The sequence below is a fragment of the Larus michahellis genome, chromosome 4 (genome assembly GCF_964199755.1).
Source record: "Larus michahellis chromosome 4, bLarMic1.1, whole genome shotgun sequence".
In the NCBI taxonomy this organism is placed as follows: domain Eukaryota; kingdom Metazoa; phylum Chordata; class Aves; order Charadriiformes; family Laridae; genus Larus; species Larus michahellis.
In genome coordinates, this window is record NC_133899.1 from 75073905 (window position 1) to 75218083 (window position 144179).

Below are 144179 nucleotides of genomic sequence, written 5' to 3' on the forward strand. Positions count from 1 at the left end.
GTCAGCTCAATAGAAGTGTTGACTACATGCCATTAAGTAATAAATGAAGAGTTGAGCAAAATGGGAAAAGTTTAATCTATCAGTCAAGTGACTATACTGGACATTTTGTAAAACAAGAGAACACAACTGTATTAAGCAGGCATTGAGTGTAATATTTGGAGTGTCATTCAAAAATTCTGGTTTTGAAAGCTAAAAGTAACTCATAGCAAATGTTTACTTGGAGGCCATATCCATATACTGCCGCAAAAAGGAAGGGAAGAGCAAAGGATTTGCTCTCTAGTTTTGTTTGTGGCAGTACGATGAGTCTAATTTCCCATATGGCACCTGGAAGTATTAAGTAAATGCAAATTTACTTCAGTTTCACCACCAGTGTCAATAGGAATTTTGAGAAAAGGAGATGGTAGAAAATATTAATGGAGGAAAATTGCAATTAAAGCAAGTGTGCTCATTTTGTTTCTTGTTCAAACTCTCTCTTACATCTCCTTGATATGTGAATTCAATTGCGAGAACACAGGTTTAGGTGCACAATGTTTACCTAGAATGTTTCCCAACTTCTTAATGAGTGTATTTTCAGAAAAAAAAACCTTCTTCAGAGGACAGAGGAAAAATTGCACATTTTGCTGGTATTTTTCTTCCCATTTTTTCCTATGGAGAAAATAAAAGATTTGGAAAATCCCACTCCACTGTGGTAAAATTGCCAGAGAGAAAGGAGTTCAGAGTGTAATTCCCTTGATGCCTTTTCTGTGTCATCTCTTCTTGGGTCTGTCCGTTTCCCTGTAGTAAATTGCATAGACGCTTGAGCAAAAGAGAACTGTTCTAATACTTTTTTTAAATAATCAAATATTTTTCTGTGATTATTGATATAGAAGCTGTCATGCTGGGGCTTTTTGCAGACATACCTATTCTAAAAGGTAAGTGTAAGTAGGAAAGTTTACTCATTGAAGTTATTACTTGCTATATCCATTCCTAATCTCCAGTAATTGTGTGTCACATGTTTATCCGCATTTGTACTTAACTGGAAGAGAAAGAAACATTTTGCAACCTTAGTCTCGGAATATGAGCTACCGACAAAAAGAAGGAAGTATTGTGAGTGGAAAATGGATGCTAATCTTAAAATTTCTATGCCAAACCATTTAAGGAAGGGCATGTGAGAATGTTATACTCCAGCTAGCATCAGCAGATACCTTACAGTATAGTTTTTGTTTGAATAAAAAAGAATGCAAATAACCCGAATATTTACTCTTGGTCACAGAGATTAAATTAGTGGTAGAGCCAAGATTAGTCCAATCAGAAATTGAATACCTTAGGGTAAAATGGTAGGATAATTAATTACATTGTATTAGTCCATTTCCAGAAGTGATTGAGGATCAATCAAAAGTATGTGGGTTTTTGTAACATTTCCTTAAATAAACCCCTGATTGCTGAATACATTTAAATGGACATTCCGTGTAGTAAAGTTCTTTTCATAAAAATAGTAACTAATTACTCATCATTAGAAAGTCTGAGAGGGCAGTAAATTGGTTATAGCCATGGGTTTTGGCCACTTGTTTCTAATTCTTTAATAACATAAAAACCATAAATTAGTAATTTCGCTAATTTATACCAGTCGTACGTCCATATAAATACTGGCTCCTTGTGTGTTGATAATTTTAGGTTAATCTATTGACAGCATACATATCAAAAGGAAATGTATCCCCACTACTTCTACATCATCACTTTAACAGTCTCTTTCATGCACTGTTCAGCTTTCTGCTGCTTATCTCTGTGCTTTCTTAAGTTTTTGTCAAGGTGGGTTATAGAATGCTTACTGGTGTCTCGGTCAAGGAAATACTGCAATTGCATGTCAGACATCTCTTAATTCATAATCTACCTGTATTTTGCTAGAGTTATTTAAGAATGGCTGCCAAGGAGTTCAGACAACCCATCTGTGTGCTTGAGATAAAGGGAGTGATGTGTATATCGTGCAGTTGGATGATTATGTGGAAGGCTTTGTGTGCTCTGGTGAAATGCTGGCAGGTGGAAGAGTAGCAGAACAAAATCCCATGGCTGCTTCTGCAGAGCAATGTTACTGATAAAACGTTGCTTCTTGGTTTGACAGCCTGTGATCAGCAGCATATCATGAATACAAAAGCAGATGTGGAAAAAATTTCAGTAACTGGGTATAATTGTACTTTCTGAGATATTTGTACAGTGGTCATTCTGGGATTGCTGTGACAAGACTGCAATGAGATTTCCTCTTGGTATGTTAACAGATAGAAACAGACCCCAAATTCTTGAAAAATCATTTATTCTGAAAATAATAAGCCTAGCCAGGTACCTGCTTAATTTTATCTTAAAGTAATATAAATTTTCCATATAGGCCATTTTCTTCTGCTGTGTGAGTCAGAATGAAGATAATCTTCTGTGTCGATCCTCTTTTTAACAGAAAGTATTCTGCAAAATAAATTTACACTGTAATTAATATGAGCATTACAAGTTAGCTATGCTGATGGAAGGATTAGAAAGAGTCTCGTAAAAGTTTAAGGGTAGGGAGAGACCCAGTGCATTGACACAGCTGTGACTCAAAACACTTTTTATATCTCTCCTTCCGCATCTGCTGCTATAATAAATATACTTGCCATGCAATCAACTTTTTTTTTTTAAACTTTTAATTTGAGCATTGGCTGTTGTAGCCCTGGTGTTGGAGCTCCTAGGTTAGGCATATAGTGAAAGATTATGGGAACTTGTATTTCTACTCATGGACTTCAAGAACTTTCAAAAAACTTTCTCTGTTAAGACTCAGTGGTGGGACCTAAATGTGAAAGCACTCCTTCTCATCGCGTGTTCTGCTGATGCCGCTTGCACAGTGGTAGCTTTTACCCAGTTAGGATTCTATATGTTTTCAGTTGTAGTGTCCCCACTGAGAGGGGTTATAAGTGCATGCACAATTATAAGAAATATCATTGGTATTAATGACAAATGAACACCTGGTATTGGAATGAGGAAAATAACTTCTGATTAAGATGACCAGAAGCAAAGAACGGCATGAACTTCCACAGACAGGTCAACTCAGATGTAAAGAATTGATGTAAGCTTAAAGCAAAGATGCCAATGCTAAAGCAGAATTATCTTTTTTTCAAAATGGATTGATTACTTCAGGTTGTCAAACAATTTATAGTAAATAAATTCATGCATACATATGGATGCATAGTTATCTGTGCATTAACTGTACGATTATTCTGGTTAAAAATGTGTAATCCAATAAACTCTAAGGTAGCTGAGCATGAAACAAAGCAGGCTGTGATGTCTACCTGAGAGAACGATTATTTCTGAAAGGCATATAAAGCAGCTGGTAGACAGGGTCATTACCCTTCTGTCAATAAGGAAATAGAGATGGTATAGGACAGTTTCTAATGCTAGCAGAAGTACAAACACTTAAGAGTTGTGAAGATAAGGATCTGTACTCGCTTCTCAGATCAGCACAGCCATGTAAGCTTGAGTGCACATTCTATGAGAGTGGTCTCAATGCTCAAAGGCATGTTGTTTTCCCTTATTCTCCAGTTTGGGATGTCACAGCAAGTCACAGCTTCCTATATGTCAGAAGAGGGGACAATGAGAACTTCTTGGTCACTCTGAGAAGAAAAGACTGGAGAAGGAAGATAGTTCTGTTTTAACTGTATGTCCCAAGAAGGAATCATGCTCCCTGTACAGGCAGGCCAGAGCTGGAGCAGAGAAAATCACTCAGTAAAAATTTAGTGGTGCTTGGCTAAAAGTAGCTCTTCAAGAGGTTAACCTATCCATATCACCCAAAGAAAGGTACATCTCTCACCTGCACAGGAGAAAAATACCAGCATATTGAACTGAGGGATGGTGCATCGTTAGATTACCTTTCACAGTTCTATCAACTTAATGAGACTGGTTCCAGATCTAGACGTTTCGTGGCAAACCTGAATGAAAAATGTGCAAGTTTCCAATTTACACCTGTGAGCATACACATCCAATTTAATCTAAAAAGGAGTCAGGTCTGCTGTGTGTATGGAGTTGCTGCTACAGTTTGCGAAGACTGTATATGAATTAAGGTCATGGAGACTCTTTTTTCTGGGGCAATAGTAGTTCCAGACAGGAGACTATCTGGAAAAAAACAGGGAGGAAAAGAAAAGCTCAAAATAAAGTCCTTCAGGAATCTCCTAAGTATTTTTAGAAAATGTTTCTGAACTAAGAGTTTTGGTAGCATAAAAGACAGAAAATTCCAAGACAGGAGATATCTCTGAGCTGTCATAGAAGTTAGGCCTGCTAAAGTGACCATCACAGAAAGGTCTCTGTAGACAGTGCTGCTTCTATTTTCTCTAAATGGTTTGATCTGCCTGGTTATTACTGTTTTTATTTTCCAAGAAGGAAAATCAATTCTATGTTCTTCTAGTGATAGACTCCCAAAGGAGAAAAATGGCAACTACTTGGTTTCAGTCACGAGTGTTGAATGAATGATACCCTATGTAAGGGTGAGAGAAGTGCAAATCTGTATTCTCAAATAGGAAAACCAGAAAGTCTAAAACGTTTTGAGATGTATTGAGGAAAAACAGGAAGGTGTTTGGCTTGAGACTAGGCTGTACTTGAGATAAAAATAGCCAATAAAAGAAAACAACTGCTAAAGACCATGCCTTTATGAGAAAAAGAGTATTTCTACTTGACTAGAGCAACCATAAGGGCTAAGTCAAGAGTTTCCTTGATGTTTTACAAAAGTTCTACGTGTAATTTGAGCAATGAAAGTAAGGAGCACTGAACAATTAAGAGAATTAGAGATTCCTAGACACTGCACTGAGAAACTTTTGATGAGAAAATATAGAGCCTGGCTTGGGAGCTTTAAGAAGTAAAACTTGTTAGTGCTGCAAAGCAGCTCTGTTAAAAGATCTGTTGAAGGAAGTGTATTTTACTTCAAGGATCCTGTGTTTTGTCCTCTGAAGAGACTTGCAGAAACACCTTCTCAAAGGAGTTTTTCAGAGTAAAATACAGTGCTTGTAGAAATCTTGTATTTCTGAAGCAACATTCTGAACTGGTTCCTGGTTCTGTTTTCTGCTTTCTTCTTCTCCCAAGAACCCTCTTAATTTTTCTCTGCACAAAACAAAGTTGACCCTATGGCCTTTGTAGGATCTGACATGGGACGGTAGACTGTAAATTTATCATTCATGTAGAAGGTAAGCAAGAACAAGCTTTCTTAGGGGGATTTTGTCTGAAAATAATTGTTATTCAGTCTGGACGGTAATGTTTTCCCCTTTGTCCTTTTTTTCTTTTTCCCCCTCTTTTTTCCCTAAAGCTTAATATGTTGTGAGAATCTCTGCAATGTTTTTGATTGACTTTCTATTGCACCAAGACAATGTTTGATATAGCATCTCCTTTGCTGTGAATTCCTTGAACTTACCTTGTCACCCCATCTCAACTATGTTTTGGGCAATAGGCAGTATGCGCTATACCTTTAGATGCTCCTCAGAGCTTTGCAAATGAAAGGAATCCAAAAATTACCTGCAAAATAATTTTACCATGCATGGTGTATAATTTTTATTTGTGAAGGTTATTATTGTCTACAAGGAGCTTCACAAGCATCGTTTAGTTTTTACGGAAACCATTCTGCATGATGGTGAAAAAGGAAATATCCTTTGGCTCTAAAGCCATTGTTTGAGGGTATCTCATCCTAAACTTCCTTCAAGGGATTTCTTTGTTCAGCCACTCCAAAATTCACTATAGTTATAGGAGTTACTGAAGGTTAAACTTGGCGTGAGCATTTGAAGGATTTAAAAGCATAGCATCCTGTAGATGAAATAGAGCAATAAAAAATTACATGATTACTGAATCAATATTATACCATTTCCTGTATACTGAATTCCTTCATTTATGGTGAAAAATACCTGTCTGTTTACTTCTTATCTTCTGTAAATATCACGCCTATTTTTTTACCCCTCCTCTTTCCTTCTGCCTTTGTATCTCCTCCCTTGTGACAGAATCAATTGCATCAGTGGATATTATATAAAGAAAAGTTTTCAGTGGAGTTCCCAGTTCACCCACCTTAGCCACGATGGGGCTAAGAGCTGCCAGCCTTTTCATGCTCTGGCTGGCTCTTTCCTATGCAAATGAAATAAGAAAAGGTAAGCTCTAGAAAAGAAATTGTAGAAGATTGCCTCCTGGAATAGAGGGAGAGAATTAAAATACCACTGCACAGGTAGAAGGAGGCAGTGCATTTAAATAACGCACTGGAGTTTTAAGGTGCCTTAAATTTCTTAAACTTTCAAATACTGAGGCTACATGGCTCAGCCAACAGAGGTAGATACTGCTCTCTTTGGACCTATATCTATGGCATCTACAGCATTAATCTCTAGTTTGATGTGCTTGGAAAATATTTTCAGTATTACTTTTCTTTCCATGTGTTGAGACTTTCCTAGGTATGGCAACTGCTTGGCAGAAAGTAACTATAGGAGTTGGGGAAGTTCATTGTTACAGCAATGAAGAAAGTGGATGATTGTGCCTTCTGTTACTTTGAAATGACATAAATACTTTCTTCAAAAGTGAATGTAGTAATGTTGGGCAAAGCTCATTTTGTCATTCAGGATATTAATAATCCTTTTGTAAAAGCTCTAATTTACTCTGTTAACTTTGTTTTGAAATGGAGCTCTCATAACGAAAAATATTTTTGGAGGAATAGGTGATGAATTTTTTGCAGTGATCAGGTTCGCGGTATTGGTTTTGATCTGATGTGTCTTGAATTCAGCAATGGGAGGAAAGCGGCATCTTGCATCTTATATCTCAGCTGTGAGCTCTGGGAAAATCTCTGTTTAGCCTTCCTTCTGGGGAGAGAAGCATACCAGCTTGGCTGGATGTATCTGGTATCACTGATACTATCAAAGTATCCGTGGTCTCCAAGGTCTCCGTGGTAGTTTCACTTTCTCAAATTAAATATTGCAAGAAAATCTTGTGAAGATGAGTGGCATGTGTGCTTTTGGTACCTGGGCAAGCTTCCCAAGTACACTCAGCTTTTATGTTTACCCCTAATCTACAACATCTTGAGATTTATCAGATACTGTCTTAATTTGTATTTGTTGGTATAGATGGCTGAGAAGGGAACAAATATCATTAGCTTCATCTTTTGTTATTGCAAAAAAAATAATTTTTTTTTCTCCTACTGTGGTTATTTCTGACCTATCTTCTGAAGAATTTCTATTCTGTAGTAGTAGAAATCACTACTTCTGTTAGGAAAAAAGGGAATTCTTTAAAACCTCGTGTTGTGCACAAGTCCTCTCATAACATTTAACCTATTTGCCTTCCAGAGTAGGAGTGGTACTTCCTTGGTTTCCTAACTCTTTTCCTTTCTAGTGCATGTTGCATCAGGGGCGAAAATAGCTCTTAGAAACATGTAATATTGCTAAAAATAATGCTGTGATTCAGAATAAATTCATATGTTTAGCAAAGCAGCTCCATTGCACTGATGCACCAACTTGTTAGTGGTCAGAGGGTTAAGTTTACCCACCTTGTGCAGACAAGTTCATTCACCTCAGTAAGGATTCTAAGATATACCGAGGTCTCAACAGTATTTGCTAATGTCTTATTTTCCCATTAGAAATTCACATCTCTTCTACTTCAAAGACAGATGCTTGATCAATCTTGAGATCTGTGGAATCACTGTGCACCTAGTTTCAAGTGCAACTGATGTGCAAGTGGTTTCTCCTGTATAATGCAACACATACCTTTAATTGACTCTAGCTCATTTATTTCATTTTTTGCATTCCTGTTTCTTTTTCATCAGGAAGGACAAGAAACCATGGCCACTATGTCTGCAGCACTTGGGGAAACAACCACTTCAAAACTTTTGATGGAGACATCTATCAATTCCCTGGCATTTGCGAGTATAATTTTGCTTCTGACTGCCGAGAGTCTTACAAGGAGTTCTCTATCCACATTCAACGTGGTCTGAACAGCCATAACCACCCTGAGATCCAGTACATTCTGATAACAATCAAGGACTTTACGGTGTACCTCAGACCAAAACTGGCTGTGGTGGATGGACGGATGTAAGTTCCTTTAGTGTAGTAGTATTTCAGAGAAATATGCTGGGAAGATAAAAGCAGGATTGATTCTTTACACAGCAGGCTGTATACCATTAAGGCAACACCTACAAGCGTTTCCACAAGCAAAAAAAAAAAGCCCTTTGAAATACAGTATAAAAATTGCTTTGGGGGGGCTTTAGTATTAATTGTAATTTCTACACTGGCATAAATGATGATTTAAATGCAAGTCAGGAAGAGGTTTGAGTGAATTGTTCTTTTTTCTGGTTGTGCAGGAAACAGTGCAGCTCATGAGCCAGATCTTTCACTGGCATGAAATGACATAGCTTCATTTGTTTAATGGCATCACATTGAGTTTACATTAGCAGATAGTCTAGCAAATCCTCAAAAATGAAGATGCATTTCTCCAGGGTCTGTTTCTCTTATTTTGTGGCAGAAGAGAGGTGCTTTCTTCTGATCTTCATAAATAATTCTTTAAGGTCTGATGGCCATTCCTCAAGAGATTATAATAGATATAATGCAGGTCAAATTTTACACTAATTTGTATGTGGCAATATGTACTTTTTCACAGTGAGCTTCAGTATTTTTCTCCTCCTGTAACATGGTCACACAAGGAGCTAGTCTGATACCATAACTGGTGCCAAGTAATATCTTAACCTAGCTTTTTCTGTCATTAGACTATCCTTTCAGTGTGTGTATCTTTAAACACTGAAACAAGTGAAGTACCTCATAGGTTAAGACGTAGTTCTGAAGATGGAAGAAACTGGCTCTTAGTGTATCTTAGCATAAGTTTAAAAAAAATCTTTCTATTGTCATTGGAGGACTGGGTTTTGTCCAGAACTCAGACTTTGCTTTGAAGTTTGGAAGCCACTGCAGTGAAAGTCTGTTCAAAGATAGAAAATAACATTCAGTGTTCCAAGGATCATACTAGAATGCATAACAAAATGACATGAAGTTAAAAAAAATGCATTCTTGCCCCAAATTGAAAAAGCCCTTTATTGTATACTCAGGTCTTAAAAAGAACTCCATGAAAAACAAGTTTAGAAATCTTTTAAAAATTGCTTTTCTTAAAGCAAGCCTCTTTTTATCTTAGTGTTCATAAAACAATAGATCCCTTCTGAACAGAAGGCTTGTTGAACAGGTTTTTGCTGCATGGGGGGATTTAGTTTTTTGTAGAACTTAATTTCCCATATTGCTCTTTAAATGGAAAATGGTCCATTGTCATGTAGCATTTTACACTACTGAAGTGGAAACTGTAAAGTAGAAAAATGTATGAATTTGCCTTTCAGTACCTTATTCACCAGTTGATTAAATGTCCTAGTATTAGAAAAAAAGAAACATTCCGTGCTGTGATAGCTGAAAGGTGAAAAGCTGCTGAATGTTTTGTAATCCCTCTCCAAAATCATGATCTCTTAAAGCATCATTGTCCAAAGGATGAACAATGCAGTCAAAAGTAGAAATCACGGCTTCTGAGTTCCTGCCTAGTATTTAGACATGTAAGTCGTTTGGCCATGTTAAAAATGCCTGAGGTAAATAGTTGGAAAAATCCCAGTGACAGGAAATTAGGAGATAAAATTCTCCCAGTCAAGAGACCAGTTAAGAGGAGATGCACGTAGACATACATGAATCCCAATAGGTAACAATTATATTGGCAGATCAGTAGAAAATGAACCGGTTATTTTGACTGGATTCCAGTTTACACTGCTGTTTGAACAGACTCTAGTTCTTTAGGTTTTATAGGAGGAGGCTGTTTGCCACAATCCCTTTATTGCTGAATAAAATTCAGCAGTATCGTTTGTTACATTAAGTGCACTATAAGACAGATGAACAAGAACAGGAGAAAGATCTGGTGAATTGATTCTTTATCAGACAAAAACATCTGTGCTCAGCCTTCTGCAAAATATCTTATGTCAAATTAACGTGCCTTGCTGTCACCATTAACAAGCTTGGTCCTGTTAACTGAAAACTAGTGAACTAACTGCTGAAACAAACTACTGAATTCCTCTTAACACGCTCCTTTCTTTTCAAACTTTTGTTGGCAGTCCCTGTATCTGCCTGTGCTTTTTGAACTCTCTCTTGAGGAGGAAGATCCTTCCAAAGGAACGTTCATTCTCTCTAAAATGGTTATCGGATCTTTTGGTAAAGAAAAGCTTCCATTTATGTTGTTACTTCTTTCATTGAAGTAAATTTTTAGTGAGTGTTTGAATATCCTGTGTTAATACCACAGTGATCCTGGATTTTCCTTTGATTAAGTTGAAGACATCTGACATTTTGGCTTTTTCTTAAAGAACCCTTACCATCAAGAAGATTTACCTCTGAAGTTGCTTTGCCTTTTGAAGGCAATGAGTTACCACATCAAGTGTCAGAGAGAGAGGATTTTGTGCCTCATTGAAACAAGGCATCCTGTGCAGCTAGGATCAAGAGAGAGTCGTTTCTCTATTCGTTATGGTATTTGGCTTATTACAGACCATGTCACCACTTAAGTGTCTGTACTAATGCAAAGTCTCTGATTTTCTTCCTAGTGTGAAAACACCTTACTACAGCTCTGTCTTGCTCATTGAGAGCAACGACATTTACACCAAGGTTTATGCCAAATTAGGCCTGATTCTGATATGGAATCACGAAGATGCACTGATGGTATGTATGATCCAAGTCTGTTTTATTGTTATTTCCTGGGTTTAACAGTCTACTGTATACTGAACAGAAGTAGAATCTCATGAACTGAGCAGAGCTAGAGTGTTAGGCTGACTCATCCAGCTGATACTCATAGTACCTTATTTAAAAACATAAAGGTATTTTCTCTGCAATGTGATAGAGGTAGCAGTATGATGTGCAGATGATGTTACTGGTCTCAGGAAAGGGAAAAGGAGCTTTCTGAGAAATAGATAATGTTTTTGCTATAGCACCCCCACAACCCAATCTGCTTTTTCCTTCATTTGTCTTTTAAAGGACTGCCATCATTGACTTCCCTAATTTTATCCCAAGTAGGGGAAAAAAAGAAGAAAACCAAAAAAAAAGTCTTGTGACTTTAAGAATGCTTTCCTTTTCATTTTTATCACCATGGTGGTTACTGCCATTATTGAAATATGGGACCTTCAGTCAGTTCTTTCTGTTTTCTGTGTTACTTTTTGCATCTATCTGTGTGTTTATTAACTATGTTACAAATTTTTTTGCAATAGCTACTTCTATAAGAGTTTTGTGTTTACCATCACTTCTGTCATTTAGCAACTTCCTTTTCGAATAAGTGTGTTTGCTTTGGAATGTCTTCATGCTCCAGATAATTTTCTGTGTTTTCTTTTTTTTTTCCATTACCTAGGTGGAGCTGGACAGCAAATTTAATAACCATACATGTGGTCTCTGTGGGGATTACAATGGAGTTCCAATCTACAATGAGTTTATCAATGGAGGTGAGTCATCCTACCATACTGACAGTTATCACAGAAGATAAGCTGATGAGCACTGTGCATAAGAGCATCACAGGAGAACAGATTTCACCTCAAGAGATTTCTGTGATTGCCCCAGAATAAACATGTTCCAGTGATGCATTCCTGGTCTAAGTTTATTTTATTCAAGATTAATCATCTTGTTCTTTTCTCTACTGGTAACAGATAATGTTTTTGCTATAGCACCCCCACAATCCAATCTGCTTTTTCCTTCATTTGTCTTTTAAAGGACTGCCATCATTGACTTCCCTCATTTTATCCCAAGTAGGGGAAAAAAAGAAGAAAACAAAAAAAAAAAGTCTTGTGACTTTAAGAATGCTTTCCTTTTCATTTTTATCACCATGGTGGTTACTGCCATTATTGAAATATGGGACCTTCAGTCAGTTCTTTCTGTTTTCTGTGTTACTTTTTGATGAGAACATCTCTTCTTTTCTTGTTATCACTTTAAATTTTTAAGCACACTTAGACATAACAGACACAATTCAAAGCAGAAACCTGTGTCTGACAGGCGTATTTGCTACCATAGTAGCTGTTTTCCTTTATCAGTAGAGTCTTGAAAATCAGGTGCTCCTTGTCAATTTTTGGAGCTTAGCAAGACCTCTTTGTAATTTTTTCTCATAGATGCAAGCTACAATTCAATTACATATGGGAATTTACAGAAGATCAGCAAACCCAACACCAAATGTGAAGATCCTGATGAAACTCAGGCTCTTCCAAGCTGTGATGAGCATGTGAGTATTCCTAGTGGTGAACTTCACTTGCGCAGGCACATGGAAGTATCCTTGTGCTATGGGGAGTTGGTGTGTGAGGAGCTGGGAAGACTTTATCGCTTCCAGGGACAGTCTTACTTTCTTGAATAACTGTTGCTCTTGAGAAGGCAACAGTTTTTATGACAAGACAGGAAGTGTCTAGACGCTCAGGTGCTTGCAAATCTCTTTAAATATTATTACTCTTCCTCCTTAGCGTGATGAGTGTGAGAGCTTGCTGACTTCCTCTGCATTTGCTGATTGCCGGTTACGTCTTAATTTGGAAATGTACATCCAAGCCTGCATGCAGGACAAGTGTGCGTGTAGTGGAAATGAGGACTCCTTCTGCCTCTGCAGCACCGTCTCTGAGTATTCTCGCCAATGTTCGCATGCAGGTGGCCGGCCGAGTGAATGGAGGACATGGGACTTTTGCCGTAAGCAGCTATATAAATTTTACAAAGAAACAAATATTTCATGGATATAGCACTGTGAAACATTTAAATTCATTCCTTCTTTACAAAACTATAGGCATATATTATAATTTCATACCAATAATGCAATAAACTACATACTGTATTTTTCCTGTTTTCTTCTTCTATTACTCGTTATTATGAAATCTTTTTCAGCTACTAGAAATTCTGTTTGCATTAAAAAACTGTGAGGTCTGATGCTGCAGATGACTGGTATAATTTGATCTATCTGAGACCAGAAGAATAAAATACAAAAAGCAGGGAAAGCAGTTCAGAAACAGACAAAAATGCTTTGCCAGATGGAATCTGGCTTGGTACACCATGGACTTGAGGGGAGTAGGGGATATGATCTGTGGTTTCTCAGGAATGATGGACTTTACATTCAAATAACTCGTGGTATCTTTCTTATTCTTTCAGCCAAGACCTGTCCTGATACCATGGTCTATAGAGAAAGCAGCTCACCCTGTATGGATACTTGCTCACACTTGGAGATCAGCAGCCTTTGTGAGGAACACTACGTGGATGGTTGTTTCTGCCCTGAAGGCATGTCTTATTCTAGCTCTTATATATGGAACAAAACCAGGAGCTCTGGCAAAGGAGGTCATAGCTAAAATATTAAATGTAGTCGAATTGTATCTTCAAAATTAGTACTGCTACTCATTATTCCCCCCCAGGGGAACGTAATTATAAGGTGTTTTTTTTAAAAAGGCAGTCATGATTGATTAATTATCAGTGATTTTATAGTTAAATTGTATTAACACAATGACAGGTAATAAATCTGCTTTTTACCTTTCAACAAATGGACTTCTGCTAATATATAGAAAATCATGCCTTTTAGGTTGAATAATTCTGAGGCAATGGACATTGTTTGCCCAGAGAGTGATAAGGAGGGACAGTGAGTGAAATTCTCAGACTTACTGTCACCCTTATGAAAAAAGATTACAATAGTAGTCTACAGAGTATGCCAGAAGGACTGAAAATCTAAACATGTAAAATTCTGACGTTGTTCTTTATATACTTATATTAAGCTTTTTATCTGTGTATAGTTATATAAATGGATAGACTTAGATTTTCAAAGCTGGATAAAAGTGTTTTCCATTTGTCTTATATTACAAAAAGTAGAAATAGTATTTTTCACAGTTTTGATAATCTCAGCCTCTGCTTTCTGTGTCAAGTTGAGAGCATGCCTCCTCTGAGAGTTTCTCCTCTGTGGAAATTACTTATTTCAGAAAGAGCTGGAATAGTTTACTGTTGTGCATTACAGGAACTGTGTATGATGATATTACTGAAAAAGGCTGCATACCTGCTAACCAGTGCCACTGCAGACTCCATGGAAAGGAGTATTCACCTGGAGAAAGCATTACCATTGAATGTGAAGAATGGTAAGGATCATGGTTGTTCATACAACTTTCTTTGAATGATTGTAAATGGGTCTGCATTTTTCAATCTTCCTTTTAGTCATAGGAGACTTCCTGAAAACATTTTGAACTTAACATTTATGTTGCATGTCGGTATAACCAATTTTCTGAAAAGTTTTGTTCTATCTGTGGCATATGTCAGAGAGGAAATCTTAAGGAAATGGTCAAAGATGCAATGTTAAAACACCTGGGAGTATCTTGCTGTTTGCTAGGTATACAGGTGCTTTCACTGCTCACAGCTCCTGTAATACCTACAAGCATTTTTATATTATTTATCTCTTTATAGCACCTGTGATTCAGGCAGATGGACATGCAAAGATTTACCCTGTCCAGGCACGTGTTCAGTGGAAGGAGGTTCCCATATTACCACCTTTGATGGGAAGAAATACACCTTCCATGGAGACTGTTACTATATGTTGGCCAAGGTACCGTGTACTGTAGGGCTTTTCTCTTGCAGAGTAAAGACAAGTGTCTGTGCGCTGATATGTAACAGCTCTGAATAGTTGTTTTATTCCATTTTTATGGGACGAGGGAAGCAGAAATGCTAAAGACTGTACTGGAAAATTCAGGATGGGCTGTAATAGCCCTAGGAGGAAGTTTGGGCACTTACTACAATGGGTGGTTAACTTAGTCAGACAGTAGACTACGTATGCTGTCTTTATCCAGTGGAGTCCTCCATGTATAAGAAATCAAAGGATCACTCTAGCTGCATAGATAGGTAGACTGCAAAAATTGGCACTTCTCAGGATTAGAAGCTCTCAGTCAGATCTTTAATAGCTGTTTCTGTGACTGAGTGTGAAAGTCAGGTAGATAAAGGAGCTAGGCAGCTATTTCATTCATCTGTCCCTAAAATACCTGGAGCCTGTTATAGAGAATGACAAAGATCTTGTTGAACTAGGAACCATACCACTGAGTTTGTTTGAAAGACGCTTCAGCTTCCAGAGCCGGTGCTGAAATGGTGGTCTTAATAGCCAAGTTCTATAGTAATTGTTATTGTAACTGATGACTTGATTCTTTGTTTTGGAAATCATCTTGTGAGATTTTTGACTGGACTAATGGACATTTATTTCACTGTGGTTATAGGGTACTGCAGATGACAGTCATGCTCTCCTGGCAGAGCTGGCTCCCTGTGGCTCCACAGACAGGCAGACCTGTTTGAAGAGTCTTGTGCTGTTAGCAGATCACAAAAAAAATGTAAGTGTTCTGTGGGTTCTCCTAGTTATGTTAAAAATTAGCGTATTTCCCTTACTGTGGAGCAATAACTAATTCTTCTGGAGTCGCTCTTCTCAGTAGATAAGGAACCTCAGACAGGCTGCAAAACAACTCAGGCTTCTGCCTCAAGAACTCAAAATAAACCTAAACCAAACAAAAGATGAGATTTAAATAAGGTGACATTTTCCCCTCTTCCCTTGTCTGCTTTGTGCTATTTAATTATTCTCACTGTATTCCAGGCTGGCTGGAAGTAAAAGTACCATTCTTCCTCTCCTCACAATATTTTACTTTATTCAGGTGTAATTTTATAGATCTAATTGAGTCTTTTTCGGAAGAGGTCCCATCGTTGAATGTCGATACAATCCAACCTTCTTAAACTTTTATATTTTCATTCACTGTAGTATTCTGTTTGATTAGGGGAATATCTAGACTATATTTATACATAATTTTACATACATGTACACATAATTTTCCTCCTGTGTTTCTGATCTTCCATGTCCTCGCCAGCATAATCAGAACAAAACCAAAACAAATCAGAAACCCATCATTTTATGTTTCTATATGTACAGTCTGTAATTTTATGAGGAAGTTTAACGAACTGCTTTCTTACCACACCAAAATCATCCTAAACCATTACAGGGAAACTGTGGCACATGCTTTTATAGGGAATAGGAACTTTTTATAGATCCTGAAGGACCAATCTTTTCTATTACTTGCTGAAACCAAGGTGCCCAATATAAATAAGCTTTCTATTTTGTTACTGCTATAAATTGTTGCATGCAGGTGTAAGTGAAACACTGATTAGCAAGATGAAACCTTACTTGTATCCTACAGGTCTGGTGCCACGTTCAGTTTTCAGACACGTTCTTCCTTTCAAAGATTTTAAGTTCAAGTCACAGTCTAAATGTGCAAAATGTCTCCCCTCTTAATTTTTTTTATTAGTTCCTTTTCCTCTCAGTACCTGGAACCACATTGATTCTATTTGCTATTATACAGGTGGTGGTTTTCAGATCAGATGGCAGTGTGTTGCTGAATGAGATGACAGTGAACGTGCCTCATGTGTCAGGTAAGGGAAATAGCCTTGTGGGTCATGTGTCACACACCTGAATTCTCACGTGGGGTTGTGTTTTTTCAGGGGTAAAGGTCAAAAAGAAGCATATGAAATTTGTTCAGATTTTGGAACAGCTTGTGGATGAATGTGATTTCATAGTTGTCACTGAGAATTTCATGGGCAGACTGACTCCGTATACAGCAGATGATTGAAAAAATATGTCCCTTCACTTTTTTTATACACCTCAAATATACTTCAGCATGTAGCTTGGGAAAGAGGAATTGTCATGGCATAAATTTAAAGCAGATAACTTAACCTTCCTATAAAGAGGGGTATTTAGCACTTTCCAAGTCTGGCTACATAGTGTACGCATGTCCTGGCTCTCAGTCATGGTGAGGCTCAGGGATGTCTCTCCCACCTCACTTCTTCCGCATGCTTTTTTTTTTTCCTGTGGGAAAAAAGCATGTCAGAAGGTAACTTCTGTATTTTCTGGTAAACCAGGGCAGGAAAAAAGGATGCGCTGTGTAGCACTCTCTCATCTTCCCAGCTCACTTGAGACATCAGCATCTTTTTATATAATCAGTGGATTTAGACAAATACTTTCAGAGGCTGACTCAAATCACCTAATTTAGGAGCTTAACTTCTGGTGGAAAGTCACTATCAGACAGCAGCTGTGAACTCTGGGAGTAACTTTTGAAAGGAACGTAGAACTTCCATTTATCACTCCTTTTTAGATATGTTCAGGCAGCACACTGACACAGTGTGTGTTGTTTCTTATTTACCATCCTGTCTGCAGATGGCAAGTTACTTGCAAGTAATACTTTATCTGAAAAGATAAGTATTCACGGTATGATACATTAATGAATGCTTGCACAAAAACAATTACAGTGTGTAGCTGAAAGTTTAGAGAAATTAAAATGCTCTAGGCAATAAAATAGACCATCTAAGAAGTAGATTAAATAGATAAATAGAGCATATAATAATAAATTTGCTATAAAAAATTCATTAGTCAGTAGATGTTGGTTTTTTGGACTTCAGTAAAGCTGAAGTAAAACTATTGGGAGTGTCCAGAGGAGGGTGACCAAGATGGTGAAAAGTCTCGAGGGCAAGTCTTGTGAGGAGCAGCTGAGGTCACTCGATTGGTTCAGTTTAGAGAAAAGAGGAGAGAAGGCTCAGGGGTTACCATATCCCGGTCTACAACTTCTTCAAGAGGAGCAACAGAGGGAGAGGTGCTGATCTTCTCTTGCTGGTGACCAGTGATAGGACACGAGGAGATGGTATGAAGCTGCATGGGGGAAGTTCGGATTGGACATTAAGAAAAGGTTCTTCACTGGGAGGGTTGTCGGTCACTGGAACAGCCTCCCGAGGGAAGCGATCACGGCATCAAACCTGTCAGAATTCAAGGAGCATCTGCACGACACTCTTAGACCTAGAGTTTAGTTTTAGGTAGTCCTGTGAGGAGCAGGGAGCTGAACTTGATGATAGTTACAGGTTGCTTCCAACTTGATATATTCTATGAATTAGGAAGCCTGATTCCTCCATTATGCTGATTTTTTATGTCAGTTCTTCTGATTTTCTATAATGGCTTGATTAACTTACGTATAAGCATCTAATGTTTTATAAGTAGTGGTATTTAGCTATGTATTGGCTTGTAGAGACACGTCTATTACTTATTGTGTGCAACAGTGCTGGGATAATACTTTCTCAGAAAATCTCTCGCTCTTTAGATTAATCAGCATCAATGAGTTAGTATTGAAGCTGTATTGCAAAAAAACCTGAATTTGATTCTATTCCCAGGGATGAGTCTTTATAGGTATTCAACTTAAGTTCATGGGGACCAGCATTGCATCTAGTTGGTCAGCGATTTTTAGAAGAAAATAATGGGTAATTTGATCCTAATCTCAGAGTTTTCATGGCAGGTAATGCCTTAGAATCTAATAGGAAGTGTTTCTTTAGGCAGCCTATGTGTGTGTTTACTGCACAGTTCCTGTTTTGTTTTTCAGCCAGCTTCTCGGTATTCAGGCCATCTTCCTACTACCTTATTGTACAAACTTCTTTTGGGCTTCAGCTGCAGATCCAGTTGGTACCAGTCATGCAGCTGTTTGTGACTGTGGATCAATCAGTTCAAGGAAAACTTCAAGGCAAGTGTCTATTCAAATGGGAAGCAAAGCCATGCTGTTCCACAGCTGAAGCATCATTTATTCTTTACATGAGTGAAAGTTCATGCTACTTATTGATTCAAGAGAAGGAAACTAAAAGCAGAAACCAAAATATTGGAAGAGAATTGACTCAAACAAACTAGAAATGCATTTTTATTATTTCATATTGAAGTGACCTATCACTCTGGTGCCAGTACATGAATGTTTCTTATAATATCCCTTCATTTTATATTCAGTATGATTTTTAACTATCCACAAAACCAGGCTTTTGGTGCATTTTGTGGTTTTAATATCATCAGAAAGCATAAAAAATACAGGTTAGGGGAGTGATCCCCTGAGGCAGAGGTATCTTCATGAAGACTACTCTTCTCAAGAGGTTAAAGATTTAAAATAGGGCTCCTAAATCTTCAGTACTTATAGTATGCATTAATGTTGAGGTGGAATAATCAGCTGTATGAACTTGTGTTTCTAATGTTTGTGATCAGTTGTTCCTTTCCCTTTGACCTTTTAGAATGAGAATGAGTAATAATTAGGTAAAATTTTTACCTGCTTTTCAATAGGTCTTTGTGGAAACTTTAATGGAGTGGAAGGTGATGACTTTAAAACAAGCAGTGGGCTGGTAGAAGCTACAGGGTCTGCCTTTGCTAACACCTGGAAAGCTCAGTCCACCTGTACAGACCAGGTAGAAAAGCTGGAAGACCCCTGCAGCCTCAGTATTGAAAGTGGTAAGCACACTAATAAGTCAGATGGTTGGCTTCTGACAGAATGAGCAGCATTGCTATATATTACTGCAACAGGTGTGTAAGAGTTGTAGTGTGGCATTGAAGTTTTTTTAGAGGACTGTCAAATTAATTTCTGCAAGTATGTATACATATAAGCACTGATTTCCCATCAAATTGAAATGAAAGTTTAGGAGGTGATTGCAGAGGAATCCTGAGCTGGAAGATAGGGAAGCAAGGTCATTCATTTATATTATCCGCAAAGGCAGCTTGTATTTCGTAGTATTAATTATCACAATGTTTAACTTAGCTTTATGGTCCCCAAATGGAAAGGACTGTCACAATTCCATGTAGACAAGTTGGAGCAGTAAGATACAATTTTTGATTTTATGATTGCATGTCTACTGCTAGATAGCTGAATCAGAAAATAGAAATATATGTACAGTGAATGCATGTAGTTTCTCCACTCCCCAAAGTGCACATAGTTCTCTCATTTGTATTATTGCATAGCATTTATGTGACAACATAACTAGACATGGCACAAGGAAGATAAGTGAATGTAATGAATATGATGATAAAATTTCTTTTTTTCTCCCTTTTTTGCAGCAAATTACGCTGAGCATTGGTGTTCTTTGCTGAAAAATCCAGAGGGTCCTTTTGCAAGATGTCATTTAGTCATTGATCCTTCAGAATACTATAAGGTATTGTAATCTTGCACTCTTTTTAGTACTGCTTTATTTCAGATGGATGAATGTAGACATTTATCATTGTTCAAACATTTGAGACGTTACTGAGTAGCTTACGCATAAGAGCTGGTGAGGTTTTTGCAGTGATTACCTGAGGCAACATAGCATGCATCCAAAGTATCTCCTATGATGAGATTCTTATGGAATGCTGCTGAAGAAAAAAATTATTCTTCTGGTTTCTTATGTTTGGTATTTAATGTACTTTTTTATTGGACTGGATATTTGAACTGGAAAGAAGATTCAAGAGGTGCATAGAAAGTTTAAGTCTGCCCTTACACGTTAGTAGCTATTAAGTCATTAAAAAAAAAATATTAAGTTTCCTGCATTGGTTGGAATGTAACACCAAATCATTTTCATGCCAGAATCTCCATGGTTTCTTTTCTCCTTGTGCCCATCACTATTGAGTGGTAAGTGAGGCTTACCTAAGCAGAAAAGAAGAAATTCCTAAGTCTTTGCTCATGCCTAGAATTCACTCTGAGCTCAAATTTTCTGAAGATCTTCATACGTCTGATTAATACCTTACCATTACAATTTTTAATTTTTATGTATCTCTGCATTTTTAAGTTGTAACTGAGAGAGAACGGTATCAAAATCATAGAACCACAGAGTCATAGAATAGTTTGGGTTAGAAGTGACATTTAAAGGTCACCTAGTCCAACCCCTTGCAATGAGCAGGGACATCTTCAACTAAAACTGGTTGCTCAGAGCCCCATCCAACCTGACCTTGAACATTTCTAGGGATGGGACATCCACCACCTCTCTGGGCAACCTCCTCCAGTGTTTCACCACCCGCAGCATAAAAAATTTCTTCCTTGTGTCTACTCTACCCTCTTTCAGTTTAAAACCATTACCCCTTCTCCTATCGCAACAAGCCCTGCTAAAACGTTTGTTCCCATCTTTCCTATAAGCCCCCTTTAAGTACTGAAGGGCCTCAATGAGGTCTCCCCAGAGCCTTCTCTTCTCCGGGATAAACAGCCCCAACTCTCTCAGCCTGTCCTCACAGGAGAGGTGTTCCATCCCTCCGATCATCTTTGTGGCTCTAGCCGGTCCATGTCTTTGCTATACTGAGGGCTCTAGAGCTGGATGTAGTACTCCATCTGGGGTCTCACCAGAGCAGAGAATCCTTCACAAAAGGTGTTTGTAGGAGGCTGGCTACTTTTCAAAGGTTCAAGAGGCTTGGTTTAGGTTAGGATCCAGACTTGGACTTGGACTAGCACTTTCAGTCTCTGGTCTTTGTTCATTCCTTACATTGTTCTCTGGTCTTGGTAATTAATAAAAACAACATCAGAAAAAGGACATAGGATATTTCATAGCAACTGAGTTGCAGTTGCCCATTGGTTTTCTGTGGGTTTACTGACCCTTTCGTTCTTTTTTTCAGAAATGTAAATATGACACCTGCCTCTGCGAAGACGGTGAAGAATGCTTGTGTGCTGCCTTGTCCTCTTACTCAAGAGCTTGTGCTTTCAAAGGGATCATACTGGGAGGCTGGAGAAAAAGCGTCTGCAGTAAGTAGTGGAACTGTAATCCCTGTGAAATTAATTAGCCATGAGTAATAAGCAGGTTCTTTCTGAATTTGTTTGTCAGTGATCTCAATGTTAATGGATTTGGAGTACCTTAGAAATGTCTAATGAATTTAAAGAGACAATGCTTATAATGCTTGCTAATTCATGTTATATTCTTTAGCTGTCATTTTTTCATGACATATTTAAAAGTAGAAAGCAGTATTTTTCACTTTCACCTTCTTTCCCCAGTTTAAATAATAATGCTATTTCTATCTTTGACTAATGGAATCCCAGCCATCAAAGCTTTTACATTGTCTTTGCTTATCAGTGTCTTTTTTTATCATTGTGCTTGTGTTTCGTCAACAGCACAGTATTGTTGAGACTAGGAGTTTATTGTATTATACTCTCTCTCTGATTATCACTATGTGAAACAAATATGGGTATGAAAGTAGAAACTATTAGTAGCAGTTAAAAAGAAGTCTTCAACTAGTAAACAAAGTTATGCTAGCATTACTTGTAACTTATAATATTTTTGTACTTTATTAAGATCTAAGGGAGTATTTTTACCACTACATGCTGCACAGCCAAAGAAACCAAAACAGAAATGTCAAGGTTAAATTGGCGATCCCACATCCCTTATTTATCAGTTTGTTTATTTTCCCTCCAGCTAGTGAAGTGTCTGCCTGCCCAGGAAACCAAATCTTCCTTTACAATCTTACAATGTGCCAGCAAACCTGTCGTTCCCTTGCTGATGGTGAAAAGTATTGCTTGCAAGACTTTGTTCCTGTGGATGGCTGTGGCTGCCCACATAATACATACTTGGATAACCAGGGTACCTGTGTGCCCGTCTCCAAGTGCCCATGTTATTACAAGGGATCATATCTGGAAGCAGGGGAACATGTCACAAAAGATGGAGAACGTTGGTATGTTTTATTGTGGCTTCTCTTTTGTGGGCATAAAAGCCCTTTTAAAATTTGCTTATTGGGTGTAAGCTGCTCAGCTTCTTTTTGTGCTTTGATGAACATTTGTAATGCGTTTGACACCATCTTCGTGCTGAGCAAAGCATCATCCTGTTGCACTGTAATTTATTAATAATTGAGAAGTGCAGCTTTGTTTGGAGGTGTGAGTACTGGCCTTCAAAGGTAAATGTTACTATGAAGCTGCACTGTTAATAGGGCTTTGTTGAGCAGAGAAGTAAACAGAAGATAAAAGGACAGCTCTAAAGTTATGTTGCTGTTTCTTTCTCTGACAGAGACAGATTGCTTGTGTTTTGCACTGGACAAAGGTCCTCTTGATAAGTGTTTACTGTAGCATAGGCTTTTGAAAGCAACTTTGACAATTCTAGTTTTTTTATCATGGACTCTGACAACTGTTTGCTGCATGAGTCATCAGTGCAAACTCTGAAATACTTCCTTCTCTCATCCAGCAGATGAAGCACACAGGCTAATAAATTTGCAGCATATGAGTTGAATAGGCATGAAAATAGACTGTGTATCCAAACGAAGGCTTTGATTTAAATTATCATTAGTATCTGTCTCATTATTATCTGTTTCCCGAGTTATCAAAAACCATAGTATTAAGGATTAATAGAATAGCTGTCATTCCTTAGAACATAACCTTTCTGTAACTGTGCCTAAAATCTTGATACGCTTTTTCTCCAAGTGAAAATTCATGAGTTCACATCAATAGAGTTCACCTTGAAATATCATTAGAAATTATGCAGGACATCTCTGATAAATACTCTCAAATTTATATAAACAAATCCTTAGGTTTAAATTGAAGACACTGAGCTTACTTTTTTTTTTAATTTCTACTTAATTCACTTCTTTTCTAGTGTTTGCCGAAATGCAAAGATCCAGTGTACTTCAGTGACAATAAGAATGAAAAGTAAGTGACATTCTATAAAGTAAAATAAAATAAAAGCCATAATGCAACCTACAAACACAAACCTACACTTTGCATTTGAATTCATCACTTATTTGTTTTGCATATTTGTTTTTTCTCTTTATGTGAAACAGTTACACATTTTCACTTTGTTCTGTCTTCACTGAGCCGCTTTTTTTCATAAGAATAGGCACACCCTGAGGTTTCTCAGTAACTACCACCTTTCACATATATTTATTTTGCCTTTTCTTGATTCATATGAACCAACAATATACCTTTCAGACGCAACAGAATGTTCTTCTAACAAGATGTACTTTGACTGCAACACATCCCCAAAGTGGACTTCGCAAACGCCTGTGCAACGTAGTTGTCATACTCGTCGAACTGATCATGTATGTATTTTCTCCGTGTTATGTTCCCTTTATTCTGTATTCTTTAAATGACAGTGCAACATAGAAAATGCAGTTGTAATAACAGCTTATTTCTTTTTGGTTTAATTTTCCTTTCTTTTCTCCCCTATGATATTACTCTGTTGCCAATTTCATGATGATTCCCCTTACGTTTTCCCTCTCCATTTTCTTTTTATCGTGTCTTCAGTACAGTCATACCTCCCAAGTGAAATACGATTTGGGTTCTTAGACAATCAAAAAAGAAAAGAAAAACTTTAGAAACCTAGAAAGAAAAACCTTATAAAACTAATTAATATTAGGCGCTCTGGTTATAAATGCCGTTTTTACCAGAGTGCTTCTGAAGAAGTGGATGAAAAATGGAGTGATTTTTCCCAAAGTAATAATATCTCCTTATATTCTTTAGTTCCAGGCAGAGTGTGTCTCAGGCTGTGTGTGTCCTAAAGGTCTATTTGATGATGGGAAAGGGGGCTGTGTTCGGGAGAAGGACTGCCCGTGCAGTCATAACAACCAGCAGTATTCTCCTGGAGAGAAGATAACAGTGGACTGCAACACCTGGTAAGTTACAATTTTGTACTCTCTTCTAGAATACGTTGTATGCAGTAAATTAGTAGTCATGTCTAGGCTTATGTACTACGGTGGCTGTAGTTGCAAGTATAAACCTATATTTTCAGGCATATTTTTTGCTGTCTGAGGAAGTACAGATTGTGCTCCAAATATTGGGGTAGTAGATACCTCTGTTTTCAGTAGGCATTTCTTATTGGGAAAATGCACTCATTTTTTAAATATAAACGTTATCAGATCTAAAAAATGTAGCTGGCCAGAGTTAAAAATCATTTTATAGGCTTAAAAACAGGCTAAACTGTTGAAGTTGAGACTTAAGACATTGTAACACTGAAATGGGTATTGTGTACATTATCATGTTGTATGAGGTAGCTGCTTGGTTTGTTCTGCAGTTTTCCAAACAGCACGCTCTTGGTGAGACCTGAAAATTCAGCTCTTCTGCTCTCTTCTAGTACCTGCCAAAACGGAGATTGGAGCTGCACTAAAGATGTGTGCTATGGGACTTGTATCATATATGGAAGTGGCCATTATATCACCTTTGATGGAAAATTCTATGACTTTGATGGGAGTTGTGAATATGTGGCTACTCAGGTAATACTCATCAGGAGGGCTGAAATGACATTCTATTGCCTTGAAGATCTGCTTTCCTCTTTGGTTTTGTCATTCCTTGTGCCTGCCATCACTGTTCCTGTGCTGTTTACACATTCTGCCAGGATAAATACTGTATTTTCAGTGCAGGCAAGCTGTGTGAGTGGGCTTTTTTTGTGATAACAGTGGTCATAAATTGTATATAACAGGACTACTTTACGAGAGCTAACAGCTCATTATCAGTTGTGAAATAAATCAAAATTCTAAGTTTACAAAACAAAGATGTTTATATTTAAAGATATATTCCTCATTTTGTTTTATTGTCCCCCTTGTTTCCAGGGTTTGCCACACACAAGACTGTATTAACTGTTTATATGTATGTAGAGACGTATGTGTTTATGTTCGTGTGTCTGTAAAAATATATGTGTGTAGGATTTCACACATGAAGCAGTGGTAACGATTTATACATTGTAGAAATTTAAATTATTGAAATTATTATTATATTGAACTAAAAAATTAAATATTCTACCTAATTTTCTTATGCTCATTTTTTCCTTTTCAATAGGATTTTTGTGGTGACAAAAATTCCAGTGGCTCGTTCAGTATCATCACAGAGAATGTCCCTTGTGGAACTACAGGAGTCACCTGCTCAAAGGCTATTAAAATTTTTCTAGGGGTGAGTAGTGATATGCAGTGCATATATATCAGTATTCAAGTATTTCAAAAAAAGTAATGCTCCAAAGCCATGTCCCTAAAAGCAGCTATAACAAGTAAAGGTTAGAGGCCCTAACAGATTAATCTGTAAAGGTGTAGATTCTCAGGTACTGAAACCTCTCTCAAAGATGCTTACACCACTCTCTGTCATCTTGGAAAATCATCCCAGACTTTGAGCTATTAGTTTCAGAATGAGTTGTATTATTATGAGCGTCTCATATTTTATGTCATCATAAAAGTTAGTGTTACAATGTTTCTCTTTTTATGTTTCAGAAAACTGAACTGAAATTGGAGAACAAAGATTATAAAGAAATTCAGCGAGATCACGGTGATGATGTGAAATATTGGAACAGGACAGTAGGCCTCTACCTTGTTATTGAGGCCAGCAATGGTGTGATGCTTATCTGGGATAAGAAGACTACTGTTTTCATCAAGCTGACCCCTGATTACAAAGTTAGGACCTGTCTGTCTTTTTCTGAAGTAGTAGTATGAATAGATAAATGAGATAAGGAAACAAATGTTCTTTTAGTCTGACTCTGTGTTTAATTCCTATATCCTCTGCACATTGATGATTCGCTTGCATTATTACTATCACAGTTTGCAGAGGTGCTATTGGAGTTCCTTGGTCCATCACAATGCATTACAGAGGATGCATAGCGTATGATTGCAACAAAGCTAGACATGTAAGGCATTCTGAGTTTGTGAATATTAACAGCCAAACATCCAAAGTAATTTAGGGGATACTGCATGGAATCTCAGCCCTGAGTTAAAATCAAACTCTCTATGCAATATATGGAGATGGTTCTGATTTCTGAAACCCAGCATACTGAATTATAGAGTACTGAATTCACTGGGCTGAATGAGGAGGTGTGGGGTTATATAAACAGGGACATAGTGTTGCTTGAGGGGGCTGATGTGCCTTAAATAGCACTACCAAAAATTCACTATTGTGAGTAAACTGGTAAATTCTTTCTTTCAAGAAAAATGAGTCCCTGTCATTTTTTTTTCCATGGATGAAGAAATGGTGCTCATTATGTTAAAAACTTTTAATAAAACCAGTTTTAAGCAGAACGAAATTCCCTCAGGCTTATATTAATAGCTGAGTTATGATAAATTGAGAAGAATGGGAAATAAATTAATTCTTCTTGGCTGAAAGAGACTTATCCACTCTTTAGTGCTCTAAGTTGGATCAAGGGCTGCCACAGAGACATGGAAATATACTGAGTATAATTGGTTTCAAGGAGGGAAGACATGGCAGCTGAATACACAGACAGATAAAGGTTTAATTTCTGTACAAATGATTTGCAAGTAAAGATGAAAATACAGCGTTTACACAAAGAGTCAGTTGTCCTTTCTAATGTCAATGTTTTGTTCTTTAGTGGAGTCTGTTTCCCACTTCCATATTTAAAAGCTGTGCATATGTTAATTTCCTTTTCCAGGGCAAAGTGTGTGGTCTGTGTGGCAACTTTGATGACAAGTCTAACAATGACTTTACAACAAGGAATGGGCTGCAGGAGACTAATGCTCTGAAGTTTGGGAATTCCTGGAAACAGTCTTTCGTGTGCCCAGATGTCACAGAAGAGATTAAGCCCTGTGATGTGAAACCACATCGGAAGTCCTGGGCAGAAAAAGAATGCAATATCATCCGGAGTCCAGTCTTTAAAATTTGTCACTCCAAGGTTTGTAGAGGGCAGTAAGTGATGGGACAGCACACTGCATTTCGGTTAGTGCAGAAGCAGAGAGATCATCAGAAATGAATGAAAAGATCAGTAAATAGACTGATTTTCTTTTAATTCTTTGGTACAGCTACAGGTATCAGCACATTTCAGTTAGCCTTAGTCAAAATAGTTTAATATCTGTGGCAATGGGACTTGTAGTGGTGTCAGCCCTGGCTGCACAAACCCACGTTCATCACCACAGTTTCACTGCTACTGCTGTGTAAGCTAGGTTCAAAAATCTAGCGTGAATAGGTCTGTGTGTGCTGCAGTTGCACCGTATCTTTTGAGATGTCAATACCGCAAGTTCTGAAAGGCCTCAGACCCCTCTTCTGACAGAAATGCATACTGTACTTGAAAGGTGGCTGTTGAAGAGACCACTGCTCTCTGTAATATTCAACCCACAGAAGGGATGTTCTTGGTAACCACTGACATCACACAGTTTAGGCAGGGTTAGCTGCTAGTACTGTGCCTCCAAATTACCATAGCATACCCTATGTCAGGCCCACCTCTTCCAGAGGACAGTGCACAGAGAGCACTCCTCTCTATTTCTTGTCTCTTTTGTGAAATATGGTAATATTAGCAACAGTTTGTTCTTAACTGACAGTGGAAAAGTCACAAAGAACTATCAATGTAATTAACTTAATATGTGTTTCTATGTTGATTCCTTCACTGGCTAAAATCCAGTCTTAAGTTTCTCCTCTTGCAGTGCCAAGCAAAAAAGTGGAAATTTTTTGCTAATGTGCTATTGGATAAACTCCAAAAACTGGCAAGCACAAAATTCTCTGCTTCATATTGGCTATGAAGTGCAGCCTTTCTGATATTGCTCACCACTTGGTTGGCAAAGCTTGCTGGGAGATAAGACTTCATTTGGTAATTCTTAGAAACATTCTCATTCCTGCCCAGCTCAATTCCCATATCTCAAGAGATATCTCAAGCTTACTAGTTTGAAAACTAATTTGGAGATGGACTGTGGCATCATTTCTTTCCCCAACAGGTGGACCCGACTCCGTTCTATGAAGCTTGTGTTCATGATGCCTGCTCTTGTGACAGTGGTGGAGATTGTGAGTGCTTCTGTTCTGCAGTTGCTGCATATGCTCAAGAATGTACCAAGGCTCAGGCCTGTGTTTTCTGGAGAACTCCTGATATATGCCGTGAGTAACAGTTAAACACAACTGTATCTTTCTGTCTGCTGTCAGAAAGCCTATCACCTCATTGCCCTCTACAGCTACCTGAAAGGAGGTTGGAGAGAGGTTGGTGTTGGCCTCCTCTCCCAAGTAAATAGTGACAGGACCAGAGGAAATGGTCTGAAGTTGTGGCAGGGGAGGTTTAGATTAGATATTAGGAAGAATTACTTTACAGAAAGAGTGGTCAGGCACTGGAACAGCCTGCCCAGGGAGGTGGTTGAGTCACCATCCCTAGAGGTGTTTAAGAAACGTCTAGATGTGGCACTTCAGGGCATGCTCTAGTGGCAGAGATTGTAGGTTGTTTGGTTGGACTCGATGATCTCAAAGGTCCTTTCCAACCATGAAGATTCTGTGATCAAATAAATCATTAATACCGTCACTGCAAGGTTACGCTAGCTATGCAATGCAATTTATTTTTGCAGTATATTGGGGAATGGACAGAACTAGTAAATTTGTATATTTCAATTGCCTTTTATTCAGCCTAGCTTCTCTGTTTCCTTTTCCTCCTTCTTTTTCCTTTTCCTTTTTCTTCTTCTTTCTCTCCTGTCTTCTTTCTCTCTTTTTTTTTTTTTTTTGTATTAAGGCTAGGTTTGAAGACATCCCTCCCTTTTGCTTGGTAATTGATGAACTGCAACTGCTGTTATCCTTTGCTTCTCTCTCATTTTTTCAAATTATTCAGAATTTGATTATAGCAAAAATATACAGAAGTATTCCTGTGTAGATGAACCTAATCAGAATTGAGTATATTAAGCAGTGTCCGTTAGTGGTGCTCATGCTCATACCAGTACATCATAAAATAATGTAAAATAATATTTAAATTAATATTTCCCCAAAAAGTGCTCAAAACAAAATTTTGAGATTCTAAGTGGCAGAAGTGTAAATTTTTTTTAATTTTTAAAAATTCATTCTGTTTCATACTTAAGGCTATTTGTAGTTTTTAAGTGTAAGAAGTCAGTGAAACAGAACTTAGACGTTTCGGTCAGCTCAGATACATAAGCTTATAAAAGCTCCTTCCTCTGTCTTTAGTCATCTAATCTGAATTCTGTTTTAAGTTGTGTTGATAATGTCTTATATGCTTCATCTTAGCTTGCTGGAGGTGACTCTCAGCCCATGTGATACAGCAAGGTAGAACTATTTTGAATATACTGCAGGAAGTTTTAGGAGTTTGCTAGTAGCTAGATACAAAAAATACTCTCAGAAATTTACCCTTAATTTTAAATTAAAATCAACATTATTTTTTTTTGTCATTTGAATCAAACATTTTTACCCTGCAGCTTGACTGTTTAATATGAAAATCTTGGACCCCAGAGTTTTGACCCTAAATTTTGATGTACCCTATATATAGTATAGTATAGTATCGAATCACAGAATCACAGAATGGTAGGGGTTGGAAGGCACCTCTGGCGATCATCTAGTCCAACCCCCCTGACAGAGCAGGGTCACCTAGAGCAGGCTGCACAGGAACGCGTCCAGGCGGGTTTTGAATTTCCCCAGAGACAGAGACTCCACAACCCCTCTGGGCAGGCTATTCCAGTGCTCTGCCACCCTCAAAGTAAAGAAGTTCCTCCTCATGTTTAGGGGGAACTTCCTACATTCAAGTTTGTGCCCATTACCTCTTGTCCTGTCACTGGGCACCACTGAAAAGAGCCTGGCCCCATCCTCCTGACACCCACCCTTCTTTAAGCATTTATAAGTGTTGATAAGGTCCCCCCTCAGCTGTCTTTTTTTTCCCAGACTGAAGAGACCCAAATCCCTCAGTCTTTCTTCATAAGAGAGGTGTTCCGGTCCCCTAATCGTCTTGGTAGCCCTTTGCTGTACCCTCTCCAGCAGTTCCCTGTCCCTCTTGAACCAGGAAGCCCAGAACTGGACACAGTACTCCAGGTGCGGCCCCACCAAGGCAGAGTAGAGGGGGAGAATGACCTCCCTCGACCTGCTGGCCACACTCTTCCTGATGCACCCCAGGATGCCATTGGCCTTCTTGGCCATAAGGGCACATTGCTGGCTCATGGTCATCCTGTTGTCCACCAGGACTCCCAGGTCTCTTTCCACTGAGCTGCTCTCCAGCAGGTCAGCCCCCAACCTGTACTGGTGCATGGGGTTATTCCTCCCCAGGTGCAGCACCCTACGCTTGCCCTTATTGAATTTCATAAGGTTCCTCTTTGCCCAGATCTCCAGCCTGTCCAGGTCTCTGTGTGGCGGCACAGCCTTCCGGTGTGTCAGCCACCCCTCCCAGCTTTGTGTCATCAGCAAACTTGCTGAGGGTGCACTCTATCCCCTCATCCAGGTCATCGATGAATATATTGAAGAGGACTGGACCCAGTACTGACCCCTGGGGAACACCACTCGTCACTGACCTCCAACTAGACTCTGTGCCCCTAATCTCAACACTCTGAGCTCTGTCTTTCAACCAGTTTACAATCCACCCCACTGTCCATTCATCCAACCCACACTTTCTAAGCTTCCTTATGAGGATGATGTGGGAGACTGTCGAACGCCTTGCTGAAGTATAGTATAGTGTAGTGGAATATAGTGGAATATAGTATAGTAGAAGAAAGTCCAGGTCCTGCACCTCAAGAGAAATTTTGCTGGCTTAACATGTAGATTCATTTAGCTTGTACCTTTAAAGACCTGATCAGAGCTGCAGTCTCGCAACCATGTTTTTAATCAGCTTCTCTTTTTCTCTCATCAGCAATATTTTGTGACTACTACAACCCTCGTAATGAGTGTGACTGGCACTATGAGCCTTGTGGCAGTGATGTTATGACCTGCAGGATGATTAATCATGTCAGCACCAACTTTTCAGTACCATACCTGGAAGGTAATGCCATTTTTGTATTTTATTTCATGTAACTTTGTCCAGGTATCATTTCATGAATATGGAATAGTCGGTCAGCTTGACAAGGTATTCCTAAATCTGCTATGTTGAATTTGTCTCCAGTCTTACATAAATGTTTCCTATAATGTAGTTTATTCTGTATTAACATCAGTGGGTGATAGTTACATTGCTGTCAGCCATAAAACTAGGTCTCTGCTTGGATAATATCCTGAAATATGCAAGATGATTACACCATTGTTATTTTGCATCCCATCCCAGGGCATTTAAAGAGAAAGAAAACTTTTTACATGGTAAAGAAGCAACTTACTGATACTTGCAGTATTTTAATCTTGTCATTCTTTATGCATGAGATCCATCTTGGCTTTATTAGATTAATGTGCAGCTTTGTCCTATCTTTACAATTAAAAATATCTTTGATATCAGACACACTGATGCCACTATATATTGGACTCTTAACAAAGACCACAAGATGTTGTTGGAGGGCTACTGGGAGCTACCTCTATTTTTAGTGTATTTCATTTGTAGTTTTTGTTTAGGCTTTAAGACCAAGATGTGAGAATAAAACAGATTATTCTGCATTCCATCCCACTTGGAGGGTGCACAAGCCATTTAAATCCCATGAACCCCTCAAAGTTTGTAGAAATATGATACTAGTAGTTGGAAATCCTTGTGCTTGATAACTGAAAAGGAATTTCACATTATGGGGACTGCAATGGCTAAGAATGTGAATGACTTTATCTTCTGGTTTACCATGTGATAAAGTTGGAGAAAGCAGACATATTTTTGGCCACACAGTCTTTTTCGTCTGGTCTGGAAGCAGTTATCCTCACTTTAGGGATTGGAAAGAACTGTCCAGTGTTTGGCTGCTATTTTAATTCCTTGAACTGCTGGTAACAAAACAAAAAACCACACAACTCCCTAAGTAAATTAATAAAAAAACCCCAAACAAACTAAGTCTGTGTGTTAAAATAGATTGTTGTTGACAGTTAGAAAGATTTGGAAAGCGTCAGAAGGCAGATTATTATATATCTGATTATCTTTCTAAATTATTTTTGGTTTTCATCTTCAGTGGAAATATAGAGCACGCTTACTTTTGTTAGGGCATCTTTAGTACAGCATGGCAGTGTGAAGTGACTTTTAAGTACCAGTTAATTACATGGTCATTCAGTTTATAGGCTATTTAGAACTCTAGTACAGTATAAAGAGAACATTATGTAATTAAGAATTGGATTTTATGAGATTTTATTTGTAAGCAGGACACAGTAATTTTTTAAAAGTGCATTTACATGAAAAATACAATGAGAATCGACAGATGATTAAAACCTTGCAGGTGGGGTTTGGGTCACTGGCCAAGGGTACAGAAAAGTGCGGATACATTATCTGTTTGGGATAGAGATATCTTGTCTATTAAAGGCACATAAACAAGGTCTAGTGTTCCAATAAATGTAGTGAAAATACTGTTTGTTAATGAATCCACTCCCATATTCTTCACAAGAGTGTTATTGATATAGTGATCATGTTTCAAAATCTGTAGAAAAATTGGGACGTTTCTTTCTCTTAAAATTAGTAGCTGCCCATAGAAATTAATATAAATTAGGGGTTTCTCCAAGATCTTAAAATAGGCAAAACCAACTTCCCTAGTTTTCATGACTAAACTCTTATTTAATACTCCTCACTCCAGTATTATCAATGAGAATTGTTTGATTTCAGTCTTTTGGAAAGACTAATTGTGCAAGGATTAATTTGAATTGGAAATTTTCTGTTTCTTTCACTATGCTTGATTCAATGAGAATCATTTACTTTCAGAAGGTCATTGAGTTAACTCTTTATACTTTTTCTTCATCCTTTATACTGTTCTGCTTGTCATCAACAGGTTGCTACCCCAGATGCCCTGAGGACAAACCTGTTTATAATGAAGAAACAAAGGAATGTGTGCATGGAGATGAATGTGGGTGTTACGTCAATGGAACTTATTATCCTCCTGGAAACGAAATACCCACGAAAGAGAACTGTACACAATGGTACATAAAAAATGCAAAAACATTTGCAGTAATTCAGTAAAGAATCTATGTATGCTGAGCCCCTCATTTACTTTACTAGGCCTCAGGCAAATAGAAATGCAACTTCAACTGAAGAGTTGGTATATTCCAGCATTTATCTATACAAATCAGAGGAACCAATGCCGTTTATTCTGATTGAGACTTAAACTCAAAAAATGCTGCGCTTACAATACATATAGATTCTAAACTTTTCATTCAGAATTTTCCAAACCCATAATAATCCAGATTTCAGATTGCTAGTGTCATTATAATAAGTGTATTAACAAATTCATTAAATATACTCTTCAAAGATATAATAGCATGAAACCTGGGTATGTCTCTAGAACAACTTTTTGATTCTCATGGCTCTTTGGGAAGAGAGGGGCTACTCTGCCTTGCATTCTCACTTAAAACTGGGTTTTCAAAATCACTGTAATCTGAAATGATCTGTACTAGCCCTGAAAGAGATAACTGAGTCCTAACTGCTCATTCCTAGAGCCTTACTAATGATAGCACTGACATCTATGACTCCACATGGTGACCAGAGACACAAACCCTTGATCTTGCTAAAAGTTCACTGCTCTGAAAAACAGTTGTTATTATTGCGCTCTTGCAACTTGCAACACAAAGCAGTTCATTATAGTTTTAAGATCTTGTATTTAAAGAGTGAAAGCAATGACTTAGTTTGAATGAAATAATGATAGGCAATACTGGGAAATATTACACCCAGAAAAATATCCAGTAGTATGAATGAAGATCAAGTGACAAATTTCCATGTTTCTGTGCTCTTGACATCTGCAACATTTTAATTTTTGAAAATTTTGCTTTTAGTGAATGTGGCCCCGCAGGATCCATAGAGTGCAAACCACTGCCAGGTAAATAAAGTTTGTGTTTTTCTGCAAATAAAAATAAAAAAATGCATAGAACTGCTATGTCTGTCTCTGCAAAAGACTTATATTTGGAATTTGGAATTATTCTTTCCAGTGCAAGTCAAAGTTGTGGCCAAAGAATACTGGGCAGCACTTTTGTTGAACCTTGCTGTTAGTTCAGCCTTTTTCTCCCGTCCTGTTATTCTTTCTCCTCGTATCCAAACTAATGGACTTCACTACAAGAGTTTGCACTTCCAGAGCATGTAGTATTATAGAAAAGTGTCAGATCGTAAACTGCAGTTGTTATTTCTCTCAGAACATTTTAAACCTGGTTTGTAAGTCTGTTCTTCCAAACATTTTATGCAGGACTTTATTAAATGTGTTTCAGTTATCCTCTAAATATAATGATAAATTAGTGCAATGTATAAGATCTATGCTTCAGGTATAGATCTGAAAGGAGCATGCATGAATCATGTAAATTCTTAATTGCCCATAAGTATTTTGCCTTTGTCTCTTACCTGGTAGTAGAAAAATTGCACAGTAAAGCTCTTTCTTGTAGGGTGTCCTTGTGTCATCAATGGAACGAGATATGAAGTGAATCAAACTGTGGCACATATAAAGGATGGCGACATATGTAAAAACTACATTTGTGCAGAAAATGGTTCTATAGTTGAAATTACTTATCCGTGTCCGACATCTGCTTCACCTACAACCATTTCAACCTTCTCCCCTGTTATTACTCTTACCGCCACAGGTAAATCTTCAACAGAGTTGTGCACCTAAAAAATATTTTCTTTAAGGAAAATACTTTAAAGATAGAATGTACAAGTATATGGGCTTATAGTTGACACAGATAGAGCAATGCTTATGAATAGTTTTATCACACTGCACTAAGAAAGATTTTTAAAACTTTGAGTTGATTTACTTCTCATGGAAGAAATTGTAACTATAAACGTACAGGGTGCCTTCCTAATCCTGAAAAACATGTTAGCATCTCAATATTCTGCTGCGATAGTAGGAATTGTCTCAGTAGTCTCAACAAAAAAATATAATTAGGGTATTTAAAACTGCTATTCTGTTTTTTCTAAATCATGCAGATGATGGAATAATCTTTTTTTTCTATTTATTTCAGTTACCAGTACAAGCACTCCAGTATCTACAAGTAAGTTTTAAATAGAAAAGTAAGTTGTTAAAAAATGTCAAAGGAGCATTTAAAGGAAGAGCAAATTAAAGATGGCCACTACAGAAGAACATATTTCAAACAAAAATTAATAATTTCTAAAAATTGCAATAGTGTGATAGCAGAAAGACCTTTAAAGGCTTCAGCTTGGTGATTTTATTTTGATGTAAAACTTCCTGTTGAAAAACCTGGTAATATAGAACCAATTTTAGAATGTTTTTCTCTTGGAAAAATGACAAGCTGCAGTGCATTGCTCTAGTCCTTAACGGAATTGAATACAAAATTAATATTCTCAGAATGTTCTCCATAAGCTCAAATGCTGAATCTCTGTCTTTTCTTGCAGCTCCATGCAGTAATTTCATCTGTGATTGGACTGAATGGTTTGATGTTAGTAATCCTGAAAAAGATGGCGGTGACTATGAAACCTATGATGCAATAAGACAACATGGAAACAAAATATGTCAAACTCCTGAAAAAATTGAATGCAGGGCTAAAGATAGTCCTCATCTGAGTTTAGAGGAACTTGGCCAGAAAGTAGAGTGTAATGTTACATATGGACTAATCTGTAGAAATGAGGAGCAAGATCCAACTATGTGGGAACTTTGCTATAATTATGAAATCAGGGTAAACTGTTGTGAGGAGCATAAAGTGCCTTGTGCGACTGAAAGTACACCGAGTCTAACACCAACAGCAACTTCAACCACCACCAGCACGACAATACCTATTACCACTACAACCAGGCAGACAACATCAATTATCACTACGCCCATACCTACCCCAACCATCACAAGACAACCGCCACCATCAGTCACCACCCCAGTAATGTCAACTTCTTCAGGTATTTAGCAGACCAGTACTCTCTGCTCTTGCTTTGCCATAGCAGAAATAGGAGCTACTTAAGGCTTGTCATCTCCATAGCAGATACTGAGCTGGCAGCAAGTCTTACTTATGCTGATTGGGAGCTCTATCCTTCTGCTGGAGATAAAATTCCCAGAAGGACCCATTGTGTGAGATTAGAGTACCTTGAATTAGAGTACCATCATTTTAGGCGTAGTTTAGGTGGGGCTGTGCAGAATTTCTTCTCATTTTCCTCCTGCCTTACCTCTGTCAGTGCTAACGCTTGCCTGTGGGTATACATCTAGGAAGGAAGCCCTGGCAGAATTACAGAAATAGTTTCATTCTGCAGGTTGCCACTTGCTGCGAACTGTGGTCTCTGGTTGCTGAGATCCACAAGAATTCTGTGAACTTCTTCATCAGGCTGATATTGCACGAGGGGGAAATTACATGACAATCGGGCACAAACAAATTACTCTGCATACTTCCATCTGCTTCCTCTCTCAGTTCTCACTCCATGAGAGAATGAGGTGTTCTAAGTAATAAGGCCAGGACAGAAAGCCTCCTCATGTCATACCCGTTGGTGGGTATTTTCGATTTAGTGAGAAAGCATATTATAGCAACATCCCTAGCCTCTTTGCTAGAAAAGTATTGTCGAGACCCTGTCTGTGCAGTGATTTGGAACTGCTTTCTGTAACCGGAAAGGAAGGCCTAGTGACATAGGACTTTACTGTTTTAAGAGTGGGAGAACGCAATAATTGGTGGCAGCTGTCTAACATGTAACTTCTATTCAGTACATATTGTGTCCCACTCATGCATATTGCACCTTTGTCTGCTTTCTTTGTCCCTGTTGTTTCTAACAGCCACACCTTTGTCCACAGTGAGCACAGTGTCCTCCCCACATGTATCAACAACTGTCCCCACGCCAACGCCATCAGGACCTTCCAGCAGCACCACCACGATGCCCCCCAGCAGCACCCCAGGCACAACAACGACTGTTACTGGCACACCAACACCCACCCCGACGACTACAAGCACATCCATAACCACTTCAACAGTCACCGTCACCCCATCACTGACACCTTCACCCGCAATACCTGAAGGTACTTTGGTCTGTGCTATCGTGTGTTGCCTTGCTGTGGGAGAAATGAAGGTCTGTGAGCACCTCAGCTTGTGCCTTCTGTATGGGATCAGGGGCGGGAGTAATTGTTGTGCGTTCCCTGAAGCGGCCGGTGCCCAAAGCTAGCCCTTGTGCTGTCTGTTTCAGAAGTGAGAAGGGTCCTGGGTAGAAGGTGTGTTCCCTGACTCAGCAGGGCTCCGAGGAGGTTTTTCAGCCTGGTTCCTCTGCCGGTCTTAGGCAGATACCGAAGTGATGGGAAATCTTGCTTTTGCTGCTGGTGGACCTCGTCCTTCAGCTGGAGAGAATGTACTCAGCGTGACCAGTTTTGTGCGATGGTAGTGGGGCTTGGGTTTGTGGCAGTGCCATTTCAGGTGCTGTTTGGGCGCAGCTGTGCAGATTTTCTTCCCTTTCTTCTCTGGCGCTGCCTCTGTGGTCGTTGCTGCCGCTCACCTGCAGTTCTGGCTGCACAAAGGTTTTCCCCTGGTAGGGTTTGGGATAAGGTTTCAGACCACAGGTTGCCCCTTGCTACAGCCCAGGGCTGTGGGCAGCCGTGTTCTCCCAGCATTCCCACGAGCGTTGTTCTCCAGCTGCTCGTGCTCTGCTGGGTAGCAAGTAGAGATGTTTTGGCAGCTGTGTGTACGCTGTGCCTCCTTCCTGTGTGGTCGCGAGCCTTCCCAGTGTTTGGTTTGTCGCTGAGCGAGTGAGGTGGTGTGAAGGGCACAAGAAAGTGAGAGCGTGGCGGGAGTCCCTGCTTGGTCCTGCTCCACCTCATGCGTTGCCCTTATGTGAGTGGTTTGTGCAGAAGAGATGACCAATACAGCAATGTTCCCTAGCTGCCTGGGGCCACATACGCATGGCTCATGAGTGCCTGTGTCCTGATTTGGCCCTAGTGTGCTCTTTGTAGGGCTGAGAAGGAGAGGCCTGCCCACACAAGTGGGACTTGTTGAGGCCAAGGTTGGCTGACTGTGTAGCAGTTCCCGAGGGGCACCCTTGAGTGTGGTGGATGTGCAGAGGACCAGGCGTGAGTGTGCTGTTGCCCTGGCTTGTTGTCTCTGTTCTGTCTGCTTCTAATTGTTGCTGTTCTTGTTGTCCCCCAGAGTGTTCCTGCGAGTGGACAGACTGGATTGATGTGAGTTACCCAGATGGTTCTGACAGAAACAGTGGTGACTACGAAACCTTTGAGAACATTCTGAAGAACGACCCCTCCTGGGTCTGCGCGAAAGTTGAGAATATTTCTTGCAGAGCAGAGAAATTCCCGGAGGTTGCCATTGAAGATTTAGGGCAGAAGGTGGAATGCAGTGTTGACAGAGGGCTTATCTGTAACAACAGCGATCAGCGCCCAGGTGGTATGGTACAGATACCGGTCTGCCTCAATTACGAGATCAGTGTCTGCTGCACTCCCGACCGACCAGACTGTATCCCCACTCCCACCCCGAGCACAACGACAACCACACCTTCATCCACAACGTCGTCTCTACCCACATCGACAACCGCACCAACGCCATCGGGGCCTCCCAGCAGCACCACAACCACCACCACCCCAACCACCACCACACCCCCCACCAGCACCACGACCAGCAGCACCCCAGGCACAACGACGACTGCTCCTGGCACACCAACACCCACCCCGACGACTACAAGCACATCCGTGCCCACACCAACATACACCACCTCCCTGCCATCTCCCACCACACCACCTAGAGGTACTTGTCTGGTCTGTGCTCTCATGTGTTGCCTTGCTGTAGGAGAAACGAAGGTCTGCGAGCACCTCAGCTTGTGCCTTCTGTATGGGATCAGGGGTGGGAGTAATTGTTGTGCGTTCCCTGAAGCGGCCGGTGCCCAAAGCTAGCCCTTGTGCTGTCTGTTTCAGAAGTGAGGAGGGTACTGGGCTACTGAGGAGGGTAGAAGACCTTGTGTTCCCTGACTCAGCAGGGCTCCGAGGAGGTTTTTCAGCCTGGTTCCTCTGCCGGTCTTAGGCAGATACCGAAGTGATGGGAAATCTTGCTTTTGCTGCTGGTGGACCTCGTCCTTCAGCTGGAGAGAATGTACTCAGCGTGACCTGTTTTGTGCGACGGTAGTGGGGCTTGGGTTTGTGGCAGTGCCATTTCAGGTGCTGTTTGGGCGCAGCTGTGCAGATTTTCTTCCCTTTCTTCTCTGGCGTTGCCTCTCTGGCAGCACTGCCACTGACCTGCAGTTGTGGCTGTAGGAAGCTTCGAAGGTTTTCCCCTGGCAGGGTCTGTGGAAAGGTTTCAGACTACGTGTTGGCCCTTGGTATGTGCCAAGGCTGTGGGCAGCCAGGTTCTCCCAGCATTCCCATGAGCGTTGTTGTCCATCCTACCCTGCACTGCTGGGAAGCAAGCTGACGTTTGGGCAGCAATGTGAGACCCCCTAACGTCCCAGTGAATCTGCCACTATGACAGTACGCCGCCCGTTCCTGTATTTCCTTCTGAACATGAAGGAGTTTGCCTTTCCTCACGCAAATGAGAACTAATTTTAGTCGAAGGACTGTCCGTGTGGACTGTGTGGGTAGCAGCAGTGTATCTTACTTCCTCCTATCCTCCAGCATTATGACTGCACTCTTATTATGCGCGCAGTGCTTCTCTGTCTACCATGTCTTACGTCATGCTGTAAAAGCACAAACAGATGGCTCTGAGGCTGGCCTCTGAGTGTCACGGACGGTTTACAAAATGCTAATCAAAACCTATTTTAAAGGAGCCTGCCCTAGGGCCCATGATGAAATCTGGCTTGGTCATGTGAGAGGGAAAAAGCAGAGACGTGAATTTGGGGTTCCTAGCATGCCAAAATAGCTTGTGGGTGAGTAGTCTTAGAGGCCTGGGAGTTAGGTATGGAACGCAGATTGCTGCAGCAGCTCCTCGATTTCAGTAGAATCAAATGGCTCTGAGCGTAATCAATGCTGGTATGAACAGGCCACATGAAGCAGCAGAGGGAACGGTGGTCTATCCGTAGAACACAGCATGAGAGCAATACAGAATTAACCAAAGGTTTCACCAATCAACTCAATGAATTCCCCTGGATTTAGAACCGCTGAACTCTTCTGTGCAATGTAAAGTCTTAACACTACAGGCGGGTGTTGCATGCGTCCAACATTGATCGCTGATAAAGTCTTTACATCAATGTCTCCCACGCAAGACGTAGGAGACTTTTTTTAGTTATCCCTCTGTTAGGCAAAAGCCATTACTAAAACAGGTTCTGCTTTATTGCCATCCAAGTACCCTATGCTTCGGTTTCTTGAATTCCATTTGCTTCTTAGAAAATGAAATGAGGTTAATAACAAATGTGATTTGCCTACTTAAAACAAAACACTCTGTTTTCTCCCTGTCTTGAAGAGGGTACAACGACTGAATCAGGAACATCGACAAAGACGAGTACTCCAGTTACTCCTTCAGCTACCCCACTGCCAACAACCAGAACGACAGAAACGGAAAGTTCGGTGTCTACCACAGGCACCACAATCCAACAGTCGACACCATCGGTACCAACAAGCACAGTGACGGTCACCACCTCCGGAGTCACTGAAACAGGAACGACCAGCAAACCCACCACTTCGGGACCCACACCCTCAGGATCCACTCCCCGCAGCACCACAGTAATAACAGAACCATCTACCCACGAGACCACTACCACCGGGACTAGCAGCCCTCCCACAGGATCACGGACCACCGCCATCAGCACCCCCACCAGCAGCACCCCGGGCACAACGACGACTGCTCCTGGCACACCAACACCCACCCCGACGACTACAAGCACATCCGTGCCCACACCAACATACACCACCTCCCTGCCATCTCCAACCACAACACCTGGAGGTACTTGTCTGGTCTGTGCTCTCATGTGTTGCCTTGCTGTAGGAGAAACGAAGGTCTGTGAGCACCTCAGCTTGTGCCTTCTGTATGGGATCAGGGGCGGGAGTAATTGTTGTGCGTTCCCTGAAGCGGCCGGTGCCCAAAGCTAGCCCTTGTGCTGTCTGTTTCAGAAGTGAGGAGGGTACTGGGCTACTGAGGAGGGTAGAAGACCTTGTGTTCCCTGACTCAGCAGGGCTCCGAGGAGGTTTTTCAGCCTGGTTCCTCTGCCGGTCTTAGGCAGATACCGAAGTGATGGGAAATCTTGCTTTTGCTGCTGGTGGACCTCGTCCTTCAGCTGGAGAGAATGTACTCAGCGTGACCTGTTTTGTGCGACGGTAGTGGGGCTTGGGTTTGTGGCAGTGCCATTTCAGGTGCTGTTTGGGCGCAGCTGTGCAGATTTTCTTCCCTTTCTTCTCTGGCGTTGCCTCTCTGGCAGCACTGCCACTGACCTGCAGTTGTGGCTGTAGGAAGCTTCGAAGGTTTTCCCCTGGCAGGGTCTGTGGAAAGGTTTCAGACTACGTGTTGGCCCTTGGTATGTGCCAAGGCTGTGGGCAGCCAGGTTCTCCCAGCATTCCCATGAGCGTTGTTGTCCATCCTACCCTGCACTGCTGGGAAGCAAGCTGACGTTTGGGCAGCAATGTGAGACCCCCTAACGTCCCAGTGAATCTGCCACTGTGACAGTACGCCGCCCGTTCCTGTATTTCCTTCTGAACATGAAGGAGTTTGCCTTTCCTCACGCAAATGAGAACTAATTTTAGTCGAAGGACTGTCCGTGTGGACTGTGTGGGTAGCAGCAGTGTATCTTACTTCCTCCTATCCTCCAGCATTATGACTGCACTCTTATTATGCGCGCAGTGCTTCTCTGTCTACCATGTCTTACGTCATGCTGCAAAAGCACAAACAGATGGCTCTGAGGCTGGCCTCTGAGTATCGCGAACGGTTTACAAAATGCTAATCAAAACCTATTTTAAAGGAGCCTGCCCTAGGGCCCATGATGAAATCTGGCTTGGTCATGTGAGAGGGAAAAAGCAGAGACGTGAATTTGGGGTTCCTAGCATGCCAAAATAGCTTGTGGGTGAGTAGTCTTAGAGGCCTGGGAGTTAGGTATGGAACGCAGATTGCTGCAGCAGCTCCTCGATTTCAGTAGAATCAAATGGCTCTGGGCATAATCAATGCTGGTATGAACAGGCCACATGAAGCAGCAGAGGGAACGGTGGTCTATCCGTAGAACACAGCATGAGAGCAATACAGAATTAACCAAAGGTTTCACCAATCAACTCAATGAATTCCCCTGGATTTAGAACCGCTGAACTCTTCTGTGCAATGTAAAGTCTTAACACTGCAGGCGGGTGTTGCATGCGTCCAACATTGATCGCTGATAAAGTCTTTCCATCAATGTCTCCCACGCAAGACGTAGGAGACTTTTTTAGTTATCCCTCTGTTAGGCAAAAGCCATTACTAAAACAGGTTCTGCTTTATTGCCATCCAAGTACCCTATACTTCGGTTTCTTGAATTCCATTTGCTTCTTAGAAAATGAAATGAGGTTAATAACAAATGCGATTTGCCTACTTAAAACAAAACACTCTGTTTTCTCCCTGTCTTGAAGAGGGTACAACGACTGAATCAGGAACATCGACAAAGACGAGTACTCCAGTTACTCCTTCAGCTACCCCACTGCCAACAACCAGAACGACAGAAACGGAAAGTTCGGTGTCTACCACAGGCACCACAATCCAACAGTCAACACCATCGGTACCAACAAGCACAGTGACGGTCACCACCTCCGGAGTCACTGAAACAGGAACGACCAGCAAACCCACCACTTCGGGACCCACACCCTCAGGATCCACTCCCCGCAGCACCACAATAATAACAGAACCATCTACCCACGAGACCACTACCACCGGGACTAGCAGCCCTCCCACAGGATCACGGACCACCGCCATCAGCACCCCCACCAGCAGCAGCCCGGGCACAACGACGACTGCTCCTGGCACACCAACACCCACCCCGACGACTACAAGCACATCCGTGCCCACACCAACATACACCACCTCCCTGCCATCTCCAGCCACAACACCTGGAGGTACTTGTCTGGTCTGTGCTCTCATGTGTTGCCTTGCTGTAGGAGAAACGAAGGTCTGTGAGCACCTCAGCTTGTGCCTTCTGTATGGGATCAGGGGCGGGAGTAATTGTTGTGCGTTCCCTGAAGCAGCTGGTGCCCAAAGCTAGCCCTTGTGCTGTCTCTTTCGGAAGTGAGGAGGGTACTGGGCTACTGAGGAGGGTAGAAGACCTTGTGTTCCCTGACTCAGCAGGGCTCCGAGGAGGTTTTTCAGCCTGGTTCCTCTGCCGGTCTTAGGCAGATACCGAAGTGATGGGAAATCTTGCTTTTGCTGCTGGTGGACCTCGTCCTTCAGCTGGAGAGAATGTACTCAGCGTGACCTGTTTTGTGCGACGGTAGTGGGGCTTGGGTTTGTGGCAGTGCCATTTCAGGTGCTGTTTGGGCGCAGCTGTGCGGATTTTCTTCCCTTTCTTCTCTGGCGCTGCCTCTGTGGTCGTTGCTGCCGCTCACCTGCAGTTCTGGCTGCACAAAGGTTTTCCCCTGGTAGGGTTTGGGATAAGGTTTCAGACCACAGGTTGCCCCTTGCTACAGCCCAGGGCTGTGGGCAGCCGTGTTCTCCCAGCATTCCCACGAGCGTTGTTCTCCAGCTGCTCGTGCTCTGCTGGGTAGCAAGTAGAGATGTTTTGGCAGCTGTGTGTACGCTGTGCCTCCTTCCTGTGTGGTCGCGAGCCTTCCCAGTGTTTGGTTTTGTCGCTGAGCGAGTGAGGTGGTGTGAAGGGCACAAGAAAGTGAGAGCGTGGCGGGAGTCCCTGCTTGGTCCTGCTCCACCTCATGTGTTGCCCTTATGTGAGTGGTTTGTGCAGAAGAGATGACCAATACAGCAATGTTCCCTAGCTGCCTGGGGCCACATACGCATGGCTCATGAGTGCCTGTGTCCTGATTTGGCCCTAGTGTGCTCTTTGTAGGGCTGAGAAGGAGAGGCCTGCCCACACAAGTGGGACTTGTTGAGGCCAAGGTTGGCTGACTGTGTAGCAGCTCCCGAGGGGCGCCCTTGAGTGTGGTGGATGTGCAGAGGACCAGGCGTGAGTGTGCTGTTGCCCCGGCTTGTTGTCTCTGTTCCGTCTGCTTCTAATTGTTGCTGTTCTTGTTGTCCCCCAGAGTGTTCCTGCGAGTGGACAGACTGGATTGATGTGAGTTACCCAGATGGTTCTGACAGAAACAGTGGTGACTACGAAACCTTTGAGAATATTCTGAAGAACGACCCCTCCTGGGTCTGCGCGAAGGTTGAGAATATTTCTTGCAGAGCAGAGAAATTCCCGGAGGTTGCCATTGAAGATTTAGGGCAGAAGGTGGAATGCAGTGTTGACAGAGGGCTTATCTGTAACAACAGCGATCAGCGCCCAGGTGGTATGGTACAGATACCGGTCTGCCTCAATTACGAGATCAGTGTCTGCTGCACTCCCGACCGACCAGACTGTATCCCCACTCCCACCCCGAGCACAACGACAACCACACCTTCATCCACAACGTCGTCTCTACCCACATCGACAACCGCACCAACGCCATCGGGGCCTCCCAGCAGCACCACAACCACCACCACCCCAACCACCACCACACCCCCCACCAGCACCACGACCAGCAGCACCCCAGGCACAACGACGACTGTTCCTGGCACACCAACACCCACCCCGACGACTACAAGCACATCCGTGCCCACACCAACATACACCACCTCCCTGCCATCTCCCACCACACCACCTAGAGGTACTTGTCTGGTCTGTGCTCTCATGTGTTGCCTTGCTGTAGGAGAAACGAAGGTCTGCGAGCACCTCAGCTTGTGCCTTCTGTATGGGATCAGGGGTGGGAGTAATTGTTGTGCGTTCCCTGAAGCGGCCGGTGCCCAAAGCTAGCCCTTGTGCTGTCTGTTTCAGAAGTGAGGAGGGTACTGGGCTACTGAGGAGGGTAGAAGACCTTGTGTTCCCTGACTCAGCAGGGCTCCGAGGAGGTTTTTCAGCCTGGTTCCTCTGCCGGTCTTAGGCAGATACCGAAGTGATGGGAAATCTTGCTTTTGCTGCTGGTGGACCTCGTCCTTCAGCTGGAGAGAATGTACTCAGCGTGACCTGTTTTGTGCGACGGTAGTGGGGCTTGGGTTTGTGGCAGTGCCATTTCAGGTGCTGTTTGGGCGCAGCTGTGCAGATTTTCTTCCCTTTCTTCTCTGGCGTTGCCTCTCTGGCAGCACTGCCACTGACCTGCAGTTGTGGCTGTAGGAAGCTTCGAAGGTTTTCCCCTGGCAGGGTCTGTGGAAAGGTTTCAGACTACGTGTTGGCCCTTGGTATGTGCCAAGGCTGTGGGCAGCCAGGTTCTCCCAGCATTCCCATGAGCGTTGTTGTCCATCTTACCCTGCACTGCTGGGAAGCAAGCTGACGTTTGGGCAGCAATGTGAGACCCCCTAACGTCCCAGTGAATCTGCCACTGTGACAGTACGCCGCCCGTTCCTGTATTTCCTTCTGAACATGAAGGAGTTTGCCTTTCCTCACGCAAATGAGAACTAATTTTAGTCAAAGGACTGTCCGTGTGGACCGTGTGGGTAGCAGCAGTGTATCTTACTTCCTCCTATCCTCCAGCATTATGACTGCACTCTTATTATGCGCGCAGTGCTTCTCTGTGTACCATGTCTTACGTCATGCTGTAAAAGCACAAACAGATGGCTCTGAGGCTGGCCTCTGAGTGTCACGGACGGTTTATAAAAAGCTAATCAAAACCTATTTTAAAGGAGCCTGCCTTAGGGCCCATGATGAAATCTGGCTTGGTCATGTGAGAAGGAAAAAGCAGAGACGTGAATTTGGGGTTCCTAGCATGCCAAAATAGCTTGTGGGTGAGTAGTCTTAGAGGCCTGGGAGTTAGGTATGGAACGCAGATTGCTGCAGCAGCTCCTCGATTTCAGTAGAATCAAATGGCTCTGAGCGTAATCAATGCTGGTATGAACAGGCCACATGAAGCAGCAGAGGGAACGGTGGTCTATCCGTAGAACACAGCATGAGAGCAATACAGAATTAACCAAAGGTTTCACCAATCAACTCAATGAATTCCCCTGGATTTAGAACCGCTGAACTCTTCTGTGCAATGTAAAGTCTTAACACTGCAGGCAGGTGTTGCATGCGTCCAACATTGATCGCTGATAAAGTCTTTCCATCAGTGTCTCCCACGCAAGACGTAGGAGACTTTTTTAGTTATCCCTCTGTTAGGCAAAAGCCATTACTAAAACAGGTTCTGCTTTATTGCCATCCAAGTACCCTATGCTTCGGTTTCTTGAATTCCATTTGCTTCTTAGAAAATGAAATGAGGTTAATAACAAATGCGATTTGCCTACTTAAAACAAAACACTCTGTTTTCTCCCTGTCTTGAAGAGGGTACAACGACTGAATCAGGAACATCGACAAAGACGAGTACTCCAGTTACTCCTTCAGCTACCCCACTGCCAACAACCAGAACGACAGAAACGGAAAGTTCGGTGTCTACCACAGGCACCACAATCCAACAGTCGACACCATCGGTACCAACAAGCACAGTGACAGTCACCACCTCCGGAGTCACTGAAACAGGAACGACCAGCAAACCCACCACTTCGGGACCCACACCCTCAGGATCCACTCCCCGCAGCACCACAGTAATAACAGAACCATCTACCCACGAGACCACTACCACCGGGACTAGCAGCCCTCCCACAGGATCACGGACCACCGCCATCAGCACCCCCACCAGCAGCACCCCGGGCACAACGACGACTGCTCCTGGCACACCAACACCCACCCCGACGACTACAAGCACATCCGTGCCCACACCAACATACACCACCTCCCTGCCATCTCCAACCACAACACCTGGAGGTACTTGTCTGGTCTGTGCTCTCATGTGTTGCCTTGCTGTAGGAGAAACGAAGGTCTGTGAGCACCTCAGCTTGTGCCTTCTGTATGGGATCAGGGGCGGGAGTAATTGTTGTGCGTTCCCTGAAGCGGCCGGTGCCCAAAGCTAGCCCTTGTGCTGTCTGTTTCAGAAGTGAGGAGGGTACTGGGCTACTGAGGAGGGTAGAAGACCTTGTGTTCCCTGACTCAGCAGGGCTCCGAGGAGGTTTTTCAGCCTGGTTCCTCTGCCGGTCTTAGGCAGATACCGAAGTGATGGGAAATCTTGCTTTTGCTGCTGGTGGACCTCGTCCTTCAGCTGGAGAGAATGTACTCAGCGTGACCTGTTTTGTGCGACGGTAGTGGGGCTTGGGTTTGTGGCAGTGCCATTTCAGGTGCTGTTTGGGCGCAGCTGTGCAGATTTTCTTCCCTTTCTTCTCTGGCGTTGCCTCTCTGGCAGCACTGCCACTGACCTGCAGTTGTGGCTGTAGGAAGCTTCGAAGGTTTTCCCCTGGCAGGGTCTGTGGAAAGGTTTCAGACTACGTGTTGGCCCTTGGTATGTGCCAAGGCTGTGGGCAGCCAGGTTCTCCCAGCATTCCCATGAGCGTTGTTGTCCATCCTACCCTGCACTGCTGGGAAGCAAGCTGACGTTTGGGCAGCAATGTGAGACCCCCTAACGTCCCAGTGAATCTGCCACTGTGACAGTACGCCGCCCGTTCCTGTATTTCCTTCTGAACATGAAGGAGTTTGCCTTTCCTCACGCAAATGAGAACTAATTTTAGTCAAAGGACTGTCCGTGTGGACCGTGTGGGTAGCAGCAGTGTATCTTACTTCCTCCTATCCTCCAGCATTATGACTGCACTCTTATTATGCGCACAGTGCTTCTCTGTGTACCATGTCTTACGTCATGCTGTAAAAGCACAAACAGATGGCTCTGAGGCTGGCCTCTGAGTGTCACGGACGGTTTATAAAAAGCTAATCAAAACCTATTTTAAAGGAGCCTGCCTTAGGGCCCATGATGAAATCTGGCTTGGTCATGTGAGAAGGAAAAAGCAGAGACGTGAATTTGGGGTTCCTAGCATGCCAAAATAGCTTGTGGGTGAGTAGTCTTAGAGGCCTGGGAGTTAGGTATGGAACGCAGATTGCTGCAGCAGCTGCTCGATTTCAGTAGAATCAAATGGCTCTGGGCATAATCAATGCTGGTATGAACAGGCCACATGAAGCAGCAGAGGGAACGGTGGTCTATCCGTAGAACACAGCATGAGAGCAATACAGAATTAACCAAAGGTTTCACCAATCAACTCAATGAATTCCCCTGGATTTAGAACCGCTGAACTCTTCTGTGCAATGTAAAGTCTTAACACTGCAGGTGGGTGTTGCATGCGTCCAACATTGATCGCTGATAAAGTCTTTCCATCAGTGTCTCCCACGCAAGACGTAGGAGACTTTTTTAGTTATCCCTCTGTTAGGCAAAAGCCATTACTAAAACAGGTTCTGCTTTATTGCCATCCAAGTACCCTATGCTTCGGTTTCTTGAATTCCATTTGCTTCTTAGAAAATGAAATGAGGTTAATAACAAATGCGATTTGCCTACTTAAAACAAAACACTCTGTTTTCTCCCTGTCTTGAAGAGGGTACAACGACTGAATCAGGAACATCGACAAAGACGAGTACTCCAGTTACTCCTTCAGCTACCCCACTGCCAACAACCAGAACGACAGAAACGGAAAGTTCGGTGTCTACCACAGGCACCACAATCCAACAGTCGACACCATCGGTACCAACAAGCACAGTGACAGTCACCACCTCCGGAGTCACTGAAACAGGAACGACCAGCAAACCCACCACTTCGGGACCCACACCCTCAGGATCCACTCCCCGCAGCACCACAGTAATAACAGAACCATCTACCCACGAGACCACTACCACCGGGACTAGCAGCCCTCCCACAGGATCACGGACCACCGCCATCAGCACCCCCACCAGCAGCACCCCGGGCACAACGACGACTGCTCCTGGCACACCAACACCCACCCCGACGACTACAAGCACATCCGTGCCCACACCAACATACACCACCTCCCTGCCATCTCCAACCACAACACCTGGAGGTACTTGTCTGGTCTGTGCTCTCATGTGTTGCCTTGCTGTAGGAGAAACGAAGGTCTGTGAGCACCTCAGCTTGTGCCTTCTGTATGGGATCAGGGGCGGGAGTAATTGTTGTGCGTTCCCTGAAGCGGCCGGTGCCCAAAGCTAGCCCTTGTGCTGTCTGTTTCAGAAGTGAGGAGGGTACTGGGCTACTGAGGAGGGTAGAAGACCTTGTGTTCCCTGACTCAGCAGGGCTCCAAGGAGGTTTTTCAGCCTGGTTCCTCTGCCGGTCTTAGGCAGATACCGAAGTGATGGGAAATCTTGCTTTTGCTGCTGGTGGACCTCGTCCTTCAGCTGGAGAGAATGTACTCAGCGTGACCTGTTTTGTGCGACGGTAGTGGGGCTTGGGTTTGTGGCAGTGCCATTTCAGGTGCTGTTTGGGCGCAGCTGTGCAGATTTTCTTCCCTTTCTTCTCTGGCGTTGCCTCTCTGGCAGCACTGCCACTGACCTGCAGTTGTGGCTGTAGGAAGCTTCGAAGGTTTTCCCCTGGCAGGGTCTGTGGAAAGGTTTCAGACTACGTGTTGGCCCTTGGTATGTGCCAAGGCTGTGGGCAGCCAGGTTCTCCCAGCATTCCCATGAGCGTTGTTGTCCATCCTACCCTGCACTGCTGGGAAGCAAGCTGACGTTTGGGCAGCAATGTGAGACCCCCTAACGTCCCAGTGAATCTGCCACTGTGACAGTACGCCGCCCGTTCCTGTATTTCCTTCTGAACATGAAGGAGTTTGCCTTTCCTCACGCAAATGAGAACTAATTTTAGTCGAAGGACTGTCCGTGTGGACTGTGTGGGTAGCAGCAGTGTATCTTACTTCCTCCTATCCTCCAGCATTATGACTGCACTCTTATTATGCGCGCAGTGCTTCTCTGTCTACCATGTCTTACGTCATGCTGCAAAAGCACAAACAGATGGCTCTGAGGCTGGCCTCTGAGTATCGCGAACGGTTTACAAAATGCTAATCAAAACCTATTTTAAAGGAGCCTGCCCTAGGGCCCATGATGAAATCTGGCTTGGTCATGTGAGAGGGAAAAAGCAGAGACGTGAATTTGGGGTTCCTAGCATGCCAAAATAGCTTGTGGGTGAGTAGTCTTAGAGGCCTGGGAGTTAGGTATGGAACGCAGATTGCTGCAGCAGCTCCTCGATTTCAGTAGAATCAAATGGCTCTGAGCGTAATCAATGCTGGTATGAACAGGCCACATGAAGCAGCAGAGGGAACGGTGGTCTATCCGTAGAACACAGCATGAGAGCAATACAGAATTAACCAAAGGTTTCACCAATCAACTCAATGAATTCCCCTGGATTTAGAACCGCTGAACTCTTCTGTGCAATGTAAAGTCTTAACACTGCAGGCGGGTGTTGCATGCGTCCAACATTGATCGCTGATAAAGTCTTTACATCAATGTCTCCCACGCAAGACGTAGGAGACTTTTTTAGTTATCCCTCTGTTAGGCAAAAGCCATTACTAAAACAGGTTCTGCTTTATTGCCATCCAAGTACCCTATGCTTCGGTTTCTTGAATTCCATTTGCTTCTTAGAAAATGAAATGAGGTTAATAACAAATGCGATTTGCCTACTTAAAACAAAACACTCTGTTTTCTCCCTGTCTTGAAGAGGGTACAACGACTGAATCAGGAACATCGACAAAGACGAGTACTCCAGTTACTCCTTCAGCTACCCCACTGCCAACAACCAGAACGACAGAAACGGAAAGTTCGGTGTCTACCACAGGCACCACAATCCAACAGTCGACACCATCGGTACCAACAAGCACAGTGACGGTCACCACCTCCGGAGTCACTGAAACAGGAACGACCAGCAAACCCACCACTTCGGGACCCACACCCTCAGGATCCACTCCCCGCAGCACCACAGTAATAACAGAACCATCTACCCACGAGACCACTACCACCGGGACTAGCAGCCCTCCCACAGGATCACGGACCACCGCCATCAGCACCCCCACCAGCAGCACCCCGGGCACAACGACGACTGCTCCTGGCACACCAACACCCACCCCGACGACTACAAGCACATCCGTGCCCACACCAACATACACCACCTCCCTGCCATCTCCAACCACAACACCTGGAGGTACTTGTCTGGTCTGTGCTCTCATGTGTTGCCTTGCTGTAGGAGAAACGAAGGTCTGTGAGCACCTCAGCTTGTGCCTTCTGTATGGGATCAGGGGCGGGAGTAATTGTTGTGCGTTCCCTGAAGCGGCCGGTGCCCAAAGCTAGCCCTTGTGCTGTCTGTTTCAGAAGTGAGGAGGGTACTGGGCTACTGAGGAGGGTAGAAGACCTTGTGTTCCCTGACTCAGCAGGGCTCCAAGGAGGTTTTTCAGCCTGGTTCCTCTGCCGGTCTTAGGCAGATACCGAAGTGATGGGAAATCTTGCTTTTGCTGCTGGTGGACCTCGTCCTTCAGCTGGAGAGAATGTACTCAGCGTGACCTGTTTTGTGCGACGGTAGTGGGGCTTGGGTTTGTGGCAGTGCCATTTCAGGTGCTGTTTGGGCGCAGCTGTGCAGATTTTCTTCCCTTTCTTCTCTGGCGTTGCCTCTCTGGCAGCACTGCCACTGACCTGCAGTTGTGGCTGTAGGAAGCTTCGAAGGTTTTCCCCTGGCAGGGTCTGTGGAAAGGTTTCAGACTACGTGTTGGCCCTTGGTATGTGCCAAGGCTGTGGGCAGCCAGGTTCTCCCAGCATTCCCATGAGCGTTGTTGTCCATCCTACCCTGCACTGCTGGGAAGCAAGCTGACGTTTGGGCAGCAATGTGAGACCCCCTAACGTCCCAGTGAATCTGCCACTGTGACAGTACGCCGCCCGTTCCTGTATTTCCTTCTGAACATGAAGGAGTTTGCCTTTCCTCACGCAAATGAGAACTAATTTTAGTCGAAGGACTGTCCGTGTGGACTGTGTGGGTAGCAGCAGTGTATCTTACTTCCTCCTATCCTCCAGCATTATGACTGCACTCTTATTATGCGCGCAGTGCTTCTCTGTCTACCATGTCTTACGTCATGCTGCAAAAGCACAAACAGATGGCTCTGAGGCTGGCCTCTGAGTATCGCGAACGGTTTACAAAATGCTAATCAAAACCTATTTTAAAGGAGCCTGTCCTAGGGCCCATGATGAAATCTGGCTTGGTCATGTGAGAGGGAAAAAGCAGAGACGTGAATTTGGGGTTCCTAGCATGCCAAAATAGCTTGTGGGTGAGTAGTCTTAGAGGCCTGGGAGTTAGGTATGGAACGCAGATTGCTGCAGCAGCTCCTCGATTTCGGTAGAATCAAATGGCTCTGGGCATAATCAATGCTGGTATGAACAGGCCACATGAAGCAGCAGAGGGAACGGTGGTCTATCCGTAGAACACAGCATGAGAGCAATACAGAATTAACCAAAGGTTTCACCAATCAACTCAATGAATTCCCCTGGATTTAGAACCGCTGAACTCTTCTGTGCAATGTAAAGTCTTAACACTGCAGGTGGGTGTTGCATGCGTCCAACATTGATCGCTGATAAAGTCTTTACATCAATGTCTCCCACGCAAGACGTAGGAGACTTTTTTTAGTTATCCCTCTGTTAGGCAAAAGCCATTACTAAAACAGGTTCTGCTTTATTGCCATCCAAGTACCCTATGCTTCGGTTTCTTGAATTCCATTTGCTTCTTAGAAAATGAAATGAGGTTAATAACAAATGCGATTTGCCTACTTAAAACAAAACACTCTGTTTTCTCCCTGTCTTGAAGAGGGTACAACGACTGAATCAGGAACATCGACAAAGACGAGTACTCCAGTTACTCCTTCAGCTACCCCACTGCCAACAACCAGAACGACAGAAACGGAAAGTTCGGTGTCTACCACAGGCACCACAATCCAACAGTCGACACCATCGGTACCAACAAGCACAGTGACAGTCACCACCTCCGGAGTCACTGAAACAGGAACGACCAGCAAACCCACCACTTCGGGACCCACACCCTCAGGATCCACTCCCCGCAGCACCACAGTAATAACAGAACCATCTACCCACGAGACCACTACCACCGGGACTAGCAGCCCTCCCACAGGATCACGGACCACCGCCATCAGCACCCCCACCAGCAGCACCCCGGGCACAACGACGACTGCTCCTGGCACACCAACACCCACCCCGACGACTACAAGCACATCCGTGCCCACACCAACATACACCACCTCCCTGCCATCTCCAACCACAACACCTGGAGGTACTTGTCTGGTCTGTGCTCTCATGTGTTGCCTTGCTGTAGGAGAAACGAAGGTCTGTGAGCACCTCAGCTTGTGCCTTCTGTATGGGATCAGGGGCGGGAGTAATTGTTGTGCGTTCCCTGAAGCGGCCGGTGCCCAAAGCTAGCCCTTGTGCTGTCTGTTTCGGAAGTGAGGAGGGTACTGGGCTACTGAGGAGGGTAGAAGACCTTGTGTTCCCTGACTCAGCAGGGCTCCGAGGAGGTTTTTCAGCCTGGTTCCTCTGCCGGTCTTAGGCAGATACCGAAGTGATGGGAAATCTTGCTTTTGCTGCTGGTGGACCTCGTCCTTCAGCTGGAGAGAATGTACTCAGCGTGACCTGTTTTGTGCGACGGTAGTGGGGCTTGGGTTTGTGGCAGTGCCATTTCAGGTGCTGTTTGGGCGCAGCTGTGCAGATTTTCTTCCCTTTCTTCTCTGGCGTTGCCTCTCTGGCAGCACTGCCACTGACCTGCAGTTGTGGCTGTAGGAAGCTTCGAAGGTTTTCCCCTGGCAGGGTCTGTGGAAAGGTTTCAGACTACGTGTTGGCCCTTGGTATGTGCCAAGGCTGTGGGCAGCCAGGTTCTCCCAGCATTCCCATGAGCGTTGTTGTCCATCTTACCCTGCACTGCTGGGAAGCAAGCTGACGTTTGGGCAGCAATGTGAGACCCCCTAACGTCCCAGTGAATCTGCCACTGTGACAGTACGCCGCCCGTTCCTGTATTTCCTTCTGAACATGAAGGAGTTTGCCTTTCCTCACGCAAATGAGAACTAATTTTAGTCAAAGGACTGTCCGTGTGGACCGTGTGGGTAGCAGCAGTGTATCTTACTTCCTCCTATCCTCCAGCATTATGACTGCACTCTTATTATGCGCGCAGTGCTTCTCTGTGTACCATGTCTTACGTCATGCTGTAAAAGCACAAACAGATGGCTCTGAGGCTGGCCTCTGAGTGTCACGGACGGTTTATAAAAAGCTAATCAAAACCTATTTTAAAGGAGCCTGCCTTAGGGCCCATGATGAAATCTGGCTTGGTCATGTGAGAAGGAAAAAGCAGAGACGTGAATTTGGGGTTCCTAGCATGCCAAAATAGCTTGTGGGTGAGTAGTCTTAGAGGCCTGGGAGTTAGGTATGGAACGCAGATTGCTGCAGCAGCTCCTCGATTTCAGTAGAATCAAATGGCTCTGGGCATAATCAATGCTGGTATGAACAGGCCACATGAAGCAGCAGAGGGAACGGTGGTCTATCCGTAGAACACAGCATGAGAGCAATACAGAATTAACCAAAGGTTTCACCAATCAACTCAATGAATTCCCCTGGATTTAGAACCGCTGAACTCTTCTGTGCAATGTAAAGTCTTAACACTGCAGGCAGGTGTTGCATGCGTCCAACATTGATCGCTGATAAAGTCTTTCCATCAGTGTCTCCCACGCAAGACGTAGGAGACTTTTTTAGTTATCCCTCTGTTAGGCAAAAGCCATTACTAAAACAGGTTCTGCTTTATTGCCATCCAAGTACCCTATGCTTCGGTTTCTTGAATTCCATTTGCTTCTTAGAAAATGAAATGAGGTTAATAACAAATGCGATTTGCCTACTTAAAACAAAACACTCTGTTTTCTCCCTGTCTTGAAGAGGGTACAACGACTGAATCAGGAACATCGACAAAGACGAGTACTCCAGTTACTCCTTCAGCTACCCCACTGCCAACAACCAGAACGACAGAAACGGAAAGTTTGGTGTCTACCACAGGCACCACAATCCAACAGTCGACACCATCGGTACCAACAAGCACAGTGACGGTCACCACCTCCGGAGTCACTGAAACAGGAACGACCAGCAAACCCACCACTTCGGGACCCACACCCTCAGGATCCACTCCCCGCAGCACCACAATAATAACAGAACCATCTACCCACGAGACCACTACCACCGGGACTAGCAGCCCTCCCACAGGATCACGGACCACCGCCATCAGCACCCCCACCAGCAGCACCCCGGGCACAACGACGACTGTTCCGGGCACACCAACACGGACCCCCATTACTAGAAGCACATCCCGAACACCAGTAATAATCACCAAAACGCCGCATCCTCCGACTACACTACCACAACGTAATTTTCTTCCTGCATTGTTATTTATTGCTTTGCTAATTGAGAAATCAAGGTGTATTGGAGTGTTAATGTGGGACTTAATTTTTGTAATCTGAAGTAGTGTAGTTTATGTATATTTTATAAAAAATCATGAAGTCCTAGAAGAATTTGGATTGGAAGGGACCTTTTAAGGGATCTTTTAGTCCTACCCCTGTGCTATGGGTAGGATCATCTTTCACTGTATCAGGTTCCTCTGAGCCCCATTCAACACGAGCTTGAGTGCTTCCAGTGCATGGGCGTCCACAACTTCTCTGTGAAATCCATTGCAGTGTCTCACAGTCCCTCATCATAAAAAATTTTTTCATTATGTCCAATCTAAACCTACCCTCTTTCACTTTAAAACTCTTTGCCCTTGGTCTGTAACTACAGGCTTTGGTAAAAAGTGTCTATCTGTCTTTCATATAAGCCAGCATTATATAGTGAAAGGCTGCAATAAGGTCTTCCTGGAGACTTCTCCCAGCTGAACAACTCGAACTCTCTATGCCTCTTTTAATAGGGAAGGTGTTCTAGCCCTCTGATCATTTTTGTGTCCCTCCTCTGGACCTGCTTAAACAGTTTCAGGTCTGTCTTCTACTTGTGACCCCAGAGCTGGAAGCAGTACTCCAGGTGGGGTCTCATGAGAGTGGACTAGAATGGGTCCTGGACTGAGCTTTTCATTTAGGAGAGAGAGTGAACAACATATTTCTGGTACTTGGCTCCGTTCCTTTGATTATCAGTAACAGTAGGAGGTTTTTCATCCTGGTGCCTCTACATGGCTTAAGCAGATACTGAACTGATGGGAAGTCTTGCTTTTGCTGCTGTTGGACCTTGTCCTTCAGCTGGAGAGAATGTACTCAGCGTGACCTGTTTTATGCGATGGTAGTGGGGCTTGGGTTTGTGGCAGTGCCATTTCAGGTGCTGTTTGGGCGCAGCTGTGCGGATTTTCTTCCCTTTCTTCTCTGGCGTTGCCTCTCTGGCAGCACTGCCACTGACCTGCAGTTGTGGCTGTAGGAAGCTTCGAAGGTTTTCCCCTGGCAGGGTCTGTGGAAAGGTTTCAGACTACGTGTTGGCCCTTGGTATGTGCCAAGGCTGTGGGTAGCCAGGTTCTCCCAGCATTCCCATGAGCGTTGTTGTCCATCCTACCCTGCACTGCTGGGAAGCAAGCTGACGTTTGGGCAGCAATGTGAGACCCCCTAACGTCCCAGTGAATCTGCCACTGTGACAGTACGCCGCCCGTTCCTGTATTTCCTTCTGAACATGAAGGAGTTTGCCTTTCCTCACGCAAATGAGAACTAATTTTAGTCGAAGGACTGTCCGTGTGGACTGTGTGGGTAGCAGCAGTGTATCTTACTTCCTCCTATCCTCCAGCATTATGACTGCACTCTTATTATGCGCGCAGTGCTTCTCTGTCTACCACGTGCCTCTTACGTCATGCTGTAAAAGCACAAACAGATGGCTCTGAGGCTGGCCTCTGAGTATCGCAAACTGTTTATAAAATGCTAATCAAAACGTATTTTAAAGGAGCCTGCCTTAGGGCCCATGATGAAATCTGGCTTGGTCATGTGAGAGGGAAAAAGCAGAGACGTGAATTTGGGGTTCCTAGCATGCCAAAATAGCTTGTGGGTGAGTAGTCTTAGAGGCCTGGGAGTTAGGTATGGAACGCAGATTGCTGCAGCAGCTCCTCGATTTCAGTAGAATCAAATGGCTCTGGGCATAATCAATGCTGGTATGAACAGGCCACATGAAGCAGCAGAGGGAACGGTGGTCTATCCGTAGAACACAGCATGAGAGCAATACAGAATTAACCAAAGGTTTCACCAATCAACTCAATGAATTCCCCTGGATTTAGAACCGCTGAACTCTTCTGTGCAATGTAAAGTCTTAACACTGCAGGCGGGTGTTGCATGTGTCCAACATTGATCGCTGATAAAGTCTTTACATCAATGTCTCCCACGCAAGACGTAGGAGACTTTTTTAGTTATCCCTCTGTTAGGCAAAAGCCATTAATAAAACAGGTTCTGCTTTATTGCCATCCAAGTACCCTATGCTTCGGTTTCCTGAATTCCATTTGCTTCTTAGAAAATGAAATGAGGTTAATAACAAATGCGATTTGCCTACTTAAAACAAAACACTCTGTTTTCTCCCTGTCTTGAAGAGGGTACAGTGACTGAATCAGGAACATCGACAAAGACGAGTACTCCAGTTACTCCTTCGGCTACCCCACTGCCAACAACCAGAACGACAGAAACGGAAAGTTTGGTGTCTACCACAGGCACCACAATCCAACAGTCGACACCATCGGTACCAACAAGCACAGTGACAGTCACCACCTCCGGAGTCACTGAAACAGGAACGACCAGCAAACCCACCACTTCGGGACCCACACCCTCAGGATCCACTCCCCGCAGCACCACAATAATAACAGAACCATCTACCCACGAGACCACTACCACCGGGACTAGCAGCCCTCCCACAGGATCACGGACCACCACCATCACCACCACAACCTCAGGACCATCTTCACCAATGTCTACAGCGAGTACTACTTCATCACCACCACCAGAATCAACAAGCACAGTGATAGTCACCACCTCTGGAGTCACTGAAACAGGAACGACCAGCAAAGCCACCACTTCAGGCCCCACACCCTCAGGATCCACTCCCCACAGCACCACGATAGTAACTGAATTTGGCAGCACAATGACGGCCACTGCATCTCACACTACTTTAACAAGATCAACTACCTTCCCTGCCACCACAACTTCAGGACCATCCTCTGTAGAGTCTACTGCTAGTACTACTGTATCTCTGCCATCATTATCAACCAGCCCCACGTCAGTCACCACCTCTGGTACAACGCCAACAGAATCTTTTACCACAACGTCGGGAACAACCTCTAGGAATTTTACCGCAATCACTGCGACCACCACTACCTCTGAAATTGTTTCCACTGGCTCAGCTGGTACTTCTGGGCCTACTGCAACATCAAGTGCAGTCACCATTTCAGGAAGTTCTACACACAGTAGAGTTACTCCACCCAGTCCTCCAAGTTCAACTACAAGTCCAAAAAATTGTACCATTTCACCTAATGAATCTTATGCAGTGAGTAGATTTCATGAGTTTTTTTAGCATTCTTCTGTGGATGGAGACTAGGCACATAATTTCAATGCTAATAACATACATAGTATGTATTAATCTGGATAGAAATGGAAGTATCAGTCTATTCTGTTTCTTTCTGCTTTCTTGGGTATCAGCATAACTTCCAATGATGTTCGTTCAGATTGATAGCTTATGTACTGCTAGTAGTTCTTCAAGGATAGTTTTGAAAAGGCTTCCTTCAAGGAATTAGGTCACACCTCAATGTTTTTCTTTATTGTAGGATAGCTTTGATGAACACATAACCAAGGGCTAAGTGGTGCTAAATTATCTTTTCTGTTTCTGCCTTTGAATAGGTTGAGAGTGGGGAAAAGTTGTGTGTTTACAGTGCAGCCCAACAAGAAACCACAGGGCTATTCTGAGTTTGGAATGAGTCATACTTGGTTGTAGTCTGGTTTCAGGAGAGGACTGGGAAACAGATCACCACATTCAAATGCTCATGAAATTTGACTCCGAATTCTGAGTTTTTGGAACCTTCCACCTCTGACACAGACAAGCTAATGTCTTATGCATTTCTAAAGCCTCCTCACAGCTTAGATGTCTACTAACTTGCTCAGTAAATCTGCAAGGATAAAAATTATACATGGCTGAAAAACTGGTGGAAGATAGGAAAAATGCATACAATCACAATGCATGCAAATGATCACCTTAGACATTACTCCCCAAATAGCTGATGTTACTGTAGCTTTAGCTGTTAATCTGTTTTAGGCATTCGTGGAAGGGGATTGATCATATATTGATCACTGATCAGTGTCTTTCACTGTTGATTAGAGAGGGACTCCAGGTGATGAGATTAGATCGGACATCTAACTTTTAGATAGCTGAAACAAAAAAAAGGGCAATTCCCACTTCAGGTTACTGGCTTGGCTTTTTAAGTAATGCTTTTCACTTAGCAGCTCGCAGTAGTGCTAGGCTATGTTGCAGGCCTTGATGGTGCTGACTTCTGCACTTCCTTCCCATTTTCAGACTTCTGGTGGGGAAAAAATTGTCAATAAACGTACGGCATTTTAAAATTTTGCAAAAGATATTCAAGCATAACTGTTGTCAGCCTGACTGCTTCATAAGGTTTCTCTCTCTCTTCCTCCTCCCCCTCTCTTTCCAAACACAGCCAGGTGACTCATGGTGGCTCTGTAACTGCACTAATGCAATATGTATAGAAGACAATATAATCCAGTTGGTTCCCATAATCTGTAATCCACCTCCTAAACCTACATGTGCCAATGGGCTTTCTCCTGTGCCAGTCGTTGATAAGGATGGATGCTGTTGGCACTGGGAGTGTGATTGTAAGTATATATTTTGTTGAATATTTTATCTCCCGTGGGAACAACACTAGTGTCAGGAGCAGCAATATTTATCAGGGGACAAGTATCGCACAAGACTGTGACCCTCGGATTTCTAGTGTTGGTTTGTTTGGAGTGCTTAATTGGTTCTTTTAACCCAGGTGGGGGCTTTTACTTAGTTTGCCATCATTTCTTTGTAACTGTTGTGCTTGCAGAATAAATTGGTCTCCCAAGGCAGGATTTAGCTGCCCAGATGCAGGCCTCGATAGGCTAGAAGCCTACATACAAGTTACTTGTTCAGACTATAAGTAAAGGTATATCTAGGGTGCAGTTAATCCTATTCTCGGTTGTCTATCAGAAAGAAGTCAGATGAACTGTGCCCTGAAAGTGCCTGTTTTTCTCTATTATTGATGAGTTCTAGATAATGAGCTCATGCATTGACATATACACTTTAAATGCTTAAAGTTCGATGAGGTGAATCCCACACCTACAGATTTTGTTTGTGGTCTGATCTGATTCTGTATGTTGCCATAAGAAGCTAACCTAACTGTATGTTTTTGTAGGCTACTGCACTGGCTGGGGAGACCCACATTACATGACTTTTGATGGTCTGTACTACAGCTATCAAGGGAATTGTACATATGTCCTTGTGGAAGAGATTAATAAGGAAGTTGACAACTTTGGTGTTTACATTGATAACTACCATTGTGACACACGGGATGTAGTCTCCTGTCCTCGAACGATCATTGTGAGACATGAGACTCAGGAAGTGCGCATAGCAACAGTCAAACCAAATACCCTACAAGTAGAGGTATTAGAGAATATTACATTTGATTTCTTGGTTAAAATATCAATACAGCATCAACCTGATAATTATATTCACAATGTTAGGAAAAAACATTAAAAAGGAATCTAAGTTTTAGATTTAATACCAGTTTGGATTATAAAATAAGACTGCTTTGAAGGACTGCTTTTTTGACTCTGAATATGGGGAAAAATTTCTACAAGTTATTCCGTTTTCTATCTCAAATATTTGCAGTGCCTTATCTCTCCTAAATACATAAACATGGACAAATTGCTAAGAGTTAAGAATATAAAATAAATTAATTTATAGGTAATATTAACCTAACAAAGGAAGAGAATAAACGTTGAATGGAGTATAAAACATAAACTAGTCATAACAATAAAGTACTGGGCTTAAGCATTTTTTAAAAGTACCACTACTAGTGATTGGTGTCACCTTTTGAATTTTTTCAGAATCGGGGCTCTTATGTGCTTATTCCATTGCCAAATGTGATGCCCCAGCTATGGGGTTTCAAAATTGGGTGAGAAGTGTTTGGTTTTAGGCTTTTATGGGGTTTATTTGGTTTATTTTTGTACATTACTGTGTGGGAATTTTACAAGTTAGGTTACAGCATATTGTTGAAAATTTGTAACATTTAGCCCTCTTTTTTTTTTTCAAAGCAAGAAAATCTACCGTTGTTGAGTAAAAGTAGCAGTGTTAGTTCCATGGGTATACCATGGCTACTGTATTTAAATAAATAATACAGATTTTGGCTGATTTCTGTCATTTAATTTTCCTACGAGCATGTTCCCTTTATGCCAAATAAGGCATAAGTAACTTGCCAAAAGGCCAAGTAACTGTGTGCACTAGGAATTTAGGAGAATTTTATATTGCATTTTCACGAGGTGTCCTCAATGCCATAGTCACTCTAATAAGTCTGTTTAATTTAGCTAGTTTAAACTCTGAATTTTAGCTTAGTTTATCAGTAGCTGATAGGCTTTTTCTTTGTCTCAGAGATGAAAAGTTTGACTTCCAGTAACATAAAAGGAAACACAGGGACATTTATTACACACTAAAAGCACATTATTTGCCTTTACATTCTATCTCCAATGCAAAGTAATGAACAATCAATTGTTTTCTAAAGTCAAACTAAATAGATGTCTCTTTTCTGTTTTCTTTTTATTTATTAGGTGACAGTAAACAAACAGCCAGTGGCTTTGCCTTATAAAAAATTTGGCGTGAGCATCTATGAGTCAGGCATAAATCATGTAGTGGAAATTCCTGAACTGAAAATGAATGTGACCTACAATGGCTTGTCCTTCTCTATCAGAATGCCCTACAGCCGGTTTGGCAACAACACTCATGGGCAGTGTGGTAAGGCTTACTTTTGTAATTTCTGTACTCTCAGAAAACTACAAACAGGTAAATGACAGCCCTGCCACAAAGATTAATGGAATTTGATAACAAATCTGTGAGTGAATTCTTTTTCACCTTACCAATTTTAGGTGTTTGCAATAACAATACAGCAGATGACTGCATGTTGCCAAACGGAAACATTGCAGAAAACTGTGAAACCATGGCAGACCATTGGCAAGTTGTTGATCCCTCCAAACCACAGTGCTCTCCAGGCCTAAATCCTACAAAACCACCTATCACAACGCCAGCGGAGTCTTGCAAAAATTTTACCATCTGCGAGCTTCTTTTGGGAAGGTAGGCATTCCTCTGGGGTTTATAAGCCTTTGATCTTCAAATTCAGTGGCAATTTTAGGGTTCATTTCTCAATAAAAAGTGTTTCTAATTACTGCTCCATTTCTTGTAGCTTTGTGTGTTGCTTCCATTCCTTTTACTGTTTCTAGGTGTTATTCTTTGCTGATAGTTTGCTTCCAACCCTCTGACTCCTCCATTAACCTTTTTTGATGTTCTCACGTTCTTTTATGCTCTCTGCCCTCCACTGTCCTATGCTTTTACCTTTTCCCACGCTAACTTAGCAGAAAACAGAGTCCAACTGAAAACAGAGGTCTTAATTTTTACAATGCTGTGTCAGAATTAAAAAAATATAATACTAAAAAAAAATCTCTTCAGAAAAGTAGTTCATGGTTACACTCAATAATATTCATGTAGCTTCTGGACAGAAAATACTGGTCCCTAAGTGTTTTGTAGGTGAGGGGAGAGTACTTTAAGATAGGTTGAGAGGTTACAATCTAGATAAATGCTCTTAGTAAAAATCTCTCAGTCCTTGTTCGCATCTCCTTAAGCATTGCTGTTGCCACATTATAACGTGTCAAGCACATTGAAGAATTCATGGATTATTCAGTAACTAATAATGATAAATGTTTCTGTTTCTAGTGTATTTGAACCATGCCATAGCTTTGTCCGGCCTGAAAGGTACTATGCAGCCTGCCTTTTTGATAGTTGTGCACTTCCCGGCTTAGACCTGGAGTGCTCAAGTCTGCAGGTCTATGCTGCCACCTGTGCTGATCAAAGTGTATGCATTGACTGGAGAAGTCATACCAATGGTGTTTGCTGTAAGTATTTGGCCATTTACCTTGATCTATTAGAAGAGCTTGTATGGAATTTTTTTTGGCAATAATGTCCTAACGGTAAGTCACATTACTTTCTGAGCGATGAAGACACCAATAAATCACACCAGCTGCTTTCCTTAAGTAATTTTACAGGTAATATTTTTAACAATGGAAATAATAAATGAGCCTGCAAAAATATACATCGGTTGACTGTGCCAGAAACATCTGTATACTGATACTTTTTTGTACACAGGCGGTTTTGTGTTTTGCGGGCATCAGCAGATCACTCTGTATTTAGTCACATAGGCAATCATTTTCATTTGTAATAAGAAGAGGACAGAGGGTAGGAATGCACTCCCCTTTGAGAACTTGTGCAAAAGAGACTGAAATTATGAAAAAAAATGTAATCAAGATGTAGACTCTTGCCTTTATCTCCTTAATGTAATGTATGATGTTATATCACTATGGCTAAATTGCATAAAATGCTTCCATTCAGAGACATGAGTCTGGTATTGGTATATGGGGTTTTTTCTCTTTGCTTCTCAAGATTGTCAAAGATACATAGCAAAATGAGTAATCAGTGTTTAATTTCTCCGCATAATGTCATGGGGCTTTTATATGACTGAGCTCTTCCTCCTTTTTATTTTCCTGTTCCAGCTTATAAATGCCCCTCAGATAAAGAATACAGAGCATGTGGTCCTATTAAAGAGACAACCTGCAAATCAAGGTAAATAATTCCTTCCCTGTTAGTTATAGCTCATACAACTGTTTAGTCATATCTAATGCATAGGTGAATGAGAGAAATCAACCTCCTGTCATGTCTTAAATTGACTGTAAAATTTGGTACCATCGTACTCTTGATCCTAAATCTGGGTGCCTGTACTGTTTATGTTGTTTGGCTATACCAAACATGAACACTGACAATTCCTAAATTGCAAATGTGCAGATCATTTGCCACTGTATCTTCAGTGAAAGATTATTTGGCATAATCTTCCTCTGCATGCCTATGACAGTAATGGGATTCCTCTGAACGTTTTGTCCAATACAGTCAACAAAACGAAACTTCAACTAAATATGTGGAAGGCTGTTTCTGTCCTAATGGAACAATGCTGTACGACGATGCTGTGGATGTCTGTGTGAAAACCTGCGGTGAGTTTTACTGCTTCAGTTGGGTGCATGTTTGTTTTCTCTTTGTTGTTTCCTTCTCATGTATGCAACATAGATCTGACTGTATACAGTACTCATACAATATATTGTATAAAGTAGAGATGTCCACTGTTATATGAGTAGTGATGGAAATTTATTTTAATATTTTCACAGGCTGTGTTGGAGTTGATATGATACCAAGAGAGGTATACTGGCATATACTTTTGTATTTCAAATAGGGGCTGGGGGCGGGGAGAGGAGAGTGGTCTCCACTGGTGCAGTCTTGTTTTGTGGTCTCCCAACTTTTCATTCCTGTTTTTACTTTTGTTCTTTTTAATTGGTAACGATGTAATCACTCACTTGATTTTCTTTACTGACAGTTTGGGGAAAAGTTTACGGTAGACTGTCAGGACTGTATTTGCCTGGAAGGTGGAAATGGCATTGTATGTGAGCCTCATGTCTGTGCCAAACCAAATAAGACCAGTTGTGATGGAGAAGGCTTCTATGAGGTCAATGAAGTCAATTCTGAAGACTCCTGCTGCCCCATTGTCACCTGCAGTGAGTTTATACTTCTATTTCTAGTCTTTCTATACCTTTTTGGAACAGAAAGGAAAAGAGAACAGGTTTAGCACCAGAGACCTGCAGCAGGGAGTATCTTTCCTCATGCTTTTTTAAAATCAGCTTGCGCAGTGTTAGGGAAAATACATTTTAATATTGCAGTAACTCAGCATAACTGACTTTACAATTATGGGACTCAGCGTAACTGAATCTATAGTTCTTGAATTCAGGACCACATTTTATTCAAGTAAAATGCAGATAGATTATGGAATTCTGTGTGGATTTTCATTTTGGGTCTGTTGCTTACAACCTTGGAGAGGGCAACAGTTGTCCACTACTTCTCTGCAAAGAATTGTGATACTTTTTTAACACTTGGTAATTACATGGTAGAAAAAGTTTTATAAACTAGTGTAGTGCCCCAGTCCAGTGCCTGGATTCACTAGGAAAAATGATTTTATTTCTGGAATATTTTTCTTTGGAGAGGGTCTGGGCTGTTATCTAGCAATGAAACGTCTATCCTACATGCTTTGACAGATGCCTAGTTCTAGTAGCTGTGCATTAGTGCTTTACTTTCTGGCTTTATTCCTTTTTTTTTTCAGAATGCAATACAAGCTTGTGCACAACTAAAGCTCCCAAGTGTGCACTGGGATTTGAAGTTGATTCTCATATTCCCAGTGGTCAGTGCTGTCCTGTGTACCAGTGTGGTAAGTCCCTTGGAAATATATTACAATGATTAACATTACATATTGAGTAATTTAGCATCACACTTAGTAAGACTGTATGCAATAGCCTATTGAAAGAAGTAATAAACACAGTCAGAGTCTACAAATTGGTTACTATTAACATTGGTTACTGCTGCTATGATTATGACAAACAACTACGAAATCAGATATATCTCAGGTGGCTCAAGTTCAGTTTGCCTGGTTGTAAGTACATGTAAGAACAGCTGCAGAATTAACTGGGACAGTGATCTCAGTTTAATCTAGCAAAATGTCCCTCCAAGCATGCCCAATAAAAGGCAGCTTTAGAAAGTCTGCTTTTTCCTTGGTAATTGAAACAAGGAACTACTTGTACCTGTTAAGTGGACATTCTTGGCTATGAGCTGGACTGCGTATATTGGGCCAGATCTTCCTCCCTTTTTGCACATGCAGTACTTGTTATTCTGTTTTGTATATGTCATATCTGCTATGAGAAATGGGGAATAACCAATGTGTTTGACCATATGCGTAAGAAATTAGTTTGACTAGAGTGGGGTAAAGACTTTTTTTTATTTTCCCCCTATGTAACACCTAACTCCTTGCTTGTTAACAGTTCCCAAGAGGGTTTGTGTACATCAGAATGCCGAGTTCTTGGTAAGTTCTTACTTCAACAGTCTTCTGAAAATGTTTAAAAGACCAGTTAGTATACTTTATCAGAAGTGCTGTGAGGAGTTTTATCTAGTACAATCACTATTTTAGAAATTTTCAAATTTCCATCAGGAGTTCATCAGTTTCATGAAGCTGAAATCTTTTCTGAAAAGGTTGCTGTGTACAAAAGAGACTGAAGAATTGTTTGTATGTCAGTGTCAGAGAGAGATTTGGATTTAGAGTTAAGTGTGCATGCATTTTAAAAAGTCAGTCCACATTTACTGTCAGCACATTATTACTGTTTCAAAAGTCTGCTTTCAAATGAAAAGATTTATAAATAAGTATTATTGTAAACAGACTTAGATTCTTAATAAATTCTGTTGGGTCAAGTACTTGTTTTATTGTAGATATTTGTATGACATCTTTGCTTTTAATGTCTGAGTTTATCATTGCTATACAGGACTTCAATAAAGACACATGTTAAAAGTAATTCAATATTTAAAATATTGTCTTCATAAGTGGCTTGCCAAATAGCTATCCAATACAGTTTATGATTGTTACCTTTTCCATTGCTTGTTTCACAGATTTTTCCAAAATTAAGAAATATGTGTCACACATGTCATAGCCCATTAATACGTGAACTTTTTTTTCTTAAAATTTATAGCCTAACTCCTCAGTCTTCATTGATAAGTGTCAGAATTGTTTCTGCACTAACGAAGTTAACGTCAGCACTCAACTGAATATCATCTCATGTGAACATATTCCATGCAACACATATTGTAAACCAGTAAGTAACAAACTTAAACAAAAACAACCCCTAAAACACCCATGTATGTAAAAAGCAGTTTGACCAATGAGTGGTATAAGCAAAAGGCAGGGATCAGAAATCCAGAGTCCAACTCCAGCATGGATAGCAACTGTCCTTGAGCAATTTATTGCATGAAGCTTGACTGTGTAACTTACAGTATTCAGTTCACATTGGGAGGATTAGCTGGGAAGTTTCTGTAGAGCACTTAATGGAGTGGTAGTTAATTGTTAGGCATTTTTATTATAGTGCTTTACTTTATTCCTCTATTCCTCTATAGCCTGCTTTTATTACTTGTCTTCCATTGGGTTGGAAAACAAAAAGGCACACAAAGCCACAAATCTAGAGTACACTTCAGAGCATAATCAATTAATGGTTTCATATGTTTCGATTTATTTCTCAAAAATGCATTTATCGTTGTGCTTTCATTTTTAATTAATTTTCATATCTAGGGATATGAACTTCAACCAGTGAAAGGTGAATGTTGTGGAAGATGTGTGCAGACTAAGTGTGTTATACGTACAGCAAACAATTCTAACCTCATCTTGAGTGTAAGTATGCTCTACATCTTACATCTCTACCGGATTTGTAAAGTTCCCCCTTTCATAGAGGGAACATCTCCTTGTCAGAGTAAGGCTTAGTGTAAGTTTGCACCTGCAAGGTCCTAGTCTCACCTAAAGCAAAGCCCATCTACAATTTTTTGGCCTGAAGGAAGGACTTATGAAATCAAATTTTCTGAAAGGCTCTTCCTGGAAAGACAAATCCAGTATCATTGGAAGGGTTTTTCTTGCGATGTCTGGAAGCTTGGGCTTTTCTGTATTGTTTGATTTCTGTGTACTGAAAAACACTAGTAAAGCCTGCGTATGAAATTATTTTATTGTCCCTGTAGGGTGAAAGTTTAGGATTGTTCTTAATTACCATATAACAGTTTAGTTTTCCCTAAGCAAAATCCATTGGCATGGAAGATTTTATTAATAACTCTAATGTACTCCGCTACTTCAGAGGGATTTTTCTTTTCCAAGGGAAGGCCTATGTAAAACTGAAGTCTCTCCACGTATGGTATACTGCAGTGTGTAATTATCTGTATCCAAAATGGCTGTTAACCTAAAAATAATTGACTGGGAAACAAGAGGAAAGTCGTTGTCAGTGGACAGGAAAATTTCTGTCTGAGATCTCTTCAGCTTTCCTTACTACATTTTGTATTTTGCTTGCAGCCTGGAGAGTTTAAAAATGATCCTTACAACAACTGCACCATTTATAGCTGTTCAAATATCCACAATCAGCTTATCTCTTCCACATCTGAGATTACCTGCCCAGCATTCAATGAGGATACCTGCAAACCTGTAAGTAAATACAGAAAATTTACCCTCTACTCAATGCATGGATTACTTCCGTTTAGTTCAGCCACCTAACTAGCAACAAAAGTCGAATTAAGCTCTGATAATCTTTCACCAGAGGCAAAAGTTTCTGCTGCATCTATGCACAGACCTGTGGAGTGTATAAAAGAAGATATCTACATGAGAGTTCAAGGCTTATAACTGGCAGGGGTCTCTCAGTAGCCAAAGCGTTGGTCCGCACTGAAATACAAAGGCCTCGCTGACTGCTGTGTGCAGGGTCCTGGCTGAACACAAATTGTGTTCTCTTGAACATTACAGAAACGCAGGCTCTTCAGGCAGTAGGCTGCCAGTAACACCATGCATACTCCCCATTCAAATATAGAAGTCTCTGAGAGAAGATTTTTTGGAATTGTTTCTGAGGAAGAATTGCGTGATGTTAACTGTGGACTTCTTTCAAAGCATTATCTTTATTTCCACAATCCTTTGTAAATTGATAGATTTCAAGTCTGGAAGAGACCATTATCTTTGTTTATTCAGATCAGTGCTACAGTTTTCGCTGATTATTTCCAGCCTTTGAGGAATTGCTCTCCTCGGTTATTGGTCTAAAAGCCTCTTTAATACAGGGAAAGAAAATAATATTATTTTTTCCTTTTTCTTTGTTCTTTTAGGGAACTATTACATTCTTACCTAACGGTTGTTGCAAAACCTGTAAGTATGGAAATGTACCTGAATCAACAATAGAGAGAATTAATTTTCTTCTTAAATCAACCCATTTTCCAGCCATAGAGGCACATATGTTTATATTTAAATAGATACATTTATATTTATGTTTGTTATTCCAAGCATTCACTGTCTGATCTCTCTGGGAAAGTTTAAGCTGAAGCAGAAAGACCACTTAAAACAATTCTTTGAGTGCACTAGTGAAGCCCAGAGAGTGCTGAAATGTAAAGAACTTCTGGAGCTATCTTCACTGAATGTATTTTCTGATATTTCCCTATAGGTACACCTCTGGATAGTGGCACACCATGCTTTGTCCGTGAAAGAAAAGACTTTATTGTCTATAAGGGCTGCCGATCTGTGGACAGAGTTGTCATGACTGAATGTGAAGGAACATGTGGAACCTTCTCGCTGTAAGTAAACTGATCAGACAATGAGATTTGAAATCTGCTGGCACTTAGCTTGTTTATATGAAAGGAGCAATAAATAGGTAGACTGCAGAATGGTAGAAGACCTGAAACTATCAGGTCCCCAAATCATGTGCACAAAATAATGAAATCTGTGATCGAACAGTTCATTTGTCTTAATACAGAACAGAAAAGTTTATTAAATTGTCTTGGGATTCAGACAGCTGTGATAAGGTCTGTTCATCCATTGAAAGCTGGATTGTATGTCATTTGTGTCAGACCACCTTGTCTAGAAATCATCACAAAAGAACATGGTTTATATCCTGTAATGGGAATGAGCCCAGAGAGCAAACAGACCTGATGCTCATAAACTGAAAAGCTGCTTCTCAATACTTAACATCTAAAATGAAATATACATGGATCTTTTAAAGGAAGATTTAGACATATGCGATTTTTATACAGTAAAGAAATTAGAAAACAAATGCTTTAGGGGTGCTGTTAGTAGAGTAGTTTTAATGTACATTTTTCTCTGAAATGAGAGAATTTACAAGAACGTGGCTGTAAGGAACTGGCTAGTAGGACACCTGGTAGTGAGCTATTAAAACACTGGAAAAACGTAATTCTTAACTCCCCAAAGAAACTGTCATTTGCTGCCTATCACTGAATATGCCACAGGGCACCTCACATGGGAGAAACTTGATCTTTAGTCTCAGACTTAACCCTGATTAGCTAGTGGGTTTATTAGTATTTTGAAATACCTTATCATTTTAGAGTCTTGCTGTGGTTGCCTCTGCACACAAATACAAGAAAAAGATGGCTCTTGACACAGTTTATAGCCTGATACTGACAGATTCTGCAGGTTAGGAATGGTGGTTTGGAAGCTGGTGAACACAAGGCTGCAAAAAATACTTTGCTGTGAGATAGGAACAGAAAGAGCTGCTGCTTCCTCTTCCTGTTAACACTGCCTGGTTTGGGATATGCATTTTGATTCACGTGATGCAGTTGTAGCCCTTGTAGCCAATTGATTGATGTGATACCGTTGTACCTGGCATTGTAGCTGGCATTGTAGCCACTTGTCTAAGCGGTTTTCTTATTCAGGTCAGGGCTTTGTCTGCCCTTAATTGTTGATCTGGTATATTTGACATCCATCAGCGCTGGAATAGCTGAGCTCCTTGAACTCACTAGGGTTTTTTACTAGGACTTTAATACTAATTGCTTTACCAGAAAAAAATCTCAGCAAATGCAATGAATTTTAAAAGCGTATTGTTATAACCACTGCCCTGTCAGATGAGCTTAGCACTTTAATTGGCCAAAACTGTGGCTCTTCTATATATTATCCCAAACTTCTCACAGGCGTTCTGTACCTAATTTCACCCTCTCCTTTGTGTGCTGGCTTCTGGCACAGAGTAATGTTGCCGTTTTCCATGTTAACAGATACTCTGCTGAGGCCAATTCTATGGAGCACAGCTGTTCCTGCTGCAGGGAAACAAGGACTACTGTGAGGAAAGCAGAACTGAAATGTCCTAATGGGCATTCAATTTCACATGAGTATATATACGTGGAAAGCTGCAGCTGTCAAGACACTGAATGCAGAAGCAGCTCACAATCCAGCGAGTCGCAGAGTACAGAAGAAAATGACAAAGCAAGCACTCTGAACCGTATCAAGAGGGCCATCAGCTTAACATCAAAATGAAGGAGAAAAAACCTAGCAGCATTCAACTAAAAGGACTATGCATCATTCTCATCTTCCTTGACTACTTCTGAACTTCGCTTTTCCCATTTACTGTATCCTGTTTGTTCTCTGCTAATTTTTAACAGTGCTCTATTTATTTGTGCGCAAAATAAGAACACAAATTTGTATTCTTCCAAGTGCACAGCCTTTTGGGTCCTTTTATAATCAGCTTGTTCTCTTTGAATGATTAAAAGCACATTTCAAAAAACATGGGTTTTGTACTTATTCACGTGCTGTCTTGATGAGCCTGAGTTTTAAAAGAGAAGAAAAGTTCCTTTTCAAGTTATAGGAAGTTAACTGACATATTTTGGGGGTATCTGTTTCTGGCTCCTTAAAAACTGAAATATCAGAAAAGGTGGGACAGAAGTTGATGCTGTCTGCCAGAACAAAGCCAAAGATGAATAACGCATCATGAAGTCGTTCAGATGACTCTGAGAAACTTCTAGTTCAGCAACAGATCTCATTTTAGCAGGGCTGTGTATGGTAGAACTGTCTCAGTTCATCACAACTATGTATTTTCACTAAGAAAGTAGTCCCTCAGCTATAAGAATATGAAGTTCATTTGCAGTGCTCGAGTGATGTACTATAGCAAGAGGTCTCCAAATTCCAACATTTTCACAACAGATGCCTGTCTCTGAGCTAGTAATCCTAGGCTTCCTTTACAGGAAGTGGAGAGAAATAGACATTTTCGGCATTAATTTCTCCCACAACAAAGGACATATTCAAAGGAGGTTAGCTGAATTGCATTCAAAGTGCCTGTTTATCTGATCTTAGTGTAAGGCTAGCTGAAGGAGATTAGCTGAGAGATGGACATCTCTCTTGAATCATCTGAAGTACAATGAGGGTAATCCACACCTTCTGTTGTGTGTGAAAAATGCTTTTGGCATTATTCTGTCTCTGTTAATGAACGCTAATTGTGTTTTACCCTTCTGAGAACTTAAAGTAACTGCTTGAGCCACAGTCAACCTGAATACAAGCATCTTTGCTACCTAAAGAATCGGTGGCACCATTTTGTGCTGCCACTAGCCCTGCCGAATGTGTTCCAGTTTAGAATGCAGGTACTGGTAGGAACGCACAGAAAATGGAAGTCCAGAAGTTTTGCATCTTTAGAATACTATGATTAGAGAACTAATTTCTGCGGAGGGGTAGAGGTAACTGATCTAAGAAGAAGGGCGTTTTGTCAGTTTACAAAGCAAGCTCCAGAACAAATGAAGCCTGGTTTCTGCTTTAGTATGGGTTTCTAAGGATTTATATCTCTAGCTTTGTTGTGAGATGTGACTCAGACTTTTCTCCTGGGGCCTTTACAAGGTCACTCTCCTTTGTGTATTTGTTGTCTAACAGTTTCTGTGCTGACACTACAGCCATACTTTTCCTTGAGTCATTTGCAAAAAACAGTTTTCTCAAAATCTGTTGACATTTAGCTGTCTTTGAGATCCTCATTTTTGCAGTTAAATTTGGATGAAGTCAGCAAATAGCTTCTGGAGACAAACAGATACAAGATGTGATCAAATCTGTCTTGTTTCCTATGAAAAAGAGAAAAAATACTCTACTGAAGACTAAAATCTCCCTTGCTTCGTTTTTTCATTTTTTCTGTAGTTTGCATGGGCTCTTTCTGTCCCTTCTAGCGATGGGCAAACTACTTCTAAATAAAGAAGTTAAAAGATCCTGTATAAAAGCCGGTAAGGCTGTAGATTTTGGCTTCACCACTGCAGGGCAGTCTATGGCTAAGAATGTAAAATTACTTCAGACACAAAAAAGCAAGATCCCTCCAAAAAGGAATTTGTACTTCATCAAGTAGTGGGTTTTACCTCTGAGAAGAGTAAATGCTGGTATTTGCCCAGACGCTTGTATGCTTTTAGTAAGCACTGAAAAAAAATTATTCTGACAGGAATTTACATGCATGCACAGGATGGTGTTCCTTACAGTGCTCTAGATTATAGCAGCCCCTTCAGTTTTGTTGCTAGGTCAGTGCTACCCGTTAGCAGACTCCCAAGTGGCTGCTGTCAGACAATTCTTACAAGTGCTTGGCAGTTCCAGGTCAAACTGTACATGTCAAACCTCCACCCCTTTCTGCACTCTCAGTCACCTTAGAACTTTGCGGTTCATTTTGCACTTGTATTTCCGTTGGAACTGGATGACAAAATTGAACAGATTAAACTTTTTCCAGCAGAGAAATCTGCAAATAGTCTTTTGGAGAGAAAGGAAGGAAAGAAGTTTTAACTGTGTATTCCTACAAAGAGAGTAGTAGCGGCAGTGAGGAGTACTTTTGCTCCTTCCCACAGCCCTCTTAGAAATAAATGTCCTACCTGATCCCATGGAGCAAGAGCTGTTGGGTCTGCAGGTCACAAGCAGAGATTCATCTCAAAAACCCAGGGGACAAACTGAAGAAATCTCTCACAAGGCAATGTCAACCCTTTAGGGGCTCGGAGGAGACCGTGGAACCCTCTGATCTCATTGTCTCCCAGGCAGGACCTACTGCAAGGGGCACTGACAGCTTCATAAAAAGCATTGATGATGGAAGGGAATGGGTTTGACTCCCTCTGTCCTCCAAGAATGACTCCATTCTCCAGGAACTTCCTTGTCTTATGGAGTCTAGCAAGAAGGGAGTGGTAGCAAGACCCTGAGCAGAGTTCAACTGGATGGCAGAGTGGCTAAAACACTGTCATATCTTCATGCCTGAGTCCTGTGTTCATCTCCTCTTAGATTTCCTGTAGCCTCCCACTTTCATTGGTGACAAAGGGTTTCTTTTTGGTTTGTTTCTTTTTCTTCATCTCCAGTTACTTAGCTGTTTTAGTTTTGCCTTGAAAAAGGAGGAAGCTTTCTTGGGAGGCAAGTGGGACTTCTAGCCACACAGCCTTTGAAGGCACCAAAAGTCAGGGTCCTAGCTCTTGCTCTCCAAGAGCTGCTTGGTTTTGCCTCACTTTGTCACATTGTCACTAAGCAAGAGATGAACAGAATTCCTCTGAGTGTGGGGTCTGAACGTGTCCCTGAGGCCTTCAAGAAGTGTTTGAACTTGCTTGGACATTCTGGTGAACAAAACAAAACAAAAAAAAAATCATGGCCTTATTACTGCTTTCCCTAAGGGAAGGAAGGGCAGATACAGGCAGGCTGAAATTCCAAAGTACAGGCTGGAGCTGGGATTTACCTGTAGCATGATTATTGCCTTGGTTGCCAGAGGCAACCAGCTTCCCAGAGATTGTCAGATTTTGAGTCCTTGCCTCAGGTGCAGTCTCCTCCAAGACAGCTGGAAGCTCAAGCAGATCCTTCCCAGGCAGCTGCGGTCTCACGGGATGCTCCTCACAGCATAGAGGTAGCTGTAGGAGACCACTGTCAAATGCTGGAGCAAACCTGAGTGGGTTGGCTTCAGCTCAGGGAGGGTGGTGTTGCCACGTGAGTAAAAATCACTGCAGCTGAGGGCCTCCAACGCAGCTCTTGACACATTTGGACCCTCTAATAAGCAAAAAGAGAAGCTCATTGTCCTATTGCATTGTGGGCTATTTGGGGGGGATACACACAAGTATTCCCTCAGATGCACCCTGAGCTTTTCTTATGGTAGGTTACGTGCTTCCTTGTAAGCAAGGCGATTGTGGCATGCACCTTATCTGTGGAAGTACATGAATTTCATTCCCAATTGTATTCTCCAAGGTAGTTTGAAGCTCAGACAATTTCTTCCTAATTATCTGGAGATGCACTGGAAACTTAATGTTGTTCATATGACTCTACAATAATACAGTGAGAACTTTCATCTGGAGTTAAAAAGGAGTTCTCAGAAGATTTGCTGATAAAGTGAGCACAGTTGTTTTATGAACTGTTACTGGACGAGTGTTTTGAAAATACCAGAGGCAGAAAGGAAAATGCTTGTTAGCAACATGGAAAAATCACAGCTGCTGTCTGAGGTGAGGCAGATGGGATTCAGAAGGGGCGAAAAAAGCCACATGCAAGCCAAGAAGAACCCTCCCCAAAATAATACAAGGTGGGTATTTCTGATCTAATAACTACCTTGTTTAGTGATGTAACTATGTATTATGACGTTATCATTTTGTGCTATAGGAGTGGAAGGGTAAGATAAAATTTTCAGTATGTTTACTGTTGGACTGTACTTTGCTAAACCACACTTAACCGAACTAAGCACATGCAACTCTGCACATAAACCCCAATGAAAGGAATTCAGCAAAGGCAAAGCCCTAAGTAAATAATCATGTAGTTACTGTGATTGTTATTCACTGTTTGAACTTGTGCAGCACAGCAAATTCAGATACTGGGAAAAGAGGCAGAAAGAGACTTACAGACTCTAAGATGATAGGAAAGAAAATTCTTATGAACTTCAGGTCCCACAAAACCTGAAATACATTTAAATAACTGTAATGTTGATACACAATTTCTGAAATTTCATCTGACAGCAGAAGCTTTGAGGAGTAGGGGTATTTTAAGGCAGAGCAAGTTCTTCGAGTTAAGCAGCCGCCTTCTTGGGCCAGATTTCCTAAATTAACTCAATCTTTTCAGGCTAGTACAAACAACTATATTCTTAACTGGCAACCTCCTAGAGTAACTTCTAACCAGGCTATGTAAGCAATGTTCCCACCACTAATGTAGAAAATCCTGTAAGGTTTTTTTCAGCATCACCCTTTTAAAATCTGATATGTTCAAGCTGGATTTCCTTTAATGTTCCAGTTTTTAAGTATAATGTAAAATGCTTGAATTCCTTTCACAAACTTGTCTCTAGAACAGTGAAAAACACCACTGTAATTTTTTCCTCATTCCAAGACTTTGAGAAAACTCACCAAATGTAGTAGAACTCATAATGTATTTTGATACCGCTTCAGCCCAACAACTTCCATATCAGAGTGTCTCTCTGTTGCATAGTGGTTTAAAGACAGAAAACACTTTATGTCACCTCTTGCTGTGCTTTTGCTATGCCTCTCCACATTTGACAAAGAAATGTGTTCTCCCAACTGGCCTCGAGCTTCCTTTGTTACAGGAAGTCACAGACTTTCCAGGGACACGCAATTACTCTTACAAAGAGTGGCTTGGGAGAATCATTCTGGAAATTTATTCCCAGTCATATTATATGGTATATTTGACAGGTGAAAACCTTCTCATTTGCTTTGAAAGCTAAATAGAAGGACTAGTCATGAGGGGCTAATTCAGTTAGTCACACAAATGCTAATCTTTGCACATAGAAGAAACCACCTGACCACACCAAGGCCGTTAGTTTCAATCTGACCTAATGATAAGAGAAGCATCAGAGATTTTCAAATTGTGCAAAGATTAGCATGTATGTGGGGAGCAAGGTGGAGAAGAAACCTCAAATAGTAAGTGAAGCAACATACCTACAACTACCCTATTTGGCAGAAATCAAATAGAGAGAATGTCAGAGCTGGGGTTGAGAAGGAGCACCTTTCCTTCATGCAACTCTCTTTTAAGTAGTAACAAAAGGCAACAGGAACTGGGATCAAGGAACGTGGCTTTACACAGTGCCTGTGACCTGACACAGCAGTAAAATTTCAATAGCCTGTCTGTTTGGACTACTGTAGGTGAGCACTTCTTGCACTTTGTTTGCAGAATCTATGGGAGCTGTAAGTTCATTCCTCTTCAAAACACGGGGAGCCTAAGCTGACCACAGCACACTGAGGGCAGCTATTGGGTGACTAATTTTAACTTCTGCAATATGCTAAGCCTGGGGAAAGACTGTGGTCTTGTTTTTCCTCGCTCTGGATAGCCATTTGAATGTAAAAGAAAACTGGTATTCAGCCACCTACAAAACTGCTTTGGTTTATAATGGCTACAGCATTCAAGGCAAGCCAAGCTCTGAAACTTGGATGACATTGAAAAGTTAGGTGCTTACTGGGAAATATCATGGTTCACGTTGAAAGGATCACACTCTCATTAGTCCAGTAGAAATGTTCTGACAGAATTTTAGATGATGTCCTTAACAGGAGCATAGTGTGAGTACGATTTAAGAAAAAAGAACAGGCCAAGCTTGCTTAGCTTCTCACCTCAACCTGTTCTCTGCCCCATCTCTCTGCCTTTCTTTTGGCTTGCACTAACTTTCAGTCATGGTGGACATGGTTATGGGGTATGTAATTTTGTGTAATTTCCAGGTTATACAGACTTCAGTATTAAGTATGCAGTGACCTCTTCTGAATTATCTTGGCATCCATGAAATAAGAAATTGCTTTTTAAAAAAGGGGTGGAATATGGTCTCGTCTGAAACCCATAAAGCTCTCATTCTTAAAGCAGAATGTTCATATCCTTCTCAAGATGGGGCCCTGAGTTTCCTTTGTTCTGCTACTCCGTATTTTTCACGAGGAAGGCTGTTTAAAGAAAAAATCTTTCAAGTAGAGAAAGCTCAAGGGCCCAACCTCCTGACAAGATGGCTTTCTATGCAGGGAGTCTTTCTTAGGTGAGGAAGTGCCAATAGGTCAATGAGACCTGTGTGCACAAACAATAATCAGATGTGTCATTACTCCTTGTATGTGGATTTTGAAAGATCTACATCTTAAAAAAAAGAATAAAAAGAAAAGAAAAAACAGAAAAGAGCAACTGAACTCATTCCTTGCAAGCAGGAGTAACAAATGCCCTTGATGAGTTCAGGAAAAGTCAAGGAACCCTGTGGCAAGATGAGACACTTAAGTAGCTTTATGTTCATTCTGAGGCAAAATGTAAGAAAATACATAACCATCTCCTATCAAAATTAAAATACTGAAGGCATTCTTCACGTATTTTAATCAACAGTTAATGACAGAGATCCATTCCCTGCTTTACAGATCACCTTATACTTACTGCCAGACGATTCAAACTGTATGATGGTTCTAAATCTGATGGATCAAATAAGTCTTTGATGCGAATTTCCAAAATTCGATGGGATTATACCAAGGATAAAAACATAATCCATGTTGTTCTTGAATTCTTCTGGCAATTTAGAACACCCAACATAGTGTTGTAACCATCAGTTATGTAAACCATTTTGCCAAATTCACTTCAGATGTTTTTATCATGCAGATTATCGTCACAAGAGGGCTTGACACCAAATGCAAGTTAAATGTTTTCCTAGCTAACGTTAATGAAATAATGAAACGAAATGTTAATGAAATACACAGCATTTCTCTAGAATTATTATCTAGGCAGTGCTTGTAAAATACCATTTTATAGTGGATTCACATTTTAAGAAGGAGTACCAGCTTTGCCTGAAATTAACTGGTATATTAGAGGATTTCCAGGCTGAACCCCACCAGTGCTTGACTGACCCAGGACGGTGTGTTACAAAAGCCTTGGTAGCCTTAACACTTTACAGCACATACGGGATCACCTTTTGACAGAAGGGTAAGATACAAATGCAACTGCCAAGCCTCAGTACAGTAGCTGGCTATGAATGGCATTAATCCACCATATGTCCCCAATTTAAGTGCCTCTACCAAATTTGTATCAAAAAATATCAGATGTGAGTCACTGGTGTATAGTTTCATGACATCTTATCTCCAGTGAGTCAGTGGCGATAAAGAAGCTGAGTTAATATTTACCAATTGTATTTACTAAAATCACATACCCTTTAATGGCAAATGATCCATGAAATGGGTTGTAAAGGGTCCAAGAGGAATTGTTCTTTTTGCTAGTACAGCTGCAGCAGAGTGAAAGCCTCTTATGCTGCAGGGCCCAATAAAGGGAAGAGTTATTAATCCCAATATGTTACTGCAGGGGGAATAGTTATAGCTTGCGTGCCTGCAATAGCAATGATTCAGTGGTAAGTGATCAACATATTCACAAGCTCCCTGTCAGTCTGAATTTCCTTCTGAAAATCTACCATGTATTTCTTCTGAAAAACTCAGTGTTGCCACACTTGAATATAAAAACTTCATTTGAATCCAAATATCCTTCCCCTGTCAGTAGCCCTGAAATCATTGCAGGGGATTGAAGCATCCAGTGATTTCTAAGGAGTGTAGCCAGCAGTCTCTGTGGAGAAGCCAGAAGCAGCAGGTCTGGTTAGTCGCTGACAGGATCTTTGCTCCCCAAGAAATGGCAAAGGAATGGCAAAAATGACAGAGCAGTCAAGCAGAGGTAAGAAAAAGGCTAGGCACAGAGCAAGAGGACGGGGTTTCCCGTTTCTCCAAGTAGCGAGAGATGTGCTCTTGCTTTTCTCAGGGGAGGATCACAGATGACTGACATTACTTTCTCTGCACAGTGGAGGATAAGTGGATGGTGGTTCAATGAATTATTTGTTTTATTCTGTCTGTTCCTTGGACACGGTTTTAACATATGCTGTTCATATTCTTCCCAGGCCCCTAAGTGCTAAGTGGGGCTTGCAGGGGGAAATCATACCTTAGCTCATCCCTCCTGCCCACCCTGGCATTCCCCTGAACACCCCTCATGCAGAAGACAAAGGGCTGGGTACTGCAGTGGACAGCCTCACCATGTCTTTGCCATCTAAGGACTACTCCAACCCGAAGGGTATCTTTGGCAAGTCGTTCTTATGTGGCTCCAGCTGCTCTTGTGCTGCCCACTGGGAATAAAGGCATTTTTCTCTAGGGTCAGAAATCATACTCCTAGAATCCTATTCTTCTTTCTGCTTTCATACCAATACGAATGAAGTAGGTGCCTTGATTGTCTGGGTAGGAATGGGAAAGGAAGGGGAGCATGATTTAAAAAAAAATGGACTCTATCTCAGCAGAGTTCTGCATTTGGATTTTGACACTGGCCTTGATTTGGGAAAATTAATAGGGTTCAGCTTTCCATCTTTACCCTCAACTAAGCTCTCTTTGTCAGTGTCTGTGGTCTATTGACTTATGTGCTTTTTCTCCTGGGCTTCACAGCCCTTCCCCATACCTGCCATTGACACTGCTCTGTGGCCTGAACAAGAACTCAATCTGAAAGTTACCATGGGAATCTGCTGAATTTGGGTGTTACTATTGCACTGTATTTGATTTCAGATGATCCTCATATCTACAATGTCATATTCTCATGGTTCGGTTTATCTACTAGATATTTTGCTGGTTTACTTTGTAACTCTTTGGGTGGAGATCAGCAGGGAAGACGTGTTGTGATTAAAAGAAAAAGCAGCAGAAACCTATTACTTCTATCACCAATGCCGTAAGGACTGTCGGTCCTGTATTCCAGCCAAAATGGCAGGGCTTCAAGAACAGACTTTACCTTCCAGTGGTGCCCTGCCTCAAGCGCGACTGACAATGGAATTAATGGGGCACGGACAGTGGGAAAGGGGTAACATGAACTCATGTTTCATGTACTGCACAATGCTCTCACCTGCTAGCGCAGGATTTTCTTAAGAGCAACAGCAGCAGCAAATCTTCATCTGGCAGACGTTTGCACCTGAAATTCTGTAAGCCACTTAGTAAGCGGCTCATAACTGTGTGAGGGGAACAGCTGAAAGAAGCAGTGGGCCCGCTTTAGGACACTTAACTTTGTCGATGCTGGAAAGCTTGGTAACTAGTGAGCAAGACGCAGTTCTCAAGGACCAGCTTACTGTCTGCCAGCCAGATAAAAGGGCATGTATATTCCCTGTCCATGAGTGCATGGACAGACTTGATGTGAGGACTTGCAACAGGGGCGAAACCTAAGTCCACCTTAAATTGTATTTATGCCCACTTACTACTGGCAATCATTCTGGCATTAGTGTGTTCCGAAAGGGGCATGGAGCAGTTGAAAGCGTGGGGACGTCTGTTATCCATGTTTGATTTGTTGGAACTAGGTGAGAGGCTTCCTTTGTGTCGAGGCAGTTCCCCTGCAGCACAGATAAAGTGAAGAAATGCTAGGTCAGCTTGTGCCCACAGAGCAAGTAAATCTCTAAAAGAGATCATAAAATTACCAGCGTTAAATGTCTGTGTAGGATATCCAAGAACTGTCCTACAGCGGAATTTAGATCAGCGTATGACTGAGATCGCTGGATTTTTTATGGGTATGTGACAGGGTATTAAAGCACTCTGATGCCACCAAGGGACCCTTTTCCAGCAGCATAATTTAGGAGGTGAAGGAATGAATTGTGGTCCACGTTTTGGTAGGACTTGGGCTCCTTTATGCTTTTTGGAGAAACCAACACCTCTGTGCGCATAAAGAATAAGTTAACTTCCCATGTCTGACTGGTGCAATTAAATCCCATTTGTGCAGTAGGGGTGAGAAGTTTGCACTTTGTGGACTAATGTCATTCCTGGTTTGTTGATTGACATTCCTGTCAATCTCTGGCCTTTTTTGTAAGATATTTTGGATACACTTCTTAAAGGACTCTGCTCTCCTTGCTCTCCTGCCAAAAGTTTTTACTCTAAATAAACCATACATTATGCCTGACCTTGCAATACTTTTTGCTCTAACATTTAGAAGTAGCCATCAAACTAGCAGAGGCAACAAATACTTTTTCTGGAGCTGGGGGAGTGTGCTGATGTGCAATCCAGAGAAAAGCTCTGGAAGAGGGCAATAATTGCTTGTTACCAATCAGATGTTATGAAAAAGAAAAATTATTGTTGCACTGTAGGTGTGGGGGGTGGGGGAACCTATATAAAAAAAGGGAATAAGAAGAGGGCAGCTCGCTCTCTCCACATAAAGCAAGAGAGAACTGGATACCTGCCTTGTCTGAAAGACAGGAGGTTGCTGGGTGCTAAACATGAATCACTGAAAGAAAATTGAATGAAGCTCCACCTTTTAGGGACCCTGCCATCAATGTTTTGTTCTCACGCCAAATTCCTGGACTATAAAAATCTGCCTATAAGCCAAGAAAAAAACACTTCCCTGGAAGGATTTTCAAGTTACTGCTTCATGGCAAGATGGAAATAAAAAAGTGGAGGTCATTTTGGATCTTCTGCCTAATTTGGAGTTGTTGCAAAGGCAAAGAACCAGTTCAGATAGGTAAGAAAAAAGTCTAATTCTCAGATTATTTGCTCATGTATTGCTCTTCACAAGTGACAAATAGAGTTGTCAAATGAAAATGTGCAACATATTCATGTAAGAGCTGTAGGCATGCCAGGTACTGTTTAACATCGTACGTTTTCATCCTTACTGTCAACCATTTAAGTATTTTACTTTTTTTTTTTCTTTCAGTAACAGGTAGTTTATCAACTGTTTTTTGTCCTAAGTGACTAATCTTAAACAGGAGACTCTCTGGATGCAGTTTGCATCATAAAAAAGTGGTCACACCCTTTTCAACACATTTAACATATATTCTTTATAGAAGAAGTATGTTACCATAATGTCTGCTAGGCTTGATCGATCAGTATGAAATACTGCATTAGGAGTAATCACATTTTTTGTGGTCTGCTGCACTGTTACCTCCTGGTTTGGTTTTGAATGTCTTAGACTTTTCCCAGTTGCTTAATACACACAACAAACAATTGATGTGACAGTTATTGCTGTCTTAGTATTTCTAGCAGCTCCACTTCCAAGAATAGTCAAACTTTCTCATTTCTCCTTGTTATTGTGTAGAAAAGTGCTAAATTACCCTACTCCACTTTAGTACTGCAAACATCTATGGCAAGTTACAGTCCCTTCAAAAAGCTGTTTCTGTAAGGACTTCTTGGCACTTGAGTTTGTGTTGCACATTTCTAATAATCAAGATCTGAATTTTTGAGTGTTACCCTGCTGGTTCTTAGGTAGGAATATTTAATAATATTTTAGAGTTCACTGAGTATGTTAATGATTTGTTGATTTGATCTGTGATGGATGTTGCTATGTTGATTTTTCCTGAATATGCTACATAAAGAAATTTTCCCATTTTCATTTGTCATTCTTTCAGATGGGCCTAGAAGAAATGCTAAAAGTGTTTTGTAGCAATCATATCTTATTTAATTCAAGGTGATTCATGTTGGCTTTGTGCAGCTCAGTGATATGAAAACTACTTTCTGAAGTGATGTCTTATATGCACTTAAAGTATGTATTAATACCTTTGACAGAGGTCCAAGACATGAGTTTTGGTTGAGAGGAAAAACAAGTAGCTCTGAGCCGACTACTGAAGCTGGTGGCAGCTTCAGCTGCTGAAATCAGCGGTTGCCATTTTGCTGTACAGTCATGCCACCTGTGATTTCTCCTGGAAGGGACTCAATTCAAGAGTTTGGACCAAAGTCTTGCCTGTCTTAAGAAACAGGATTTCAAAAGTAGAAATGAGATTTAGGCAGCCAGTGTGAGATTCCTCTCACTTCACTTTAGATAATTGTATCTACAGTGTAAATGCTCAAGGGTGCCATCCACGTTGGCACCCTCAGCAACCTTTATAGACAATGGAGAGAAACATGCCCTCTTGGAGTATCTTCTTCCTGTGTAGGTATGTAAGGTAGGGAAGCTGTTACTGTTAACTTCAAAGGAGCCTGGGCTCATCTACTCAAAATGGAGGTATCTCTGTCATGGACTTCAAAAGTTCAGTGAGATTATCTTCCAGGGGTTAACGTTTTTGCCCTTGAAAATCTCTTCTTTAAAGTTTTTTTTTTTTTTTTTAAAAAGCCAGCAACAAACAAAACCTCATGTGGGGTGAATTTCTAAGCTCCTCTCCTATGACTCTTTCTTTAGTCCAGGTCTCTACTGTCAGTAGGAGTGAATGTGCCACCTGGGGCAATTTCCACTTTCATACATTTGACCATGTTAAGTTCACTTTTCCTGGAACCTGCACATATGTCTTCGCTTCACACTGCAATGACAGCTATCAGGACTTTAACATCCAAATCAGGCGCAGTGACAAGAATAGCTTCCTGATCTACTTCACTGTCACCATTGATGGAGTGATCTTGGAGGTGAAGGAGACAGGCATCACAGTGAATGGGAACAAGTGAGTAAAGACCATACTGTTGTTTCCTTGTGCAGCAGTTTTATTGTTATTTATTAACAACAGGTAGTCTGTCTAGAAAGTGGTCCTATTCTGCAGAGGTGCAAATGCCTGTGTATGGTATGTTCATAGCACTTTGAAAAGGGTATTGCAAAGACCCCACCTCATAGTGGTGGAGGAGGCAAGAAGCATGTGAACTACCATCTCCCAGGGATCAACACCATCACGTTAAGCAGAAGACAATGTGAATGCTATCAAAACAGAAGGTATAGGTTTCCTTAATGTCACTCTGATTTGGGAGGGAGGGTTGGAGGGAAGGAGATAAAATCAACAGTTTATTTATAGAAGGTTTTGATTTTGTAGAAACTATGTATTTTTTTTCCTCAAAACATCATTTCTGTGGTACTAACCCTACTGTTGCATATTGCTGTTCAGGAACAGATGGTCATTTTAGAAAAAATTTTCTGTTTCCAGATAAATTAGTCTAGAAAATTGCACTGCTTTGCAGATCACGGCTTGCCTTGGGGTCTTCTTACACAAAAGACTGAAGTTTCAGAAGTCAAAATCCACACCTTTAATTCCAAACTGAAATGAACCAGAAAGCAAACTGGAAACAGAAAAATACTCCTTTACTACATAAGTAAAAAGTCATATGTAACAGTAGCTGAAAATTTGGCATAATTTTAAGGGCAGCCCTCATGAGAAGTGCAGTGAGCAGCATATAAGTATGAAGGGCCAAGGCAAGCTTTGACTCTGGGAAAAATCCTCACAATCTTGTTGGAGAGAAAATTGCAAGCATATGGGCTGTCTTTTCTTGACAGCCTTCTAGAAACAACCAAATATAGAATAGCATCACTCACTTGTAATTATGGTAGCGAAGCCCAGATGTATATTCTAAATCAAAGGGGCAAGTAATCTCCTATCTTTTAGCCATTTTCTGATTTTCTAAGTTTTTCAGGAGAATGAAAAAGTAACGTAGGTCTGAATCACATCAGTACACAAGTAACAGAATAGACCTCTTTTCACACCTCTGTGAATACCAGATGTCAAGGATAGCCTGGAAGGATGATAAGAACCTGCAGTATCCTCATGTGGAGGGCTATTTTCCCGGTATTGTGATCTTGCTGCTTGTAAACTTTTGGGTTACGTCTTCAGGATACATAAATAAGCAGAGCTGCATTGGTATCAGTCGCGCGGCTAATGTAGTATTGACACACTCATGACCAAAATACATTGTGTTGTGGATTAAGGTTGGTAAAAGGTCACATACCTAAGATCACTGGACAAGGTGATCATACATAAATTTAATGCATTGTGTGAACAAAGGCTGACCTTGAAAAGAATGTCCCCATGGCTTATTTAGCTCCTTTTGACTTTAGTGTTTCTTTCTATATCTCTGAGAGGATTTGATCAGTCTTTTTTTTAATGCAATCTGTTTTGTTCCCTCCAATTTCCAGGATCCCCATGCCCTTCAGCTTGAAGAGCATCCTGATTGAGGACACCTGTGCTTACTTCCAAGTCACTTCCAAGCTGGGCCTGACACTCAAGTGGAACTGGGCTGACACTCTCCTAGTATGAACAGCCAGTTAGTTGTTTTTCTCTTGGTGAACCTCATCAATGATGAAAAGCAGAGCTGGATGCAGGCACTGTGTTGATATAAGACATTGTGGGGCAGAGGTATCACCGTATCCATAAGCTAATAGCGACATACCAAACTAGGTAATACTAGGAGCTTGGAGTCACAACCCCCAAACCTTCCAAGCTAATATTATGTGAAAAAAGGTGCCACTGTTAACCCTGAAGATGGTGCCTCTGTAGTTATCTGCTTCCTCCATGGGGCAGAGGCAGCAGCACAGCTAGTCCTTCCAGCTCTGACTTGTTAATTACCTTCTGTCTCGATGCACATCTTGTGTGGGAAACTAATCTCTCTGGCCAGTTCAGACGTTGGCCTCTCTCATTCCAAAGCCTTGCTATGTGGGAGTTCCCCTCTATACATCCATTCCAAAATAGGCTCTTCTGCAACAGTGTATTTACACTTCTGGGTGTGAACACTTATCCTCCACAGTCAGGACTGAGATTAAAGAAATGAAAATTATATGTCATGTTTTGCAGTTCAGAGAGACAGAGAGAAGATAGAAGGTGAATAGAGGGGAAAAAAATCAGGAAGCAATCAAGTGGTATTCAAATTCTGATTTAATGAATTATTTACTTCCCCCCTTCCCCTGTACTAATTAATACCTGAAACATTACAGGCACCACCTGTAGGACGGACCCAATTTTAGGGTGACACACTTGTTCGAAAAGTACCACCTTTTTTTGGTGGACCTGAGTGATGCCAGTACTACCCTTGAAGCATGTAGGAGTGATTAGGTGCAATAGTTCTATCTAGCAAGGCAATAGTATGCTAACCTGGCTCTTTATCACCCCTGAGTATGGGCAGAACAAGTTACACTGGACAGACCCACCTGTATAAATGTTATTAAGTTTTCCATTTAGCCTAGGGACTAGAAAGCCTTAGATACAGATAAAAGCTGACCAGAAGCTGCTTCTTCACAGTATCAAGCATCGGAGCACAGTTATCTGACCTGCCCAGGGTGGAGCTGTGGTACCTTGCAAGGGGTACCACATATATATATATGCCAGTGTCTCTATACTGGGAAACACTGGTCCAAGGATTAGTCCAGTATTCATCATTCTTTAGTTAACCGTTTAGTAGGTAGGAATGACAACTGCTAGATGGTTACCTTCCTGTTTAAATGCAGCCTGTCTGCAGCTAAGTTTTATGGCAGGTTTGTAATAGAAAAAAGACTGCTACAAATTGGTAATGAGCATTTCTGCTCATCTGTAACTTTGTACCATGTGCTGTTGATGGGGAGAAAAGCCTTTAAACTCTGGGTTTCCTCTTTGCTTTTGTTTTGTAGCTGGACCTGGAAGAAACATATAAAGAGAAAATATGTGGTCTGTGCGGAAACTATGATGGTAGTGAGAAGAATGATTTGATTTTGGATGGTAGGCAATGAATACAGAATATTCCACGTAGAACAGAACTGTTAATACATGACACAAAACTTTGTATTGGTTTTCTCTAAGCAGGGTTTCAGATTTCGTGACAGACACTCTGAAATACATGAACATTTCTATATACAGGAGATGTATTTTATTTAAACATAGGGATGATTTGGGTTCCTCTGCTGTTTGCGTACTTGCAAGACTCTCAAACATCTTTGACCCAAATTAATTGCCTGGCTATCATGCAGCAACATTGCCAGGTTCCCCACTGATAGTAGCAAATTTAAAGGAACCTGTGGTTTCAAATGAGGCACGAATGCGTTTTCTGTCCTTCCATTTTCATCATTTTACAGTTGGATATCAAGTGTGATTATTTTTGCCTCTGTAATGAAATGAAATCATCATCACTGAGCCAGGGAGATTTCACTGAGCATCTTTACAAAAACATGGTGCCATCCACTGACATCTTCAGATATTGCACTGAACTGGAAAGAGGTCAACATAGCAAACAGCTGAGACTCCAGTCCTGCATCAGCTTATACGAGTGGAAAGAAACCGGCATCCTGAGGTATTAGCTGCAGGACTGAAGCCAAAGTTACAACACCATCCCTTCATGTAATACCTGGGCGTCTTAAGTCACCAGAAAAATGTTGTTGTTTACCGTACCCACTCAGAAAGAGTCCTGAGATTTGATCAAAAACTTGTAGTGGTAGATTTGGTATTCATTTTCATATTTCATATTAAGCTTTTCAGCTGCATCTTAGTCACGTTTCTGCGCTTCATTCCACAAACACAATAAGTAAAATCTAAAACTGGATCAATTTTTTCTGAAGAAACAGTTTCCTACTGAGAAGCATTTCTCTAAGAAAAACAGTCTCTTCTTTTATGCATCTGGTTCCACAGATAACAGGTTCCTACACCTGGGGACCAGGTGGCCTCCCACGTCCCTCCTTTCTGCTCTGAACACATCTGTCTCTCTGGGCTCAGCAGGGAGCAGTCAGTCTGCCTGCATAGGCTAAGATCCACTGCATATAAAAGTCCAAAATTTCTTTTCTCTTGAGGAAAAAAATGATCAGGACAAAAATCCCATTTCTTCTTGAAACTTTATTCTTTGTATTCTTTAATGTCATTTGAGATCTTTGGCAAATCACATGGCTCTGAGAGCTCAGGGCTTTAGATGGGCTTCTGTTTCCAGAAAAGTTAGTGGTAAAGCACCTGAAAACAATGCTTTTGTGGAAGTCCTTCTCTCAGGCCAGTCCCTTAACTAAGGGACTGAGCCAGTATAGGAGAATAGACCTGGTCATAAATCCATCTATTAAACCTTTCAAAAAAAAAAAAAAAAGAAAGAAAATCAGAGAATGCAATGGCAATTTATGCATATTCTCCATAAAAATTTATAAATTTCAAACTTTGTCTGAAAGATTTCTCACAGCCAGGATCAAGTTTCTGGTAATGCTTTGGGAAAATATATCCCTCTAACTAGTGTGTTGGTTACATACATGCATTGTGTGCCTGTCTTCCTCCTGCTCCCTCTTCCCATGTTCTCTAGCATGTAAAAAGTAATCGATTTCCAGATGATTACAAGCATATGCAACTAAGGCTGTACTTCAGGTTGTGATAGTCGAAGGCAAACTACAATGTATGACCATTACACATGCAAATGCAAAACTCTCTAAGCTCAAATACACTCATAATGAACAGTTTTTAGAAGTGATGAGGTGCAATAGAAAGGTCAAGAGTCTCATGTGATTATAAATGCCCAGGCTGACAGCAAGCCTTGATACAAGCGTGCCAGATTCCTGGCTGTAGCTCAACAGAAGTTATATTGGGCTGTCATCTCTATAATATGGATGCTGTGGCTAAATTTGGACATTTGGTGAGGAGCATACTGCCTTACAGCCCAAAGATTAAGTGCATCGAAAGAATTGCAGGAAATTACTCAGATGCATCTGGGGATTTTGCAGGGTATAAAATGCATCCGAGGCAGTTTGGGAACTTCCACAAAGTAGAGGATCCATCAGAAAAGTGTGCTGATGTGAGTCCAGATGACCACACTGGAAGACATCCTCGGAGAGAAGACAATAGATGCAGTAAATATGTAAGTATGTGTGGCCAAGAAGTATAAACCCTCCTGAACTACATCCCTGGAGAGATTGTGTTGAAACAAGTATTAATTGTAGAGCATGCACTGAACTGAATTTTTTGGAGTCTACCCATGAATCTGATCAAAAAGTTGATCTTGTAGCTGAAAGAATATCCTGTTATAGTGTTAAACTAATAGATAGTTGGAAAATGCACAATTGAATGCCATCTTCCAGTCCAAGCAAAAGGATCTCATAACAGAAAGTTGGACTGAAAAATCTCCTGAGGTCCCTTCCAACCTGAATTATCCTGTGATCCTGGAATTGTGTCATCAAAAATTGGGATGCACATCCATAAACCTGAAAGTTGGTAAAATGTCAAGTATTGGGGGTTTTTTCCATATTTTTTTTTTGTACAGAAAAAAAAATGCAAGAAACTTATGTCCCGTTTTGGAAACTGCTCCAAAGTGGTTGCGTTTGATGACTACATAGAGACCTGTGCTGAAGATATGTGCCACTGTGCAGTTAATTCTTCTCACTCTGATTTGGTTTCCAGCTGCATATGCAGCACTTTAAACCAGTACTCTCGTGACTGTGTCCTCAGGAAGGGAGACCCTGGGGAATGGAGAACCAAAGAACTTTGCTGTAAGTAACCACTGCTCTGGAGATTTCTTTCAGGTTAGACATATATGCCTGTATTCTGGCCCCAGCAGAGCAAAGCTAGAAGCTCTGTTAACTACTGTGAATCAATCTGTAGAAGTACTTCAACAGAAACTTTGTTAATGGAAAAGCTTCTACAAATTTAACTTGATTTTGCTCCTTAAATTAAACTATGTCTTAATATTGTCCCCCTCCTCCTTATGACTGTTTTCTCCAGTTCTTATTTGAATTTTACCATGCACAGTTAACTCATAAATAGCATTCTTTTAAATGTTGACATCTCATTGTAAGAAGTCACTGAGAAATCTAATGTGTTTGCCCTTAGCTTATCCTGTGCTTTCATACTCAACTGTCACAGCTACCAGGCAGGAAATCATTCTAAATCCAGGGGGAAGGCTACAGGTAGTTCTCCCAAACTGCCGGTGTGGATTGGGATAGAAAATTAATGCCAGAATGACTGATGCTTCAGGCAAAAAGAAACTATTATGAAAATATAGTAAATATTTATTTATTTATTTATTTATAAATATATAAATAAACTATAAATTATTCTGGTGTCTTTTGCTTGTATCATGACTTCAGCCAACCTTGAGCTAGTAAAATAATGTGAAATAACTCATTTTTCCCAGCAGTACTGTCTTCTCCAAAGATGAAGTAAAAGTGACCATAAAACTTTCATTAGAGGTCAAACAAACATGACACTTCTAGATGGAAAGTTTTGCAAACAAGATATGGGGGAAAGGAGGAAGAAGGGGTTGGGTAACGATACAATGATTTGAGAAGTCTTATAAATACATCATTAACATACCCCATTTTCATTTGGTCTTGCAGATCAGGAATGCCCAAACAACATGGAGTACATGGAATGTGGAAACTCCTGTGCTGACACATGCACTGACCCAGAGAGGAGCAAGATTTGTAAAGCTCCGTGTACAGATGGTTGTTTTTGTCCTCCTGGTAAGGCAGTTCACTTACTCCAATGGGTCGTGCATATCAAGGGAAAAGAGGGAGGTTGTTTCCTTTCAGTTAGTGGCAATTCTTTTCTTTAACATTTTACACTAAAAACCAATGAATAAACTGTTTCTTCTAGCATAATTTAACAACTTCTTGGAAGAACCAGGTCTCTAAATATTCAAGATCCTGACACTGGCGTAAGGGGCAGATTTCTAAGGTCTAGACGGAAAAAAATGGTACAGACATGGAAGAAGAGGAGGTGTTCTCTAGATAGTAAGAATGCAGGTGAAGATGTCTGGTGACATGCCTCCCTGTTACGAGGATAGATCTTGCTGTAGCTAGTCACATGTAATATAAATGCACTGCCAGGTATGTGCATGTGTAAGTTTGCACATGAAGTAGAGGCTAAGATGAGGGTCTGATTTATGTTAGATTCGCTATTAGAAAAGGATGAAAGTTGGCTCACGTCCTTGTAATCGGGCACTTGATAATCCTATTTACAGTAACAAATTCCAGTAACATGGAGAGATATTCTTTGGGGTTTGCATTGCTTTCATTTAAGCTCTAGTAAGAAATGTTTCCTGTCCATTAACACCTGAAAGGGCCTGGTGTGGTGTTTTCCTTAAAACATATCCCATTCATTCACAGAAATGCTGAATACTCCAGAGTTTTTTCCTTACTCTAATCTTCCTTGATGGTGTTTCTCAGACTCACCAAAGGAGTATTAACTACCCAATGTGTCTGAACAGGAACTATCCTTGATGACCTCGGTGGCAAAAAATGCATCCCCAGAGACAGCTGCCCCTGTATGTTTCAAGGCAAAGTCTACTCATCTGGAGGGACTTACTCCACTCCCTGCCAAAACTGGTACTGTTACGAACTTGACTGCACTGACAAGGCAGAGTCATTTATTTCAGAGCGTCGATGAGTTGCATTGTGTTCTTTTCTTCTTTTTTTTCCCTATTCCTAACATTTGTCTTAAATATTAAAAAAAACCTGAGTCTAAAGTTCAACAGTAGAGGAAAACTTAGAGGTAGTCCTCAACCTCACGTAGTTATCACCCTCGCTTAGAACTGCCAGCAAAAGAGTAATACCTTGCCAGGCAAGGAGTTAATGAGTTACATTTCCAACCACCTCTAGATCTACAAAAGGCTGCTTCAAGGCCTCTATCTCAAAAGTCCTGATCCTTGAGAACGATTTGATTTAGGAAAAAACCCTGTAGCTCGAACCCATTTCCACTCTGCACTAGTAAAAGGTGATAAGACCTCAGGTACATTTTTATCAAAACAGTTTTATTTCTTACTCTGGTATCTATCTAGTGAATGAACAGTCATATGTGTTATTTGAGCTCCTGTAACATAGCATTTTTTCTTGACCATAGGCCTAACCTTTACTATAGGGAGGAATGAAATATGCTGTGGTGCATGGTGGGGTAAGCCAGATGTTCTGCAAACCCCTTTGGATTGAATATTTCCTGCATTTTGAGGAAATAACTCTTCAAAACCTGCAATTCTGTGGAACTGAACTTCATGGGCTCTGGATACTCCCCATCTAGCCACATCCTCACTTACTCCTCACAAAGCCTGAGCTAATGTGGCTGCGCCGTTTTCCTCTTGTGTGCACAGCTCTAAGAATTTTAACTCCTCATTATCTCAGGTCCTCCACAATTAGTTACTGAAATGTTGCATCAGCAACTTGCTGAACAGTTACATCGGTAGCACAAAATATTGCAAGATCCTGCTTGACAAGGTTTGTTCTTTCTTTAAAACGTCAAGTAAACAATTTAGGCCCTGAAAAATACTTCTTGCTTGACCAGCTCAGTGTCTCTCTGAAGGAGCTAGTTTGAAGTCCAGTGCAGTTAAATGTCTCATTGAGAGGCATTCATTCACATTTTAAGGGCCTAATATAAAGTCTTCCTCCTACAGGAATTTAATAAGCAGCCAAACAACAAGCTAAAAAGACCAAGAGGGTGTCATCTGTGCAGTTTGAGATGCAGATGTTATCTCACCTTTGCTCCTTTAAAGCTATGTTTATTCTAACTGCTCCTTTTCGGGTTTTGTACAGTACTTGCAAAGGAGGCCACTGGAACTGTATCTCTCTGCCCTGTTCTGGAAGTTGCAATATAGATGGAGGATTCCATATAACAACGTTCGATAATAAAAGATTCAATTTTCATGGCAACTGCCATTATGTCTTAGCTAAGGTATGAACAATATCCCATTTCATTCCTAAATCTCTTGAGTAGCATGAGGCATTAAGCTGTGCTGGACCTTTATATAGCTTAATTTAATTAAATGGCACCAATCCAGCAAAGCACTTCAACACAGGCTCAGTCTTGAAACACCATACATTTTTCCATTTGAAATGGATCGCAAGTCAATTTCTTGATGCTTAGCATCAAAGTTGTGCAGCTTCAATATAGTTTGATATCTTTTTTTTTAATGAATTAATTTTCTTATTGGATGCATTAGTGTGGATTTAAGCACTTCTTAAGCTTTCTTCATGTATGACTGTCAAAAGGAAGTGGATGAGCAAAAATTCCTGCAAAAGGATTTAATTCTACATGACTGTCTGCAAATAGGTGATCCACATGGGTTGAGAGCAAGGAAACAGAGTGCAGAGGAAAGGCAGTGAACGTTATTGATTTTGGCAATGAAATAAAGCAGTTTGCAGTTAGAGATTAAATGCCCCAGTTATTTCATGATTCCATTTTAGCCTTTCAGAGACACCTTTTTTTTCTTCTAACTCCCTGTTTATAACACGCTAACAATGTCTGCACATCCCTTCTTTTCTTACATCTTTTCAGAATACTGATGACACATTTGTGGTGATTGGAGAGATCATCCAGTGTGGGACATCAAAGACAATGACTTGCTTAAAGAATATATTGGTCACACTAGGAAAAACTGTAAGTAACTTGCTTTAATTAGTGACACATAATATGACACTTTTATTTAGGTTCAAAGATGGGATTTCTCTAACACTGTGGACTCATTTTGGCCAGTTGCAGTCCTGAGACTGCAAGATTAATACCAGCAGATGATGTGGTGCATGTATTTATTGGTTTTGTTCTACAAGAGTTACTTCCTTTCCAGTTCTTTTGGATTCTGGCTTTTCTATTTTCTTTAGAGGCAGATGGCTAAAAATTTTCTTTGTCAACACTCTTCCATGACTTCAAACTTTTTCCCTTGTTTCTTTTTGAAAGATTGAGATTTCTACAAGAAAAGATCCCCTTCTTTTTACAACAGTTCTGAGTCCTGAGGTTTTTCCTAATGCAATGCATAAAGTAGCAGAATTTTCCAAATGAAGGCCAGAGGCTTCTCCTACTGAAGATTATGCCATGGTGCAAACTGCATTCAGTAGACGCTGAGTTAGGGCTGGTGGTTATGTACTCCTAAAGTTATACAGATTCATTCGGTTCACCTGGTATTTAATTGGTGCAGTCCTAACCTTTTTAGGAGGTCAAACATCCTAACCTCCTTCTATAGTCAATAAAGGAAGACGGGGATCTCCAAAGGACAGGTCAGCTGACCTGCAGAATGAGATGTTCTTCTAGAGGGGCCTGTGTCCCTCCATTGACTACTGAGGGAGTTTGAGTCAGATAGCTCCCATTTTGGGTATGTTACATTTCCAATGAGATGGATGCAAACCTACACGTAACACCTCACATGCAGTTCTCAAAAAGATAGCTAACCTCTTAGGTACGTGAAAGCACTCAATCATTTTTTATTTTTTGTTACGGCCTGGAGATTTGCTCTATATTACTGCATGGCATCCAGACGCTGAGTTACATTCAGCCCAGAGGTGATCATGTTTTGAAGACGCTACTTCTTAATGTTTAATGAAGCTTGTCAGGTCACTGTTGTCTGTCTCATGTCATATGCATTCACTGCTGTGGGCTTTTTGTTTTTTTCCCCACAGACTATAAAAATATGTTCTTGTGGAAATATCTACATGAACAATTTCATTGTGAAGCTGCCAGTAAGCCAAGGTAAATGTCCTTCTTCACATCTTACACAGACCAGCCTACATCTATTTAGAAATATTCCTGCTCCTTCCTGCAAAAAGAACATGATCCTGCTCATTGTTAGGTCATCTGACTTAGGTGGATACTAGGTCTGGGACTGCCTGGGAATTCCTGAGTTAACACTGGATGCACTGGTAAATGGAAGTTCCTGTTTACTCAGCTTCGTAAAGATTTGCAGGTGCAGATATGTTTTTTTTTTCTTTTTTTCCTCTTTAGATGGTATCACCATCTTCAGACCCTCTACATTTTTCATCAAAATCTTGAGCTCAACTGGAGTACGGATTCGAGTGCAAATGAAACCTGTAATGCAGCTCTCCATAACAGTTGATCATTCTTATCAGAATCGCACTTCTGGTAGGACACATCATGCTTTTCCACTTTGCTCTTAAACTGGGTTATAGCTGCTTGTCTATCACTTTAAGTGAACAAATTATTTGATTTTATATTGACTTTGGTATGCTAGAACCCCTGATTAAACAAAGCATTGGCTAAACCCTTCAATTTGCTGAAGAAAATTAGATAATCTCTGTCATGTTTAGTGTGTGCAGGTCTTTTAGACTCTATCTGTAAAAGCAGGTCTTCGTCAGACTTGTGAGATGCAGGCTGTGTTCTTGGTTTTGCCACCAATCTCCTGTTTACATCATTTAAGCTTTTTGTTCTTCTGTTTCCTGTCTGTGTAATGGGATTACATCCTTTCTCTCCAACCTGATTTGTTTTGCTTTTGTGATTTCTTTTGCTTATAAGCCTTTGAGGAAGGCACTTCTGTGTTTGCCAGAGTTTACTGAAGCACAGTTAAGCATCCTCCATCTCTGTGCTATCACTAAGTGCTACTGTAATACAGAAAAATAATAATTACACTCTAAAGACAGGGTCCTGTCTGATTTGTGGGAACATCAGGAAGTCTCCGAAGGAAAATGGGCTTCTCTCAGGGAAGGTCCATTATAGACCTAAGAGTGTTCATCTACAAGCCATTCCATTTTCTACTCATGTAGTGATTTATTTTCTTTTGCATTTTTTTTTTTTTATTTCTGCCGCCCACACAAGGTCTTTGTGGCAATTTCAATAACATCCAGACTGATGACTTCAGAACAGCCACTGGAGCTGTGGAAGATTCAGCTTCTGCTTTTGGTAACTCATGGAAAACTAGAGCCAGCTGTTTTGATGTTGACGACAGCTTTGAAGATCCTTGTTCAAACAGCGTGGATAAAGGTGGATAAAGGCTTTTCTTCCCTGGATTGTCAGTGCTAAATAATTTTCACATGACGGATAACCAAAAAATCTTTAGAAATCTCATAGACATCAAAAGCCAATGCCTTTGAGGCTATTACTAGCGAGAACACATTCGGTTTTGCAGGTCTTCAAGGTGACAGCTTTGCTTTTAAAGCAAAAAGACTGCACTGCTGGAGAAAGAGCCAACACCTTCTTCACTTATGACTTGAAAAGCACACACAGCATCGATGAGAACAATTTAGGTTTAAGGCAGAGCATACCAGATTGACAATATTTGGGCAAGATCTTCACCCAAACTAGATTGTTACAGCTGTGCTGAAGTCAAAAGGAATAAGTTATCAACAGTACTGACTTCAGCAAGCATTGTACTGTACTAGGTGTGCTGTCTGGTTTCTCACTTTGACTGGGTTTGGATATATGTAGGATTCAGACTGTACTCTCCTAGGTATTGCCACATGAAATTAAAGCGGCAGCTCATAGCCACACAGCTCACTGATTATTACATGCTTGATGTTATTGCTTGACTATACAGAATCGCCTGACTGTAAAGTATTAGGAAAATTCAATGGAAAACAATGAAAATGGGGAGATTTTGCAGATGTTCTGCAAATTCAGCCACATTAATAATGTTAGTACTTGAAAAGTGAAACCTTTCTTTTAGGGAGATGGTTGGTCACTCACCCAATTATGCTTACCACCTTGATATGTGAATGCCCCATATTTCTTTCCGGCATTATCTGAACACTTCAGGACATTCTAGTTCTGTGTGATACCTGATAAGAATATGGATTCAGATAGTAATGTGGTTTAAGTGACTATGGACAATAATATTTTTTCCCATTTCAGAAAAATTTGCCCAGCATTGGTGTGCACTTCTGTCTAATACAAGCGGTGTGTTTGCTGTCTGCCATTCTGTTGTAGACCCATCTGTGTACATCAAGGTAAGGCACTGGTCTAAATGGGTGGTTTAATCTAGTTCAGAGACTGATCTGCCATGAAGATAGTCTGGCCTAGTGGAGTGAAATAGGTTACAGTAATGCCTGTTTGCAAATAATTTCACTGACGCTGATAAGAAAAATAACAAAATGAGAGTTTATGCAAGATACGATGGGTCATTTTGTCAGAAGCCATGAAAATATTAAGCGATTGCCATCACTGACAGTTCTGTTGCATGATCCAGGAGGAAAATAGGAAAAAAATGGGTTTACTGTTCTTGAAAACTGTTCACTCTTTGAAAAGCCAGATCAGTGTTTCTGTGTGGAATTGAACTGAGAATCTCTTTCAGCCTCTCTGACTCGGTTTAAAATTCACATCTAGGAGGAGAACGTATACTGTATTTACATCATTTATATCCCGTTTATTTCTGTGGAGTCATGTTAGTCTCCTCATATTTAGAATGCCCATAAATACTCTTGTTGTACAGCTTTACAATGCTATTGAGGAAGCTGGCTGAGCTGGAGAGTTGCCACATATATGTGAATTGTGAAGAAGTTTCTGAAAACAAGCAGAAAATTAATGTAGGGGATGTGTGTGATACAACTTACTGAGAAAAAACTTGAGCCTGAAATTTTGCCTAAAATGTAATATGTCTTTAGGTACCTTAAAAAATATGGCTTATGCTTTAGTCTCCCAAGTTTCCCTTGGAATATATGTCTGCTTGAGAATTCAAGTTAACTATAAGTAAAATAGGAATTTGCAAATTTCAATTAAGGAAAAGTAATAACCAGTTTCTTATGGATGTGTCTGTTATTCCTGCTGATCTTATCAGATTTTAAACCATGATTCACAGAAGCATTTTCCACGACATCGGTAATGGCAGGATAAGTCACCATCTATGCAGTATGACCCTACTGGTCTTGAGTGACTGGCTGTATCTGGGTTCTTCTGTCCAGCCACCGAATTAAAAGAACTTGATCATTAAATTCCCTTTTTACTTACCTAACTAGTTCTTTAGATGTCATTACATATGATTCCGTATTAAACTATCTTCTGTTATGCTCCTGTCATTTAGTTGGGTGTATCTTATCTACGCACTAGATGGATGCACAAATGCCAATCATCACTGTGCAATATTTTCAGTTCCGCATATTTTCAGATGACATATTTTGACATGTCCTAGATTGTACATCCTCATGGGAGGCTGGTATAGACATTTCGTAGTGCTTTAATGAACTACAGGTGCCCTTATCATTCTTATTATTCATCTATTCATGAATGTTAGACATAATGTCATTGCAGTTACATGACAGTAATTGATTTCTTATTTCTAAGGTTTGCATAATATTTCATTAGCATATGTTTTCTCTTAGAGATTTTACAAATTAAGCTTTGTTGTAAAAATATATTAGTTGACTACTGTTTGAGTTGCTATATGTTTCCCTGTTTCTTCTGTGAGCGGGGCATAATAATACACGTGTCCTTTTCTGTCCTCTAGAAATGTATGTATGACACCTGTAATGCTGAGAAGAGTGAAGTTGCACTGTGTAGTGTGCTCTCTACTTACTCCAGAGACTGTGCTGCGGCAGGCGTGTCCCTGAAGGGCTGGAGGCAGGGCATCTGTGGTATGCATCCTAAAATACTTTGGAATATGGGGGAACAGCTTCAGGAGGGCCCAGTCTGTGGCAGTCAGCATCTTTTATGCTTACTCATCAAGTTAGTGAGTCTTTGAAAAATAGAATAAGCATATATTCTATAAAAAACTTCTGCCTGCCAAAATCAGTTCATGTCTACTTCATGCTCTTATGATGCATGTTCCTTGTGTAAAATATTAGGTGAATTCGGAACCCAGAGAAGCAAAAGACTGTAAAATGTGTTAATCAAATCACAACAAGGAGTTGTAATTGGGTTAGTTTTGAACACATGGGCCTCCCTGTGTATTTTAATTCTGATACCTTTTTTGCAGTTCATTGCAGTTTTCTTGTCTCAGACATTGCCCATACAAATGGTATCGTTCACATTAATTGCAATTTTCCATCTTACAGTAAAATAGTAATGTTTTTTAATAAATATATATCAGTGATATCTGAGAATGTGAAAACGTTTAAAGGCATTTTCAGCTCAGGACAATCTAACAAATGAAAAAAGGTTTCTTGGACATGCACATTGTCACTAAATCCTAGGTTCTGAGTCCACATACATATATATTTTCCTTTGGCACTGCAAGAATTTACTATGAGATGGTATCAGAGCTGACAGTAAAACTCAGGAACCCCTGGTGTCTGAACTTTACTTCAACATTTCCATTTTTCCATTGACAATCAGATCAAGTGAGATTTGCTTACAGCAACATGAAAATAGATGTATGGGTTTCTTTACTAATGACACATCTGAATAGGAACCATAACAGCAATTATTTTTATGCAGCTTTGATGAAGCTATGATCTATTTAATTGCCTGACTTAGAGGCTAGCTGGGATATTCAATAGAGACAAACAATGTAACTGGTAAGGTGCTTTGTCAAAGGCATTTAAGATTGCAGTAAGAACAATTGAACAAACCTGTGCTGAAATAATTCAACGGGAACACAGTGTAGGCCACAGCAAATTATCCTAGAATCATGCAGATTTATGTCCTAGACAGAGTCCCTGTTTATTGAAAGTTTTGTTATCAACATAGAATAACTGACATTTTTTATGCCAAAGCAAGACTGATTTGCAGCATGGGTTAGACTGAAATCTGTGGACTCACGGCACAGTAGGTAATATTGACTTAAACAGTGCAGTAACCTTGGGAAAAAATGCTAATGGCTTAATCAGCACGATCATTTTAGGCCTTGCTTAAGTAAGAAATAATCTTTCGGGAACATGCCTGTGATAAGATTGAAGGTTGCGCTATTCATGAGTGAAAGAATAAATGGGCCAGAACAGTCACTTTCAGTGGTCTGTCCCATTGTGGGGGTTGGAAAGGCTCTTCCACCTCCTGCGGCTGTGTCCAGCTGTGCCAGGCTGCAGGCAGCATCCAAGGCTGGTTACAACCACAGCAGGTTATATCCTAAGGGGATGTCTACATTGCTGTCAGTAGAGTGTATGAAATAAGTAAACTCTACTAGCTAACTGTTGGCAGTGCATGGATGTGACACAATCTTTAGCGGAAGCTTGAACCATTACTGGAGTTACTGGTTACCCAGAAAACCAATGAGGTTAGTAGCCTCTGCTAAATCATAGCATTGTTTTTCTAGCACCCCTTGTGCAAGCTAGCTTGAAGCTATCTTTGGTATGCTCATGTTCTTTGCACTCATGCTTCCAGTTGTGATGTATGTAATCTAAGATTACAAGTCTGTGACCATGAGTACTATAATCGAATTACCTTTTTCTTACCAGATCTCGCTTGACCAAAATTGATCCTTTTTTTTTATGAAAAATTAAAGGGAGAAAGTAAACACATTATTTTATTGCATTTATAGCTAACAATTGAGACACCCATTCAGGTAAATCTGATGTAAATTCATTTTCAACATCTTTACTAATATCTTTCTTATTTGGACTATTTTGATTTACAAATACCAGTTGCTGCATCTTCATGGTATGCCTATAAAGATGGAGAATATGGCCTGCCCGATTTATACATGGAATATCATGTCTCCTCCAGCTAAGACCAGGAAACCAGCTGTTTTTTGTTGGTGGAGGTGATGATTTTGAATGTGTACACAAACCTAGCACACTAACTGATCTAAGAAAGTGTACTATGGTCATGGACTGGAAAGCCATACAGGACTTTGGTTAAGCATGGAATCTATTGCTGATATGGTGATAACATTGCTGCAAAGTTGATTAGCACAATTGCCCACAAACAACTCCCCTGTACCTTCTGGTACATCTCTGTGTATCAGAAAAACAGCTGTGGGGTAAAATCTGCAGATGAGTTAGAAAGAGGTCCCCAGTTCTCATTGTGTTTCAGAGGATTCTGGCTGCCAGGCTTTCTTGAAAACCACAGCCTTAATGCAGGTGATATTTTCTGTCAGAATTTTATGTCATCCCTATGGATTACTATTGCAGAGTTTATGGCAGAATTTTGAAGGTGTTGTTTCTTCGTAGCCTGTGAAAATTAACCAGCTTTTCACTATCTTACAGGGTCAATTGAGCTCTTTAGATTTTGGTATTTGACCATTTGGTCCACTGAGAGGTCTTAGAAACTGTTGTTTCTCATTTCCCCAGAGGATGACAACAAGAGTTTTTCTCAAGATATCTATGAGAATTCAAACACACTTTCTTTGGTAGTATCAAATTATTAGCAGACTTCCTTGGCACTGCCCATTTAATGTCAAAATTTACCCCTTAAAAAATATGGTCTTTTCTTAAGTTATTCCCAGCCTAAGAAATCATTAGTAAAGAACAGAAGATTAATTTTTAACTACAAGGACAAGTCAGAAGTTACCGGTTTCAATTCTTGGCATCAGAAAGAAATGTAAATTGTACGAATTTATTTTTTAGTTATTAATACTGATTCCCTTATTCAGTCCAGATAATACCATGCTGAGTATTTCAGTATTCAGTGTCATGTAATTTAGGCTACTTCCCCCAGACTTCCCCCAACCACTGAGAGACAAGGTCTTCTAGTTTGAAAAAAGCACATTTATGACTACCAACATGCAGAAAGCTGCATTAACAGCATGAGTGATGATTGCACAGAGAAGGCCATACATCCATTTTATTTCTCTTGCAAAGATCCTTCTGAGGAGTGTCCTGAGACTATGGTTTATAACTACAGCGTGAAGTACTGTAACCAGTCTTGCCGCTCACTGGATGAACCTGATCCACTGTGTAAAGTTCAGATGGCTCCTATGGAGGGCTGTGGTTGCCCTGAAGGAACCTACCTCAATGACGAGGAGGAATGTGTAACTCCAGATGACTGTCCCTGCTACTACAAAGGCAAGATTGTTCAGCCTGGCAACTCCTTCCAAGAGGACAAATTGATGTGGTAAGATGCCCCAGTGATGCAAACGCTGCATACCTGGGGGTCCTCAGGGCTCGCTGGGGAAGTCCCTGCTCTAATCCCTGAATGGTGTCATTTTACTGTAAGGAACAATGACAAATTCCTCCTAGATTGTACCAATGCAAATATTCCCCTGGCAGGAAGTGCAGCCACAGGAAATGTTAAGATCCTACATTCCTGCTAGCAAACAAGAACCTGAAAACATGTTAAGTAGAGTAAAGTTTGCAATCTATCTCTATGCAAGTTCATTGTTGTGTAAAAAATATCCATGTACAGTGGGAGCAAGTTTTCTGGAAGACAGGAGGCTTGGGGGAATTTCTGGCTTTGAAATGAAAAAGCAGAGTGAAAAACACCTTGCAACACACTATCCTGCAGATTATTTAAAAAATAAAAATGGTCCAGGAAAAAAACCCAAAATCTCAGTTTTAAATTGATGGGTTTTTTTAAAAGAGAGAGAGAGATTTTGGGGAAAATACTAAAAATAACATAATTAATTTGCATCTGCAGTGAAAACAGTTGTCATTTTCTCATGTTCAACCAGTTCAGGGCAGCAATGCAGACAAATACCAGGGGAAGGCTGTTTTATTCAAATAATTTATTTGTATCTTTAGATACGAATAGATAGGGAGATTCTCTCTCTCTCTCTCTTCCAACTCCCATATTTTTTTTGGAGGATCCTAGACTATTTTGTAAACACAGATTCATTTAGTAATTTAGGAGGTCTCTTATTTAAGACAGTATTAGTCTCATCTCACAGAGCGGAAAACAGATGGTTAGGAAAAACTTGATTTGGTGAAAACACACAGTAAACCAGTGGCAGATGAAGGAAGGGTATTTAAGAGCTGGGTATCTTAATATTCCTTCTGGGGATGGTAATTCATGTCTGTGAACCTGATAGCTGTACCAAATACTCATTTTGGTAGGAATTCATTATTTGTGTGTCTGGTGAAGCTTTGCAGTGCCTTTCTCTCTAGTGAGAAAAAAATATGCAAAGAGCTGATGTGTTTCATTTTATGGAATCTCTTTAGCAAATGCATTCAAGGAAGATTAGACTGCATTGGAGAAACTGTCCTGGTAAAAGGTGAGATTTTGTTAAATAATAGCATTATGGTGTCAGCTAGTATTTATAATGTTTTTCTGTGTTATATCTCACTTTCTGTAACATTTTAGTATTCTGCACATTTTTGCCTTCTCCCTGAAATGTGCTGGTTATTGATAATAGTTGTCTTTGTAAAAATGCAACCAGACTTGCTGAATTCATTAAAAGATGAAGGTATTTCCCAAAACTTAGAAGTTATCTGCGTCCTTCTGCCTGGACTCATGGTGGGCAAAAGCAAAAGCTGATAGAAACTGTAAATGGAAGACACGTGCTGCCCTCTGAAATGCTCCGCTCTGTTTTACAATTGCTGACAGCATCCTTATTGCTTTCACTAAATTGCCTTCCTAAAATGTTTTGTTCCTCCTATAGATTGCCCAGCTCCTATGTATTACTTCAACTGCAGCTCTGCAGGTCCCGGTGCGATTGGATCAGAGTGTCAGAAAAGTTGTAAGACGCAGGACATGCACTGTGTAAGGACTTCACCTCCTAGGAGGAGCATGGGGCAACATGAGTGTGCATGTATGGTTGTCCTTAACAAACACTGACGGTAACACGTTACGCTGTTCACAGACCAACTGCTTTACTGATAACGCAGCAGCTATAGCTACCCACGTAGCTGTGATACTTGTCACTAACTTACAGTGAGGGAATTTTAAAATAATCCAAAAGTTTGGCATCCAGAGCTAGCACCTCTGCTGGCTCCTGTACTTTCTGTGCATTAACAAGTTGCTTTGTGCTGTGTCTTTATATACACAGTATGTCACAGAATGTGTTTCTGGCTGCATGTGTCCTGATGGGCTGGTACTGGATGGCAGCGGAGGATGTATTCCCAAAGACCAATGCCCATGTGTCCATGGAGGCCGCTTTTATAAACCTGGGGAAACCATCAAAGTGGACTGCAACACATGGTATGTTATACCAGGGAGCCTTGTTTTATAACAAAGGCTGTTAAAATTGTCAGTGCATAATGCACCCATGAGTGAGGATGCATTTTGAAGCCTTCCTCTTCATCATTAGAGCCATCAGGCTTCTAGGAAAAAGAAAAGGGGAAACATTCTATGATTGTCTGATTTCCTCTCTGAACATGCTGCACAAGCCTGCACCTGGGGAGAACAAGCACCAAGATCTTCTGTCAAATTATTTCCATCCTTTTCTGCAAATTGCTTCCAAACTAGCGTTAGACCAACCTCAGCCAGGTTGATCTGTGGCTAATCATTCTACAAGGGGGAATTGAGTCTGTGTCTCTTGGGCACAGCTGAACCCCAGAAAAGAACTGAATGTAGAGGAGGGAGGAATCACAACAATCCTCCTGTGACTTGCAGTGTTTCCGGGTGCATAATTCTCAAATAAGATAAATGAATGCTCTAGTTGCTCCAATTGCTACTATAATTCTGCCATAGACTTTACTGTTATTACTGATCATGGTGGGTAAAATGCTTCGAATCCTTACCCATTATTTAGAGAGGATGAGACTGTATAGTCCTGCCAAGAGGATGTACAGAAAATAAGAGCCAGAAACACTCTGGTCTGATCACCACTGGTACAAGCAATCAAGTCTAATATGTGAAGCCAAACCCTGATAAGCAGTTGTTGATATCACAGAGGCCATTGAAAGGTTTTATCACAATGAGGGTTTTGTTTTCTTATGAGAACAGGACACGCATGGGAAAAAATTTGCAGTCTCTGTGTCAAGGGTATAACAATTAAAATTTTCTGTCTGTAGTCCCCCTGAACTGCAGGTAAAGTTTGTCAAGGTGTGGTGGGTTGATCTTGGCAGGACACCAGGTGTCCACCAAGATACTTGCTCTATCACTCCCTTCCTCATTATGATGTGGTGGGGGAGAAAATAAGATGGAAAAAACTTGTGGGTCAAGATAAAGGCAGTTTAATAAGGCAAAAGCAGAGGCCATGCGTGGAAGCAAAGGAAAACAGAAGATTTATTCTCTACTTCCCATCAGGAGGTGATGTCCAGCCCCTTCCCAGGAAGTAGGGCTTCAGTACATGTAGCAGTTGCTTTGGAAGACAAATGTCATAATAACTAATGCCCCCCTCCTGCTCTTTTCTCTTAGCTTTTATTGCTAAGCAGATGTCATATGGTATGGAATATCCCTTTGGTCAGTTTGGGTCAGCTGCCCTGGCTGTGTCCCCTCCCAACATCTTGCCCACCCTCAGACTAGTGGGGAATGTTGGAGAGACAGCCTTGATGCTGTGTGATCACTGCTCAGCAGTAGCCAAAACACTGGTGTGTGACCAACACCTTTCTAGCTACCCATGGAAAGCCCATGACTTTGAGGGCTGCTGTGGGGAAAATTAACTGCATGTCAGCAGATGCTCATGAATACACAATGGAAGACAGGGATAATATTGGTTCACACCACTGTAGTCAGGAACAGAACTGACCACATGATACCTCACAGATTAATATTCAGAAATGGTTGAAATATTCAGTTCTTCACCTTGAGTTTACCTCCTAAATCCCCACTGTCTGCTGCCAGAGATTAATGATTCAAAAGATATTTGAAGGAAAAAAAAGAATAAAAACAGACCAAGTTCAAACATGTCTTGGTAGTAAACATGAACTTTCTCATTAGTGAGCCTTCTGACAGCGTGGTCTCAGAACAGTTGAGAGTGAGAGACGGTTGCTTTCTTTGAAGTACTGCAAATGACAAATCTTCGAATTACCCTTCCCCTGTTTGGGGCTAAGGAAAAACCACGCTTCATATAAAGACTGCGATTCGTTGCATTTCTCCTCCCAGCACCTGTAACAAAAGGCAGTGGAACTGCACAGACAATCCCTGCAAGGGAACCTGCACTGTGTATGGAAACGGGCATTACATGAGCTTTGATGGGGAGAAGTTTGATTTCCTGGGAGACTGTGACTATATCCTAGCTCAGGTACCATTTTTTTTCACTTTCCTATCCATATTCTTTTCATGTCTTACACCGTAGGGTTCAGTCTGAGTAATTAAAAGGCAATCTCATGCAAAATAGTCAACACTGATGAGCAGAGCCTGCTCCCCTCCTCTTGTACCTAGAGCAGACAGATTTTCCACATAGAAGCAAAGCCATTAACTCTCAGAAGTGACACAAGAGGGCACTGTGTGATCCTAAACGATTAATTCCTGGGCTGGACAGCCTTTTCCTGGTGTAATTCCTGCATTTACAAGGGAATTGGTATGGTGTTGAAAAGCTAAGTGTTTCAGCCATCGAAGACTGACTATTTTTGTTGTGACAGAAGCACATAGAGATAAACGTGTGAGTCTCAGGTATAATAATTGCACGTAATGAAACAGTACTCAGTGAGACATTTTGTCATCGCCAAATTACAGTTGGTTTTCCTAATTTTAAGAAAAAATATTTTTAACTTCTTGGTTGTGCAGGACTGGTGCTATGAAAAGTTCTTTTTTTTCCTTAGCTTTTCTCTTGGAAATTCCTGGTCAAGTATGAACCTGCCAGCAGGTCAGCTGCACCAGGTTCTTCTAAAATGCCCAGAGTTTTGGTGAATAAAAAAGTGACAAAATAGCAGAAGTCAGATTGGAGTGTCATTCATTTAGAGCTTCTGAAAATGTTTAAGACTGGTCTGGTTCCCTGAAAAGATCTAATACAATGTTATTTATTTTTTTAAGGATTTTTGCCCCAATAACGTGGATGCTGGCACCTTCCGAATTGTAATTCAGAACAACGCCTGTGGGAAGTCACTCTCCATCTGCTCCCTAAAGATCACACTGATTTTTGAGGTTTGCCTAGAATTGGTTATAACTGAGGAGCAATAGTCTTGATTTTGAACCAGTTAGTGTAGTATCCCCTTCTATTCCAACTCAGTTGCTGCTAGAGAGTACCGATAGAAGTCAAACATCCAGAAAGCAGAGGCAGGCAGGCTGGGAAAAGTTTAGGCACTTGGTGTCAACAGGGCTGAACTCTTTTGTAGGTGCGGGGATAGATGCAGGGAGTCAACAGCACTCTACATATGTGCATGTGTGTGTACTTGCACCTATGACACTGGTGGTATAGGAGTGATGGTAAAGTTTTTAGAGGAGCATGTTTCTATACCATGGTTTGAGCACAACGCAGATATAACTACAGAGGGAAGAGTTTCTTCCCTCCAGCTCAGGCTTAGCATTTCCCCGAAGCATACACAAAAGAGATTTCTTCCATAGTGGGGGGTGAGGGGATGCTGAAACAAAGCAGCGTGACAAGGGGTGTTCTGGCTTGCCCAATTGCCTGTGCACTCAGGAGCTGCTATGCCAGAAGAACATATTTCATCTAGACTGAGGACAGTGTACACTCACAGCCCACAAAGCCAACTGTATCCTGGGCTGCGTCAAAGAAAGTGTTGCCAGCAGGTCGAGGGAGGTGATTCTATTCTATTCTATTCTACTCTACTCTACTCTACTCTATTCTATTCTATTCTCACCCTGTACCCCTCTGTTGTGAGTCCCCACCTGGAGTGTTGCATCCACCTCTGGGTCCCCAACATAACAAGGACCTGTTGGAGTGAGTCCAGAGGAGGGCCATGAAGACGATCAGAGGGCTGGAGCACCTCTCCTGTGAAGACAGGCTGAGAGAGTTGGGGTTGTTCAGCCTGGAGAAAAGAAGGCTCCAGGGAGACCTTATTGCAGCCTTCCAGTACTTACAGGGGGCCTACAGGAAAGCCGGGGAGGGATTCTTTATCAGGGAGTGTAGTAATAGGACGAGATGTAACAGTTTTATACTGAAAGAGGGTAGATTTAGATTAGATATTAGGAAGAAATTCTTTGCAGTGAGAGTAGTGGGAGACTGGAACAGGTTGCCTGGAGAATTTGTGGCTGCCCCATCCCTGGAAGTGTTCAAGGCCAGGCTGGACGGGTCTTTGAGCAACCTGGTCTAGTGGGAGGTGTCCCTGACCACGGCAGGGAGGTTGGAACCAGATGATCTTTAAGGTCCCTTCTAACCCAAACCATTCTATGATTCTATGAATTTCTGTGGCAGTGAGTTAGACTTGTCATGTCACTTCCCATTGAACTCAGTGGGTCTTTTTCTCACACGGCTGGTTATAGACCAAGGTGTAGTGTAAAGACTACAGAAAAATAAGATGAAGGTAAGAGGCAGAACACCAGTGCTGTTACACTAAGTTTTCTATTTGATTTCCTTCCATGTAATGTATCTGTTCCTTGTAGAGCAGAGAAATCAGGCTCTTGGAAGGAAGGATTCAGGAGATAGCCACTGATCCAGGAGCTGAGAAGAATTACAAAGTGGATCTCAGAGGAGGTTATATTGTGATTGAAACAAATCAAGGGATGAACTTCATGTGGGACCAGAAGACTACTGTTGTTGTTCATGTGGCACCATCTTTCCAGGTAGGTATAGGATGGATTGGGAGTTACGATATCAAACTCAAAGTTATGCATCCAGAACTGAGCCCCATTTTGAAAAGCAGGGCTTGGAAAAGTGTTCGGTTCAGTGGACAAGAAGAAGCAAGCAGGCTATGTCTTGTGTTTTATTCCATTGTTCAGTCAGTTTGAAACTCACCAGAATATTTGGAGCTAAAAGTAAAGCCAGGCACTCTGCAGTATTGAAAGACAAAGAGTGATCTTGTCACTTGAAGTCCAGCTTTTTCTAAGATGCATTTTGATGGCTGTTTAGAAATTTGCAGCTATTTTACCTTGGCCTGTTCTATAGTTTATTTCTGTCAAACAGTGGGCTGCACTCAAAGTAACCAAACCTTTTACTGTGCCTATGCAAATTACCCAGGGAAAAGTCTGTGGCCTTTGTGGGGACTTTGATGGCCGCTCAAGAAATGACTTCACAACCAGAGGGCAGTCCGTAGAGATGAGCATCCAGGAGTTTGGAAACAGCTGGAAAATAACAAGCACTTGCTCAAATATAAACATGACGGACCTGTGTGCTGATCAGCCTTTTAAGTCTGTCTTGGGACAGAAGCACTGCAGCATCATTAAGAGTAACACCTTTGAAGCCTGTCACAGTAAGGTAATCCTGTTCTCTCATCCTCAGTAGTTTCACACTAGGTGTTTGTTGCCATTGTGCAGCACATTTGCACACAAATTTTTACAATTAAACACTATTACAAAGCATCCTTGAGTACAAAGGCTACCTCTCTTAAAACCTCAATTTACAGCTATGCCAGTTGAATCCTGTTGCACAGTATTGAGGAAACAGCAGTGTCTGTTTTGAGCAACTGAAGACAAAGAGGATAATAGTTGGCCACCAGAAGTAAAAAGTTAGGTACCAGTTTGTAAAATCTAGAGATAAGTTGGTGTAGGACTGTTTGTATGGGGATTCTTGTGAAAGTTTATTCAAATTACCTCAAGAGATTAATTATTTGGTTTGTTTTAGACACAAATTAATCTAAACAGAAACAAGGCTACTAATTCTTAATGAGAATATCTATACAAAGCTTCAGTGCAGTTTAAGAAGCCATTTTAAAAGCCAGTTTGGCTTAATTTGTTAGTTCATGTTGAGACAGGTTAAAAGAAAAGAGCCATGAAGTTCAGTGGAAATAGCGTTTCCTTTTATACTCACTTAATCACTATCTCTCAATAGAGAGTGCACACACTATATAGTTGTGCTAACGCAAAGCAAGGTAGTTCAGTCCTGCAGAAATTACAATGGAAAGAAATTTTGAGCATAAATGCCAGTATTACACACATGAGAATGAGAAGATTTTAGAGTCCAGTTCTACCAGGCAGGTTAAAATAGAAAATTTCCTGTTGTAAAATATCATAGGTCCTTCATGGCAGCCCCAGTCTGTCACAGACTCAGCCTGGTTCTGCTAGAGAAACTGCCAGTGGATGGCAGAAGTTCAGAGCCCTTTCTCTCATTAAAATACAGTACAGCAGGTACGTCCCTGGTAACAGATCTGTTGGTGTTTTGATAGGTGAACCCAATACCGTATTATGAATCTTGTATTTCTGACTTCTGTGGCTGTGACAGTGTGGGAGACTGTGAGTGCTTTTGTACCTCAGTTGCTGCCTATTCAAGAAGCTGTAGCAGAGCTGGTGTCTGCGTCGACTGGAGAACGCCTGCCATTTGCCGTAAGTATTGCACTGAACGTGCACGCAGAAAAGCAGTGCTCCATGCGCTCAGGCACATGGGAGATAAAGAAGAGCAGAATTCTGACATTGCTGTGCATGCATGACTTAGCAAGGTCTTGTTTGCAAGATTTAGAAAATAACCCTGCCTGGTGCCTGAAACTTGGAGGTTTTTTATTCTTCTGTTCCAGCTGTGTTCTGTGATTATTACAATCCACCTGACAAACATGAGTGGTTCTATAAACCCTGTGGAGCCCCTTGTCTAAAGACCTGCAGGAATCCACAAGGGAAATGTGGGAACTTGCTGTACAGTTTAGAAGGTAATTCTTACTTGACTTTGATGCAGTTTGTGGGAGTTGAAGCTGTTAGTCTGGTTTTAAATGTCTTAAGCATCAAGGTTGCTGAAAGGATATCCCATTTGCCCCAGAAACTCATTGGCCATGCCTCGCCTGGGCTAATTCCCTGTGTGATGGTGCCATTCATAGCATAATTTGCCTGTTGCCTTTAAATGTGGGGAGAGATAAAAGGTCATTCAGTATAAATTTGCAAAGAGTAATTATCTGTTGACAAACAGTTAATTGAAACTTTTAGGAAAGAGGGAAAAAGATGTGTAAAAATAATTGGTACTATAAAGCACATTTATACTGGGATTACATTCATTTTGGGATCAAATCTGCATCTGATAGAGGTGTTCATGTGTTTTCCCTGGATCTATGTAAAGCAGACTAAGAATACTTTGTTTACTTTAACTTTCCAGGCTGTTACCCGGAGTGCAGTCCTGACAAGCCATATTTTGATGAGGAGAGAAGAGAGTGCGTCTCCCTCCTCAACTGCACCTCATGGTAGGTCAGTTGATAGGACTGGAAAGGACAAGCTAGGCAATGTTTGGCTTACATTCGTAGGCAGTGGCAATTATCATTAAATCCTCCGGGAGTAGGCTTTTATGTAAAAGTAGATACCGTTGCAGACATTGTTATTCCACATACTGATTTAAGTCAATAAAACAAGTTTTCTCCTTTTCTCTTTATCTTCAGTGATCCTGAAGAGAAACTATGTACTGAAGACTCCAAAGGTAACTTTTCAGCACCCTCACCATTCATTGAGTGATGATGATAGGACTGAAGCAACCCAGCATCACACGTTACTGCTGGTGTATTGGTAATAGAACTCCAGGTAGCTAGTTCAATAGGTGGATGCACAGCAGTACAGATATAGTTTGATAAGCAAAACGCAGCCTTTGACCTGAAGAACTGTCTAAAGGATAATCATAGGGAGGGAGGGAGGGAGGGAGGGAGGGAGGGAGGAGAGAGACATGAAATGCGGGGTTCATCTCATGCAGGTAAATACCACTTGTCCACGTTTACACTTCTTTGATAGTCAGTGAAGACAGACAGAAAGTAGTCTGAAGCAGGCCATTCATGGTACCTGTTTTAAACAGCACTTTTAGAACAGGGCAAATCTTGTAGAGGGTCTATTTCCTGTCCACTAATTTCATAATAAGCCCAGACAGCTAGTTTATGAGACATGTTTGTGTTCCTAAAGGACACACTTGCTTAAGGTATGATAATCAGTTCATTCCCATATCTGGGAGAAACCACATTCCAAAGTGCAGGGTGACCCAGTAGAAATCACATCTTCGGTTTTGCTGATTTTGTTACAGTAATAGATATATTCCCTTGGGTTCCTGAATGTAAATTCTCCAAAACCTGGAGAGCTTCTCATATATTTAAATGAAATTATTTATGACTGAATGTTCCTCATTAGTGGATGGAAATGGCTGTGCAACACCTTCTGAGCCAGTGTTTTACCACTCAGCAAGGCAGTAATCCCAGTCACGTTCCCTGCCCAGAGGGAATGCACCTGTGCTCCATGCTGCGTGAGGACAGTGCCAGTTCTGATGCTTTCACCAGCCAGTAATTCCTCTATGCAAGCTAACTCCAAGAAACACCAGCAACAACAAAAATCCAACACACTTTAAATAAATGAGGTAGACTCCCAGTGCAACTTCTCAAGTAGAAACTGAGAAAGTTTTTCAGCCAGGTAATTCATGTTTAATGATATGAGCTACAGAAGGGTAAATCCAGAGTTTGGTTTTCTTTTCATTTGTATTTATATTACAAGTGTCCCCTGTTACCATGGCGTTTGCTCTTTCGGTGCCTCAGATTGCCTTTGCTGCTACAGTGGAAAGACCTACACCTTAAATGAAACTGTATACAGCCAAGTATATGGGACTGAGTGTGGTGATGCTGTCTGTGGCCCTAATGGAGAGATCATTAAGACATTCATTCCTTGCAGAACACCATCCACACCAGCACAAGGTATTGGGTTTATAAGAGTTTTGGTGGTGATTTTATGAAAGTCTCTAATGGTAATAAGAATCCCCTGTCTTGAAAAAGAATCCTACTGCATGCCTCAGATAAGCACAGAATTTAAGGCAGTTGAAGAAGGTTCAGGAATGAGGGGTCAGAGCTTGTGGGTCTCATGGTGGGGACCAAAAGTGTAGTTTGTATAGATTCTTACTGTCAATGGGGTAAAGAGAGAATAGAGAGATATGGGCATTTTTCACTACAGCTTTTACGATAACCTTGGGCATACCACAGCTGACACTCTGGTGTTGTTAGTCTCAATATTTCATACTTCTAAACCTTGTTTTTCTCCTTCTCATCACCTGTATCACACTATGGTTCTTATTGTACTTTTTTCTGCATTGGAATAAGTCAGTCTCAAATGGGTCACTGCAGCAAGAAAATAAAGTTCCCTGGCAGTTTAGTCCTTTCCCAAAAAAGAAGTTGCAGGGTGAAGGGGATGCAAATGAACAGAAAATAGGAAATAAAAAGAAATAAAGAAAAGGTGGATTTTTGCCACCTGATTATAGCAAAGAAAAATAAATGGCTAAAAAAGTGTGTATTATCCTGGTAGCAAATTATACAAAGTGGACAAGGAAAATGAAAAGATAGCTTCTCTACTCAAGGGAGTGGAAGAGCTAAAGGCTTGATGGTGAGCCCGTGTGTTTGGTATTTACTAAATGTGTTAACAAGTGGAATAAGAAGTATAATGGAGTAATAGCTAGGAAAGGAAGGACTATTGAAAGCAAACCATAGGTGCCGTAGTAAAATGTCTAAATGATCTATCTGTATTTAAACCAACAGTTTCTTCAGAACAAGGCATTAAAATCAAAAATGGAGTGCCACTGGAAATCACCTCTCCAAAGTCAGGTGAAGTCCTGCAGGATTAGAAAGTTCAAAGAAACCTTAAATTGGAATGAATAAGCAACACTTAAGGGTGGTTTACTGTAGTCTATATAGAAAAAAACTAACTACAAGGGGGATTGTGTGTATATTTTTCTAGTAGCGTACACTGTAATAGAGAGAGTGTATATAAATACAGAGAAGATGATTTAGTGTGTATATGTACTGAATGTGGTGGGGGTATAAAAATGATTATTTTTTTCTCCTTTTGTGATTGTATGGAATGTAATAAATGCCATAGGGCTTGAAAGTAGAGTAGCAGAGGATTTGAGTATTAATTGATTTCATTTCATGCAGAACCACAAATGCAACCTGTAACATCTGCACCTCCATCATCAATGGTAGCCACTCCCTGCTTCTGTGAAGACAATGGACAAATGATACAAATGGGTGAGAAAACAAGCATATTTTATGTTCTGCACCGCTGATGTGGGAAGACAGACATACTGTTAAATAAAGGTGCTTCAGCAAGTTCTCATTGAGCCTACTGCAGTTACACGTTACCACAAGTTGTTACATCTTTGAACTGTAACTTACACCTTAGAAACTACAACTCTCCCATATCCTATAACTTTGTCCTGGTATGGATATCTCTGGCGTAAGGAAGTTTATACCAGATGCTAACTTCAGTGGACTCCGGCACAAACCCTGAATCCCAAACTGCTGAACATGGGCTTGTAATCCACAATCATGTTCTAAAAGCAGAGGAGGGAAGACTCTTGATCTTAGTAGCTCCTGAACCACCTATCTCCTAGTCTTTATGAAGCCCAGATGCACTCAGTGACATATTCAGTATTCTCTCCTCTTGTACTCATTTCAACTCCTACTAAGGTACTTAAGAGCAGAATTTCAGATTAGCCACCTGTGGCCCTCCCTCAGCCTTTGCCATTTAGGTGAATTGAGCTGCAATTCAGTCATTGAATTCAAGAAGTTGCAGATGAACAGTCACACCTGAACATGGCCACTTGGTACAGGTAGACCCAGCTAGTTAAATGCAGGGCTGAGTATGTGGCTAATCTGTGATGTATAGGCCTTGAGAGTTACCAGTTTTGTGCATAGTCCAGCACTAACAGTTGGGTTTTGGCCTTGCAGGAGAAAATGTTTCTCTGCCAGTGAATATATCAGGTCACTGTGCTTACTCCGTTTGCAATGCATCGTGTCAGATTGAATTAATTTGGGCAGAGTGTAAAATTGGTCATACTGAGGCCCTCAAGACCTGTGATCCAGGCTCCGAAGCCTGTCCACCAACATCTGCTCCCAGGGCAACAAGCCAAATTCCTGCTTCCACGAGGACTCCTGTGAGAGATTGTCTTGGGCTCATTCCTCCCAGAAAGGTGAGAGACTTGAAAGATGATGTGTTTCTTCAGCAACAGCGTTGCCTGCAGCCAAGATTTGGTGTTCTCTTCTGAAGCTGGTAACAACCACTACAGCTGGACTGTAGGCATGTCAGAATTAGATGATTTAGAAGTATACCAGAAGCCCCCAAATAAATGAGGGAATAAGTTGAAGATTATTCTGTTCACCTGAAGCATCTAAATGATTATTTGTAGGCAGAGCTACCTAAGCTGAAGAAAGGCTAGGAGACCACGTCTGGCGGTGTCCTGTCATCATAATTGGTCAGGACCTTAATATTGAGCCCTATACAAAATGTTGTAGGACAGAAGTAGATATTGAGGCTCTGCTGATATGTTTCACATTGCCTGGTTTCCAGAGAAAGAATAGATAGCAAATAATGCCATGCTAGACAATTAACTTCATGGAGCGTAGTTGCTGAGTGTGATTTTAAAGATTTTGTTACATTACTTTGTGATGTGCCTCTCTTCTTCTTTTTCAATCCGTCAATAGTTTAATGAAACATGGAACTTCGGAAACTGCCAGATTGCTACTTGCCTGGGAGAAGGAAACAATATTAAACTCTCCAGCATGACTTGCCCACCTCAGCAGCTGAACCTCTGTGTCAATGGTTTCCCATTCATGAAACACTATGATGAAACTGGTTGCTGTGAAGTCTCTCAGTGTCAGTGTAAGTACTACGGCAGGAGAATTCCTGAAATTTATATTATGTTCAGCTGGGCCTCAAGAAAGATAAGTTTATGTGGTCAACATCTATATTACATTCATATTAATTCAGTAGGATGTAATAGAGCAGAAGTCCCATCTAAAACACTGGCTGTTAAGTGCAGATAAGAGTGTCCTTGCTAGGCTAATTTTTCTTTATCAAACTGGTTATTTCAGCTCTCACTGAAAATGAGTAAAAGAGTTAAAACCAGTTTGTACTTATGGGAAGCTCAGAAGCCAAACTTGAAGTCTGTCACTCTGTCTTCCAGGTATTTGCAGTGGATGGGGAAATGAGCATTATGTGACTTTTGATGGAACATATTACCATTTTAAAGAAAACTGCACCTATGTCCTTGTAAAGTCAATCCATCCTGACTCTCACAACTTCTGGATTCACATAGGCAACTACTGCGGTGCCACTGATGGAGCAATTTGTTCAATGTCCCTTCTCATTTTTCACTCCAGCTCTGTCGTTATTCTGACACAAGCAATGAAACACGGAAAAGAAACAAACTTGGTAAAGTATTGTGTTAAAATGAAGTCTCAATATTATTTTGCTGTAGTTATATTACTGTACTGACAAATATCCTGTGACGACAAAGGATGAAGCTTGTAAAAAAAGTGGAATGGGTAGGAAATGCAATTACATTGCTTTCTCTCTCTCTCTCTCTTTTTCCTTTGTGTCAACAAAAATTTGTATATTCTAAAAACTTGGGAAATGATCACATGATTGAAAGTTGTTTTTTTTTCTTCCTGACGTGAGTATTCAAATATAAATTACAACATATTATAAAAGAATCATAGAGAACTGCTTAAATACCTGCCCTTGATAGACTTCATTTGGTGCACCTGAGGTCTGAATTTGTGCTGCTCTTTTTTCCAGTTGCACAAACCGTATACATTACTAAACAGAAGGATTTCCATAGAGACATTTTGTTTCTCTTCTTTTTAGATTTTGTTTAATGATAAGAAAGTTGTTCCAGACATTTCCAAGAATGGTATCAGGATAACCAGTTCTGGCCTTTATGTCATAGTTGAAATACCTGAATTAGAAGTTTACGTCTCCTACAGTCGACTTGCATTTTACATAAAACTCCCTTTCAGAAAGTTTTATAACAATACCATGGGACTGTGTGGTGAGTGTCATCAGCTGACAGTAATGAATGCTGTAATGAATTTTCAATGACAGTAATAAAATTTCCTCCTCCTTTCTCTCATCCCTGTAAACATCTCTAAATGCTTGCAACTCCAATGATTTCTATTTCTCACACATTTTAACAAATTTATGTCTATTTGGTGGAAAGACACTGTCAGGAGACAGCGTTTTAAGTCAGTTCCTTTAATCCTAAGCCCTTCTTCTTGATCATATCTACTCAATATGGGAGTCTATGAAAACTGGAGTCCTGTGCTAGACAGAGCCATCTCAATTGCTTTAGCCTCCCAGAGAAATACATCAACCACAACACGTCAACTCTGGTTTTCATGAGTAACTGCCAAACTATTTCTTCTAGCTTTCTCTTCCTACAAACAGTTCTTGTGAACTTATCCAGGACCCCACATGTTGTTACATTCCCATAAGGAGGAGAACTTCCCTCCAGATTTCTCTAATAGCTTCATCAGCATCAACTGTCCTTGAACTGTCACTTTGCTTTTATATTGCTACCAGGTACCTGCACCAACCAGAAGTCTGATGATGCTATGAAGAGGAATGGTGAGGTTATCGAGTCCTTCAAAGAGATGGCATTAGATTGGAAAGTGCCAGATCCTGCCAACAGATACTGTAATCCAGGTGTCTCAGAACCACCTGAGATTGAATATCATCAGCATTGTGAGCCTTCCAATCTGTGTAAAATCATCTGGTAAGGCAACTCCCAAAAGTACCAGAAAAATAAGTCCACAAGACAATTTTATGCTTCGCTACGTGCCTTGGGTGAACTGCTTACAGGACATGATGAAAATATGAAGTCTAGCATACCTTGAAAAACTAAGCAGGGAACTGATGTGTGAATGTTGCTGAGTTTGGCAGATATTTTTCAGCTGCATCATCAAACTCCCTTAATAGTGTCTGCTGCTTGGCACACTCTCTGCCTGTCAGTTCTGGAGAAGCCAACAAGGAACTAGCTATAATTCAGTATCTGAAAGCTCTGAATGAAAAGGAACAGAGTCAGACTATAGTGAGCCAATGTGTGTGTCTGTTTTAAAACTAATTTTGTGGTTTAAAACAGGATTGTCAAACATGCTGACGTAAAAATGTCAGCATACAGAATTATAGCTGTGAGCGGTGCAGGAGACTTTTCTTTGTAGGTATCAGTCAAACATAAAATTTCTTCCTTTCAAAGCATTGTAAAGAATGGGAGGTAAAGTTGATTCTTAATTAAGCTGTGTGAGCGTATTGCCTATCAGAGCAATTTGTGGTTGTATCTTTACCTTGAGGCTTCCCTGAGTGGAGATGGGTTTGGTTCTGAGTCGAATGGAACCTGCTGGAAGCAGCCCGAGGAAGTGAAATGCTGTGTCTGTCTTCTTGCTTTGCAAAGGAACCTGACCGAGTGCCACAGCGTGGTCCCCCCACAGCCCTACTATGAGGCGTGTGTGGCCAGTGGGTGCTCAGAACAGCACCCAAGCACCGAGTGTCAGAGCATGCAGACGTATGCAGCCTTGTGTGGACTCCATGGGGTCTGCGTGGACTGGAGGAAGCAGGCGAATGGGCAGTGTGGTAAGCCTGGGAAAGACCTGCTGGTGGTGAATTTACTCCAGTCTGTTCTTTCCTCACCTACATGCCTGTTGAAGGCTTCAGGCTTTCCTGAGCTGCGCTGGACCTGAGAAAAAGCGGGAACAAATCAAGAAGGTTGTCCCAGTCCAGAACTGGTGCAAAACAAGTGGGAAACAGGCCCATAGTCTCTCATGAGCAGCTCAGCTGTGGGGCTCTGTGTGTTACCTAGAGCTTCATCACTAGATGGCAACACACAGCTTCTCTCTGTATGCTTTGCCCTGCTCAGGGGGACCCAGTGATTCAGGGGTAAGCACTACTAGTACTGTCGCAAGCACCTTGCTGAATCCATGGATCCCCTCTTGCTGAAGCTGCAGGGACCCCCTCGCTGGTCAGGAGCCTGGGCTGTGCGGACCCGTGGGGTGGGCTGCGTTAGCGTGTGTAGTTCTTAACGTTGTGCCTTGAAGGGTACACGTGAATCTGGGCTTTCTAACCTGTGTGTTCTAATGTTCCACAGAGGCCAGCTGTGCTCAGGATCAGGTATACAAGCCATGCGGGGAAGCAAAAAGAAACACTTGCTCCAGCAGGTGGGTCATTTTTTTAAGGCACTTTTCAAGTCTATAATTTGAAAATTGCTGGGGAAGGCTGGAAGTTCAGATTCCCCTGGGATTTGGGTGTCTGATTGCCCTGGGGCACGTTTAGGCCTCTCATTTGTTCCTGTTTATATTCTAATTGTGCAGAGAGGTCGTTATGGACACGCTCCCCTCCCAAAATAACACAGCAGCACTTGTTGAGGGATGCTACTGTCCTGATGGAAAAATCCTGCTGAATGATCATGATGGCATTTGTGTTTCTGTCTGTGGTAAGAAATAATGTAAATGGTGGGATGGAAAGTGGGGAGAAGACCCTGACTGAAAGTGCACATTAAGGGGGATGTTCTGGCTACAGAGGAAATGGGGGAGACCTTGATACTGACCCTTTCTAGTTAGGCTGGAAATGTTTTAGATGGGCAGTTTCTGACTGCTCTTGTACAGAAAGTGCAACTTTCAAAAGAACAAAGAGGAGGATCTTTAAGATGTTTTGGGTACACAACCTATAACTTTGCACTCTGTAACTGTCTTTGTGGCTGTTTCTCAGATTTCAAGACCTACCTTCTGTCCTGTCCTTCTGCTTCTGTTGTTTTCCCCAGTTCAGTTATCATTAAAGGATTCTGTAATTCATTTTATAGGTTGCACTGCAAAAGATGGGTCAGTAAAACAGGTAAGAAAAAGCAAAATACTGTCTTTATGCTATAGCTGGGTGCTGTAACCTCCTGTAAAAATGACTGCACGCATTTCTTCTTTTAATTCTAAGCTTAAATACCAGTGAATTGCAAAGACAGTGGGAAAGAAAACAGCAGATTTTAAACTTCAGAGCTTTATTAATCACTTGAGGTACACAAGCAGAAATAGCAGTTTGTGGAAATCATTGTTTCCTGGTACAACTACCAGGCTTCCCTTCTGAAAACACATAAGCCTGCCAAGGAAGGTGGCAGATAATAGCATTTTTTCCTACTGTTCCCTTGTCTTCCCTCTGGGATTTGAACTCTGATTTCCCTACATAATAAATTAGGGCAACCGAGACCAATGCTGTCTTGCAGCAGGCATTCATTAATATAATGCTTCTAGTTTTGCTCTCTGAACTACTATCCCTATTGTTTTCACAGCCTAGAGAGACTTGGGAACATGACTGTCAACACTGTGTTTGCGATGAAGCCAGCTTGAATATCTCTTGCTTCCCCCACCCTTGTGCTAAATCTCCACCTATCAACTGCACTAAAGAGGGCTTTGTACGCAAAATAAAAACACGTCTGGATGACCCATGCTGCACAGAGACAGTCTGTGGTGAGTAGATGATTCAGATGTCATAATGCAACATCATTTGCCTTTAGCAAGTGAGATCTAGCACCTCACAGGTACCAGATTCATATAAACACACTGGAGTGGTCATTTCTTCCATCTACGTGCCAGGAGCTCTTGCTATCAGAAGAGACCTCCTCTGGTCCAGTTTGTGTTCTAAACTAGTGCCATGACCTGCAAGATACTTACATTGGAAAATCCCCCATGACCATTGGGACCACCAGGTGCTTCACAGGATCCTCTAGCTCTTGTCCCCTCTGAGATGAGAGGGTGATCCTTGCACAGAGATCCATCCAGTAATGGAGGATGTCCTCATCTTTCAGGCTTCCATAAGGCCTCCTGTGGAGATTCCTCATATATGGTTCGGCCTCATCTTTCCATTTGCATCCTCCCAGACCCAAATACCCACCACAGCACAGGATCTCCTTGTCATCCCGCTCCTAAACCTGGCCATTCCCAGCACTTAAAGGAAGATACAGGACAGGGGATCCTGGCAATGGTGGTGGGATGATTTTCTGTTTCTCATCCCTTCATGCTGCCAGCCAGCAGACCAATAGGGTCCTTGGATGTCTTGAGGGAGCAGTGGGCACTGTCAGGTTGCTTTGCCCTGCATGTCCCAGCCTTTACATCTTTGGCTCTATCCACTGCCTCTTTGGGTTTTTTCACCCTCCGACTCATTTACTCTTACCCCAACTTGTTTCTCTGTCAATTCTCTGAGATGAGGGTGTTTAGTTTTTTTAGAGATGACATCCAGTGGGGAAAAAGAAGCAGGAACAAGAGCCGGAAGTATATATCCAGGGAAGAGCTTTACAGTAGAGCAATCTTAGAAATATTTCACTGAACATGTCCCAGACTGCAAAAATGTGTGGGTGAAGAATAATCTATTTCTACCCAATTTCTTGGATATTCAAGCTTTGGTCTGCAAGTAACACTGCTGGACAGGATGCTTTGGCTTACTTTATCTCTGTTGTCTATTGCAGAATGTGATATAAAAACCTGCATTATCAACAAAACAGCATGTGACTTAGGCTTCCAACCAGTGGTTGCTATATCTGAGGATGGTTGTTGTCCTGTCTTCTCCTGTAGTAAGTACCATGTTTCCTTAAGGTTTTTTATTTATTCCTTGAACTGTTTCTTTTTTTCTAAATGAGTCAAAATCATAAGCAGTAGCCTTTCCCCTTCCCTCTCTGCCTTTACAATTGATGCATTATTGTTTTTGGAGGTGCAGGTTCTCTGTAGGTAGTATTCAATGAGTTAATTTATTGATCAGATACTGAATGTTGGTTACGTTGAACCCATCCCAAAGTGCTGCTGCCAAGTCATGTTTCCAGATTCCCATACCTGACCCAGCTTCCTATTGGCTCTGTTACCAGCAAGGTGGTTAACAATAAAGAAAAGCTCAACTAAGTTCAAGTATGGGTAAAAACCCATAAGGTAAATAGACTTTTCTATATCGAAAATACCAGGATATAGAATTACCCCCTACTTCATGCATAGTGTCTGAACAGATGTTACGTGTGGGCTTCTGAATAAAAATTAGCACCACATGCTAGTTACTTTATTCCCTGTTTTGTGCAAGCTCTTAAGGCTAGTGAATAAGCTCAGTTCTACTCTTTGTCTCCTCTAAGTCATTCACAATTCAGAGATGAGTATAGTAACTGTTTACATCATTCCTAGCATATCCTTTTCATTTTATTTTTGCTTACAGTACCAAAAGGTGTATGCGTTTCTGAAGGAGTTGAATTTAAGGTAGGTCTTCTTCCAGACACTTCTTTCCCCAGGTTAATGCCGCCTGTATCAGAGGTTTCTGAAGCTGTTATTGTAAACGCTCACACAAAAAGCAGGATTAGAATGGTCTGTAATTTTTCCGTGCCAGTAGTCTTACATACTATTGGAAATGTTCCTGAATAGGTAATGCTAGAGACCACTACCTTGATTACTAAATGAGATCTTACTTATGTTTTAGAGTCAAGAAGTCAGAATTGTGATTGAATACAAATTCTAATTCTCATTAGATGTTGTAAAATTAATTACTAGGTCAAACTGAGGGAAAACTGATGCGTGGAATTTATGAGATAACTTAATAACCCGTTTAATGCAATTGATGGACTGGAGAGTGTCAGCCTTGTGTTCATTTTGTGATACTGACAGCATGAGGTTTAAGAGATCTGGAGGTATTTGTTTCAGGAAGTTCTTCCAAAAATCAATCCCAAGTATAAACATTCATTTTTGATAGTTCAGGGGATATACGTTTATTCTAGAACCCACTGAATTCTTGCCATGGCCTGTCTTCACTCTCCTCTATATTTCCAGCCTGGGGCAGTGGTCCCTAAAAGCTCTTGCGAGGACTGTGTGTGCACAGATGAGCAGGACGTTGTGACACGGACCAACCGCATCCGGTGTGTTCCAGTGAAATGCCAAACCACCTGCCAGCAGGTCAGCACTGCACGCTCAGCCTCCCCGACCATGAACAGTGGCTGTTGAGGGGATGTACTATAAAACTAGGATAGTATAGCTGCTTCCTCACTGAAGGACAGCAGGATATAATCTTTTATTAGATTTTTTTGTAAAGTCTTTTTTAGGGTACTGATTATTTTTGCTCTAGCAAAATTAAGAGGTCACCCTTGGAAAGATGCCCTGAGGGAGAACAATTGCAAACCTGTTAAAGAGAAGTCTGACTGCTGAAAGACAATGTTTGTGCCATTCTGTGGGTGTTGCCCATTGTCAGCTCAAAAATGAAGGTTGTAAAGAAACTGCACAGTGTTTTATGTGTTTCCAGACACTTCTCAGTACTCATGAGCTGAACGTGCACACAAACTGTTCAGTCTATTACTGAATATAAGCCAAGAGTGGTTTCTTTTCCATTCTTGCCCAGATAAGGCCAGATGCACCACCAATCCTAAAAACTGATAAAACCATTATCCTGTTTCCTGAAGCTGGCCATACCCACACCCACCAAGAGACCAATGGATACCTAAAACACAGGGGAGGAAATAACTGAGGCATGATCTTCTTATATGTGACAGCAGCAATTTTTATGGATAATCATATCAGATCAAGCACATACATCAGGTAATGTGGCTAAATGGAAACCTTATTCCCACAGGGTTTCCGCTATGTGGAAGAGGAGGGTCAGTGCTGCAGCCAGTGCCAGCAAGTGGCATGTGTGGCAAATTTTCCATATGGCAATGTGACCATTGAGGTAAGCACTCCCTTGCTCTGCACACAAGGCTGCATTATCAAAAAGACCTCAGCATTTTTTTGAACCAGTGTTGTACATTTTGAGGCTGGGAAGACCTCTAGGAGATTTAAAAATATCTCTATTTCCAAAGTAAATGTAAATGTTTATACAGCTGCTCTCTGCTGTGTGCATCTCACAGGCACCACTGTGTTGAAAATTATGCATCTCTGGCAGGAATGGAAATCGTATTACCACCCCTCCTCCTGACATGCAACAGAGAGAAAGAATTTGGAGGGGATGGTGAGATATGTGAGCTGGCTTCACATCATACTGCTCTGATCTGGGAACGGTGTTGTTATCTTGCCCTGGAGATACAGGGCTAAATAGCGTGAGTGAGCTGATATAGCTGTACTACCACTAGTTCTGAATTTGCTGAGGCAGAAGTCAGAAGTGGCATAGCTGCTGTAGCGTAGTGTGACTGGGTAACACGCACAGGTAATACATCATGTCTTGTGAGCTTGTGTAGACATGGGCTGAGCCTCAGGCTAGCTCTTTGCTTTTATTACAGCCTGCTCCTCCTGTGAACGGTTAATGATGCCGTCTCAACCAGCGACTATTGTCTTACACGCTGTTTCTTCTCTGGTAGCTCTTGTGTTCTGCATCTTTTCTATTTCGTCTTTTTATTCCTTGATAATTTATCTTGCAAGGTAGCTTCTCCTGTGTTAATATATAACTTTTATGTTTCCATGAGGAGGCTTTGCATTTATCCATTAGCTTCTATTAAGAAGAGTTTTCTCTTCTTTCACACTTTTTGTTTTAATTCCATCTATTAAAAAAGTGTTGAAATCCTTGAAAAGAAATATTTTTCTGTTGTGTATATTTTATTCCCCATACACTAACACACCTACCTTCTGGTATTTCTGTTCATACCTCTATCCTCATTCTGCCACCAGCTTTTGATTCTTTCCACCTAGGTGGACACAGAAGGGATTTTGCAAAGGCTGGTAGTGGGTGAGCTTGGTACATAGTTTGCAGATGTGAATTCCAGACATCTCAGCACTTTCAGAGTGATATGAACAACACAGTCCCTCTGCTAGTTCATTGACTGTATTATTGTTGCTTTATGCTATTTTTATTGCTATACTATATTGGGTTGGTGGTTTTTTCCTGTTTTTATTCAGGTTGGAAAGAGTTATAAAGCTCCACATGATAACTGTACTCAGTACACGTGCACTGAATCAGCGGGCAGGTTTTCCTTGACTAGTACAGTAAAGGTCTGCCTACCATTTGAAGAATCTAACTGTGTCCCAGTAAGTATTTTATAGCCAGAAAAAAAAGCCTTCTGGAATGAGCCCTGCTGCTGGTCTGTGAGTTTTCTTTACTGTTTTGAATGAGCCACTTCAGTAATTCTTGATCTTTCTGAACTGATCATCCTTGTTTGAAGGAAATGGGCCTTTTCAGCCCTGAATGGAGGGTCCCATGGAAGTAAAACAAAACTATTTGCAAACAACCCACACATTTTACTTGTGTGATAAGCACTAGAACTTGAAAGAGTATTGGGGCAATAGCAAGGTGGGGTTTTTCATCACTTGAGAAACACCGGTGTTACAAAGTGCAATTGAGCAAGTGGTAACTCACCATGGATCCCTGGGGGAACCAATGAACACAGTGTTTTCTGATACGTAGTGCATCACTAAGCAAAGAAGTGGTATGTGGATGAGCAAAGGGTATCATTCATGCCCTGGCTTTCAGCAATTAGTTGTTTCCAGTAACTTTCAGAAGCCTGATGAGGCTTCGAAGCAGATTTGAAAACCAAAGCAGGGGCAAAAACAGCCATTGACTTGAATTACCCTTGGGGTAGGTTCTTTGCAGGCCAGGCTGTTCAATTCCAGGAGCAGCTGTCACTCTCTGGGGCTGGGTTTTTTGTGCTGACTTCAATAGGACTTAAGTAAGGTCAGGTGTATGTTACAGAACATTTTAATTGGCTTGAGAGGATACATAATCTTAAGAAAATTCATTCCCTTCCTTTATATATAATTGGTACACAAATAGGTCTGATGAGGAATCTATGTTGGTTAGAGATGAGGGAATATACCTGAACTCTCATTGTTGCTACTAGCTGCTTAATAATATGTGCATTGGAACTGTTCTGATTATGTTTGCTTTCAATACAGGGGACAGTTGATGTGACTTCAGATGGCTGTTGTAAGACATGTGAGTGCATTAAATCACCAATTCTCTATTCCAATACTGTTAGGTCCTCCCTTGCTTGTAGTTCTGTTTCTGCATGCACTTGAGAGTCTGCAGTTTCCACAGACTGTTCTTACAGCAGCAAAGCTGTTTTGTACCTCACAGCTGAGGTTAAAAATCCACTTGCAGCTGAGATTAAAAATCTGCTTCATTCTTCCAATGGGGACACTAAAATTCTTTGATCTCCTTTTCTGTGTTTTTAAATAACTGGTATACTGTTAGTTTGGACTATTCTCCTGATAAGAAAATTTGTAGAAACTATGTTCTGTATTCTTTCATCTGGAAATTGCATGGAAAAAAGGGTCTTTTTTCTGTAGTATCTACCCAGAAGTCATAGGTTGTTAAAGAGTAACAAATATTATTTACAGCAATTTTTAAAAAACCAAACCCTTCGTGTCTTCTTTAGGTCTTTGTTCAACAGTATCTTTACATGCACTTATACATAACTCTTCATTTAAGCTAGTCCACAAATAGAAAAGTGCCTTGACCAGCAGAAAGTTACTTTGTTGAATTAGTGCCTCTTTGCACTCCCATTTGTTTTTTTGGTTATGCATTTGAACTGTAAAAAGTTTTAGTAGGACAGTTGGCCCTTGGTTTCCTAGCAGATACCTTTGAAAACTTTTACTCCCCAGTCTGAAGAAGTCTTACAGAAGTGTTCTCCTACTCAGGTATTGACCTGCCGCATAAATGCAAGCGCAGTATGAAAGAGCAGTATATCGTCCACAACAACTGTAAGTCAGCTGCTCCAGTCCCAGTGCCCTTTTGTGAAGGGACCTGCAGTACGTATTCTGTGTAAGTAGGAAACCTTTCTCTGTCCTGCCCTTCGTCTGGTATTCCTGGGTTCTTTTCGCCAACGGTCTGCAGCTGTTGTCCCCTTCCCACTGTTTAAAAGGATCTGGTTGGGAAACTGGATGTGCAGAACAGCAGTTATTAGCAACATGACTAAATGTGTGACTAAATGTCTTTAGTGTCACAGGAGTGCCTTATCTTAGTTAGGAAAATAGGTTCCTTTGAAAAGACATCAGCTATATTTATTAACTACCTGTTCTTAAACATGTCCTTATGTGGTTTTTGAACAGCTCTGCTGTTTAGTGGAGTTTTTCCCTTTGGTCTCTGCGTGAATTTTCTGTCTTGCCAATCCAATGGGCCTAATCCAAAAATCCACTGAAGTTACTGGGATTTTCCCCATTGATATCAGAGGATCTGGCCCTGCATGGCTAGTAACATCCTGAGGAAAGACTGTTATGAATAACCAGAAAAACAGATAGGAAATTTTGCTTCTCTGCTCCTTAGAAGTACCTCCATTTGGAGCAGCAAATATGGATCAGTTTGGGAAGACAACAGGCAGCAGACTGATATGCAAATCTCATTTCTGTAGGTATTCCTTTGAGGCAAGTGAAATGGAACACAAATGCATTTGCTGCCATGAAAAAAGGAGTCACGAAGTGAAGGTGGAACTGGTTTGCTCTGAGCGTAAGACAGTCCAATTCACATATGTGCATGTAGATGAATGTGGATGTGTGGAAACAAAATGCCCAAAGAGGAGAACATGAGCATAAACTAAAGGAAATATTTCATCTCCCATTTAATGCTTCCTTAGCAAGTGAGTAGTTTAGAAAACATCTGTGAGTAACCTTCAAATGGCCATACTTCTCTCTTGTGCTTTATCTTTCTGGTATTATACGCAGTTATGGAAATTAGCTAAAGATTTTACTCTAAATGTTTGTAGAATAAACTGCATTTCAAAGAGGACTTGTTCTCCTGTTTCAGTGATGCTGCTAATGGGGCAAGGTGGCTAATGTCTTTAATCCCATAGTGGTGTATAAACCAAGGTTATACCAAGGTTATAAACCAGACACTCTAGAGACAACTGATGCCTTCCAAAAGTCCTGTCTGAAGAAAGTGTACATTGTAAATCTGTAACTACATGCACTAATTCATTTCCCTTAGAAGGGAAATGGCAATCACTTCCACAGCTGCGGCTCACTCAGAGAGGCAGGACTCAGCTCAGCGGCACATTTGTGTTCTTCTCTCCAGTGGTCCTGCACCTACTTTGGCTGAGACTCTGGGTCACTGGAGAAAAGCAAGATGCTTTTTTCCTTCTGTGCAGTGAGCACTGCATCAGGAGCGTAAAAACATGTTTTACATATACACTACAAAATTACTATATTTGCACTGTTATTTTGAGTCCTTATCTCACTGGTGGATTTTATTGTTTGCCATCATCAAACACTGAGCTGTGTGTCAGGTGGGAGACTGATGTTTAGTCTCATTACTGGCTACATGACTATGATTTGTTATAAACAATTGACTCCCAGCTAGCATGTCCAATGGTACTGGTGGCAGTATCTTATGCAGACAGAGATGAAAATGGTCCAACAATACCTTCAGAGTATGCAACAAAGGCAGATGCTTCTGGTACTTGAGCAATTTTGTCTTTTGTGACCTGAGAGAGGACTTAGACTGCAGTGTGCTGCAGCCTGTTACGTGGGGGCTTTTGGGAAGTGTTTTGAAGGGAATGCTTTTGAACTGACCAAGTAGATATGAAGTGCACTAACCTTTAGCTTTTCATTTCAAAATGTTGCAGCTGTTGAGCCCCAAGTAACCTTTAATTTAATTATTTTTCATAATAAATCATTTCAGCTGATGTCAGGTTACTTTCATGTGTACTGTTTCATTATGGCGTTACTGATCTTAAAATTGCGGGAATCCTTGACTTTGAATAGGCATAGGAATTGAATGGTACGTGTTTTTTCTCAGCTCTCACCCGAAAGTCCCATGCTTATTGGGTCATCACTGCGATACAACACCGCAGTCTGTGTTATGCCTCTGCAGGATTCAGCTCAGATTGTTTTAACTAACCCGTTCTTCAGCCCCTTTCTGGAATCATTTGTTTCAGCCTAAAACTGGTGTACAAGAACCTGAGTTATCAGTTTCTCAGCACTGGGTATTTTGAGAGGCAGGGCTTAGACAGCTGAATTTCATCCTTTTTTTTAATTCTGTTTCCTTATAAAAAATAAAAGAGATGCTGGGTGTACCCAACAATCACCGTGGGAATAAGTGCACTGCAGGTATCTTTGGGAAACATGACAACACAATCCAACACGGTGTTTGTACTGAAGTAATGAATTATAGAATCACAGAATATGTCATAGAATCATAGAATCATTTTGGTTGGAAAAGACCTTTAAGATCATGAAGTCCAACCATTAACTTAACATTGCCAAGTTACCACTAACCTATATCCCTCAGCACATCTACACATCTTTTAAATACTTCCAGAGATGGTGAATCAACTTCCCTAGGCAGCCTGTTCCAATGCTTGACAACCCTTTCTGTGAAGGAATTTTTCCAGATATCCAATCTAAACTCCCCTGGTGCAACTTGAGGCCATTGCCTCTTGTCTTATCGCCTGTTACTTGTGAGAAGAGCCCAACCCCCACCTCGCTACAACCTCATTTCAGGTAGTTGTAGAGAGTGATAAGGTCTCCCCTGAGCCTCCTTTTCTCCAAGCTAAATATCCTGAGATTCCTCAGCCATGTCTAGACCCCTCAGCAACTTTGTTGCCCTTCTCTGAACATGCTCTAGCACCTCAGTGCCTTTCTTGTAGTGAGGGGCCCAAAACTGAACACAGTACTTGAGGTGGGGCCTCACCAGTGCTGAGTACTGGGGGACAATCACTTCCCTAGTCCTGCTGGCCACACTGTTCCTGATACAAGCCAGAATGCTGCTGGCCTTCTTGGCCACCTGGGCACACTGCTGGCTCATATTCAGCCGGCTGTCAACCAATACCCTCAGGTCCTTTTCCACCAGGCAGCTTTCCAGCCACTCTTCCCCAAACCTGTAGCGTTGCGTGGGGTTGTTGTGACCCAAGAGCAGGACCTGGCACTTGGCCTTGTTGAACCTTAGACCATTGGTAGCCCATCTATCCAACCTGTCCAGATCACTTCGTAGAGCCTTCCTACCCTCAAGCAGATCAACACTCCTGCCTGACTTGGTGTCATCTGCAAAGTTACTGAGGGTGCACTTGATCCCCTCATCCAGGTCATTGATAAAGATATCTCAAGTTGGAAGGGACCCATAAAGATCATTGAATTGAACCTAACTTTCTCATTCCCAGCCTCTGCACTAGTCAGTGGACCAGTTTGTTTGCTTATAAATGATAGGAATCTCCAAATAATTTGGTTAACTGTCAGTGCAGTGCAACTCCCTTGGAAGGCATGTGTTGTAATTGCTTGATGCTGACGCTCATGTACAAATTTCACATTATCCCAGAAAACATTCTTACTGATACAAATCAAGTGCACGAATGCTTTTACAATGCAAAGAACAGCAGCAAAAAAGGACATTCCTTTCTTTCCTCCTTGCCTTTCCCTGAGGGGGAAGAAATCATTCTTGAGTGCTTTTGTTATCCGAAGAGTAAACAGACTCTGTAAGTAGTCAGATACACACACATGTAAGCCCTTCAAATCAGTCATTCTCAGGAGGATGGCTTAGCAAGAACGTGATCAGAAACCTTTCCCATCTCTGCATTATCTTCAGGTGGGAGAAGGTCATAAAACACAATCTAATTTTACCAGGTGTACTCAGATTTCTGTTCTATGTGTGTTAGTGACAATGAGACTTAATACAGGAAGCTGAGAATGGCATTGGTTTAAAGGTATACTTTCCTGGGTTTTTTTGGCATGCATTTTGCTTTTTGGGCAAGTGAAATGCTGGAATGAAAAACATGTTCCCATCTCCAGAGTGCTTTTGAACAGAGGATCATGTGAAACCTCACATCCTACTTCTCCATTCTCAGTTACACCTGGCACTTCATTTACTCTCTCAGTCCAGCATCTAACTGGCCTGTGCAATACTATTTAGAGCTCCGATGGCTGGGAATTAAAGTGAACTCATTTGTCCTCCGTTCACAGGTGCAGAGTCCTATTCAGCTGAGATGCAGCCAGCAAGGCAAAGCCTCTAATGAGAACTTTCAGCTTCCTCAGCTCAGAGATAGTCACTGGGTCAAACATCTCCCCCCCCACACATACACATGCGAATGCACAAAACCAAAAATCAGCCTGAAAGCTGCTCGATCTTGGGAAAGCATTACACTGGAAGCAAATAGATATATTGACCCACTTGCAAGCTGGCCATTCTTGCTGAGTGGCTCTGCCTCTGCATGCAGCAGCATCGCCGCTTGTACAGAGCAAGCTAGACTGCAGCTAAAGTCTGTGTGTCCTTTAGGCTGTTGTCACAAGGCCCCCACCAGAACTGGTGGAGTTGAACACAGGCAGCTCTTCCAGGAAAAGCTTCCCTGTGAACACTTGACCATGATCCTGCTGCCACTGCTGTGTGGCTGCTTCTCACGTGTGCACAGTCAAGCCCTCATCTGTAGCCCCAGGCCATCTCTACCAGTTAGTGTTTAGCCTCTGCAAAACAAACATTTCCCTGGCGTAACTCAAGAAAATTCAGTGGCGTTGCTCCAAGTACTGTTTCTTCCTTTTGCATGAATTCTTTACACCTGCATCCACTTCAATAGGGTAACCCCAGGAGAACCAGCCTTTTGCTGAGCCAGTTGGGCCAGGGCTCAGCTGGTTTCAGCCTGTAGCCATTCTTTTCTTATCATGCGAGGATGGTACTCCCACTTACTGAACAGTTCTGAGGCAATACACCAGGAAGTACTGTCCTATATTGCTAAAACAAATATTTGCTGGAGATACTGCCTTGTGTCAGGTGAACAAGTCCTGAGACACTTTATCATGTCACTGGTGTGCACTGAGCCTGGATTGCCATTATGAGATGAACTCTGACTTGCCTATTGGTTTGTGGCTTGGAAAGGTCAGTTCCCAACACTACTTTGACGTAGTTTAGCTAAATTTTTGTTTGGCTTTTGTCACCAATTATTGGTGTTTGCAAGAAGGAAAAGAAAATTAAAGGTGTGCTCTGTATTTTTGTGTGGCGAGAGGCACTATTCTTTTACAGACTTTTCCACCAAGTGGATTACCTGGCTGTGGAATTGAACCTCTGCTGTTATCTACGGTGTGCTGTATTGATATCAATCTATTCTGGTATCTAGAATCTCGAGCTGAAAACAAAGACTGTGAACTGTAAATGCCCTGTAATACAGACGGGATTGTTTAAAAAAATGCTGCACCTATTTTGTTTCAGCGTACCGGTTTAACAATTAGAATGAGAAAGTTTCAATGTAAACATGAAAAAATTTGTCTAAATATCACTCAGGAAAGTTATCTGATTAGTAATGAACCAGAAAAGAAAATAATCTGGCAAATTCGATGGATCGTCTTGCACGTAAGAGGGAGACCAAGCATTGGGTGGTCTGAGAGCTGTGCCTGACTCTTCTAATAATGTGCATGCTCAAATACGTATTCTTGGCCTTGTTTATATTTCCTTTCTGATCCAAGATAAAGATAAAGGTGGGCCTTTGATTCTTTTATGTGATTGTAACATTTAAGTTCATAAAGCCTTTTTGCAGTACTATATAACACGCTATTTGCAAACCTGAAGCGGCTACACTCACTTTTGTCAGGCATCCCAAACATCCTTTAGGAGAAAGAACTGCGACAATTTTCCAAAAACATCAAGACAAAGGTATCAGTTGTGAAAATCTTTCTCGTTTTTACACTTCAAAGGATCTGATTATTCAGATCCTTTAGGGCAACAATGGAATCTCAGTTTACCTTGTACAAGACCGTTCTCACATCCATTTAATTCTTTGAAAATGGCAATCCCTCTCTCAGGAAAGCAACCCCATCGGCACCCCATCGGCGGTGTGCCCAGGCAATTGGCTTTGTGTCAAAAGCAGGCCAGATCACGAAGCTACCAGAGGCTGTAATTTCTTATGCACTTTACTTTTCTCTAGGTGTGAAGACCCAGTTTTCATCAGTAGTCTCTAAGGCAGTTTAATTGATACTCGCTGGCTTCAATTTAATGATTTTTTTCAATTCAAAGAGAATCTGTCAAGTGGCTTCCGGCAGCTTTAGGTTGATGCCTCTGTTTGTAGATATCCCTATTTCGCTCAAGCTTGCTTTCTGTGAAGGCCTGTTTTAAAAGTATCCTCTTTGTTGGAAAGAAAGTTAAACTACTGATCTTCCAGAGGATCCAGTCCAGTGAGTTCTCGCGTTGATATGAGTGAAGAAATCAAGGAGGACTGGGTGGGTAGGCTCTGGTTCATCTCATCCACCTAAAAAGGAGGACTTGAAGCACTGTAATCTTTCTGTGTAGTTACTGAAAATTGCTATGCATCTTACCTGAGAGTTCAACTATCTTCTGTAAATGCCCCCACCTCTTCCTCTTTTGACTTCATAGGCAGTCTAAGGTAAGTACAGCCTTATGTCATCTAAATCCTTTAAAGCAAATTAAGTTCATTCCACATGCCAATTTTATATATTTTTAATGGGAAGTGCCAGCTATTTACCACAAATTCTGCCAACCCTATGTCCTGCCTTGAACATCTCAACCATCCTGAGGACTTTCAGTGAAAGACTCTTTTGCCCTGATTTCTATTAAGAATGATGCTGAGAACAGTTTCATTATTTTTTTTATAGGTTCTTTGGTAAAAGCTTAATCTCATTTACTTTTAGTGTTTCTGGTGGTCATGTGAATTTTCCCTTTCCTCCTTTTTGGTTTTTTAAATGTAGTCCTTATTAACTGTTTTCATTCTCAACCCTGACATAGAGTGAGTCATATTTTGACCTATGCTAATGTCCGTTAGCATGACTGCAGCAAATCAAAGGGAGCTTAAAATTGGGCTAGCTTAGCAGGTGGAGGGTTTGCTGCCATTCCTATGTATTGTACACCTAAGTTAGATTCAGCCTGAATTTCTGAAGCCCACTGAAGAAATGCATAAACCCTGTTGTGTTCCAGCTCTGAAATGCTTTTTTCCATGTCACCACCACTCCCTACATTGCTATTCAAAGATAGTCATGAAGCAAGACCATTGCCACTCCTTTACAGCATCTTGCCTTCACATTACATATCCAGACATCTTTCTATATTGATTCATTCATTTCCCGTAATGCCATAAAAACCTGGCTTAAAACCAGTGTTTAATCTGACCCTCAGTGAGCATTGTTCTATAAACAAAAGGCTACCAAAGTGCAATGTAGCCATACCAGCTGCTACTTTATGGCCTGGAATTAGCTTTTTCCCCAAGGCTATTTCTTTCAAGGACCACAGCAGATACCTTTACATCCCCAAGCACCCCAACTTACTTCTAGCTTGCTCACTCACACTTTCTGTTTGCTCTTGATGACATTCTCTGGCTTTTTCAGATGCAATTATTTCAGGTTAGGCATGGAAAAGAATTTCTGCATATGCAATATATGCTATAAATCCATCTTTCTTTACTGTTACCTCAGGAAAATTTTCAGGAACTGCTACAATTCATCATACCCTTCCTAAATAACTAGTTTGGAAAATCCTTCGAAGAATATTTATAGCCTGCAATGCTTGCTCTGTCTGGAGGCTGTTTACTGAGAACCAGAATAGCCCCTGTGGCCCCAGTGCGGATGCTTGCTCTTCTCCAGCACCAAATAAATTGGACTGGACATCTCCTAAAGACATCTGTGCCTTTTCAGCAGCAAGTACTTGATTGGGTGACATTTTTGTATCCTGTGTTGTGCTGCTCTGCCTACATTATAATAATGACTCCTTCAGCCTTCGTAAAAGGAAAAGCAGTTTCAGGCACATTCTCACCCTGCATCCACACTTTCGTAATTGGATAATTAGGTATTTGATTACTGGTCATACAAAGATTTCTGGCAGAAGCAGAAGCTATGCCTATTAATTCACCTTTCCCTCAAGCTCAATGACTTGAAAAACATCTGAAAAAAACCCAACAAAACAAACAAGGAAAAAAACCCAAAGTTTTCCCAGTGGTTTCATATTTTGCTTTCAGAGCAATGCTTGAGAGTGTGCTTGATTTCCCTGACATGTTTTTGTTGATAACTAATGAATTAAGCTGCTTGAGTTTGATGTTGATTGATTTTTCACTGCCAGTGAGACTCAGTGAAAGGAGTTTCTTTGCATCCTGGATCTGAGTGTAACTGCTGTGTCTTAGGTCTACCTGACTGATAATTATCCTGGGATAGCATCGCACTTCTGATAAAAAAATTGTCTGTTCTATAGAAATCCTAAAGAAACAAATCATTATTTTATTTGGTGAACAGTTCTACATCACTGTGTAATATCACTCTTGCTCATAGATACTGGGGGATTCTATAATATAGTTACATTTCACTGGTACTGAATCACTTTGAATTCTACAGTTTCTAATAGCTTTGGGCCTGATTCTCTTCTATTTTCTAGTTTATGAGTCTGGGATAATTTGGGAATCATCTTTTTTTTTTAAATCACAGCTTTTTATTACAGCTCTAAAACTGAACTACATTTTTAGTTTTCATTTCCCTCATAAGGTGGGCTGCCTTGCCTGAGAAAGAGTCTCCTAACAAAACAATAAATAACAAAGTTTTTCATTATCATCAGCAAAGATGAATACTTTGTACATGGAGCTTGTAAAACGCTGCAGGCTCCAACTATTTGAACAAAATACTCTGTTAATAATGCATGCAAGGGATTATTAGTAATTAAGAACTGTTTCTCCTTGTTCCCACAGCCAAAACAACAGAGCAAACATTGAAATATGTAATCTTTGTTGCTAATGGATTCTGACTGGACTAGCAGGTCCTGCTTCATCTGCACAGCTTTCTTTGAAGGAAATACAAATTAATTATGTGTTCAGTCTGCACTACAGCTGGAGACATAAGATGGGTCCGTACTGTCCTTTTGAGTGAAATATATGCTTACAACAGCAGAATCTGAAAGTGAGAAAAGCCCTTGCTCTCTCTGAAAAACCCAACCTGTCATTTGATACGAGCTAACATTGAAACTGGTGTTATGATGTGACAGAAACGTGGTGTGACAGGATCCCCAGCCAGCCAGTTCACTGAAGTGGAATGTTTTTAAAGTAGAAAGGGCTCTCCCATGCCAAAAAAATACCAGATACTTCCAGTCCCTACAGCTGGATTTTACTAGAGTACAAAATAGCCCAACAGGGTGACTCAGCAGAGGAACTGCAGAGCTGTTGGGCAAATCTGAGTTTAAAAGGTTTGCTTAAATACCCTGTCAGCTGTGTTTGTGAAGAGTGGGTCCTTTCCCCCAGTCCAGCCCCTGCCAGCACCACTGCCAGGTCTCTTAAAGGTCCCTGGGAAGCCTCCTTCTCTCCCTCACCTCTGATACTTGGTTTTGGGTCTGCTCTCGGCTACAGAAAGGCCCAGCTCCTTCTCTCCCTGTCAGCACTCCAGTTACAGGCTCATCCCATATCTTTCACACACTGCCTAGATCTATTTGCCCTCCGAAATCTTCCCCCAGCTAAACCTGTGCAACCACTTTCAAGGAAAGTAGCCATCTTCCTTGAGAGGGTCTACTTCAGGCTGCAACAAGTATTGGGCAATCCCCTGTATCAGTGCAGGCTGGGTGATGAATTCATTGGGAGCAGCCCCACAGAGAAGGACTTGAGGATACTGGTGGATGTAAAATTGGACATGAACTGTCAATGTACGCTTGCAGCTGAGAAGGCCAATCACATCTTGGGCTGCATCAAAAGGCATGTGGCCAGCAGGTCGAGGGAGGTGATTCTGCCCCGTTCCTCTGCTCTGGTGAGACCCCACCTGGAGTACTGCATCCAGCTCTGGAGCCCGCAGTATAAGAGGGACATGGACCTGTTGGAGCTAGTCCAGAGGAGGGCCATGAAGATGATCAGAGGAATGGAGCACCTCTCCTGTGAAGACAGATTGAGAGAGTTTGGGTTGTTCAGCCTGGAGAAGAGAAGTCTCCGGGGAGACCTTACAGTGGCCTTTCAATGTATAAAGGGGGCTTATAAGGAAGATACTGAATGGCTTTTTACCAAAGCCTGTAGTGACATGACAAGGGACAACAGTATTAAACTGAAAGAAGGTAGGTTTAAACTGGATATAAGGAAGAATATTTTTATGATAATGGTGGTGGGACACTGAACACGTTGCCCAGGGAATTTGTGGCTGCCCCACCATTGGCCATGGGATGGGGCTTTGAGCAGCCTCATCTATTGAAAGATGCCCTGCCCATGGCAAGGGGTTGGACTAGAGGATCTTTGAAGGTCCCTTCCAACCCAAACCACTCTATGATTCTACGTGTTCTTCTTCTCTACAGAGACAGGCTCTTTAACAGAATGTGCAAGGAACAGCAGTTATTTTCACCAATCTGAAAATCAGTAATGGTAACTTTGGGAGCTTTTATTTCTAATAAACACAAAGACCAGTGAAAAGTATGGCAGTGCTTTGCCCTGTTAGGCAGAAGAAACCACTCCAGTGCCTACCACCACCACCAAAAACTCCTCCGTGCTTGTTCTCTGGGCCTTTGTCTCTAGCCTGCCATGGCACACTGTGTGGCTTTCTAGTGTTTAACTTGCAGCTGGTGTCAGTCTTTTTGCAGGCTTTTGTCCCACAAAAATGTTAGCAAAGTAACTGCAAGTTGTAGTAATTTCTGCTGTTAAAAAATGTCACGCATAATTGCATCACTGGAACAGAAACCTCTTGCAAGTGTCTTTCCCCTTCAGTGGCATTGTTATTCCTGGGCTCACTACGAATACTCAGCATGGCATCTTATTTATTTTATGTAAATCCTGGTTTTCTTTGAGCAAAGATTTGCAATACTGTATCAGAAAATAACCTTGGTCTGAACCTTTTTACAGTATTTTTAAATGTGACAAATTGCCAAAATGAAAAAAATCCAGAAGTTAATTTTTTAAAAACTGTTTGACTTAGATTAGATTACTATACTGTTATATTCATAATATTATGTGTGCTCTGGTGTTTAAATTATATCAGGGGTATTTGTCAGCATTCCAGAAATGAAGCTTTTATAAAGTGCCAGTTCATTCACTCTGGCAAGCCTTGATCTTTCCTTTACAATATCTAGAGAGCACAATTAATAGAATGAAACTATTAACAGAACAAATTAAAAGCCAAAATTCTATGTTGCGAGATGCCTTCTCATGTTTTGATAGAGGATTAGACTAAACTGCATCCACAAAGGCAAAATTTTAAGAAAAAATAGCCACAGTTTGACCATGTGTCAATCCTAGTTAAGTATTTTCTTGTACTGGAAATTATTTTTAGATTTAAGGGAAACATGGAGAAAAAATCTTTTTCAACCAATTCTGGAGATAAATTATGAATTTTATTTATAATCCTTATGTCTATACTTAACTACTCTTAAATTTAATTTCATTTTTTTAGATATAATTTATAATTTCCTACTATGTATTTTGATGTGTTTTTTTTTTCTTCTGCTTGCAGCAGGGGCTAGTGCAGTCATACTACTAATGGCATTCTGTCAATACATTTATATCATCAGTTATGGAACATCTTATTATGGATGACTGAATGTCAGTTTTAGCATAGCATATGCATGTATAGAGGAAATATTAAGTAGTGCTTATTGTGTTACCCTTTAAGTCCACTTGAAACAATTCTATGTTGCTATTGCAGGTGTTACTGATTTATTTTGGCCAATATAAGCCAGAACAAAATTCACTGAAGTCAACAGAACTTTAGTGCGATAATAAAGAAATGGTGTGAAGAGAGTTATTCTTTTGTTTACAGTGAAGCATTAGATTCATTAGTGCTACATCCATTTGATTGTATACCAAAACTGTTATTTCATATGTATGTATCCTGTGTTATAGTTCTCCTAATTCGTAGTTACAACCATAGTCCTTCTGTCTGTAAATATGACTGCTTGTTGAGAACCAAAAAGATCTGATGCTGACAGAGCTTTTTCAGGTGAAGGATAAAGAGCCAATTTGCATATTTTGGTGCACACATTGTCCACACCCAGCAAGTCAATAGAAGAAGGATGGAATAATCAATGGGTTTTACAGAGGTATTTGCGTTTTCTTCCTTGATTTGAAATCTGATATAGTTTGTAAGACATCAAAAGTGAAAGGCCCTGTAGCAATTTTTCTTAGGGAATGGCAAAGGCAAAAAACCCTGTTGGGTTTAAGGTAGAGATCAATACGTTTAGAGATTACCTGATATGATTACTTCTAGATATAAGAAGGGAATCTGATGACCTTCCACTTCAAGGTTCTTAACAAATTTCATGGTTAGACGAGGGACATGAGTTTTAGCGGCACAAGTCAGGAGGGCCATGTTGATGCTTTTAGTGCATATTAAAGTCCATATTGCCTGTTTGAACAACATGTTCCTGGCCGTTGGCGTATTTCTGTACAGAGAGCCAAGTTAAACTTCATCCTTTTGCTTTCAGTACATGATTTGGCATAAATCATGGCTGCAATGGCATGTCCAGGACCTTTGCCAGACTGAGTATTTAATGTAGCTTACATCCTGAGCTAGTGCTCCTTACTCAGCTCCCACACTGGGTTTTTAGCACTAGCTTTATAATTTCTATTACAATTACAGTAATGTCACCGAATGTCACCTTGTCTTATCCGTGATCCTTTCTTCACCGTAAGCATGCCGATCTCAAAGCCTGAAGTTAAATCAAGTGACTTGGCTTTTGTTTGCTGTGCCTGACAGGGAGTTGTGGAGGCTTGTAAGACTGTCTCTGTCTTGTGATTCACGTGTTGTTCGAAATTCACTGCCACAAATTCAGATTCTCTTGGGTGTTCACCCTGCAAAAAAGGTGACTGTATCTCCTTCATCCTAGCTCAGACATGTTTTCTTTTCAGGGTAGCATGTCCTGTGGGAACAAGTGTTACTCCAGTGGTATTCTGCCATGCTTTGGGAGATCCTAAAGGAAAACATCAGTGAAGCAAACTGCTGTGTGTCACTAGTGGTGTTCTTGCACTGGACAATGTTTGCTTTTCAAAACTCGTGTTCAATAGCGGTAATAAATCACTTAATTGCTTTCCACACGTCTGCTGCAGCACAGCTAACCTCCTGCTTAACTGGCCAGACAGACTTCAGCAAACACTGTGCACAGGAGAGGTGAAAAGGGGCCCAAACATAATGGCAGGTGAAACTTTGTTTCTGTGTTGGCAAAAGCAAATATTTCTCCCTAAATCAAATGCCAGCACAATGAAATCGCCCCAAAATACAGTATATTGTGTTGCTCTTAGGTTTTAGCATGGGAGTCTGTGCCCTCATTGTTCTTTCCAGTATACCAGTAAGCAGTAGTGTTTACTGTACAATTTCCATGGATTCAGCTTTTGTGCTTAGTTAATTACAAGGAAGCAGCTACAGTTTAAAGGCATTGCATTTCTGAAAACAGGATAAAGTGCTACCAGACAAAACTTTTATGTTCTCTAACTGAAAAAGTGGTTTAAAATGGCTTTTAAGGTACTACAGACTTCATTCTTACTATCCATGTCCAGCCCTGAGTCTTTTTTCACCACATACCAGTGAGCTACATGTCAAAGGTGAATAAATTTAGGAGTTTAGTAAATATGCATTGTCAGTGTAAGTGTCAGGAGCTACCTGGGGAGCAGCAGATGAATCTACATGGGGTCTGGAGAAGTCCTGTGGCCTGTCGCTCAAAGCATGTAAAGTGGAGGATGACAAGGGCCAGCACCGCAAAAAGCTATTGATGCAAAATGCTTTTAATGTATTCATTGGAGATGCCAATAAAGCAGTCATGAGACAAACCCAGGTCTACTAGACACGGACCACTGTTTTCCTATTAAAATGACCCAGACCTAAAGAAGAAACTCAGTTCCAAAGACGATGGACCCATTTCCTCCCTTTTAAATTGTAACTCAGGTTCCCAATCTAAAAATGCTCCTGTGCAACAAACTTCCTAAGAAATGGGCTAAAACTAGCTGCATTCATGTTTTCTCCCAGTGATGTTTACTAAAGGTTCCTTATGTTTTTAGAAGAATTCAGTTTCTTTTGATGACCCACCAAGGGTGAGTCTCTGTGGAGCTAGGATAGTCATTGGAGGGTTTGCCTCTAAGCTTGTCAGATGTATTGCACGCCACCCAACATCCTGACTGGTTCAAGTATACAATAAAACCACTCCCAGTGACACAACTGGCTTTGGAAAAGCCGCTACCTAGTGAGGTTCCTCACTTTTTTTTCTTTCCTTTATATTCAGACTGTCCTTTTCAATGGTTGTTTATAGTTTTGCAATCATTTTATGTCTTGGTTCTCAGTTTATTTTTCTGACCAAGTTTATCAGCAAATGCTGGCTTGTTAAAAAAAGAAATTTTTCTGTTGGAAAACTAGTATGAGAGCACTTCTGTCATTTTACCTTTGACTTAAATTAAATGTAAATCCTGGAAAATAAACTAAGTAGTGAGACCACACCTCTCATTCTGCTTTCTCCACTTATACTGGTTGATTAGCGAACTTACTGAAAGCTTATCTCCTTACTGAAGTGAATTTGGATTAGGGGCGTGTGTATGAATTTAAACTGTGCTGCTGGTCATTGATTGGCTTCCTGGCTGATTGCTTTTATTTGGGAATTAAGAGCGGTCTGTTCTCAAAGCCAATTCAAAATAAGACACACTTTCCAGCTTAAGAAAATTTTTGTTTTCTGAATTACCTTCATCTACAAAGTACACCTGTTCTGGGATAACAAGGTCACACAGGGAGTGAGTGTAATTCCTAGCATGAGATGTTCAAAAGAGGCAGGAAGGTTTAGAAGACAAGGGTTGTGCTATTTGCTCTATAGAACATCAAGCACAAACCCGCCACTGTTTCCGTAATCTGCAAGAGCCAATGACAGTTGACCCAAAAGACATGTATTTGCTGCTAGGTCTCTGTGAAAAATTTGGAAACTCGGACAACACTTACGACTCTTACTTATTCGTGGGCCTTACGCATTTATAGTATTTTTCATAGAGATAGAAGCATTAACAACCTGGAATCCTGGATATATTCCAGCACGCGTATTTCCATTTTGCTTACCCATGTTAGCTCCTGTAGCCAAAGCATTTGCTTTTTCTTGTTCTAAACTGGCAAATAATGTCATGTTGTCAATCCGTTGACTCACAGGGCAGGGCATTCATGTGGCTTGCACTATTATTACATCTGTCTGGTAAAGAAAGCTTGTTATATCACCCATGCAGAAAACATTTTAGCTAACACCATCTTTCCCTCATTCTTTTAACTATTCAAACATTTACCTAAGGAATAGGCATTTTCCATGCTTGACCAATGAGAGATTTGTGGCTTGTTTTGTTTTGAAAAATAGTTTCCAGACTTTGTTTTTCAGAAATACAGTTTAACTTCTTCCTCTGACATTTTTTTCATCATGAGTGATTGCCATTCTTTCTCTTTTCCCTGTTTTCTGATTTTTAGATACCATTAAAAGGGACAATGGGTACAATTAGCATTACTAACTCTAAGATCACAAATAAAAATCTACACCAAGAAGAACAGAGATTGATTAAATCTTGACACTGGGCTTGTGATCAGTACCAATATTGACTACTTCTACTATCTACATTGGCTAATGATAATAATAATATACTCACAGATCCTAAGAGAGAACAAAAGTTAATAATGTCTCAGCATTCTCCGACAGCAGCACAGAGCTCTTATCCCCATTGCTCAGAGCTCAGATGGGACACACTTTATTACAATGGCTGTGTGCCATACATGGTGGAAAGCATTTCACTGTCCAGTTCCTAACAAATTCCTCCAAAGTACCTGTGATTAATCCTTGAGCAGTAGGAGAAAGAGGAATCATTCATAGTAAGTTTGTACTGGAAAGTTTTTACTTTTGGATTTGAAGAAATACCCAGCTCCCTTAAACACTTCTCCATATGTTTTAGTTTCTGATGTAACTGTCCCTGTCGACCTAAACAAAACTCTATGAGCCCGGCGAGCCTGTCTGCATTTACTGAATCAACAATTAGGAGGGCTTTTGTTAGTCCATCTACATAAAGATGTAGGGGTTTTTTGTTTATTTTTAATTGAGATACCTAGCCTAAATTGCCAGGCTGTATAGTCTAATGACATTAAGCAGCATAAGCTACTTTTAAGAGTGTTTTTCCCAGGATTGACCTCACATACCTTCTTGAGTAAAAACAGCATGCACCTTCCTGCTTCACTCAAGACTGGGCAGTGAGGGCTTACCTCATGTTTTCTGCACACCCAGAGTGTCAACAGGAATGGCCGAATGGAACCATTGAAATACTGGTATTGTTCATTAAGGAGGCTTTTTTCCGCCACTGTTTTTTGTCTTGTTTTTTCGAAAATCAAGGGAAATCAAACGTAACCGGAATGACTGCAGCACTGAAAAGAAACAAAGAGTTCCCCTAGGAAGATTGCCTAATGCCGCAGATTTCTTACATGTTTATTTTCGTGGAAAGCATTTTATAAGCTCTGTGGAAGAATGAGCAGAGGCATACTTAACAATAAAAAAAGGTACTGAAAATGCAATGGATTAGTAGGAAATTTAACCTCCTTATGTTCTAAAGCATGACTTACACGGAGATCTGTGTTGTCGGATGTGTTTTCAGTTAAGATAGCGTACACACAGTACAATCACTTTAGTTCATAAGAGCATTAGGATTCCTGCTGAAGAAAGGCGCTATTATAAATGCAATGCATGATTATAATTATTAATACGTTAACAATCATAAGAATTATTGCAAAGGAAGTGAGCTATTTGTTCAAACAATATAATTTTATCATCTGTTCCTATCTATGTACAATATAAATGGGGTTGAATCCAGTCCACAATAATGTCAAAGTCCAACTGAATTTCATTTACAGTGCATTAGACAGGAAAGAAAGATAATTTGGGAAGTGTGGGATGTTTGGACTTTGCTTGCTTTGGCAAGACCCATTCCTGTAATAGTACATTCCTGGCTCTCCCATTTTTGCAGACAACATCCTTTTTTTTTTTCAGTGCCAGGAGATCAGTGTGCTACTTACAAAATAAGTTTACATAATGCTCCTAGCACTTGTGAGCAGAGGGGAAAACCCCCCTATTCTGTGTCTACAGCCTTTTAAATACAGCGTTGGCATTTCTTTCACTCTGCTTCTTGTGGTTACTTTTTTTAACTTGCTGCAAGTAACAGAAAGCAGCCCAGTGTTTTTAGAATGAGCGCGTCTGTCAGAGAACTAGATGGTGCCTGACCTGATGCATTTGGGCCCTATACTGAGCCCACTTGGCTCTAAGCTTCCCCAGGTAGATGGGGATTTTACTGCTGGCTTTTCCCTTTGTCCCTTAATTACATGTTCTTGGCACAGCCTCTCTCCCAGGAGGAGTGAAAGAGCTCCGGCGCTGCTTTTTCATCACCACCCCCAGCGTCACCATCTGCTCTGCAGGAGCTCCAAGCCAATGTGTGCTCTGGATTTACAGCAACCCCAGTCAGACTTTGCTAAAACTTGTCAACACATTTCCTCTTTTAGATAGCACAAAAAGCTTCATGGCAGGGAGGTGGGTGGGAGGAGTCTATATTGAATGATATTGCAAAAGCCTGCATGGATTGCCAGATCTCCTTTCCCTCACCGGCTGGGAGCACTCTCTGAGAATGATTCCTGCATCCTAGCTGCCTTGTTTG

At 41.3% G+C, this 144179-nt stretch overlaps 2 protein-coding genes across 2 annotated transcripts; both read left to right on the plus strand.

Moving 5' to 3' along the window:
* The first annotated feature begins 6046 nt into the window (after positions 1 to 6046).
* On the plus strand, positions 6047 to 71746 carry MUC2 (mucin 2, oligomeric mucus/gel-forming). The gene is made up of 59 exons (XM_074586820.1): positions 6047 to 6116; positions 7769 to 8033; positions 10550 to 10664; positions 11344 to 11434; positions 12092 to 12201; positions 12434 to 12650; positions 13104 to 13229; positions 13951 to 14068; positions 14391 to 14529; positions 15188 to 15298; positions 16313 to 16382; positions 18371 to 18508; positions 19087 to 19251; positions 19852 to 19946; positions 21370 to 21500; positions 22165 to 22416; positions 23328 to 23380; positions 23660 to 23769; positions 24191 to 24342; positions 24801 to 24939; positions 25502 to 25612; positions 25924 to 26103; positions 27090 to 27329; positions 28363 to 28519; positions 31242 to 31370; positions 33262 to 33409; positions 34259 to 34302; positions 34856 to 35050; positions 35429 to 35458; positions 35820 to 36300; positions 37196 to 37421; positions 38530 to 39133; positions 40778 to 41257; positions 42901 to 43380; positions 44515 to 45120; positions 46764 to 47243; positions 48887 to 49366; positions 51010 to 51489; positions 53134 to 53613; positions 55257 to 55736; positions 57910 to 58856; positions 60019 to 60193; positions 60754 to 61001; positions 62165 to 62348; positions 62480 to 62684; positions 63321 to 63499; positions 63750 to 63752; positions 64154 to 64223; positions 64545 to 64645; positions 64817 to 64848; positions 65023 to 65200; positions 65800 to 65904; positions 66512 to 66552; positions 67211 to 67333; positions 67804 to 67902; positions 68566 to 68694; positions 69357 to 69396; positions 69689 to 69818; positions 71247 to 71746. The coding sequence occupies exons 1-59, from the start codon at positions 6047 to 6049 to the stop codon at positions 71503 to 71505; spliced, it is 12426 nt and encodes a 4141-aa protein (XP_074442921.1). The 3' UTR covers positions 71506 to 71746.
* Positions 71747 to 82310: 10564 nt separating this feature from the next.
* Positions 82311 to 127326, plus strand: LOC141742701 (mucin-5B). The gene is made up of 47 exons (XM_074585651.1): positions 82311 to 82392; positions 84043 to 84298; positions 85753 to 85867; positions 87217 to 87304; positions 89269 to 89402; positions 89805 to 90030; positions 90877 to 91002; positions 91749 to 91866; positions 93064 to 93202; positions 93806 to 93907; positions 94921 to 94990; positions 95243 to 95380; positions 96071 to 96235; positions 97103 to 97197; positions 98691 to 98817; positions 101920 to 102172; positions 103216 to 103268; positions 103656 to 103756; positions 104043 to 104194; positions 106043 to 106181; positions 106913 to 107023; positions 108443 to 108622; positions 109017 to 109253; positions 110161 to 110317; positions 110506 to 110634; positions 111072 to 111156; positions 111349 to 111386; positions 112477 to 112632; positions 113860 to 113952; positions 114655 to 114896; positions 115408 to 115585; positions 115890 to 116137; positions 116573 to 116756; positions 117287 to 117479; positions 118155 to 118333; positions 118845 to 118914; positions 119068 to 119189; positions 119556 to 119587; positions 120033 to 120210; positions 121206 to 121310; positions 121934 to 121974; positions 122539 to 122661; positions 123332 to 123427; positions 124588 to 124716; positions 125581 to 125620; positions 126325 to 126448; positions 127035 to 127326. The coding sequence occupies exons 1-47, from the start codon at positions 82311 to 82313 to the stop codon at positions 127207 to 127209; spliced, it is 6324 nt and encodes a 2107-aa protein (XP_074441752.1). The 3' UTR covers positions 127210 to 127326.
* Positions 127327 to 144179: the final 16853 nt, after the last annotated feature.

Coding starts and splice junctions, on each gene's coding strand:
- LOC141742701 (XM_074585651.1), top strand. CDS start 82,311: ATGGAAATAAAAAAGTGGAGGTCATTTTGGATCTTCTGCCTAATTTGG. Junction 91,867..93,063: donor TCCACTCCCTGCCAAAACTG/GTACTGTTACGA, acceptor GGTTTTGTACAG/TACTTGCAAAGGAGGCCACT. Junction 110,635..111,071: donor CTTGCTGTACAGTTTAGAAG/GTAATTCTTACT, acceptor TTAACTTTCCAG/GCTGTTACCCGGAGTGCAGT.
- MUC2 (XM_074586820.1), top strand. CDS start 6,047: ATGGGGCTAAGAGCTGCCAGCCTTTTCATGCTCTGGCTGGCTCTTTCC. Junction 8,034..10,549: donor GCTGTGGTGGATGGACGGAT/GTAAGTTCCTTT, acceptor TTTTCTTCCTAG/TGTGAAAACACCTTACTACA. Junction 11,435..12,091: donor CAATGAGTTTATCAATGGAG/GTGAGTCATCCT, acceptor TTTTTCTCATAG/ATGCAAGCTACAATTCAATT.